Genomic DNA, 139,060 nt, shown 5'->3' on the forward strand with positions numbered 1-139,060 from the left:
CGAGTGGCCTGCATTTAGGGAGCGATTCAGGAATCGTGGTTAGCGGATTTTGAATTCGTTAAATATTTGTTATAATTCTTTGATAAGTTACTGATAATGCATGAAGCATTTTTTCAATAAAGGATCGACAAAGTTACAATAGTTCAATCTAGCTACGTGGGTACCATAGTACTTAGTAGCTGCTACAAAATATGATATTATGATGTGATCTATAGCGGTAGGCGCAAACGGGCCAGCGACCACAGCCACTGGTGACCAGCGATAGTCACTTAACACATTTTTTCATATAATATTTTATACCTACCTATAGATGCACTAGTGGCTATGGTCGGTGGCCTGTTTGCGCATACCCTACGTGTTCTCTATATAGCGTCGTTGCTCCTATAAACGCCAAACATCTTCAAACCTTTTTTTTTATAGTGGGGAAATCTTCCAAAGAACTGCCCCCAGGGAAAGGAGCCGTGGGTTATGTCGGATTCTTACCGACTAAAACCCCACTGTGTTCCGTCGAGCCGCTTTAATGATGGCGCCGCGGGTATTGGTTGGAATTCTTCCGCGACCAAACATCATCAAACCTGCAATCAAAAGCTCTTTCAATAACATTATAACATCAAAGTTTAATAACATAACTAACATCAAACTAAACACAACTGAACATTAATAATCACTTTTTAAAACTACACTAAACAAAGGTAATAATATTTCATAATCTTTTCTATGACATCGCGACACCTCGCTAATGTCCCCATAATGCTACTCATGTTTTGTCCCATGTGGGGACATTCCACAATGCTTAACATTTTACAAGCATATAAAAATATTTCCATACAAACGTTAATAGCAATTTCTCTCAGCTATGTGTTAGATTTAACTCATTAGTGCTGTCGTATTTTAGAAAGCTGTTAAGTGTTTTTGTTGTTAACGTAATGCTTCGTAATTTCTAGATGTAGGTATGTTCTTACAAACTCTCTTGAGTTTTGAAGGAATTTCTGAATATAGGTACTGCAGATTTGTTGAATCGAAATTGTTTCACAATATAATCACTCAACATCAAATTTTCGCACATTTCATGATAACGTCGAAATTGTTTATTTTCAAGTAACAAGAAACTAATACTCAAACGATTGTTTTTAAATAATTTTATCATACTTGATCCAAATTCAAACGTTATGCAATTTAGAAGGTAAAAAGAACCATTGAAACCCTATAGACTTTAGAGTCTATTATTACGCCAATATTATATCCTACTAGATATCCTACTAATATTATAAATGCGAAAGTTTGTGAGGATGTGTGTGTGTTTGTTACTCTTTCACGCAAATACTACTGTTCCGATTATAATGAAATATTAGCACACATAAAGAGGGTAACTTGTATTAACACATAGGATAGGTTTTATCCCGGAAGTCCCACGGGACCGGGAACTACGCGGGTTTTCATTTGAAAACTCGAGCGAAGCCGCGGGCGGCAATCTAAGTCTAGTTTAGACTTTAAGCTATAGCTTAAAGTCTAAACTATAGACTATTAGATAGAATATTATAGATAGAATATTATAATATTAGCGTAATCTTTGTTAATTTTGTAATTACCTAGTTTGTTGTCTCAATTATATACCTTATTTTTACCATACTCCATAACAATATAGACGAACAAAGTCCAATTCCGCTTCTAAAAGGCTCATCACACAACCCACGCCTTTATCCACGAAGCTTCATATTTACGCTCGCTTTATGCACAGCGGCATCTGAATATCATGCGCCGTAGAATTTCGTACTTAATTCATTTAGCAAATCAAAAACTAAGGATAGTTTTATGAGCGCTTAATGAAATATTTGTTGAACATAATGTCTGGTTAGTTCTGTCTTTTTGGTGATAATTCATATGGTTAAAGCATGTTTTAATTGGATTAACTATGTTTTTGGAGTGATAAATGCTATAGTTTGTACGGATATAATAATATTCGGTGTTAAACTACTAAAACAACAGAATTTGCAGTAATACTAGTACTTGCAAAACGCATAAAAGTTAGCCAAAATAAGGACTGAATAATCTCTTTGCCAAACTACATTGCAATCTGTTTACATATTTTCGCAGCTTTTTTGCAAGATTATTGACAGGTAACAATTATATTTAAACTATTTTATTTACTGAGTATTTATGCCTGTCTTGCGGCAAAAGCGCCCTCAAAATTATTTATATCGTAGTAACAGCAAAGGCTTAATTCAATATGCTAGAAAATATTCACAACAATAACACACAATACTATTAAGTTTATTCTTCACTAAGTACCTACGTCCTACACACAATATTATACATCCAATAGCCAACTCAACACATGCATTTTACACACCTCTCACCTGATTAGAGAAAATTGCAAGCGCATTAAGTATTGATGGCAGTAGAATCAGACTCCGAAGTCCAAGGGAGCCGGTATTATAATTAGATAGATCTCCCTTAATGACGATAAATCGATGGGTTCCTATCCAATTGCTTTAAAAACCTTCATCAATTGCTATCTGTACTATCACTGAGTTGCTTAGTGTGCTCGTTATAAAGTTGCGAAGCGATTTAGAATGGTTGTGGTCTAAATTGTAAAACTGGTAAAATGTAATTTAATATTATAGGATATGAATTTCATTAATTTATTCTTTTATAACGTAGACGGTAGAGCCAGAAATTACTTTTACAAAACCACTAGCGGTCCGCCCCGGCTTCGCCCGTGGTACATGTTTACGTTTTCTCTACATAAAAACTATCCTCGTACTTCAAGGAATATAATAAAAAAAGAATTATCGAAATCGGTTCAGCCGTTCTCGAGTTATGCCCTTACCAACACATTTTGCGATTCATTTTTATAAATAAGATTCGTGTCAGTAATTAAAGTTTATATAAAAGGTTATTATTCAATTTAATGTTAAATAGTGTTTAAATGTTATATACTATAAGTCTTGTACATCTTGTATTTATATACTTATTTGTAAAAATACCCCATACTAAAATCTTAACATACTGAAATATTTTTTTTATTCTAAGAGGTCCTAAGTGTCGAATTACATTTTTAATTCGATTAAAAATTTGTTTATCATTCAACATTCAGGTCATAACAACTTCCACCTCAGCTCTGTAAAACATAATTGAGCACTCCCTATTCCATCATTCGTGAAATGCGATGGGACGGATGAACCCACACGATCGGAGGTGCAAGCCTGTATGTGTAAAAATCATAGTATTGACTATAATATACACTAACATATTTAAGATGTGTTTTGTTAAGTATTAATGAAAAATGACTCGATAGATTTAAAAATATATTATTTTTCTACTAGAAAGCTACATCTTTAGCGAGGCTTAGGAGGGTAAGCTTATTTATCGGTCAACAAGGGCGAAGACAGCAGAAAGCTATAAATAATTAAATGTAAACTAAATATGTATTTTATTAATTTAATTGAAATGTAATTCCGAACGGTCACTTGCTGTAAAATGACACCCAAAATATAATATCCGTGCGACTCAACCATAAAAACAACTACACAATATTAGCATGTCGTAAAATAGGGGGTCAATTTTACGACATTCTTATAAAGTCTGATATTCAATATTAACTAGGAGAATATAAGCTAATCCAGAAATTGTGAAACTTTCTATGAATCTTTTGAAAGTCAATTAGGCTTTTAAAAATCTTATAAGAAATCTTAACATACCTTAAATTGTAGCTCTTTTACTTCATGTAGAGCAGATCAAACTAAAACATTTATTTATTCCAGAAGCATTTACATCGTCATAGTTATAGTTACCTATAGTTAAAAGTTTATCTATATTATATAAAAAAGTAACATATTATATAAGAAAAAAAATTCCTAGTAATTTCATTACAAAAATAACCGTCAAAAGCTGATCGCTCGCACCGCGGCAAAACGCTTCTCACGATTCAACGGCACTTGGGTAGGTACCATTCTAATTAATTGAAGTCGACTTTTCATTTGTCGATTTGACTAGTGGGTGGTTATATGACGTTTCCCGTAATACCCTTCGTGTTATATGACGTTTTTTTTTTTAATTTGAAGGGTTTGACGTACTGAGTCATATGGTGATTTGGCTAAAAGCTAGAAACAATAGTTAAAGGGGTTACAGCAATTATAAATATTGAGAATTCCAATTTGGTACGTGATTTTGGTCGCAAGGGATGTGTTGCATTAGAAATATTATATTTTTAATTCATTAACGGGTCCTTGGTTTAATATCTGGAGATTAAAATATAGGGAACGATTTTTTACGAAGTGAGTTTTTTTTTATATGTGTACATACCTAAAATACAATTACATTATTTTTTCATAATATGATAGATACATGTAACAGTTAGAAAAATAAAACAAATTAACCCTGTTAATGGCGAAATAAATATCACTACTTAAAATTAGGTAAGTACCAATTCGTTTTTTCGTGCTTAACATTTAGATGCTTATTTATTTAAAATTACTTTACTTTCGTTGCTTCCTTAAAAAATTAAAAACCCGACCCTTAATAAATTATGACGCATGCACCAACTCGATAACAGCAAGTAAAATATTTGATTAGCAGATAATACAAATGAATTACTAAGATAACTCGATTAATTGCTTATTGGCGGGTAAAGAATTGCAACTCTTGACTATCTGAATGAGATTAAAATTAATGAGGTTTGATAAAACAAACATCTTGATTATGGTACCGGTATGGCTAGCTTAGTAAACAGGGAGACATAGTGAGGTAAATGGTTATTGATCACTATGTAATAGTGGTTTGTGTCTATATCTAGATGTAATTATTATAATTCTATAGATAGATGTAAATATCGCCATATATGTTGTACGGTGAATAGTATTTTAGTCATACTTTCTTTGATAAATCTGTTCATTGCAATATGCTTCGATTTGTAGAAAGAAAAGTGTACCCATTATTTCGATATGCAATCAATTACAAACCATAGTTATTTTAAAGCCTTTCTATTTTACGAAATTCATTCTCGCGTAGGATTAAAAATATCCAATAATCGACCTTAAAATCAACAAAAAAGGTGCGCAATTACAAAAAATCCCGTTCGTTAGCAACGCGGCACGTGCGTCAAACGCGTCATACGTGACATTTTCCAGAAACGATATTTTTGACGCGGCGCGCCCGGGGCGTCAATTTATTTGCATTCGAATTATTTTACGTCGCGTCAGCTTTTAAATTTGCGTGTTTGCGGCATCTCCGTGTGTCTCTTTGATATCTTGCTTTGGGAATATTAATTGATGGCTTGTGAGATTGTACGGTTTTTGACGTGACGTTTTTAAAAGGGGTGTTGTTGGTGATATTTTACTGAAGAGAGTGCTGATTGTGTTTAGCAATTTGTGTTTAGTATGAAATGAAGGTGTGTTGTGTGTGTGGTGACCGTGTTCGGTGTGTATTATCAGAATGTCAATTTATGGATATGATCAATAGACCTTATTTTAAATTCTGTCCTCTAGAGTAAGCTGTTTCATTGTATTTTTTGAAGATAATCTCAAAAACTATTGAACTGGTTTTGGTAAGATGGATTAATTTTACTTAGTGAAAACAAGCAAGTGGGGTGCAACAAAAGCATCATAAATAACACAAACAAACGAAAATACTAAGCTCCAAGCATATTCCTGAAAAATTTGCATTGCTTCCCTGCTAGAATAAATCTAAAAGGTCAACCCCATCAATGATTCATTCATACAACATAATCCAACCTTGCATTGGACGCTCAGATCCATATATCACTGGAAAAACAAGCATTTACATGACAAATACAAATTAAAATCTCCGTTTGTATCACGTATAAATCTAGATCCAGACTGTCAGACGCCCAAAACAAATACTACTTCGGTGGGGAGTAAGTAATTTGCATATGGACACCCATCATGGTATCACTGCTAAAAATTCCCCCTGGATCAATAGTGACCGCTTGTAACATCCTGTGATATGTTTCCTAACAGAGATATGTATGACGTCATACTTTTGAATATAAGTCTTTGGAACTATTGCATTTTTCTCGACTACTTTCTCAAGTACGCTATCTGTAATTAAATGAAATAAGGCATTAAAATTTATCTACATACAGTGACAACAGGCAGAACCTATGCAAGCATATACCTAGGTTATTCCTCAAAACGTTACTTATTTCAAATCTTTCATAACTCAACCTTCTTGTCTGTAACCACTAACCAGTGTATAATTTGAAACACCATCATCGACATTGGAACACAAAGCGTAACATTGCCATAACACTATAATTCAATCCCGAAATTGACCTCACGCCTTTCAAATCCAGTCTAACGTACACGAAACATGCAAGCATAGCTATAATTATCGACAACAATCCGACTGATTCGTTATACAAAGTCAAAATCATCGCAAAGCAACACTTCATATTTGTTATTGTGAGGACCGCGCGGGAGGGTGCCATTCATATTCAAATTACTCTCAAATCTACAACTATTATTATCCCGAATGCTTTGTGTAGGTCCTCAGGGACCTATATCATTATTCGTCTGAAGTCCTTCAAATCATTCCCCATGCGAGATCCCTGGGCGAGCGTGGGCCAAAATTATTGTCACGAGGGTGAACCAATATCGTTTTATTTCAATTTACTGCCTATTTACCTTCCTGTCCCATTCAACGAACAATCGCTACACGTTTACAATTTTGATTCGAGTATTCCTTACGTTGATTTATTGGCAATAAAAATATAGGCAGGTCGACCGCGTCACTTATAAATTTTAGAGGGAAATTATAGAGTCTCCTAGCACCCATTAGTAATAAAACATTAGTCGTGGATTCGAGAATTCATCGGCTTCTTTGGAGGATAATTTATGTGACGGTAAACATTTTTATGTTCCATTAATGTTCAATTCGATTTTGATATCGGGTTTTGTAATGCGAGTGGCGCCTAGAATCCGGACTGCGGCGGACGGTCGACACATAAAATTTTGTCCCAAACAAACATCAACTTTTAGCACCCACCCCGTTGTTTTTTAAATAAGCATGTTCGGGATTAACACCGGGTAGTTCCAAAATATTGACTCGATTCATCAACATTCGAACGTCACAATAACATGACAACTGCGGGAGTATTGTTTTTGTTTGTGCCTATTTTTATCAGTGTTCAACAAAATAAAACGACAACAAAGGTGGTTTACATTTCGTAACGTTATATTTATTTTACATTCGCTTTCAAATTATATGATATTGTCTTTATTTTTGACTAATAATTCACGGATTCATTAGCCGTTACTACTTTAAAACTTATTATTACCAGTTCTTTTTACTCTTGTTTTGTTGTTTGATAAGTGCGTTGTAACGATCAGCATTTTAAAAGGGTGTTTAGAAAGGAACCCATTGAGGACTGCTATTGTTAACCGAAAGTTGGTTTGAACATTAACATGTCGTTTGTTACTATCTGAATCGGTAAATACATTGTATGACACGAGGGAGTGATGATATGGAGATTTTGAATTTGACCCATGTTAAGATGATATTTTAAAACTTGTAATTACAATAATTATACTGATCCTTTTCCAAACATTTCAAAGTCTTGAATTGTAGAAATTTAATAAAAACTTTTTATAATAATTTTCTTCTAATAGCTAAAATTTATTGATTGATAGAGACATCGTTTCATGATTCATAGCATTCATTTTATCGAATAAATTCAATTCCTCTGAGGCATTGTTAACACAAACACCAAGTTTAGTATCGACAGTTAAGTGTTATTCGTGAATACCCGAAACATAAATAATTTATATATTTTGCACGTGATTTTGAAACTAAAATGCCGAAGCGAGTCTTGATTCCTAATAAGGGGAAACCAATGAAACTGCACAATCTTTTTGCATGCCTCATTTTTGAAAAGGACGTTAGCATAATGTAGCATAATCTTTAGAAAAGAAGAGTTAGATGTTTTTCCATGTCTGCTTTGCTGATCAGTTTTTTCTTGGGACCTGCTGTATTTTGGTTTAACGTGTCCTTTTATGAATTTAGTGCGGTTGAGGAATTTCCATCGTATATTGTTCAGGGTACATTTTCTGTATATAAATCATTTCAAGAGCACCTATTATCAAGATATAAAACTAATATAGCTTCCTCAGTTTTATGCCCATCTATCTCTATACCAAAACTTACAAAAACTGGTTTAATATTTTAGACATGTAAATAACACAGAGCATTAACATCACATTATTAATTCAAATCTTACACGACCACATAAACCACGACTTGTAGAGGCGATAAAGATTTATTCCCTCCGTTCGCGTTTTTTGTCTGTCTGTCTGTATTGTTTGAAACAATAGCTACAGTATGATATCCGGAATGCTAGCGGATACGTCACTATATGGGTTTATAATAGAGAATCATGACCGTTTTACGCCATAACTGTGTATAGATAATCTTGTATGAGGTGGGAATTGTAATGAGCCACTTTTACTTATTCGGTTCGACTGAGTATTCTAAAATTATGATGTAGGTATAACATGCAAAGTATCTATAGGCGTCACGCATATCACTAGCAATTTTCATGACTTGTAAGGTTACAGTTCATTCGTTTTGAGTTTTTGCTAATTGAATTGCGCCGTTTAATTAAAAGGCTAGGCTATTAATTGAACGACTGATTATGATAGTTGATTGCTACTTTTACACGAGTTCTTTTTAATGTAAAATTTGCTTCATCTCATACCAAACCTTGAATATGTGTAGATAAAAGCAAGCCTTTGTAGTATCACCTCTTGCACGTTACTTACACCTAATTAGTTTCGAAAACAACATAAAAAGCGAGTCAAATAAACGATATCGGATAACACATTCACTTAGAAACCAATACAATATTTGGTTACTCGAAATAGTAATGAAATGTAAACGATACATTTCGCGTAACCAAATACACGAATGTGGGGTGCTGTCAGCTAACTTCCAAATTGTAATTAATATCTACACTTTATAGTTACATTGCGTAATCAAGGTTGTTCATTTTGAATCCAGTTGGAGAGTAATGATATGAGATTCGTTTGAATTAACACTAGCAACTCGTAGCTCCACCTGGGATTATTTAAACAAGGAAATGTCTGTTATATGTATATGAACTATTTTCTACTGCTTGCTGAATTTTTGCTATTATATGAATTTTTAAGCTGAATTTTTAATGTTGGTTTGGTAGTAGGTATATTTAGGCGTAAATGTTATTGTTATTATTATTAAATTATGAATTTTTTTGTGAGGATGGGTGAATACTACTTACCTTTTTGACCTAAAGACGGCTCGTTGAAAATTTAATTGGACATTACATAATAGATATTGCAGATAGTTGAATTTGATATTTTAGTTTTATAGCATTCAAATGCTTTATAAGTATAAATTTTTAACCACTGAAAAAAAACCTCCTCACGATTAATTTTTTTTTATACTTTAAAAATGTATAATGCAGATACGCCCAGTTACGCCCGAGTGTATCAAAGCTAGTAGTTATTACTCTTACCTTCATTTAATAAATCTAGGTACATAATCATATCTAGATGATAGAGTCATAAAACTAGAAATCTCGACTATATTTCCCAAATTTAAGTTTCATGGGCCCTAAACAGTCCGAGACAAGATTTTATGTGTCCTGAGGGACCATGATGTTAAGATTGTAGCAAAGTGCTACAGAATACAAAATAGTCACAAGTTATATAACTATTACTAGCTTACCGCCCGCGGCTTCGCCCGCTTTGTCAAACCTAATAAATTATACACTAAAACCTTACTCTTGAATCACTTTATCTATTAAAAAAACCGCATCAAAATTGTTGCGTAGTTTTAAAGATTTAAGCATACAAAGGGACATAGAGACATAGAGACAGAGAAAGCGACTTTGTTTTATATTATGTAGTGATGATAGCACTAATAACATAGTAAAAAATAAGGTAGTAAAATTTTGTATTAGCAGGAAAGAAAGATTGAAAATCGGTGAAATTGGGAATAAAGGCAACGCAATAAGTAATAAACACGTCAAAAACTTCGACGTACCGTCAATTTCCAAATACATACATAAATTATTATTAACTTCATATAAAAATAGAAGGGCAAAAATTGCGTGCGAAAAATGTAAAGCATAAATATTTATAACATGAAAACCTTATGATTAATATGAGTATCCACAACATGTTTATATTATTTTGATTTTTGTTACATAGAAAATAACAGTTCACAGTACTGAAAAAACATCAAAAATAAATAAAATAACATCATCGTTCGTTACTTTCAATTTTGAATGTGTAAAAGTTGTATCCGCAGCCAAAATTTCAAATACACGCGATAACACCGTTGACAGCGACAAACGGGAATTTCTAAGAGAGGCATTTTGCACAAATCGTATTTGTAAATAAACACACACCATTGCAAAAGCTTCATTTCTTTTTTTTTTACTAAGAAGTATTATTTATCATCGGTATTATACTTAAATCATCTGGAATCTGGAAATCGCAATTCGAAAGTAACTGTTATCACCTGCATTACTTTTTACATACATTCACAAATCTGTATTGTAACACGAAAATATTGTCAGTTTTATAATTATCTCAATACAGAATATTATTAGTAGGGACTGCTTTCCGAAACGGTGGTAGTTTCTATGTAATATCTTATGTAGAGGCTCTCCTACATAAAGTCTTGTTGATTAATTTATAAATATTTCAGGTTATTTGTGTTCAGAATCAACCGGTTGCTCGCTATGCGTTTCGTTCTATTGCGTTGTCCTACGTATCACAATAGTTTTAAATTTGGCAATTCTGCATTGACACCATAAGATGAACTATTAGTTCGCAAAGCTTGGAACATTCTAGAACACGTTTAAGAGGAGCCACTGGTATCCATACAACCTTCGAAATTCCCTTTATTGGGTGGTTTGACGCCGCTTAATTGGACGGCTGATGGCTTACACTTGATAACGTCATGTTTCAAACTTGCCGATAATATAGGGAGGTAACTTCCCCGCCAAAAATTCAATTTAAATAAAATGTGATAAGGCGAACATTAATTATTTTGCAGAAACATTTATTTGTAGCAGGATGATATGTTTTATTTTTTACAAATTATTTTGAGAGATACAAAATCTTTATAAGCAATAATTTAACATTTTGCACATTGTTATAATGGTGTTACAGATAAGTTGTTATATATGTTATAAGTAGTGTCCGACCGAAACTGGTTTCCAGGCCGAAACCGAAACCGAAACCGAATGTTCGGCCGTGGCTTCAGTTTCGGCCGAAACCGAAACCGAAACCGAAACTCACGTGGTCAAGTATGAAATTTCTAAAAATACTGAACTTTGGTGCATTTTACCTATTATTTTGCCTTAATTAGGGCATGAAATGAAAACACAGTATATTAAATTCGTTGTAATCATTTATTTAATATAAAATAAAAATAAAATATTTTTAAAATATTAATAATAACAATTTTTATTTTTATTATTTTTTCAAATTAAGTTCTCAGTAAAATCAGTCATCTAAATCAAATCAGTAATTGTTACTGTTACTTTATAATTATACAGGGTGTCCCAAAAAGTAGTGATGAACGGAAGCTGGGAGGTAGAGGACCTAGAGGGCTATCCGAATCACCCCCATGTATGTTATGCGATTTTTCGTATTTTCGGAGTTATGACGTTTTTTTCAATTTTTCACCTATCGCCGAGTACGATGATATTTTCACTCATGGTGACGTCAATTATTGCGCTAGATGCTCGATTTTTTTTGTTTGCTAAGCTGAAAGATAGGCCAATTCAGTATGGTAACATTTACTATCGTTAGATCTTCGAATGGAATAAAAAAAAGAATTAAATGCCAAGAAAGATAAAATTACCCAGTATGTTCACCACTTTTTTATGTAATTTTATTTTTTTACGGGCCCTTGAAGTGGTGATGTTCACCACGATAGTAAATGTTACCATACTGAATTGGCCTATCTTTCAGCTTAGCAAACCTGCATGAAAATCTCTGTGTGAAAATCTGTGTGAAAATCTCTGTGAAAATCACCGTGTGAAAATCTCCGTGTGAAAATCTCTGTGAAAATCTCCGTGTGAAAATCTCCGTGTGAAAATCTCCGTGTGACAATCTCTGTGTGAAAATCTATAAGTGAAAATCTCTGTTTAAATCTCGGTGTGAAAATCTCCGTGTGAAAATCTCCGTGTGAAAATCTCCGTGTGAAAATCTCCGTGTGACAATCTCTGTGTGAAAATCTCTGTGTGAAAATCTATTTGTGAAAATCTCTGTTTAAATCTCGGTGTGAAAATCTCTGTGTGAAAATCTGTGAAAATCTGTGTGAAAATCTGTGTGAAAATCTCCGTGTGAAAATCCCTGTGTGAAAATCTCTGTGTGAAAATCTCTGTTTGAAAATCTCTGTGTGAAAATCTCTGTGTGAAAATCTCTGTGTGAAAATCTCTGTGTGAAAATCTCTGTGTGAAAATTTCTGTGTGAAAATCTCTGTGTGAAAATCTCTGTGTGAAAATCTCTGTGTGAAAATCTCTGTGTGAAAATCTCTGTGTGAAAATCTCTGTGTGAAAATCTCTGTGTGAAAATCTCTGTGTGAAAATCTCTGTGTGAAAATCTCTGTGTGAAAATCTCTGTGTGAAAATCTCTGTGTGAAAATCTCTGTGTGAAAATCTCTGTGTGAAAATCTCTGTGTGAAAATCTCTGTGTGAAAATCTCTGTGTGAAAATCTCTGTGTGAAAATCTCTGTGTGAAAATCTCTGTGTGAAAATCTCTGTGTGAAAATCTCTGTGTGAAAATCTCTGTGTGAAAATCTCTGTGTGAAAATCTGTGCCTGTCGCGAGCGCAGTCGCGAGCGACAGGCACAGATTTTCACTAAATTAATACAATATAAATTAACACAATAAGTGACATTTGGCTTACAGTTGTGCGTAGCAGAGAGTTATATTACGTGATGGTCATATTTTACTAAACTATAATATGCTTATTTATAATGTTCAAACTCAAGTAGGTATATGAATTCATTCAGTATAGATACGTCACCCAGGCACGTTTTTTTATGTGATTTTATTTTTTACGGGCCTTTGAAGTGGTGATCATACTGGGTAATTTTATCTTTCTTGGCATTTAATTCTTTTTTTTATTCCATTCGAAAATCTAACGATAGTAAATGTTACCATACTGAATTGGCCTATCTTTCAGCTTAGCAAACAAAAAAAAATCAAGCATCTAGCGCAACAATTGACGTCATCATGAGTGAAAATATCATCGTACTCGGCGATAGGTGAAAAACGTCAAAACTCCGAAAATACGAAAAATCGCATAACATACATGGGGGTGATTCGGATAGCCCTCTAGGTCATCTACCTCCCAGCTTCCGTTCATCACTACTTTTTGGGACACCCTGTATAATACTAAGTTTGGGTATTTTGAGATCTTTCTCTTTATTAAAGAGTCTTTAATGCTTTGGATTGGTATTTGTACTTAGATGAATAATCAGTCTCTTTTTGGTACCTCTTATATAAAAATAATAATTATTAATTACTATTACACCCAGTTCCAATCTCAACATAGAGGTAGATAATCAAAAATTGTTTCCACCAGCGTGGGTCAACCATGGGGTCAACCAACGCTTTGACAGCGTCCGTCAAAGCGTTGCCGAGGAAAACGAAGTTAGGCGAGCGTGAACGTGTGTGAACTAAGTTCACTGAACTTGCGAAATAAGTTTCGGTTTCGGCAAAAGTTTCGGCCGATTTTGGCCGAAACCGAAACTGCGGCCGAAACTTGATTTTTGGCCGAAACTCGGCCGAAACCGAAACCGAAACCTAAAGTTCGGTCGGACACCAGTTATAAGGTTGTTGAGATTATTTAATTATTTTTCATTAATCTGACAATAAAAAGCACATTAAAAGAATAACTCATAAAAATTATGTGTAAAGTAAAAAAAAAAAAAACATACCATTATATTTGTCATTTTGCTAAAAAAAATTGTATCGTTACGTACGATATTGAAAAAAGATTTCAAAGTGGATTTTACTAAAATGAATATTAACATATCGCATGCTTAAAATAAAAATGTGGCTTGTACGTGTCAAAGCCGTGAACTCAAAGAATCAATCATATAAAATTTCTGTTAAAATATATTTCTTGTACGAAGTCCTTAAAAGCTTGTGTAAGATAAGTAAAATGTATAATAATATTTTTATTCAGAGAACTCATTTAATTTTATATTCACAGCGTGTTGCAAAATGGATTCATACAATCGATAATATTTTAATGGAATATTAAATGTAAAAGCTTTTGATTATTATTATTAAAATGTTGATAATATTATCATGAAGACAATAATTATTACGCTGCATGTGGCAATATATTTAATAGTTAGTTAATTATAATGTTATACATATCTACTTTTTAATTTATCAAACTGTGTGTTTTATTAAATAAAATGGTGGATAATTTATAAATATCGTTATAGAGAGAACAATTTTGTATAACTAGTGACGCATAGAAATTCCCGTTTCCCTAACAAATATGTACATAAAAAGTACATAAACGAATGCACGGTATGTACTTAAAAATTACTCCAATTAAATAACATATAACAAGTAAATAAACAAATAGAGTTTATCGCCTTCGAATCATCTTCAATTTATGGTTGATCTCTAACCCTCAGTCCGCGGACGCTGACTGATGTCTATATATCATCTAGATATGGCCACAGATTAAAAATGTTGTGTAAGCACAGATAACAACTGCATGACAGATAATGAGTCAATTAATGTTGTAACTATGGACTCAAGATGTAATTTTTTGTGCTTATTTTTTTAATCTAGATGGAAATGGCATAGATTAAACATGTTATGTAAGAACAGATAACACCCCTTTCTTGAGAGATAATTGTAAGTTGTAAGTATAGTCTATAGAAACAATTTGTAAAGATTAATTATTACCTATGCTCAGAGCAGAACACATGATATAATATCTAGGGACTTATATGGCACAGATTAAAAATCTTTTGTAAGCCTGGATAATATGGTTTTGTACTTGTCATTTGTTTATAGATAACGTGGTTTTAGTATCACTAATAATCCAAAATTGTATTCTCTGAATATCTATATGTAGAGCCTATAGGTATGAGCACATATTAAATAAATAATAATAAATAAATATTTCAGGACTATTTTCACACACGGCACGATCTTTCGCTTGTGTTATGAAAACCAGGTGGCTGATAAACATACACATATAATTTTAAATAAATACTAATTATATTGACCGACCAGCGAAGGCGCAATAAAACCGAAATTTACTTAATAATAATTTATTGTAATAAAAAATTACATTTTAAATTTTATCTTACTTAAACTAACTACGTCCCTCCGGTTCAATGTTGGAACCAAGAGTGTCCATCGTCCGGCGGGGCAGCGTCGCGGTGGTGGTGATTGCCACTGTGTGGCCTTATGCATCTTCTTATAATTAATGCGTGTTATATGTACTTAACATACTTATATAGATAATAGATAATTAACACCCAGACACAGAGCAAACATCTATGTTCATCACACAAATATTTATTTGTCCCGGGTGGGAATCGAACCCACGACCTCTGGCTTGGAAGGCAGGGCCACTACCAACCAAACCAACCGGTCAGTCAAATGATTATGTTATAACCGATCTCTGCATAGAAATTAGGTACTAGTAGACTTGTGAATCGATTTAACATTTAAGAATACGTCAATCTTGTGTAAAATCTTCGCTTGAAACCTTTTTATTAATATAATTTATTATAGATGAACTTCAAACCACAGATTAAACAGCGTGAACATTATTCAATGAAGTGTTTATTCACAATCAAATAGAAATAAACAATAACTGGTCTTCAATAGTGATTAATGCTGGGAGAAAGTTAGACAATGGACGTTGATCTATTGATACAAGGGTTACATGTTAACTGTTTGGAGGGCTTTACACTGTTCGCTTATTTATTATAATTAATGTTAACGTAAACTTTTTGAATGTATTTCGTTCAGTTTAGACTGGATAAACATTTCCTTTTTAATTATTTCACTGTGGAATAGAAACTCCTAACATTTCTAATTGCTTTCACTAATATACAAATATCTGCTGCTTTATTGCATCTGTTCTTAAATTTGGTGTTCATCTGTCATCTTAAAAGTGTTTGTGTTTGTTGCAGCTAATCGTTTCTATTACTGGATTTATTGTGATAGAAATTGGGCTTCTGGGCTTCAACTGCGGATCTTTTATTGAAACAGAAACAAGTGCTATGGTGAACGGTTGTATATTCTTATAACATTTTCCTACTAAATAAAATCATATTTATCCTTTTCTAGTAAATCCTATAAACTCTTAGGTACTCTCAATAAAAGTTATTGGTGTATCTGAGCAATTTATTGTTCTAATAAGGTACATGCAATGCAATTAATCCAAGGAATAGATATTGCATTTAGCACAATCTACGGAAGTGTAGGATATCCTATTGTCGCGTATCCGTTGCAAGCGCATGATTTTACCTGCACTCGTGATCATAAATCATTTATTTCCATTACTCATAGTGTTTTTGTTATAATTTCACCTCTGTACAATTAATTCTTAAATTTCATAGAAAGTTTTGTTAAGCTAAATAAATAATGTCTTATCTATACTAATATTATAAAGCTGCAGAGTTTGTTTGTTTAAACGCGCTAGTCTCGCGAACTACTGGTCCGATTTGAAAAATTCTCTCGGTGTTAGATAGCCCATTTATCGAGGAAGGCTATCATCACGCTGGCCAACTGCAAGAGCGGAGCACTGCGGGTAAAACTGCGGAGCACAGCTAGTAATCTATAATTTTGGAAGAGAATATTTAGATGAAATATATTACACATATTTGAATACACATAAGATAGTTGGATAGGATTATAAACCCGGATTAAGATGGGACAGTTAGTAAAAGGTATGTATATAGCTAAATATGCATATCCAGTGCCTCTGATAAATAATAACAGAGATATTAATCTTCTTCTTCTTAAATTAATTCCATTGTAAGTTAATTTTGAGTAGTTACAAAGTTTTAGGACGAGAAGATTTCCTAACTGTAACCTTACTTATCACCAAAATGTATGAATAGATTTTCTCCTGTCCACTACAATCTATCCTCATATTCATAACTAGCTGCGCTCCGCGGTTTCACCCGCGTGGCTCCGCTTCTGTTGGTCTTAGCGTGATGATATATAGCCTATAGCCTTCCTCGATAGCTATCCAACACCGAAAGAATTTTTCAAATCGGGCCAGTAGTTCTTGAGATTAGCGCGTTCAAACAAACAAACTCTTCAGCTTTATAATATTAGTATAAATTATCTGTTCAATTAATATCATCATATTCGTCGATTGTTCTTCTATTTAAGATAATAAAATAAAATAAAATTTAATTTAATTAGGAAAAAAAATTTCACAGGTAATTCGTACCTATATCTATACATATAATAAATCTGTAGAAGGGTCAATTCTGTACATTGAAAATATTGAAAAAATAAATAGCAGGGGGTGTTACTGGATCGATACCAAACCCAAATATGTGATTAAAAAATTTTTTGTCTGTGTCTGTCTGTATGTGAAGGCATCACATGAAAACTAACGGTTCGATTTCAATGAAACTTGGTATAATTATACCTTATTATCCTGGGCATAAAATAGGATACTTTTTATCCCGGAAAAATACGTAGAAAAAAATAAACCTTAAGGGCGTTTGTCCACTACAAGGAATTTTACGGTCCGGCATTCCGATTTTTTACGGTCCGGTATGGCACGCCATTAATCTATATACTAGCTTGTGCACTATACGTAATTTTACTGTCCGACATTTTACTTTTCCCTATTCCGGATGGTTTTTTGTGTCTACGAGTCGCTGTAGGTATAATTGTTTTCGAATGCCCACTTGCTTGGATTTTACTGTGTTTACTGCATATGCCAATTAAATGCAAGCTCTTGTTTTACTTTCTTTTAGTTGGCAATGAGATTTGAGAAGTCGGTATTGTTATTTTATATACATTGACCAAGCATTGACCTATAATTATTATCTAAGTAAGTGTTGGTAAGTTAAAGTTCAAGTGGGAATAGCTTTAGCTCCTCGTCACCGATTAAAATAAATAAGTGAAACACGCATTTTAAATCTCTTACGGAACTTTACTTTTTATTATAACGAAGTAATACATATAATATTTCACCTTCTATATTTTTTACTCGTTTCTTGTAAAATGCAAAAACAATCATTTATGATAGCATTATACCGCCAAACTTCCTTGAATTGTACCGCACTGATCCGAGTAAAGACGGACAGGTGCACAAGCAATTCATCGGTTTTTTCATGCCACACCGGACCGTAAAAAATCGGAATGCCGGACAGTAAAATTCATTGTAGTGCACAAGCGCCCTAATTTTTCCGCGCGGACGGAGTCGCGGGCGTAAGCTAGTGTCAAAATAAATGTTCAACGATCGACGTGTGACAGATTTACTTTTACTTGAAGCGTAAATAATATGAATGTTATGTCTAAGTATCGCTTTAATTAAGCAAGTGTATAAATAATTTCCCAGCTCTTTTAAAAAAGCTATCGTACACCCGATATACAAAGGAGGAGAAAAAGCTTCTCCTGGTAACTATCGCCCCATAGCAGTCCTCACTGCGTTGTCGAAGGTTCTTGAGCGCTTGGTAAATAATAGACTAATAAACTACTTAGAAAATTTCAAACTTATCTCATGTCAACAATTTGGTTTTAGGAGAAATAAAAGCACCACCGATGCAGTTCAGGAACTAACAACTTTCATTGTCAATAAGTTGAACTCACAAAACAAGGTTCTTACAATATTCCTCGACCTCGCCAAGGCCTTCGATACCATTCGAACTTCCACGCTTCTAAATAAACTCGAAATAATGGGTATACGAGGCTCGCAAATGGACTACTTTAGGAGCTACCTAGCGACTCGAACACAAATGGTAAAAATAGGAGCTTACACAAGTAAGGAGCTTCCTATTCACTTTGGTGTACCTCAAGGGAGTATAGTTGGACCCACCTTATTTCTTGTCTTCATTAACGATCTTTGTAATGCCTATATACCTAACGCTAAGATAGTATCCTTTGCAGATGACACTGCTGTAACATTCTTCGCAAATTCGTGGTCTGAACTTCAAAATACCGCACAAAATGGCTTTAACTATATACATGAGTGGCTTATTACTAACACCCTGACATTGAATACTTCTAAAACAAAACTAATAACCTTTTCTCTTTCTTCAAAGTCACAACCTCAAACACCAATTTCAGTAAAAGCTCACTCCTGTCACATGCCAACAACAGCTCTGTGTCACTGTCCAACCATTAATTCTGTAGATAATATTAGATACTTGGGCATAACTCTGGATAAACTTTTAAATTATAAAACTCATATTGGTCTCCTAACAACTAGGGTCAGAAAACTTATTTATATTTTTAAAAATTTGAGACACGTCACGAACACTGCCGTTCTACGCACCGTCTACTATGCCTTGTGCGAATCTATTGTCACATACTGTATTGTATGTTGGGGAGGTGCCGCAAAAACCATACTGAAGCCCCTCGAGGTGGCTCAAAGAGCAGTTATGAAAGTCTCCACGTTTAAACCTATGCAGTATTGTACATGTACAACCGACCTGTACAAAGATTGGAAGGTTCTCACCGTTAGACAACATTTTATTTTACAGACTATTATTTTACAACACCGATTAACACCTCCCATCCCTCCCATTACAATCTCGTTTCGACGAAAGAACAAAATCTGCACTGTTCCTCGGCCATATAGCAGGTTCACCAAGAGGTTCTTTTACTTCCTCGGACCCTATTTGTATAACAAAATTAATGATAGTCTTAGCATCTATGCCTTACCGTATTCTAAATGTAAATTAACCGTACGCGTCTTTCTATTAGGAAAAACTTATGACGAGACAGAACAACTTGTTGAGATACTGGCTTAAAGTGTAAACGTGACTCTTGCTTAAATACAATATAATATTTCAGACACACACACACACACACACACACACACACACACACACACACACACACACACACACACACACTTACACGCACAAATATATATACTTTCATACGATACAGTTTCATACGACACACCAGCATTCTCACATCTTAAATTTATACATATTTTTTTTTTCTTTTTCTCTACTCTCTATTCTAACCAATTTTAATTATAATTAAGTATTTGCTAAGAGGCTTTTTGTGAATTTATTTTAGAGGCAAGCTGTTTCTCCTAAACACAGGTTGCCCAGTAACCTAGCTAGGGAAACATTGGCTTGTATAAATTGTTTTGGTAGCCTTTTATTTATATAATTATATAATTTTACATGAATATTAATTGTATATTGTAATAAATTGTAATTGTAATTGTATGTATATGTATGTTTAATAATAAATAAATTTGAAATTTGAAATTTGAAATTTGAAAATAAACTAGAAGTTCCTAAGTGAAAATCTTAATTACACACTATCGGATGTCCTCCATCTTGTAGATATTGGAATTTCAAACTGACGTGTCGGATTCGCTTCCGGTTTGAGTTGAGACTTCCGGGTTAGATTCCTTTTTCAAAAATAGTCTTTGTTCCGTTGTTTCCGTTTATTTTGATAATATTTGTGCGTTGATATGAAACACAAACAATTAAATAAAAATACTTAAACTTACCTTGTATTAATAATCAAATGGTTAAAACATATTGTTTAACCGTTGGATGGAATATAACAACGTTTTAAAATAAATTCGCAACAAATACCTCCCTTTGTCATCTAATATGTCAGCAAGAAATCGTCTTGTATGAAAAAAAATGTGTGCGTGTACTAGTGTACACACGTAAGAAGTGAAACTTTTTTATGACCTTATTTTTCAAAAAATAATTTACTATATGCAACTTGACAGAAATACGTCGAATCACGCGTGGTAGGGATAAGAACAAGATGGCGCGTAACGGAAAAATGTCACGCGTAACGAAAAAATGTTACACTAAATTTTTTTCCAACCCCGATAAAGAAGTTTCACTTCAAAAAGCACCTTTTCACTTTCAATGTACATTTCACTTTAATTTAAACCTAAAATCAATTGCTTCTCACCATACCGCAACTTGTTATACCTATCAAGCTTAAAACAAACTAAAAAATAAAGAAACCCCACCATTAAAGCCGTTTTTTGTCCACATATTCGATAAAACAAATAACCATTTGTCCAAGCCAATATCCAAATAACAATCATGATACACAAAAACTAAAACAAATTGCCAATTCGATAGCTATCGATAAACCGTAATTAACAATACGCCACAAAAAGTTATAAACATATTCTTATAGTATGGGAACATGATGAGTCTCGAGGGGTACAAGAACGGCGCCCAATAGATGACTGGATAAGGCTACGCGCAGACATACAGCGTTCTGCGTTCCGCGTTCTGCGTTCTGCGTTCGTCAGTTCTGCGTTCTGCGTTCTAGCGCACACAGGAGCCGTTCAAGACATTTGCGTTCTATTTCGCGACTCTCCGCACGTGAAACATGTCTCTCGAAAGTTCATCTTCCGAAGATGAAGTCTTGCTTTTGTGGAGTCTAGAGGAGTCAAAAAAAAGTAGAAAATGTTGGGTACACCCACAGGTACACCCTATCAACACGAAACGAGATGATATGGGAGAATTTAGTATTCTTATCCCTGAGCTGCTTCAAGATGAAGAGATATTTTATATTTATTTTCGAATGTCAATAAATAGCTTCAATGAGTTACATGACTATGTAAAATCTAAAATAGAAAAACAAGATACCAATTGGAGAAGACGGACCAGCCATAGCGAGAACGCGAGTTCTTTGTAATTCTGTACAGAGAACGCGAGAACGCAAGCGTTCCGAATGACCGCCGCGGTCTAACTGCGTTCTGTGTGCGCCGGCGCTATAGATCCTTCACATTACAAAGAACGCGGAACGCAGAACGCAGAACGCGGAACGCAGAACGCTCTCTGTCTGCGCGTACCCTAAGGAAATTATGAAGCCGAGTTTAGGTTATATTTTATGTTGAAGATGTAAGACAGAGCCATCTATACTAATATTATAAAGCTGAAGAGTTTGTTTGTTTAAACGAGCTAATCTCAGGAACTACTGGTCCGATTTGAAAAATTCTCTCGGTGTTAGATAGCCCATTCACCGAGGAAGGCTTATCATCACGCTAAAGACCGACAGGAACGAAGCAAGAACGAAATATAGATTTAATAAAAACTAATATTAAAATCTTTTGTTTTTACATTATGTTCATATTCACTGCATTAAAAGGTACAAGTTTTCGCTCACAACAAAATATATTGTAACGTAGAAAGTTTGTTAAAATGGCCCATAAGAGAACTTAGATGGCTGTAACATTATTGTCTGCTTATTGATTAGAAAAGTTCACCGTTCTATGGGATAGATACACGACTTGCTTGTTAACATGGTTTTGTATCTAATACGGGTATAAATCTGAAAGTTAGGGATGTACATTTGATATACTCATTGCAGAACAAGTGAATTGATTCATGTGAAATTTTGTGTGTGGATAGATTAAGTTTTGGCCACTGGGTTTATTTTTATCAAAATAACTAGATAAAATAATAAGAATAATATTCATTTATATGTAATGTATTTAATTATTTAGTTTAGGAAGAGGCGTAATAGATGAAATGTTGAATATGGAATAATTATAAAAAAAAAACATTGTTTTAACTACAATAGAGAATAGATAATCAAAACAAACTAGTACCCAAGCCACACTGTAAATGTTGTAATCACGAGTTATTGTATAGTGTGTATATATTTCCTTAGTAAAGAGTAAACATCAAATTAAACGGAGTCACGTTTAAAATTTATGTCAGTGATCAGTCTCAACCGCAAGATTTGGGGCATAATTAAAGACCCCTTTGATTGGCCCAGATATTCTAAGCTAATTAAACCATACAAATTGCACCCCCTGATTGCTTTTGACCGCTACCCTCTGCTTACTGAATATTTTTTATCATTTTCCTACTTTAAAGATTATTTTAAGGTTCGTAAAAGTTATCGTTTAAGATTTTTAATGTTTGTTCAACAAGTTGTGCCTTGTAAATTAATTTAAAGTTTAGCAAACTTCTGACATAGGTATATTACATACAGACTGACAAAATAAAGCTCGCAATAGATCTTTTTTGGGTTCATAAATAGTTAAGAAGTAATACACTCTTAATAAAAATAATGCTTCTGAATTGTTATAATAATAACTTACGACTAATAAAATAAGTTCCAGATAGGAACATATTGTTTATCTTTATTTCATGTCACATCCGAGCTTTTTTATATAGTTTTTGTGTCTGCAAGTGTTTAGGATAATATAATTATAGGCTTGTTTAAACATCAAATTCCAATGGAACTTCTTTTCAATACTCAGCGTATTCTTGCTCAGAAAGCTAGTTGACAAGACAATATCAATACTCATTGAGAATAAACATTCATCGATATCGTTATCTCAAGATCGGTTCCATTGCTATGCAGGCATTGTGCATCCATCCGTCGTGACACTACATTGATAAGATCGTCACGTATGGTATAGCGAGGTGGCGTTAAGGACTCTTGTGTGAGTCCTTGAAAGTTGTAAGAGTCTAATATCATCTAAACTTATAGGAAGCTAGCTTACCGCCCGCGGCTTCGCCGGCTTTGCCTAAAACCTAATAAATTATATACTAAAACCTTCCTCTTGAATCACTCGATCTATTAAAAAAAGAACCGCATCAAAATCCGTTGCGTAGCTTTAAATATTTAAGCATACAAAGGGACATAGGGACAGAGAAAGTGACTTTGTTTTATACTATGTAGTGATACTTTTTATTTGCTATATGTTGCTATACGATCCTATCACTAGATAGAAAATTATCATCAAGATTATTATATCTTTGACATTGAAAACACACTTAATTTATATTAATTTAAAATCATTATCAAATTTAAATCTTATATTTTTAACAAGTAAAGGAAATAGTATGCTAACATATATTATAAGCATCCGTGGCCTTTCAATATATTTCTAAAAATGTCAACTATGCTGCAGCAACAATCAACATGCTTATCACGATCGCAGTCTATCAGCCAATTTTAACTTCGATAGTTTTAAAATTTTATTGCACGCCTCATAAGCGAAGCGTTGAGGTGGGTACTACTGTCACTTCGCGCAAAACATCTGATTTTTCAAACTTAAAATGTCTTTATGTATTATACATTGCACTTGTAATATAATACATACACACACATATTAAGAAAAAACACTATTTTTAACGTTCATGATATTTTTGATGTCATTTTTGTTATTTAAACTAGTTAAAAAACAGTTTAAAAAAGTTCTGTCTTGGACGTCCGTGTGTCTGTATGTGCGGATCCTTTTTCTTGTTAACACGATAGCGACCGAAATACTTTACTAATCGAGTCTTTTTTTTTCTCTTACGCTTGAGTATGCTCAGGAATAGAACCCTTTCATTTTTCAGGGTCTGATTCGATGTGGTTTAATTGTTATTAAATAAACAAAAATAATAATTAAAAATTTTTTTAAAAAAAATTATTAGGCGTGCACTTTTGGATTTTCCAAATTATTAGTGTTTACTTTAGGTATACCTACCTATATGTAAGTACAGTAAGATTCACGAAAGATGACCACGACGCAGAAGGCATATTTTAGGTCCCTACGGAGGTGCGACGTGCGAGGTGAGGAGCGGGCGGATTTATTTTTAAATAAATAAAAAATAAATTATTAAACCAACATTAAAATATTATTTTGTCTTATGTCTTTTCTTCATGAGTGAACGTGCGCAGACGGCCGCCATTTGTGGTCGTCTTTCGTGAATCGTACTGTAACTAAATATCTCTCTCGAATATGAGCTTAATTTTTTAGCAGTGATCTCTTACAGGCAAGTAAGGTAAAATATTTATATATTTAGTTTAAAAGGCAAATTAAACAATATAATATTATTCAACTCGACATTTCAAACGACAGCAAAACACTGCGATAATACATATTACTAAATAGTTACTGTCGATACTAAAAATTGTTTTAATAGAAATTGTTCAGGTCACAGGTTCAAAGATAGTGAACGTAACGTCATGTCGGCACTTTGTGGCTTTCCTAGAGCTGTTATCAGTGACGTATAATTTATTATTTATTGTTTCGCTATTTTAGTGTAATCAATTTGTTTGCGTAATTGTTTTGATAGGTGATAAATTTTGTCGGTTATTGCAGTGACTTTGTTGCAAGGAATTTGAATTTTACATTGGAGTCATGTTATTAATTGTATTAGTAATACTACTTATTAGTTAAAGGGTTACTTATAATTTTAATTTTTAATATTCTAGTAACAAAAAAATAAAAATAATTCACGCTGTGGAAAAAATCAGGAAACACATATTTGAGAGTAAGGTTTTGAGATGAAAAGATGTATTTTTATTTTACTGGGCGTCTATTGTGTTTAAAAATTATTGGAATCACACAATTAGCACCTGGTAACTTTGATTCATTATGCGCCTCCTAAGTGAATATTGCAGTGATCTACTTTAGTCTCTAAGTGCGTTATCACAGGAACTATGGTCTTTAAAAACATTATTTTACCTATTGATTTTGTCTATTGAAACTGTCTAGACAGTTCCACATATTTAAGACAGTCATGGAATATTGGTAGGTATTCTAAATCTATACAAAGCCTAGCTGGTCATTTGAAAGGCATCTTAGAATCACAAATACTTAACGGTGTTGGTTCGTGACAATTGATTCTATGCTTGTATTGTACGTAGAAACATTATTATTGATGGATAAATTGTTGCTTTTATTAATAAAGCTTTTTCATTTGATAAGGTATGGTAAGTAGAATTGAAACAGATCAGAATAAATATTATCACACTAGAAAGTTGAAAGTTGAAACGTAAGGTATTGTTTGGAAATTAATAAAAAATCGATATAAATTAAATTTCTCTCATGATTTTCAAATTATGAAAATACACACAAGTTTTAAAATTCGTGTGTTTTAGTGATGCAACGAATACGAATACGAATATTCGTATTCGCCGAATAGTAGACATTTACCGAATATTCGTATTCGGCGAATATACAAATAATAAATATTTAAAAACGAATATTTTTATTTACTACAGATTTAAAAATCGTGCGTAAAAATATGACGTGTTCAGAGGCCCTTAACCGCAAAGACCGTTTTCCAAGTCTGAAAAATATTTTTCACTGAAGCCATGTACAGTCGCTTCGGAAAGACTTTTTTCAACGGCTGGAAACATCCAGACTGAAAAAAAATCGCCTAAAACCAGAAAATCTACGAATTTTATGTTTTTTAACCTATTGTAAATTTTAACTATAAGAAGAGTAAACATTTATTAAATAAATAAGTCTTTTATTACCAAGGCGAGATATTCGTATTCGTATTCGCCGAATAGTAGGTTTGATATTTGTATTCGTATTCGTATTCGTAAAAGTAGTATTCGTTGCATCACTAGTGTGTTTTATTATTGCAATTACCAACGGTTTTGTTTTTCAAAACATCATACATACAAATTCACATATAAATATAAATTCTGTTCATTAAAATTTATTAATTTTATGCATAGAACAAAATGCATAGAACTTACAAACAAGACATAGGTACCTACAACAATATACACAATAATTACCGTCTTACCACAGTCTTACCCTATATAGAAAAAGACCAGTTCACAACAAAACTCTGCGCCATACTGGGTACTGATTAATTTAGCGTCTGCCCCCAGGGATCTTCAGCAATATAATTTTATCCACATCTTATAATCAACGTCGACGCAAAATGTATTCGCTACATTTGCATCGATGAATATGAAATTTTAGACTCGGCTAATGGGCAGCGCAATAGAAATGGTTTACTCTAGCATATTTATTAGACTATGTTATGTTCTTTATGAAGATAATATTACAACTCGTAGATGGTGTAATTTATCAGTTAGTTTTGTACCTACCGAAACTGTATATAATTTGTCCTATATTTCCGGTGAAATTGAAAATGTAGCCTGTGTAGTAGAAATACTTGCTTCTTTCTTGTACATATAATAAGATTACCTACTTCAAAAAAAAAAACACAAATATATACAAGTTAACTCAATATGTAATTTTTTTAACCTTTCTTAGACACAGAGTAAATGTGGGTTACTGAAATAAGACGCAGAATTTCACTGCAATCGAAATTGATAAATTCACTGTACCTCTTGCAAATTGAGATATTTAGTACAAAAACGCGAAAGGTGGCCCTTTCCGATTTTAAATATCTAATATTCTACGTGACTTTTTGCTACTATTCTGTCTGAATCCAATGGGCGCAGGTTTTTGCTGCTTCCCTTTGTTGGTGTGTAATCTTTCGTAACGGCTTTCTCGTTACTTCGCGTTCAAATATATTGAACATTCTTTAAGATATTTCCAATAAAAAATTGCTTTCACTGATTTTTCTAATCTCCATTCAATTCGCTTTTTGGTATTAGAGCGTTTGGAAATATCATGTGCTTTGATGTAAAGTATGTTAAATACGAAATTGGCTTATTTGTTGGTTTTTCATGCATAATGGAAGTGTTATATTTTTGTTTGGTTTTTATATCTCTTTATGTAGAAACCATGTTTTTTTTGGTGTTTGTCAAATATAGGTGTTATAAGTTGATCTTATTGATGTCTATTAAAATTCTTATTTTATTTGACTTTCAATTGATTTTCAATACAAATCACAAACCTCGTAAGAGAAAGCTGTACTATAAAGATTTCTCTAAGCTCTGTTTGTTCAACAAGGATATTTACTCGTATTTTTATGTCTTTAAGACGGTATTTTTTCCTTTACATACGATAGTATTTATATACCTAATTTTTGTACTTAATATTTGATCATTAAAAGATTATTTATAAGTTTTAAAACTTGAACGAAAAACACTCAACAAATCAACAAGAAACTCAAAGACGAACACAATGGCCTAAGAATAATTACAATTTTATCTCGTTTCTATCAAATTGATTTCCAGTACCGAAGATAGCAAATTGATCTTACAAAAACCCACTTCAGGAAACTGGATCGGGCTTTTCTAGAGCATTTTAGTTTGACCGCAGTGAATTGTTGGATTGTAATGGAATTGAAAATATTTTAAGTTTAAATTCAAAAGCGCAATGAGGCCAACGTTGTTGGGATAAAGGAATTTCCGGTCGCAGTCTAAATAACGTTTAATTTTATAAATTTAGTGTACCTTCAGTACGGTACCTACCATACGGTATTGGGGAACGTGACCTATGTTTGGTATTTGGTCGTGGATTGGAGAATTTCAGTTAAAATAAATTAACTTAAAATAAAATACATGTATTTAAGAAAAATATTTAATTCAACAATGTTAAGAATCTCATAAACTAGATACGCCTTTCTATTCTTCACCAGAAATCGAACAAAAATAGAAGTCGTACACATACCAATTATGTATTTCGTAAAAAGTACAGTTTACGGCTTAAAGCACTGATGACCAGTAGTCAGAACACATGAACAGTTGCCTCACAGCTCCACTACTCAAGCAAAAATCATAGCACCCATCACTCAAACAAGATCTAGTTCCCAACCAAAGACGGAGCATTTTGAAATCAAGCCCAGTCTATAATAGTTAGGCCCGCGGCGTCGTGTGCTACCGGTGTGGCGTACTCACGACGCTATTTGTTAAGTGCCTGAGGCACATAATTTCGCACACTCCCACTGGCTTCCACACTGCATTCGACCTTTCCAGTAGGGGATATACTGGTTTAGGGATTATTCAATGGTGATTGGAGATGCTTGTTGCTTGTTGATATGAAGATGATGATGAAACATAAAATAATAACTGTATAATTTATTAAGACGGTTTTATAACCGTTTATAGGATACAAGTAATTTTTACTGGAGGTAATGCAGTAAATTTAACTTAGCGAAGATTCTAGAAATAGCATTGTCGTTAAGATTCTGGAACAGTTGAAACTTTTGCTTGTTTGACCACTTCTATCCATTTCTTTCTTACCCCCCAATTGCGCATCTCCAACACTCTGTGGAGCTTTGAGTTTGAATTTAAATGTTTCTTATAGGAAATGTTGTTTTTATTCACGTTAGCATTGATGCAGCATACCAGTGGAAGCCGTTCCTAACAAGCCCATTGTCCCAGTAATCCAGTGTGATCTTTAGCTATATCGTGTATTCGTGTCGTGTCCGCTCGCGGTGACGAGTGACATTTTGTAGAGCAATTGAAATAATATAGTAGGTACATTGGTTTTGCTGGTAAATGTAGTGCTATTGTTTTATAAGTGGTTGAGTTTTTCTTTCAAGATATTTTTAGGACTTGCAAATATGCGCTATAGGTTGTGGCATCCTAGGCAATGTTGTTGCCTCAAACTTATTAATTTATTACTTTCCTTACTCCTATCCAGTAATTTCAACAAGTTATGTTTTTAGCAATACAAAGATGTAATACAAGATGTAACATAATTTGCGTTATGTTCGTGATTTCTGACTTGAAAACCGAAGTTACCAATCGTAAATAAAGTAAAATAATATATCTAGATATACGTAAGTTTATTCCGCCGTGTGTGTGGTGTGATAATACAGCAGTTTAACCACAAAATTACTCTTGAAACAGTATCCAAAATATATTTCAATTTTTCAATAATAAGCTTACTGTAATTAATTCATTGCGTTAAAATTCGTTAACAAAAATCTCATTTCCCGTGCAAAGTGTTTTTAATCAATGTTTAATACAATACTTTAATAATACGCGTTAAAGTATGCGAAGTAATCATCTCTTAATTACATGTTACACACAATATACACCCACCTATAATAATTATTTAATCCACAAAGCTGGCACGGCAAAAACAATTTTATTTCAATAGGTACAGAGAACAATTTAGCGTGCATAAATTCTCGTCGTAAATTTATCAAAACTTCCTTGAATTTTTTAATGTAAAACTGGTATGCAATATTGGGCTTTATGTTACCAGGGCATGAGACGAGATTGGCGTCAAAATTTAATAATTTTTCATCCTGTCTTGTTACGCTTTGTAAAAGATGTAAAAGAATTTCATTCGGCGCTCATCACAGTTGCTTGAGCGTCTTACCGTCAGACGAAATATGAAATTCTCATTGTATTACTAGGGTAGAGGCTAAACATGAAAAACAAGAGCAAATTCTAGTTATTATGACCACACTTTCAGCTATAAAAATAGAAATGCAAAACGTTGTGAAAGTTAAAATCTTCAATCATAAATTTTTATCAAAATCTTGTAAGTTAATCTTGTAATATTATCCGAATTTCATCTTCAATTCACATAATATATCTATATGTAGGTATGTGTTTTTATTGTAAACAATAAAAAAATGATGAGAATGAGATTTTCGTTGATTCTTGACATAAATGATTTTAATTATTCATCTACTTCATTCATCTAATTCAGTTCAAGTCATAGATATTATAATTTAAAATATTACGCCCAAGATAAAATACACCTACGTAGGTACTACATATACAATATGTAGGTATTAATAATTTAAATAACACAACTATCCATGTTAACACAAGCCTTTATTTAATCGCGACAACGGATTTCATAAACAATTAATCACTTCAAAAAACTGTCGTAAACAGAAATGATAAACGTAGCATTCTCGCGTCAAAACTCAAAGGTTTCCGCATTAAATGAGAACAAAAATATATAAACAGCATCGAGATAGAATGTAAACAGAGTTGTTTTTGAAAGACATTTAGACGTCAAATAAAGCGTCAAAGATCCCGCGGAATGGGATTATGATTTATTAAACAGGATAAATGGGTTACGAAAATGTTAAACTCCTTAGTGAGTTTTTGGCTGTCGAGTTATAATCATTTTGATGTTGCTGTTGTCTGTGTTTTAAAATAAACAAGGGAATTAGGTAATTTTTTTTTCACAAATCATAGGAGCGATTTGATTTTTACTAATATTCGTGATGCATAATCTTAACAATGGTCTAGTTAAAGTTCATAATATAAGATATTATGTTATACTTTGTGATAAGTTACTTAAATATAATATAATATAATAGTAACCTATTTACTTAAATATATACGCTTTACTATTATCCAGATAGGTACGCTAAATGTTGCACTGTACATTGCCAAAATATTGATAATTAATACTTGCTTGAAGTCCACTATTTAAACTTAATTTACATTCTTAAAACATTGAACGACGAAAACAAAACATTTTTAATCTAAAAACATTATCAAATCAACAACATTGAGGTAAAATCTTTAAAAATTAACCCCTAAATGAAAGATGACACGGCTTTAAGGACGCATATACAAATTGACGCGCATCAATTTTACGTTTTGAGTCTTACTACTACACGTGCACGGCTCACACACACAGCGAAATGCGAGAAACGACGAAATTATGACTAAACTGACACGACTTGATAATTGAACTTATTTTTATTGCAATATTTTTTTTTTATAATTTACTTTGATTTGTTTGTAACGTTGAATGGTCACAAAAGTAGATACCATTTACCTAATTTCATGGGACAGTGATTGATTGGTAAACAAGTACATGCCAAAGTGTACTTCGGAACTATTATTCTTCTGGAACTATTCTGGAACTATTATACGAGTAGAACTAGATGTGTCGAGTTTAGGCTCGTTTTGTTAGTTATGTCGAGACCTTACCTCCGGACTTGATGGAGTGACCTGAAGGTGTACTTCGAAGACTGCTACTGGAACTACTAGACGATTAGAGCTAGGTATGCCGAGTTTGGGCTCGTTTTGTTAGTTATGTTGAGACCTTACCTCCGGACTTGATGGAGTGACCTGAAGGTGTACTTCGAAGACTGCTACTGGAACTACTAGACGATTAGAGCTAGGTATGCCGAGTTTGGGCTCGTTTTGTTAGTTATGTTGAGACCTTACCTCCGGACTTGATGGAGTGACCTGAAGGTGTACTTCGAAGACTGCTACTGGAACTACTAGACGATTAGAGCTAGGTATGCCGAGTTTGGGCTCGTTTTGTTAGTTATGTTGAGACCTTACCTCCGGACTTGATGGAGTGACCTGAAGGTGTACTTCGAAGACTGCTACTGGAACTACTAGACGATTAGAGCTAGGTATGCCGAGTTTGGGCTCGTTTTGTTAGTTATGTTGAGTCCTTACCTCCAGGCTTGATGGAGTGACCTGAAGGTGTACTTCGAAGACTGCTACTGGAACTACTAGACGATTAGAGCTAGGTATGCCGAGTTTGGGCTCGTTTTGTTAGTTATGTTGAGACCTTACCTCCGGACTTGATGGAGTGACCTGAAGGTGTACTTCGAAGACTGCTACTGGAACTCCTAGACGATTTGAGCTAGGTATGCCGAGTTTGGGCTCGTTTTGTTAGTTATGTTGAGACCTTACCTCCGGACTTGATGGAGTGACCTGAAGGTGTACTTCGAAGACTGCTACTGGAACTAATAGACGATTAGAGCTAGGTATGCCGAGTTTGGGCTCGTTTCGTTAGTTATGTTGAGACCTTACCTCCGGACTTGATGGAGTGACCTGAAGGTGTACTTCGAAGACTGCTACTGGAACTCCTAGACGATTTGAGCTAGGTATGCCGAGTTTGGGCTCGTTTTGTTAGTTACGTTGAGACCTTACCTCCGGACTTGATGGAGTGACCTGAAGGTGTACTTCGAAGACTGCTACTGGAACTAATAGACGATTAGAGCTAGGTATGCCGAGTTTGGGCTCGTTTTGTTAGTTATGTTGAGACCTTACCTCCGGACTTGATAGAGTGACCTGAAGGTGTACTTCGAAGACTGCTACTGGAACTACTAGACGATTAGAGCTAGGTATGCCGAGTTTGGGCTCGTTTTGTTAGTTATGTTGAGACCTTACCTCCGGACTTGATAGAGTGACCTGAAGGTGTACTTCGAAGACTGCTACTGGAACTACTAGACGATTTGAGCTAGGTATGCCGAGTTTGGGCTCGTTTTGTTAGTTATGTTGAGACCTTACCTCCGGACTTGATGGAGTGACCTGAAGGTGTACTTCGAAGACTGCTACTGGAACAAATAGACGATTAGAGCTAGGTATGCCGAGTTTGGGCTCGTTTTGTTAGTTATGTTGAGACCTTACCTCCGGACTTGATGGAGTGACCTGAAGGTGTACTTCGAAGACTGCTACTGGAACTCCTTGACGATTTGAGCTAGGTATGCCGAGTTTGGGCTCGTTTTGTTAGTTATGTTGAGACCTTACCTCCGGACTTGATGGAGTGACCTGAAGGTGTACTTCGAAGACTGCTACTGGAACTAATAGACGATTAGAGCTAGGTATGCCGAGTTTGGGCTCGTTTTGTTAGTTATGTTGAGACCTTACCTCCGGACTTGATGGAGTTACCTGAAGGTGTACTTCGAAGACTGCTACTGGAACTAATAGACGATTAGAGCGAGGTATGCCGAGTTTGGGCTCGTTTTGTTAGTTATGATGAGACCTTACCTCCGGACTTGATGGAGTGACCTGAAGGTGTATTTCGAAGACTGCTACTGGAACTAATAGACGAGTAGAGCTAGGTGTGCCGAGTTCGGGCTCGTTTTGTTAGTATATAATTTTTTTGTGGTATCAAAATATGTAAGTGGGTTTTCGAAAACTAGAAAGACAAAACGTTTATTTTGTACATGCATATACTACTGTTAGGTACTTACAAAAACTTTTTAGGTTCAAATATACTGAAACATTTTATAACTCAAGAAAGGGCTCACCTATCCAAACAAAATGTTAAGGCTTTTTCCGGACAATTTAGTAGATGGTTTATGTGAAGTTTGGTAAGGTAGAGTAGGGTAAAGTAGGGTAGAATAGGGTGAAGTAGTGTAGAGTAGTGTAGAGTAGTGTAGGGTAGGATGGAGTATGATAGGGTAGGGAAGAGTAGGGTATAAGATAAAAAAATGGATAATACTCACCAAAAATATTTTTTTTTATTAATTCTTAGTTTCCATTATTACTACTAGCTGGCCCGGCGAACTTTGTACCGCTAGCGCGGAACTAATTTAGGCTTTAATGAATGGAATACAATGATACAAAATAAATATAGATATATATAACAGTATTTTATTTCGATGAATAACACATAGGTATAGGTAAATAGAATAAAAATAAAACAATAATTAGACTACTATCTGTGTTCCCCGACGAGTACAATATGGGGGTCTTCAAGCGTAGAGTGAACAGGTACCTTCTAGGGAAGCGCGTTCCATCTTGGACCACATCTCAGCTTAACATCAGGCGAGATTGTGGTCAAGCGCTTCCCTATTTACTTCATACACGTGCCAGAGAAAAATTATTGAACTACGTTTTCCCGAACGGCCTTGGCATCTAAAACAAAAATTGTGTTATAAGAGCTATAGACTATATCACTCTTATAAGATAGCTTTACTCGTTTATTAGTTACAGTCTATAATCATTTATTAGGTCCAGTAGCAGTCTTCGAAGTACACCTGCAGGTCACTCCATCAAGTCCGGAGGTAAGGTCTCGACATAACTAACAAAACGAGCCCAAACTCGGCATACCTAGCTCTACTCGTCTATTAGTTCCAGAAGCAGTCTTCGAAGTACACCTGCAGGTCACTCCATCAAGTCCGGAGGTAAGGTCTCAACATAACTAACAAAAAGAACCCAAACTCGGCATACCTAGCGCTACTCGTCTATTAGTTCCAGTAGCAGTCTTCGAAGTACACCTGCAGGTCACTCCATCAAGTCCGGAGGCAAGGTCTCAACATAACTAACAAAACGAGCCCAAACTCGGCATAACTAGCTTTACTCGTCTATTAGTTCCAGTAGCAGTCTTCGAAGTACACCTGCAGGTCACTCCATCAAGTCCGGAGGTAAGGTCTCGACATAACTAACAAAACGAGCCTAAACTCGGCACACCCAGCTCTACTCGTCTATTAGTTCCAGTAGTAGTCTTCGAAGTACACCTGCAGGTCACTCCATCAAGTCCGGAGGTAAGGTCTCAACATAACTAACAAAACGAGCCCAAACTCGGCACACCCAGCTCTACTCGTCTATTAGTTCCAGTAGCAGTCTTCGAAGTACACCTGCAGGTCACTCCATCAAGTCCGGAGGTAAGGTCTCGACATAACTAACAAAACGAGCCCAAACTCGGCATACCTAGCTCTACTCGTCTATTAGTTCCAGTAGCAGTCTTCGAAGTACACCTGCAGGTCACTCCATCAAGTCCAGAGGTAATGTCTCAACATAACTAACAAAAAAAACCCAAACTCGGCATACCTAGCGCTACTCGTCTATTAGTTCCAGTAGCAGTCTTCGAAGTACACCTGCAGGTCACTCCATCAAGTCCGGAGGCAAGGTCTCAACATAACTAACAAAACGAGCCCAAACTCGGCATAACTAGCTTTACTCGTCTATTAGTTCCAGTAGCAGTCTTCGAAGTACACCTGCAGGTCACTCCATCAAGTCCGGAGGTAAGGTCTCGACATAACTAACAAAACGAGCCCAAACTCGGCATACCTAGCTCTACTCGTCTAGTAGTTCCAGTAGCAGTCTTCGAAGTACACCTGCAGGTCACTCCATCAAGTCCGGAGGTAAGGTCTCAACATAACTAACAAAAAGAACCCAAACTCGGCATACCTAGCGCTACTCGTCTATTAGTTCCAGTAGCAGTCTTCGAAGTACACCTGCAGGTCACTCCATCAAGTCCGGAGGTAAGGTCTCGACATAACTATCAAAACGAGCCCAAACTCGGCACAACTAGCTTTACTCGTCTATTAGTTCCAGTAGCAGTCTTCGAAGTACACCTGCAGGTCACTCCATCAAGTCCGGAGGTAAGGTCTCGACATAACTAACAAAACGAGCCCAAACTCGGCATAACTAGCTTTACTCGTCTATTAGTTCCAGTAGCAGTCTTCGAAGTACACCTGCAGGTCACTCCATCAAGTCCGGAGGTAAGGTCTCGACATAACTAACAAAACGAGCCCAAACTCGGCATACCTAGCTCTACTCGTCTATTAGTTCCAGTAGCAGTCTTCGAAGTACACCTGCAGGTCACTCCGTCAAGTCAGAAACTCTAGTTTATAATCCCATAAGTATAAAATACTATAAATAAAATCTTACCTTGTTGTGCCTTGGTTGTCGGTGCAGAATGCGTGAAGGATCAAGCTTGACTATGTCAACTATTTTGTATACGTACAGCGATCTTTTCGTAAACGAGGAGCTGCTTACAAGCGTCACAGTGTCTACTCACAACGGCGGCTGAGCGCAGACTAAATTACTAAAATATTTCATTACAAATTGTGTTGCAATAATTCAAGGTAGTGACAAATAAAATAACCCTTATTTCAATGCAATAAGTATCACGCGTTACAGCTAAATATGTGAAAAAATAAGATTTGATTTTAATTTTTTTCTCAGCCTATTTGTAACATTTTGATAGTTTTATCTAGTACCTTTTTGAGTTAGACATGTCTACTTACTTAAAATATTTTTAAATAAATCAATTTGTTTTATTAAATACAAGAAAAATGTTCGTTTATTCAGCAAGATATTGTCAATTTTGGGTGAAGAGGCAACGGAAATTATTTTTTTCAATATTATAAACCAAAATTTTCGACTTAAAATATAGTACCTTTTAAAGATTAAGGAGTAATCTATTTATGGTAATTATTAGTTTAATTTGGTTTTGTACTATTTCGCCGCAAAATGCACCGAAAAACTGCGTATTTTTGTCAGATTCGTAAACGCGTCCTTAAAGCTTAAAATTTGTATTTATTGTACCCTAATTAACTAAATGAAGACACAATAAATTTAGACAGATCCAATATCGGATAAAAATGCACTAAAAAACAATACCCTCGGTTTCTCATAGACGTGCCATAAGGTTCAATCAATCAATGTCCCTAAAAATAAAAAAGGCACCGCTACGAGCAACCCACGTAAAGTTGGAATATGAAAAAAACTTGTATATTTTTTGTGCTTCGACCACGTTGTAGGAATTGTTTGAATACACATTAGGGACTATTTCGGTTTTGGGTAGCTTGTGTGCAAGTCAAAATATGCGTTGGGCGCATTTCGAAAGCCCCTTGTGGAGCGGAAAGTTCTATATTATTTTGCTTTAGTTTTATAAGATGTAGAGCACAATTATGATTTCCAATTAGTTGATATTTATATCAATATGAAACTATAATATTTTCTCCGATTGTTTCAATGAGACAGAATCTATCGAATTAATTGAATATACCTCTAAAGGTAAATTCTGTTTACGTAGTAGAGATTTGAGACAAACTGAAAGATCATGTGGAATTCCTATCGTCAGTGTTAGTGCGATTACATTTTATTCTATGTAACAAACATGTTAAGATATTTAATTTTTCTTTCATTTGAACTGCGAAATATAACATACCTATATTTAAATTAGTACGGCCATAATATCTTTCTCATAAATTTTTTTTCGTTATAAATATAAATCTTGATCTTAAAATCTACGTCTCCAGGATATTTATCCCAGTAATCATTACACTAAATATTCAACTCAGCGTAACACCATCACCAAGACGTCTAATGTACGCGCGTTTAGGGTTATAAAAAATTATGATTACTCTTTGACAAAGCAATATTTCCAGCACTTAGTACCCTTCCTTGGAACGAATGAATATTTATGTGGGAGGGTACATTTTTATCATTCGAAGGGACGTTTGTACCTGTTCGGCTCGGTCACAGAGACAAAAAAGGGTTCACACATACACGCTCTTATTAGAGGGTTAAATTAGAATCCGCCTTGTTCCAAATTTGGCGCGGGTTGCGTTTGAAATTTTAAATTTTGGTATTGTTTTTGTTAAAGTTTAAATTCTAGTTTGGGTTTATATCGAGGTGTATGTTTATTCAATGACTAGCTGCGCTCTGCAGTTTCGTCTGTATAAATCAAATCGTGCGACCAAAAACTTTATATGAGAGAGCGTATATTAAAAATATGTTTATTCAATTTTAACGGTTTAAAAAATGTAATAAAAATACATTTTCCTTCATATTTCAGTCTTTATGAAAATACATAATAGGTATATTCAATTTTTACCTTGACAGCCTTAATTAAAAACAGAGCCATTATATTGTCAGTCACTAATAATTGGTATACAGCTACATGAAGTTGAAATAAAATTTCAATATGGAATTTAAACGTATTAAAATGTTATTATTCAATGAATAAATGTAAGTATACGTTGTATAAATTATTATAAGTCCTAAAAATTATTATTTTATAATTGACCATTTATACTCACGTATTGATATTTTTATCCACGTCCTTACGTGGCTGTAGTTAGAATTAGCAAGAAATAAAAGCACATTAGCTTAATTATAGTAATTAATAATTCTTCTTTAGACCCATAGATACATGCTCATAATTACGACGATTATTTAGTACGAATATAACTACAAAGACAAAGTGAAACTTGTAAGAAACTAGGCGACCGTAAGTCAAACATGAACCAACATTTTTTTTGCTATTTTTATACCAGTCTACATTTACATTCAAAAATTATTGCTCCCCTTCTCAATTATTTCTAGGAAATAGTCTATTACATACTAGCGTTGGCTACTTTTAAGTATTCTGTGCTATTAGGTACTGTAAAAGTCCCATGTCCCCTTGTGGGGGCAGATGCATTTGACATCTGTTTCACTGATCAATCTTTACGGACATGTAGGTCAGCCTTCTGTGTACCAGACCAAGAAATTTATTTTTTCCACCGGTAATCGAACCCAAGATCCCTGTTCTTAAACCAGCCTTACAACGAGACAGTCATTTAATCAGTGTGCCCAGGAACACCTATACTTAAATAAATTATCCAATTCATTTCCAAACATAATTAATCCCACTACTAAAAACTTCTTTCACTCAAAATCCCATTTAATATATTAGAAAACTTTAAATAGCATCAGCAGTAAATAAATAAATATTTTTATCTAATTAATTATCAAACATAATAATTATTCCCACTAAAAAACTTCATTCACTCGAAAGCCCATATAATATATATCACACCAAATAAACTAATATATTATAACTTAAAGAATATTTCTTCACGCAATAAATCGATAAGATACCTGGTAACGCCAATATAATTAAAATAGTAAATGTAGAAATTAAACATTTATTGTTTGTGGTGTGTTTCTTCATCCTTCCCTACATACGAGCACAACCAATCATCGCGTGGTCACTAACCACGTGACACGTCCAATAAGACGTGAACGCGACGTTCGTGTCGCTGCAGTCAGTCGGGTTCGCTCCGTGCCTTCGCGAGGTTCGGGACTCGGCCACCGCCGGAGAGCTTCCACGAGGCTCTCTAGATCATCAGGCATTGTGCTTTTGTAACACCACCGGGGTATCCCGTGCCCCGGCCCTTGGTCGCGCTCACCGCCGCGTGTGTGTTTGTGTGGAGTGTGGGACTGGACGCCGTTCTTGCCCGCCGCGAGCTGGAGGACCCTGACCGCGTGGCGGCGCGTGTGTTCTGGACGCTACTCCCTCCGACGAGGTACGTGCCGTGTGTATCCTGTCTATCCCTCTTTGCTAACACCACGTAGATCTAAATACAGTCCACTTTCATATCGAGAATATATTTACGTATATTTTTATATTGGCGCGACCATTGAGTGGTACCTTCGACCCGGATAGTAACCATTACCTGATGATTCCACCGCCCTTATTAGGATACTCATTGTGTAGGACCTAATAAGCGATTAGTAGTATCTTCAATGCGAAATACTATTTAATATACCGCATATAATAGAACGACAATGCGTCTTCTACTATTCATATAAAATATATTTTAAACCCGCCCTTATTAGGATACTCATTGTAGGCCCTAATAAGCGATTTAATAGTACATTCATTGTGAAATAACTATAATATACCGCATAGATCGACATTGCGTCATCTATTATTTTTTGCTTAAAATATATTTTATTCCGCCCGTAACATTAAGTTACGCGTATATTATTATTAAAATAGTTAATTAAAACTATATTCATATCGTTTATCCGCAGTTATAACGCTAAAATCATTATAAATCGAACATATTTCATCATATTTATTTATCCGCTACCCGCGCTCGAAATTTATAACGTTATCTAGGTCATTCCGCGATCCGCTGTTATAATCCGACCATATTGAAAATTCATACTCGGTTCATATTACGCTTGAGTCGCTGACCTACTTTATTTAGTCGTATTACTTGTTATTGTAACTTGTATTGTAACATTCTCTGTTTGAATATATACTTTTGTTATTAAAAATGCCGCCTAAGAAAATGACTAAGTTACCTGATAGTGACGCTTCGGATGTTAATGATTCGGAAGATATAAATGATTCGCAGTTATCCATGTTATTAGCTAAACGCGAAGTTATATTCGAAATGGTGCAACAAATGTATGATTTGTCTTTAAACGTTCATAACAACGCCTCGCTTATGGAAAGTTTCCTTGACGAGTCCGCGCAGATAGAATCACTACGTGAAAGATTTGAAAAGTGTTTAGACGAATACAATACTCGCTTATTATTATTAACACCTACCGCGAAACCTGATTATAAAAGCCTCGTTGCATTCGAGTCTTTATATAGCAGAGTTATAAGAATTAAATCGCAATATTCGCAACCAAGTCCGTCACACGGAGATATTAATAATTTGCATGAAAATAGGCCTAAATTACCGCCTATCGAATTAGTACCATTTTCGGGTGATATTCGCTCATTTCCGCTGTTTCTTTCGAATTTTGAATCAGTTGTTCACAACAATCCCGGCCTTACAGATGCCGAGCGTTTATATTATTTACTAGGTAAATTAACGGGGAAGGCCACAACTGTTATAGCTGGTATAACCCCCTCCGCTGAAAATTATAATTTAATTTTACAAACTTTAAAAAATAAATATGATGATAAACGTATGTTGGTTTCCGCGTATTTAAATCAAATGTTTGATTTTAAACCTTTGCATTCTCCATCCGCAACAAACTTTGATTTATTTACTGATAACTTTATCAGCGCAGTGCGCGCCTTACAGAATATAAAGTTAGATAATATTACAGATTTAATGATTGTTCATATCGCGTTGAAGAAGTTAGATTCAGATACTGTTCGCGCTTTCGAGACTAAGTTTGGTAGTGAAATGCCTACTTTTGATAACTTAGTTCAATTTATTCAAACTCGTGCGAAGGTATTAGAACGCATTCATCCTTCCACAAATTCGGGAATAAATAAACCGCCTCGAAAGTATAATAATTATAACCGCAGTTCAAATAATATCTCGTCTGCTCCGCCTAAGTATCAGTCTTACGTAACAACCGCTGATTCCGCATATAGTTGTCTTTGTACAAATATTACGCATCAAAATTTATATAAATGTTCGAGTTTTCATAAAATGAGTCCGCAGGAACGTTTGAAATGCGTAAAGGATAGAAACGCGTGTATAAATTGTCTCAGTATAAAACATCGAGTTTCTAGTTGTTCGTCGTATTCTGGCTGTCGCGTTTGTAAATTAAAACATCATACGATGTTACATTTGAAACGCGAATCGTCCATTCCCGCGCCTGCGTCTCACCCCCCGCCGCGCAGCAAACCGCCGTTGCCTGCGCCGTCACAGCCGTCGGGCGAGTGCGTCCGCTCCGACATTGCGCTATGTACCGCTAGCTATACAGCTGATACTGATAACGCATTTCAATGCAACGCGCCCGCGAATAAACAACGTACTATTTTATTATCAACCGCTGAAGTCGTAGCTTATAATTGTAAAGGCGAACGGCTTGTTATTCGCGCGCTTTTAGATTCCGCTTCGCAAAGTCACTTCATTACGAATGAATGTTGTGAACGTTTAGGTATTAAACCGCAGAAAACCGAACGTACTATTATTAAGGGGTTCGGTGGTTCAGAAAAAATTGTAAATAGTAATTCCGTAAATATAAAATTTTATTCGCGTTTTGACAACAACATATCTTTTAATATTTCACCGCTAGTTGTTGATCATGTTACGGATTTATTACCTACCGCTGTTATAGACACTTCTGTCTTATCGCATATTTCGCATTTACCGCTCGCAGATGAGAGTTTTGGTACGCCAAATAAAATCGATTTATTAATCGGTGCTTCTCTGTTCCCTCATCTGCTTCTCCCCGACGTAGTTCATGCATCTCGTGACTCGTCGGCGCCCGCTGCATTGCGCACGGTGTTAGGTTATGTAATAATGGGTTCAGTACCCACCATACCTAACATACATAAACCGCCCTTGACGTGTTGTCACGTTCAAGAGACCGCCGCTATTGACTCATTAGTCAGGCGTTTCTGGGAGCTCGAGGAGCTTCCTACCGCACCGCCCGTTCAACATCCCGATGATGTTGAATGTGAAGAATATTATAAATTAACTACAACCCGCGATCCCGTGAGTGGTAGATATATTGTTTCGCTTCCATTTAAGGATGATTTCTACACTCTCGGTGACTCATTTAATATTGCCCGCAAAACGTTTCATGTGCCTCGAAAGAAAGCTTCAAGCTTCACCTAAATTAAGGTTGGCATATGATGACGTCATAAAAGATTATCTAACAAAAAATTATATATCACCCGCGCCTCCGTATGATCCGCGTGACCCTACACCTATTTATATTATACCGCATCACGCTGTTCTGCGCGAGGATAAATCGTCGACTAAGCTGCGCATGGTCTTAGATGCTAGCACGCCAACTTCTGGAAGCCAGCGTTCATTGAATGACCTTCTGCATGTTGGGCCGAATTTACAAGGCAATTTGTTTACAATAATTTTACGTTTTCGTCTCCACGCGATTGCCATGACCGCCGATTGCCGCCAACAATTTCTGCAGATATTCGTGCGTGAGTTTGATCGTCGTTTTCAATGTTTTTTATATCGTTTCAGCCCGCAGGATCCGCTGCTTCTTTATCAATTTAATCGAGTTTGCTTCGGCATCAAGTCTAGTCCTTATCATGCACTGCGCACGGTAAGACAGCTCGTAGAAGATGACGGTGCGAAATATCCGCTCGCGAGTGGCATTGCGTCTTCCTCGTTGTATATGGATGATATCGCCTTCTCTATTCCCACGGAATGTGAAGCAGTTTCCGCGTCGCAGCAGCTCATCGATTTGTTTAAGGGAGCTCAGTGGGATCTAGTTAAATGGAATAGTAATAGTAAAAATGTGTTAGATAATCTTCCCGCTTCGCACAAACTTTTACCCTCCGCGGTGGAGTTTGATAAGACCGTGCAACATAAATTACTTGGTTTGCATTGGTCTACTGTTGTTTATTGTTTTTTATTTTAAAATTACCGCTCCCGCCGATGTGATGTGCACTAAGCGCTCCATCTTGTCAATTACCGCCCGTCTGTGGGACATGATGGGCTTCGTTGCTCCCACAGTCGTGTATAACATCCCATCAGATAATTTCTACTATGTTTCTGGTATTGAAATTCCCGCTGTCATTCTTTCGCGAGGCATTACGCCACAAGATCTCTTATCGCACCCTCTGTGGTTCCACGGATCCCAGTGGGCTCGTTCGGACCCATCTGATTGGCCTCTTAGGAGTCTCAATGGTGAGTCTATTGCAGACATTCCCGAACGAAAATTAATAGCGCACACTGTGTGCCCGCCTATAAAGCATTGCGCTTTATACGATACCGCCCTTCGCGTCTCGTCGCGTCGTGTATTTTATATTTATAGGTTCCTTATATTATTAACCCGCCGCGGTGTTATGATGACCGTAGAGGAACCTAATTTCGCTGAGAATAAAATTATTCCCGCCCTGCAAAATAAATATTTTGCAGAGGAGTATTATAATATACTCTATTATAAATTTTATTCGCAGGCTCTCAACCGCTTGAAGCCTTTTATTCGCAACAGACTTATCCTCATCGGACGTCTAAGCGATTCCGCCCTGGAATATGCACATAAGCATCCAGTGATATTACCGCGCAATGATCACATAATTATCATGATCATTGATTATTATTATATTAAATTATATATGAATATTATAACGCATTTGCTTCGTGTTATTTTAATTACCGCGCTTTTATTAGCTTTACCCGCGCCACAAGTCAAATCTGATCACGTCAGTTTGCTTGATAGGCATTCGCTACTGGACAAGTTAGTTCAGTCGTTTTGGAAACGTTGGAGATTGGAATACTTACACGGTTTGCAGGTTAGGCAGAAATGGAATACGCCTTCCACACCTATTACTCCTGGAACGGTCGTGGTTGTAATAAATGATAATGCACCGCCCCTAACCTGGCCTTTAGCCGTCGTAGAGAAAGTACATCCTTCAAAGGACGACGTCGCGCGCGTTTGTACAGTTAGAACCGCCAAGGGAACTTACCTTCGCCCGGTCGTTCGTTTATGTCCGCTTCCAAGACAATAGTTATATCGCATTAGTATATTACCGCAGTTAGTTAAGTTTAATTTTAAGTTTTGCACCGCTTTCGTTTATAATTTCTTAGTTATAATACCGCCGTGACTTTAGGAATTTTTTATACCCCGCTCGCTTTACGCGATCCTAGAGTCATAGAATTTGTTAGTTGTAATACCGCCGTGACTTTAGGAATTTATATACCCCGCTCGCATTACGCGATCCTAGCGTCATAGAATTTGTTAGTTATATTTCCGCCGTGACTTTTAGGAATTTTTATTATCCCGCTCGCATTTTGCGCTCCTAGAGCCATAGAACTTGTTATTTATATTACCGCCGTGGCTCTTAGGACTTTTATCAACCCGCGCGCATTATGCGATCCTAGAGTCATAGTTTTTCGCTGTATCTTATGATTGGTTTTAAATGGTGACCCATTTAGGGCGGGTGGATATGGTAACGCCAATATAATTAAAATAGTAAATGTAGAAATTAAACATTTATTGTTTGTGGTGTGTTTCTTCATCCTTCCCTACATACGAGCACAACCAATCATCGCGTGGTCACTAACCACGTGACACGTCCAATAAGACGTGAACGCGACGTTCGTGTCGCTGCAGTCAGTCGGGTTCGCTCCGTGCCTTCGCGAGGTTCGGGACTCGGCCACCGCCGGAGAGCTTCCACGAGGCTCTCTAGATCATCAGGCATTGTGCCCTTGTAACATCACCGGGGTATCCCGTGCCCCGGCCCTTGGTCGCGCTCACCGCCGCGTGTGTGTTTGTGTGGAGTGTGGGACTGGACGCCGTTCTTGCCCGCCGCGAGCTGGAGGACCCTGACCGCGTGGCGGCGCGTGTGTTCTGGACGCTACTCCCTCCGATGAGGTACGTGCCGTGTGTATCCTGTCTATCCCTCTTTGCTAACACCACGTAGATCAAAATACAGTCCACTTTCATATCGAGAATATATTTACGTATATTTTTTATATTGGCGCGACCAATACCATCAATGAATTAAATACCTTCCGATGATATCATGTTCAATTACAAGCGAAAAGAATTTTAATTGATTTAAAATTATGACAAGTCGATTATGCCTCTCGTACGTCAATGGAGGCATATTGCGCGATTTCTCGGCATGATAATATTTGTTTTAATCGAAAATTATGTCGCGTACTTATTGTTATATTTCGATGGTTGTAGTTTCTAAGAGTAGCGAATTGCAATGTGGATATTTTATTAATCAGAAGATAGAGTTATAAATTGTGTAGATAGCAGTGATAAAAAACGTAATTCAAGCTCAAACAATTTGGTAATGCTGTGAAAAAATATAGGTACCTACTAACATTCATACTCAAATCGTGTAGAGCAGATGAATAAAAATACTAGGTATAGTACGAACTAAAGTCATTTTTTTTGCATTATCAGAAACAAAAAAAGATTTACAGACATAATATTATTATTGTACAGTTGTGATGTAAAAAACAAAACAATTTCGGTTTAACTGTAGGATACATAAGTTGAGTCTAAAGTTTACACAAAGATAACAGTCATATCAAGCACATTAATCGATTTTTCCTCAAATTTTCATCTAAAGCTCCTCAACTGTTCTTACGTCATATAAAGTTCTACCTACTTCACTTTAACACCAGTCTGTAACATATAAATAGTACCGGTCAAATGTGGCTACTTGACCACATTTTTTTACTTTTACTTAGCTAACTTATTTATATTAAACTTTTATTAACATTTTATGATTTGTTCATGTCATGAATGATTTCATCATTCACTTTTACTAGGTATTTCTTTAAAATATATTGAATCTGACATTATTTAACAAATAAACGTAATACAGGTCAAGTTGACACTGATGTGGTATCTTGACCTTGCACATCAGTTTTCATAGGTAGATGCTTAACATTCTTGTTTTAGGCTAAGTTGCTATTACTTTTTAATTCTTCGACTTTTTAAATATTGCAGCCCGAAGTTTTACAATAAACTGTTAGGCTCTGTCTACCTGGTCAAGTTGCCACGGGATTTGTAATGATTTCATACAAAGCATTACATGTCGGATAGGGTTGTCACAAACAAGACACAAATTTTAATGAACTATTTATTTATTAAACTAAATTTAATACATATGTATATGTATATTACTTAATACTTATAGGTATTTATTAATAGGTAAGGAAACATTTATTTTTCATTAGAAATATGCTAAATCGTTGTCATCAAAGAGAGTATAAGTATCTGGATTGTCCGAAATTTGCAGCAAATTTATTGATTTTACTATGCAAAACTCGAAACAGATAAAAAAAGGAAAAAATGCAGTCACGTTATTTTTTGTGTCAACCCTAGGCGTAGGTCAAGTTGCCACGCAGCGGTCAATGGCAACTTGACCTAACCTGAGGCATCAATGCCCAAGCAAATATTTCGACAGATGAGCCTAAAGTTGGATAGTTCCCACTGTAAAATCAATCTCTAGGGTTTATTACACAACATATCAAAACTGTACTCACCTGAGATGTGCAGTTTAAGCTCTACAAACATAATAATACTGACACCGGCAAAAGATCCTTAGTCACAGTCACACTTCGATACGTTATATTGCGAGAACCAACAGCGTTACCGCTTTAAAATTAAAATATGTTGCCAATTAATATTTTAAAAACCTACCAACATCGATACGTTAGGTCAATTTGCTTTCAATTCTACAAAATTTGATATTTTGTTGTTAAACGGAAGGTGTGGTCAAGTTGCCAAGTAAAGGTCAAGTAGCCACATTTGACGGTAGTCAATTTATGTTATAAGTACACTTATTTTTAATAATAGAAATATTATGTGATTAATGAGTATTTAAAATAGTCAAAACAGTTCTTACTTCTATTATTTTGTATTGAAATTGCAAGTACTGAAACTTAACAGTGTGAAAATGATAATAAAAAAGCGAGGTGATAAACTTTGAGATAATATCAAGCAAGCTGCATGCATATGTTAGACATGGCTTGTAAAAACATTCAAGAGGGTTATAAAAATACGCCAAAGGGTAAACGACTGAAATTTAAATTGCAGACGGATAAGGGAAGTTCTTATTGTTTTTGGAAAATACTTTTTAAGTATGAAGAAATAATAAGAAAGAGAAAATAATAAGAAGTAACGAATATTATACATTTTATAATAATAGCTCTTTTCGATAGTTTTGCATAATTATTGCGTCACTCTCCAAACTGATTTTAAATTAATAATAATTTATAACTGTAATTATTATACCTTAAGAATTAAAGTGACAATAGCCTGTGGTTTCATAACTGTGCGGATTTGAAGTGACATACATAATGAAGCCATTTAAATTTTCATACTTAATTTTCAACAATTCGGTCAGGTAAGTTGTTCACACGAAATGTACAGAAATCAGAGCCACATTTTTTCTGCATCATAATATAAGAAACAACACAAGCTTCACGTTTTCTTTATTAAAATAGTTAACATTCCGCCACAAACCTAATTAAAAACCCGAAAACTCACAAGCAGGTGTTCCAAAGATGCTTTTTGCCCCACTCCAACACACGCCATCTTTACACGTATTATCTTTTAAGATACTCCTAGTGATGACAGATTACGGTAAGGTGCAGGGCGGGTAATGATCTACCATTTCTCATAGTATATCTACCATTTGTATGCTCTTGGAGGGTTAGTATGTTTTCTTATAGAAACACTAGCTTATTGCACGCAGCTTCGTCCGCATAGTCAAAGGAGAACCCGCATATCGCATACTATCCTCAGTGTTAATCAAGTAGGTAGATAGTGTGCAAAATTTCATGAAAATCAGTTCAGGAGAAAACCTCCTACTCCACGCGAAAGCGTGAAGGAGCAACAAACAAAACGAACTCGCGTTTAAAATCAGTAGGTATTACATTATTAGAAATAATTCTAATGTGGGAAAGTGATGGGAATAGGATGGGAAGAAGGAATAATATTGCTTAAAGACATCGTGGTACGTAAACACCTTAAAATCCATACTAATATTATAAATGCGAAAGTAACTCTGTCTGTCTGTTACTCAATCACGCCTTAACTACTGAAACAATTTGCATGAAATTTGGTATAGAGATATTTTGATACCCGAGAAAGGACATAGGCTACTTTTTATCCCGGGAAATAGGATAGGTTTTATCCCGGAAATCCCACGGGAACGGGAACTATGCGGGATTTTCTTTGACTGCGCGGGCGAAGCTGCGGGTGGAAAGCTAGTAGGAAATAAATAAGCAAATAATTAGGTATGTAAGGAGCACAACAAAATACCCGCCGAAGAACATAAAACGTCCTCCTCTTTTTGATAATCGGTTAAAAAGTGAGAACTAATTTGTTCTCGACAGTCGAGACTTGCTTATTTTAATTAACAAACCAATCAATCAAACTTTTATAATAATTCGCAAAAAAGCATAGTAAGATAACTAAAGATTATCAATATTCCGTTCATTTTCAACACGAAATAGAGTAAGTAAACTCAGAAATGTATAACAAATATATATTTCAGCTTCCAGACATGTAAAAACTGTCATTGACAGATGACACTAAGCTCCAGACTCCAGAGAAATGCTAGTTGGACCACAACGATCACTCATTACCGCTTCTACTATTTATCTTTACATTTTCAGTTCTATATTTTAAGTACTACAGAATGTTCTACATGAACATTGAAAAATATACCATAAAGAAGAAGAAGAAGAATAGATACATAATCTATTGTAAAATGTAGATGATCTTGATTTTATAAAAGCTTTTATTTTGCAGTCTTAATCTCTCGCTGATAGAAAAGTAATTTTAGAATCAAGTAGTTTTTTTGCACGCCTCATAAGCGAAGCGTTGAGGTGGGTACTACCACAGTATTACCATTATTTCCTACAGTAAGGAATCGCCTTTGATGTCGCGCGATGCCGCCGCCAGCGTAGGTAATTACGCTGCCACACGAAAATACGCTAGGGTTGCAACAAATGGGAAATAAAACAATTGTGATTATAAATATTATGATGAAATCTTTATTCATATGTACATTCAAAATAATTGCGATTATTAAATCTGATGTAATTATTTGTTCATAAATATATAATTACAGATATTGCACTGCTAAATATTATTTACGTGGACACTTTATTTTTGGATGTTCTTAATTGTATATTATAACATTTAACTAAGTAATGCATTCGCATTGGGATGTACAATCTGATTAGAAAATAATGAGGACAGCATATACATAGCTTTGATTTTAATTCAACAGATACAATTAATACAATCTTTCTGAAATATTGTTTCCTTCTGGGATTTCAATGTAGATTTACATCCGTAAACCGAACAGTTTGTGCGCGCCATAATAGAATATGTAAGTACCTATGTATAATAAAATTATTACACAAAAAATACGACTGCGTCATCCTTTCGCGCTAGGTAAAGCAAACTAAGCGTGTTTGCTTTACGCGGCCCGCGTCGCCCGACCCCCGCCAGTTCCCCTCCGTTTCTCTGCACAAGTACATTCGTCGCACTACTGTAGGAAATAATGGTAATACTGTGGTACTACTGTCACTTCGCGCAAAACATCTGATGATTTTTCAAACTTAAATTTTTAATATATTATTATTAGTTCCTAACTTCCTAGTTCCTACCACTTGTAACATAGATACATACTTCTATTAAAATCATTTGTATTTAATAGCAAATTGCTCCATAAATATAATTAATCATTTGTAAGTGTAGATTTTCGCAGGCGATTATGGATATGTATAGAATTTATAGTAACACATAAGAAGCAAAATCTGATAAGTGTTTACTAAGAATCGCACTCGACCCTAAATAGGAACGCTGCACTTCACAAACGAACCCAGTGGTCACGGCTCAAATAATCGTAAAGATGCAACAAGAAACAGAATCCGGGATTATGAGATTTAAATCCACACACCTTTGGGAAAATATCAAAATACATCATACAATGCAGCTACTTATTACCAGTACCAGTACGCCTCCTAAACAATTCTACTATCATATTGATAATCGATGAGAATGAAGTACAGGAGCCTTTAACAATAGGACAATGCAGTTGTAAATTTTTTGGGATATCAATCCATGGGTTGTAACTCGAAGCTGGGGTCTTTTGTACCTGCTATGGCCTTTTGTACCCCTGACATATGCGGGGACAAAAAAGCCTTGCGCAATATCTGAGATGGGACGTCTTTTGAGAATATTAAAATGCGTAGCGTTTTGAAACGCGACTCTAGCGTTAGATTTTAAGATGTAGACTGTGCATTGTATTTATCTGATTCTATGCGGGTGTAAGGATAGTAATCACTTTTAGGAGAGCGAAGGACGAATTTAGTACATAGTTAGTAAAAGGTTTTAAAATACGTAACAATCTATTGGTCTTTCCTTTAAATTTATTTAAGTAGCGACTGGTTAATTAGTGGTGTAATCTTGTTTCTATGAAATACAAAATTTATATTTTAAGCTATAAATTAGGTAGGGACGTAAATAAATTATTATAAAGAGTAATAAGTAATAACTGACCCGAAATTATTAATAGCAATTCCAAGAGATACGTAATAAATAATCATTTATCGTAAGTTATTGTTAAACAGAGTCGTTATTAAAACATAAACCTACATTTATTAACATGTTATTATCGTTATGTTATAAACTACAATTATTAATTTGCTGTAGACTGTAGTTTTGTTACGCGCGCGACATGAACGCTCTTGTTTGGACTTGATCACTAGTCATAGGTATAAGGTAAGTAAGTACCTACTACCTAGGTAATTAAAAACAAAAAGGTAAGTTTGACTAAATTCAGTTATAATTAGGTATTCAAAACTGTATTTATTAGGTAAGTACTATAATCTCTACAGTACCTATAAACCCACAGACATCTTAATATATTATGTCTGTGACCTAACCTAACCTTTTTTTTTTTTTTAAGTGGGGAAATCTTGCATAGATACCCACGGCCTCCGGGGAAGGGGCCGACCAACTCTTACCTCATGGGGACCTAAGTTCTAACCTAACCTACGTACCTACTAATTAAAACTATTTTCAAATTGTAACGGCACGTAACGGTTTATTAGTTCATTGGAACTTAAAATAGATGACTGATTTTTTATTACGGCTCTAGGGAACTCGAACATCTCCGCGTTGACATCACTCGTGTCCTCAAACCTTCCCAATCAATCGCACTTTTTGTTTCCAACCTCATATTGGGCTATTTATAAAAATGTCACCCGCAACCTCCGTATCGCTTTTTCTAACACGTCGTTTCCACTAAGCCCTTGACATGCATTAACACTTAGTGCACTTTTTCTATCCAATCTCCAGATGTGAGTGTGTCATTAAAATCTTCTATAGCACCAAAAAGATCAAAAGTTATCTTCTCTGTTGGAGTTCCCTCTCCTCACCCCGCCCCTTCGTTCCTGTTCGGCGTACGGCGTCCCTGTGTTTAGTTAAGTACGCGACTCCGCGGAATGTAGACGCGTCGATGCCCGACCTGAGTTTGTGCCGCGTAAAGTAAAACTATTTTCTGTTTTCATTCTGTGCGATTTGCATATCGAAGTGAAACTCGATTCGATACTGAAGTGATGTGAACACAATTAAACGTGATTAGTGATTTCTGGATTTCAGTTTCAAAGTGTAAGTTTGTTTTGGCCGTTATCTTTGCGATGTTTTGTAATTGCCGTGATTGAAATGTTACCGCAACGGCTGTTAACATCTCGTTAAGTTTTTATAAGCTCTTTTATTGACTTTTTGTTTTGTGTAATGCATGGAATAAATTAAGATTACTCAACATTCGGACATTGGTTGAAACGAAATTGTTAATCACTGACGAAGCACAAAATAATGAATAGTAGCTAACACTAGATGAAGTAAATATGAAATACATCTAGTGTCTTTGTAATGTGTCTTTTAAAAAACCTTATGTACTAGTAAATATCTAGATAATAATTAATACTATATATTATTTAAGTAAGTAGGTATGTAAAAACATAGGTATTAGGATTAATCCAATAAGTTTTACCGACAATATCTAGCTCTTAGGTTTCGCTGACTCATCCAAGTTCAGGAGCTATTTCATTACTCTTATCGTTGCCTTTTTACGAGAGTATTCTGTATTTTTATCTCGAACAGTTTGACATTTAAAGTCTATAAATTGAGGAAAGAAGAAAGATAAGTTTTATGCATTCGGGAGTTTTAATTACACCTTATTTAACTATCTACGAGTATTTAATTATTCAACGTTTGCATTGTTTGTGCGCTACAAATCAGAATTTTTTTATTTAAAATATTTTCTAATTCTAGTACCGAAAGAAAAAGCAAAATGTAATAGTCAAATGAAAATTGATTCATTTGAATGACAGTATATTTCATATAGGTAGATAAAGGTGATAAAACTACATAAAGCTAGGTATATTTGTAGCATGTAGTTAATATAACAACGAACAGCATAACCTCTAAGACCTAAGTACATAATTATACCTATTAGGCTTTAGGCGTTAGAATCTGTAGCGGGTGTTTATCTATAGATTTCCCTTGAGGTTATCAAGCGTAATCAATTACAATTAGAAGTGATAATTACATCGCAAATAACTTTAATAAATTGTATTTCTTGCACTCCGGGGGGTTTTGTGAATGATAGATGGGTTTATTGTACATAGATTATAACTATCTTGGTTTCTTAGATACTAGGTAGAGTACCTATTATTATAATTATACGGGCCACCTTGTTTTTGTGTTGAAAAAATGAAGAGGTAAAGAAAGCTAGGTTTACCATGTTTTTTGGATGTAATCTAAATTAGGTAGGTACCTACCTAATTTGATTAAAAATAATATGTGAACGAATTGGTCTACGTTTTACTTCAATGGTTATCTTTGCAGATTAAATAAAGCAGTGTTCTTTTTAAATCGTCGGTTGTGATTAGTTTTTAAACGACTGGTTTGACTTTAGATACATCTTATCTTGTATTTGTATATTTTATTATATTTAACATTCAATTCGCTCATAAAATCTTGTTTGAGACTAGATAGGTACCTACATAATTCAAAGAAGCTTCGCGGTAAATCGTTTCTAAACATAGTGATACAGATGAATACAGATTAAAAATGACATAAAAACTCAAAGGCACGAGCCGTACTTTTTGTCCAGAGGCATTTTACAAAAACTTGCATATCCACTATTGCTTTTCATTTCAATCTCAAAGCTCAATAGAATTAACGGAAAACTAAAAATAAACGACACTTAGGCCGAGTTTACGAGCAAACGGTACACCATTGTTGTGGGCTCTTCTGATAAAATATAATAAAAAACATTTTAAGATATTGCTGATGGAACTGCCTTTTACTGCCGTTATGTGTTTTTATATTGCCTGTGGATGTTTATTATGTCTTATGTCACGGTGTAGAGGTTTTTAAAGATATTGAACAAAACCTATGAGGGCCGCAGTTTCAGGCTCTATAAAATATAAACAACCTCAAACATTACTGAAATAATAAATGCAAAGACCACATGAAGTTTTCATTGCATATCATTACCTATTGTTTTATTAAATTAAACAAATCAATACAAAAACAAAAGCTGATAGCTGCTGAGGTATATTGCCTTCTGAACGTTAACTAGCATAATATTATAACGCACTAAATTGGTTGTCATACGAAATACGAATATAAAACATCAAAACTTTCTTCTAACTTTCAAAATAGTCAAGTTTACGAGTATTGTATGGGAGCTTCATCAGATAAATTGTGGTATTATAGAAATGGGTTAATGTCATAATATAGCAGTCGTCACGCAGAGATGGGCGTCGATAGCTAGCTAGTAGGTACGTGCCTTGTTATGGAAAGCGGTTTCCGCAATCAAAATGTGATATGGGATGACCACATAGAGCTAACTTGTAGGTTAATGTTTTTTTTTTTTAATTTACGAATTCTTGCGAGTAGGTATACCTACGTACGAACCGAGTAAAATATGAACTATTGATTATTATTTAGTATTTACCTAAGAATTAATTAATTCCAAAAAAGCCCTGGCAGAGATTTTTGTTGTTGCGCGTAACCGTTGTTTACAAAAAAATTTTGCGCGCATCAATAATTTTTGAGCACAAAAAAGTAGTTTGAAACACCTTACAAAGTTACAACCTTAGCTATCCGAACAGTGAAAGTTTCGAAATATAAACTAGCCATTTCCTGAACCCGGAACAAACAATTATTGATTTGTACACAGAGCAAGAATTTAACCGAATGTTCGTTCGTGCACTGTGTGGATGTACCATTACATGCAGCTACCGTGGCCCATCGCACATGGTCTATCTTAGAATCAAAATATACGATGAAATGGTCGCTTTATTTTGTTTGTGACTCATATCTACCATTTTACGTACTTTTTTGGAGTTTTTATTGACAGTAGGTATAAAGCAAGTTTGTAATTGTATTTGTATTGTTTTGATAATTGTATTCTTATCGATAGAAAGTAAAAACCGATGTCTAATCTATTTAGGTACCATAGGTATTTTAGACAGGTTGAACCATGTCATAGAGACATTAAAAATAGATTCTAATTTCTAATAAAAATAGAACATATTGTATGCTCTACAATAACTTGGTACGTTTAACCTGATACTTATTGTAGAATTGAACAACATTTATTTACTAATATGGCCACCTTTAAATGTAGGTAGTATGTACAGTACGTTTAGGTACGTTACGTACGTAGATTGATTTGCTGTGTGAAAACTGTCTCATGGAAAATGAAATACCTTTTTCATGGTTCTTTATGAAGATCCTAACACGTAATACATATTATTATTTTTTTTATAAAAGTAAAAATCCGCATATAAATTGTATTTATAAAATGTATTGAAACAATTCGATACAGCAAAACAAAAAGTGAGAATTATTTGAATGAATGGATTTCACGGAACTATGACTCACAAAATAGAGCTATGAAAAATATTCTCAATTGAAGCGTATTAATTTATCGAATTATCGGATTTTATGCTGAAAATCCAGTAGAATCTGGTGAAATTGATAACCAAAACCATATCTGATTGTTTAAATTAATATTTCAAGTAAATAAATATGTACCAACCTAAATAAATTGAGACTCACGTTTGACGATATAATAAAATCAAATTGCCTATTTTGAAAAACTATCGAGAAAACCTATGAGATCGTTCATTGTTATGGTTATCACCCCTGAAACAAGGCTCGTCTTACTATTTATTTCAATGTAAAATTAAACAACTTTGTAGAAGCCAGTCAATATCTAAAATGTACCTAATCTCAGTTTTAAAATAATATTAAATAGAGTTACACTTCAAAACGCTGAAATCCTAACTCCCATCAAAATCAAGTTATTAATTACGCTAAGTTACATCCAAGTTGTTCGTAAGAGGCCTTTCATAAACCCCTTTGACAATAACGGTATAACAAGTTGTAAGTTACACCTGTAAACAGTATTCTATGAGTTTCAAGTTAGGCCTTTGTGCATAACATAAGTTTGACGAATATAATTGCTGGCAAATATTTCGTTCATAGACCTTCAATGTTCGCGAGCTTTTTGGGTCTCTTTACAATAACAAACATTTAACTAAGAGAATGCTTAACAAACGGGAATTGATGTAGATTAGGTCATTTAATAATAACTAAAACCATATAGGAAGCATCTATGGAAGAATCAAATCAAAATTTGGAATAATTTTGATTTAATAACGAAACTATGAAAATTTAACTGATACCTATTAATAATATTTACTCACATATTTTATTTACGCAAGTGTAATAAATAGGTGCTTTTCGCGTTACCTATAACTATATTATCACAGTCAATAATCCTATAATAATATAAATAAGCACACTATAAACTAAAATAAATACTAAAAACTTTATCATCTTATTTCAACAGCAAAAAACACATCCACACACAAAAACACGATCCTTAATTTCCAAACACGATTAGGCCTAGTATTCACGATCACTACATCAGAGCCAAGAGGTCGATAAATATGCAAAGCTAAGGAGCGATAAGGCAGCGGAAGTAGGCCTTATCTCAAATAAAACAATGTGCTTCAGGCGTTCAACTACTGGAAAGTTATTACTTTTTATGCACCTCTCTGATAACCTGCTTTGAGCTTTCTTTGCTATAAAATCTTGAGAATTGTTAAGAGAATTATATTGCATACAATATAGAAATAAAGCCATAAATACCTAGTCATAAAATTGCATAGAAAGTGGCGTAATAGTATGGGCGACAATAATTACTGCATGCACATTAATTAATCAAATTTTGACTGTAGGTATTTGAAATTTAAAATGGATTTTGTAGATTTAAGATATAACGCTATCTAAGTACATTAACTATCTATGCAGGTTAAGTGCAAAGGTTATATTTTAATTAATAAAACATACGTTTTCAAAATAAGAAATAATAAGCTTAAAAATAATTACGACGCGACAAAACATAAATATAAAACGACAAAATATATTTACCCAACTAAACCGCGAACGAAAGGTAAACTCAACGTTATTAGTTAACTGTAAAATCCACAATTTAGCTAACTTTCAAACCATTAGTTAGCTGTGTACATAGATCGGAATTACTGAGCAAATCTTGTATCGGTTACTTGCCTTTTAAGGTCTCGGAAATTTGATCAGATAATTCCAACAATAGACGACAATTTAAATAAGGAATAAATTTAATAATTTCACCTTCACCTTGCGTTTATATGGTAGGTTTCTCATAATATACAGGTTGGACGTTAAGATAATGGCTTCAATAATTTTGATTTCGACCTATCAAGGAATTAAATTTTCACAAAATAAAAGTTATCACATCATCTACACTAATATTATAAAGAGGAAAACTTTGTTTGTTTGTTTGATTGTAATGAATAGGCTCATAAACTACTGGACCGATTTTAAAAATTCTTTCACCATTCGAAAGCTACATTATCCACGAGTAACATAGGCTAGGTTTTATCCCGGAAATCCCACGGGAACGGGAACTATGCGGGTTTTTCTTTGAAAACGCGGGCGAAGCCGCAGGCGGAAAGCTAGTCTAAAATAAATACTTAATGTAATTGAAAAACCTTTCTCTATATTTGAAATATCTTCATAATCAATAATGTTTTAGACATTAAAAAAAGCTTTTACACCAAATATCCAAACGCTATCTCATTCATAAATCATCCAAATATTTGTATCAAGATTATCCAGCGAGGTAAAAATGTCGTCACGTTCAAAAGACCAGTAAATCATTTCTAATACATTAATCTCGGCCGGCTTATCTTGCCTTGATAACGCTATTATGAGCACTTAACAGGTGCTACTGTATCATCGATGTTATCAGATGCCTTGAGAGACCCCACACGAGTATTACATCACCGTATAATATGTGATTAATTAACAATATTCTAGGAACGTGGTAATAAATTTTAATTAAAAGATCGACTAACAGATTAATTTTAAATGTGGACTGTCATACCAAGTTAACATACATTTATTTTGAAGTGAAAAGTAAAAAAAAACCTGATTTAAAAGTTAGATTGTTTCCACATCCAATGTCACTAGAAATTTAAAAAAAAGCGAAATGTGAAACGTCACTAACAAGTATTGTTAAGCGAAAAGCTGATGAAATAGTGTTAAAACTACCAAACTCCATACTACCAAATTCCATACCATTGGATATGCAGATGACCTAGTAATACTTATCTCTGGTAAGTTCACGAGTGTTGTCTGTGAAATTACACAGAGAGCTCTATCAATAGTTGAGCGCTGGTGCAACAAATATGACCTTTCAGTGAACCCGCGCAAGACGGAACTTGTTCTATTCACTAACCGACGCCTTCTAGGAAGCTACCAGCTACCAAAGCTATTTGGCTCCGTACTTCAGTTATCGAAAGAGGTTAAGTACCTCGGGATTACCTTAGACGATAAACTCAACTGGAACAAACACCTTGAGAATAAGATCGAAAAAACAAGCATTTCTTTCTGGCAGTGCCACAAAATGATTGGTAATAGATGGGGGCTCTCCCCGAAAGTCACAATGTGGCTCTACAAAACTGTCATAAGACCAATGCTAACTTACGGCTCTGTGGTTTGGTGGCCAAAGACACAACAATCGGCGGCTATAAGCAAACTGCAGAGATTTCAAAGACTCGCCTGTCTGGCAATCACTGGCAGCATGAGCACAACACCGACTGCTGCGATTGAGGCAATGCTCGACCTGCCACCCCTACATCTTTTTGTAAGACAAGAAGCTCTAGCGACAGCTGTAAGGTTAAAGACACAAAACCTATGGAGAATGGTGCCTACAGCACACAGTAAGATCTTAACTATGGCAGCTGAGAAGGAGTCCTCACTCCTTGCCATAAGTGATAAGATCCCAAAACAATTCATCTTTGACAAGAAATATAAGATACAGCTACGTGAATACACGTCAGAACACAACAGCGTTGAAGACCTACTAATCTTCACGGACGGGTCTAAGACTGGAAATGGCACGGGTGCTGGGGTCTTCTCTGAGGACCTAAACATTAACATCTCGCACCCCTTGGGACCCCATAATACAGTCTTTCAGGCTGAATGCCTAGGACTTCTACTTGCAGCTTCGGCCATAATTAAAAGAAATGTAACAAACTATTCGATTCGGATCTTATCGGATAGTAAAGCAGCACTCATGGCAATCAAAAGCCATGAATTCACTTCAGGGTTGACCCTTGAGTGTCACTTAGCCCTCACTAAGGTATGTGACCTGGGAAATTCCCTAGTATTACAATGGATAAAAGGACACAGTAGCTCACGTGGAAACGATGCTGCTGATATACTAGCCAGAAGGGCATCTGAAACACCGGTCATGGGACCTTTTCCCATTATACCGCTACCTGCTAGCTGGACCCGGATGATGATTACCCAGCTCACTAGCACTGCTCAGAGAGCGGAATGGTCATGCAGATCTGACTGCAAGCAAGCCAGAGAAGCCCTACCGGACATTGACTCGAGACTTGCACGTCGGCTTCTCAACCTACGTAGAGTGCAACTACGCGTAATAACAGGGACCCTCACAGGGCACGGCCCCTTTAACAAACATCTCTTCAATCTAGGGATCACAGACAGTCCGCTATGCAGAGCATGCATGGAGACCGAGGAAACGGCAGCCCACGTCATCATGGAATGTAAGGGGGTTGCGGAGTACAGGGCAAGACACCTGGGGTCTCCCGGGTCCCTCCCCGAAGCCTTTGGCAGCCCTCACAAGCTGCTTGGCTTCATGGAGGAGCTCGGGTGGTTTCAATTTTAGCTGGTTTCCCCCACCTCCCTCTCTCACGCAAAATAGGCGCTTGACGTCGAGTTGCGGAGAAATGCCCGTATTATTTTTTTTTTTTTTTATAGTGTTAAAACTCGTCAACGTTCCATTCGGGTTAAAGTAAAATCGAATATCTAAAATTTCATGCCCGCTGAATCCATTAGCTCTCTATTATTTTAAATTCCTATCCCGAACGCATTTTTTGTTCGAGCGCTGTTTGTTTTTTCCAAAAACCCAAAGGGACCAATCTGTTACGGTGTGCTGCCTACGAAACCGCATTGTTACCGATGTCTTAACTAATGAACCAGTTCGACTTCGTGACTATATTTCAAAATCTAAAACGTAGGCTTTAAGACATTTCAATAGATAATTTTATTCACGCCGAAAATTATTTTTTACATAATGACACCTAAGAATTATGAATGGTCAGTTTTGTTGATTTTATTCGTGATTTTTTTGAAGTGAAACTTCTTTATATATGCGTGTTGAAAGTAAAATTTCAAGGTGCGTCATCGCAATACCGTCACGTCATGGAGTAAGGCGACGATTATCTTTGAATCTTGCCTAAGAAGTTTCACTTCTGACACGTTTGCTCGGCACACACGCTCTTTTTTGTAACCCTCAATAAGTAGGTAACTCAGAAAAGACATTCCATTGTTACGCGACGAGTTCATTCTAAAATTGTAATGAAAAAACAAACACTCAGCGACATGTCTTCAAATATTGGTCAGCTTTTAAGTATTCAAACAATGTATTGTTTTAGGTGATGAGAGCGCGCGTGTGAAGCCATGGCGAAGAGAGCGCTGCTCTTGTTATGGGTGGTCGCCGTCGTCACTGCAGAACAACATGGTGAGTTACTATGTATATGTTTTGATTAGTCGAACATGCTGTCTTGCCCTTAAATAAGTATACTGTATAGTGTATACTGGCAACTTAACATTTTGATTAATCCTACCATTTAAGACTGCTGATAAGTTAAAGATTTACAAAAAAAATAGAATGTAGGTACGTTAGTGTCTAATAAGAGGTTAATAATTACAATAGGAAATAATACTTATTGCCGTAATACCTCTTAAGGTAGCTAAATAGCAGTAGATTTATAATAATTAATTTTGGCCAACATACCTTGGAAAAGTGGTGCTATTACCGACATACAGTTAATGGATCTCGTAGTTCTTGATAAAACATCACTGCTAAACCTACATTAGCTCCAAATTGAGCTGACAAAAGACCGATATCCGAAGAGTTCTCTCAGGCCCACTTAAAACTCCTTAAAAGTGTGAGGGTTGATAAAAAATTTAGAGATATCGCAGAAAATTCACTAAGAGTCTTGGCACCTAATCTACAATGAGATAAGAAAAGGTACAAAAAAGTTAACAGTCCGCTTGGATGAGACGAATCTTGTGGATTAAAAAAACTTTTAAACTTGGGGTTTCGCATTCAAAGTCGTCGCATTAGGGGAATGAAAAATTCAGTTATATAATAGATTTTTCTACATTTATCGGATGGGCTAATCAAATGACAGATATTTTTTATGGATCAGATAATACTACCAGTGAACGAACCGTCATTACATTTCACGTTTATTATATTCCGTTTGTTCAAAATAACTTCTAAATTGCGTATACATTATATGGAAACAAAAAGTTCATCGAATTCTAAGCATCATTTCGACAAACCAAAAATACTTAAAAAGCACCAATATTTACGAATAACATTTCACTTCTTGCGTACAATAACGGAACCCTAAACCCATCCAAAGATGAAAAAAGTAATAGATTAGAAAGGTACTGGAGTGAAGATCGCAAAAAATGCTTAATCGTGACGGAGCGAGTGCTACTTCCGAACATGACTATCCCATTTAACTTGTCGATAGTAATTTTTATTTTTCCTTCGTGAATTGCAGTCGTGGCTTTAAAAGAAGTCCTTGATTCTAGACATTTTAAAACGTATATGGAAAAGCTTTAAGAAAGTAACCCAGATTGAGGAAATCGATAATTGTTTCTTAATCTCTCTCCAATGGAAATGAAATGCAATTTCGTCCATCGTACAGAGCAATAAACGTACAAAGGGCTCATTGAATCGAACTATTCCAAGAACAAATTCTCACTTAAAAGCTATTTGTAGAATAAAGACACAAAACAGTTATAACATCTTAGTTGCAACAGGATAGCGCACTAGAAATTAAAGCAACATTAACTTTGAAACACGAAACCCAAAACATCACAGCTGCTGTGAAAATAGAAAATAATAGAAGTCTGAGGCCATTATAACTCGACTAACAAAGGTATTATCTTGTTTGGGAACCTCTTGACTGGCACTCGACGTCTCTTTAAATATATCGTGTTACAATTCCTAAGGCTATTCACAAAGTTTTTGTAGGTGTGGTCGGTCTTTGTGTTTTTTCTGCAACAGGGGTGAGAATTCGGTTCCGAGCTCAAAGGATACTCGAAGGTAATTTTAGATTTGGGTTTGCACCTTGCTGGTACATTGTTAATGGAAGACGGTCGCTTTGTCGGCCGTTATTTTTTATGATCCTGTGTTGTTATGAGTATGGCGACTTCCGTTAGCTTAGTACATGCTTGAACAGTATATCGCTTTTTAATTCAATAACGCATTTTGTTTTTAACTTGGTTCTTGGGTTATGTTAATACTTTTACCAAAATGTTTACGGTGTTAGCTTTGTTCCTAATTCACATTTTAAACAAGAAATATCTAAGAATATGTCGTATGATAAAAGTCATTAATTTCCGAAAGTCGACTTTACTTTAGCCTTAACTGTATTAAAACACGGAAACAAATCGCAGTTTCGCAAAAATAACCAGTCGGCAACAATTCCAAACGCATTACCCAATCCATGAGTCAGACAATACAAACTTTTGATTTACTTTAAAACTCCCATAATGTAACTAGCAGTGCATTTTATGTTCCCACTTGAGTGCATTTACGAGTAAACTGCAGTTCGGATGAACGGATGCGAATTCTCCCCTTGAATGTTTTATGATGCTCTTTGAACAGATGTATCAGAATTCAGATTTATTTCGTCCTTATCTGTATTATTGGTGCGATTGAAATGGAGTGCCTTAGCGTGCATCGCTTTGAGATTCCGCTCGGAAGTCTGGACGTAATAACACTGGAATGGTCACTATTGCGAGATTTTATCGCAGTATTGCGTACAAGGGATTTGTTGTTTAATATTTTGAATGAATATGAACCGAAGAATGAAAATAAGGAAGTTCGTGTTGTCATGTTTTATTTTGAGGAAGATATTTGTATTAACAAATGTTCTGTGAGAAATTTGATATTGCTACGAATTTTAAGCGTTAAAAAATTCTGATACTCATAGTGAGATTATCATCATATCCCTCAGGCATCCTACAATTAATTGAACACTAATTATAATATGCATAACACACCAAGTCAAAATTCCAAACTACATTTAAAAATAAATCAAAAATAGAGCACGCTAAGCACCCAACAGTTTTATCAAAGCTCAGAATGATCAATTTATATAACGGTATAAAGTTACCATCTCCATTCGGGAGTAACGTCCGATATCTTATAGCGTTCGTCTATATTTGGTTCAACATATTACTGACATCTGTAATGCTGAGCGATAAAAAGTGGGTGTTATTTTTAATGACTATTACTCAATCTTGGCCCCTTTCGGGTATAGGCCTCCTCCAATTGTCCCCATTTCTTCCTGTTGCCAGCTACCTTCATCCAGTCTCTTCCCGTCAATTTCAGGATATCATCGTATATGTATCGTATATCGAAATGTCATGGATTAATAAAGGCTAAATAAATAAATAAAAATTACTCAATCTTAAAGTACTTTCCATTACGCTGACAAGGGAGTGTTTTTAATGTTTAGTCGGCAATATGGATGATTTAATAGCTGGTGCTTAATAGTTTTTGTAATCAATACATTTGCTGCGTTTAGATTTATACTTATTTATACTTTATAGTTATGGTGTGTGTTGTCCCAAGGGAAAGGAGTCAGATTAGAGGCGTAAACAAATATTGTTTTAAGTGCTTCTGTGTTTATACAATGAATTAAAGTGACATGGTCTGGAGCCTGGAGGCCATTATTCGTCTTTTACTTCGAAGTGTCTCTTTATGTTTGAGAGTCCCTTTACGAAGTGTTTGTATTTGATATTTGTATGGAGACATTTGTATGACGAATTGTCACACGCAGAATTTTTTCAAGTTAACTACAATAGTATTATTTACTTGCTGCTGTTCAAAATCATTAGTCCTTCTTTTATAATTCTTACAAGTAACTAATGCACTATGACCGGAGCAAAGTCCGTAGTAATGCACTTGAATTTACGAGTACAAAAACTACATTTCTCAGTCAATCAAGTACCTACATAGATTTAAAAGCCATTAAGTTTGTTCTGTCACAGTCTAGATAGGGCATTACTCGAGGATCTTTTGTGAGGCCGGCGGCGACGAGTGCATTCGACTTAAGACGGTGATTAAGTACTCTTCATCAATAACTAAGCTCTCAGCTCGTGGACGGAGAAGATCTCATTTTTATTGACTTCTAAAGGAGATGTATTGATTTTCGGTTAGTAGATACGAATACCCTTTCTGATAACAATATGCACACTAATGATAGAGTTTAGGTAACGTTTAAATGAGGATAGGACAATAATGCAATGCTAAATGATGATGATGGTGATTTAACTCGAATTTACGGATGCATTATGAATGCACCTGACCATGACATAAGCCTGACCTCCCAAATTACCACTACAACGGGAATTGGCCTACTAAATAATGTAAATGTGAAAACATGTGAACGTGGTCGAAATTGACATTTATAAGGCAATCACGTTTAAACGGGTGAAAGGAATTTAATGGTATTTGGCGCTTATATCGACGATTGAGGAAAATAATAGGAGAAATATCCACTATGGCAATCAATATCCATGAAACTTGGATAGCTTCTAGAAGCTTATCTAAAGGACTGAAATTATTCTAACGAAATGGTAACCTTCCTCCAAGTATGAATTAAAAATAAACAACACATTATTCAGCTCCCTTAATTAAATGATTACCGTGACAAGCGGTCTCTTTCATCCCAACGACGATGTACAGTATTTTTAGATCTCATTAGTTCTGTAGGAATGCGTCCATTCATCAGTGTGCGCATACTTTAATTCGTGGCGATAAGGCATTTCTCCATTTGTATAAGATTCCTTTTGTACAGAATTTTAAGCGAAAGAAAACACGCTGTCAACAGGTTTGGTGACAGCTGGTTTTGGAAGACCAAATGAGTGAATTGTCCCCTAAGTGTATAAATAATTTTAAGTTTCTGCATTTCGAGCTAGGAATGCGTTAAGATGTTCTGTTGTTTTCGGACTTCCTGGGTTTTGACTTATGCTATTAATTGTAATGTTGACTTCAAGTTATGAATATGTGTATGATGCCACAAATCATATTTCTTTCTCGTATGAAAACTATCATGGTACATAAACGTTAAACTAAACCTCCATCCAATTACATATCATCAAAGACCATAAACCATAGGATACACAGAAAATAGAAATAACAGGACTAATGAATCTATTCCGAGTATAACGTAATGAGGTCGCTCTGCTACTTACAGATAATCCTTGACATAGTTTTGCGAAGCTTACCTTAATCCTGAGCCAGAATTTTCCATCCATGTTGCACAAAAACTGACAACGCTACACAATATCTTGTTACTTTCTAAGTCTCTTTATACGTCTAAGTTAAGCTGTATAGAATGGTCTATACAGCAAAAATGTGCAATAACAATACAAAATATTATAATTTCTGGTTCACAAATAAACCTCTGATTTTTCAATCCTCCGTGAAAAATTATTCACCCGCATTATTGTGTGAATAAACTGTACTACAAAATATTATATCTTCTTAATTGGACGGATACATTTTAACCAAGTATTGAAAATTCGCCCCTGAGTCGACAATCTAATTGTTTTTTTTTAAACATAGTTCAATGTCATCAATTTTTTGGCTTTCATTATGCAACATCAGTTAACTTATTAAATTCCCACATCGAGAAAAGAACCATAAATTGGCTAATCGTTTCACTCATAAAGTTGCATCGTTGAAGCAAACATTAAAAGCTATGATGTACAATAATTTATAATAATCGTTACTAAATTCACGCTAACACCACATTATGAGCCATAACTCAAAGTATTATTTAAACCTCTTTGTAGCACTTTAAATAGTCTTTCGTAACGAGATAACTACATAGTTATAAGAATCGTGAACAGCCGATAAAGGGCGAGCAAATGACGAAACAACTGATTTGAACTTTGAAATTAATAGCATACATTCGAGTAATAATAGGGAAGTAAATAAAAATACATTGATGCAAGTACCTATACTTGAAAACGTTTAGAATATGCGGATTTGTGATTGTCAATATGTTGAATATTGTGAATCTAATTCTGAAATTAATTACACGCATTGTTCAGTATTTGAAAAGAGTTGTAGATTATAGAGGTAAGGTGATGCGAAAATATTCGTCAAAATTAAAAATCTGATATAATTATTACAATGTTCAGTTGGTAGCTTAATTAACACCGAAATTAAACCAACTAAAGAAACAATTCGAAAAACGATGCAAATTTTCTCCAATATTACCATAGCCCTTTCATGGTCACAATAAACATGTGAAAGATTCTTTTTACTACATATAACGTACATCGAACCGAGAATATTACTGTTTTTCTGCATATAACGTTCCTCGTACTAAGAAAATAATGCAAATCAATCAATAATTATTCTCCCCTTATTAATAGACGCTTTAAATACAACAGCTAGAGAAACTAGTCATTAATCAAAGTAAAAACCAATTAAACATGGGAGTTGCACAATGATGGCGGTTAAAGTTAATCAAATGGTTCTCGTTTGATAGAATATTCAATAGGTGTTCGACGGGTTGAATATTATTGTTATGGTACAGGTGTAACAAAATATTTAATTGGAATATTAAATATTTATGTTATTGAAATTGTTTATTATTATTACTTGTGGTTTGTCTTTCAACAACCCAATAGGTTTTGTATTGTAATAGGTATGTAACTGTAGACTGTAGACATGGTAGCTCAAAAGACGTTCTGTGACAGCCAAATACTTATTTTACGTTACTTAAATTATGTATTTTTCTACGCATATATACCATCTTCTCTCTCAACACCAGACACTACAAAAAAGCAATTAGTGTAATCGTTGAGCATTTCCAAAGTTCTGTAACTTGGTATGTAGTTATATACCATGTATAGTTTTCTCTTGAGAACAACTTATCTAATCAACAAACGAGTCAAATTCAATGATAAACTGTTGATAGATGTTAGAATATTATAATCAGCTATCCCATATTAGGAGATGAACTTATTACAAAACAATATACAATTGATTTAGATGACAAGAATCATGAAGCTGTGTGGGACTGTTGTAAATTTATTTAAATTAACCTGTCTATTAATAGACGATTCAATTAAGTTTGAATGAGAATTAATGTGACGATTTAGAAAATCGATTTATGAATGGGAAACTTTTACTAATCAACATAAAAGTGTTGAATGGGTATATCTAAAAGCTAAATCATATAGTGTTTACCAAAATATTTAAAAACAAACCCAAATGCTTTGTACTACAGACAGTGTGTTTAAGCTAAAACTAATGCAATTTGATAATTTTAGCCTTTCGTACATTTTTGAAAATGTGCAAATTAATATATTGCTTTGGATAGGTTCTTTGGGAAAATATGCATTTAATTCCCAATTATGTAACTTCCTCTACGCCAAACTTTCACTCATAAAATGCATGCTGGAGTTTGGACAAAGTTGAAACGGTCTTAGATTCAACAAATACAACAACGCGCGCGCGTAACGCGACAAGCTAACAGCAGCTCTGTACTTAAAAATTGTTAAAAATAGTATTTCTGCAATTTCATAGATTCAAAGTGATTAATCTCTTAGTATATGGTCCAAATCAATAGCAAATATATTTTTCTTTTATATTGACAAGTGTTTGAGTTATAAATAAGTGAAAAAAAAAAAAAAAAAAATTCTTTCGACGACAAGTGGAATGCAAACAGTGAGAACAGTGAAATCTTTTAAAAGTTACAAACCTTTTCGAAAAACTATAGTGATCTGAAGTTAGTAAAATAAACTAACAAATTATAACAAAAAGTTGAGTGTAAAAAGTGCAGCAGTAAATACGAAGTGTTTCTTTGTTCTCAATGACCGGTTAACCTTGAGAATACTTAACGGTTTTATTGAAGCTTCATAGAACCAAGATTTTCAAACATTTAGTAAAAGCTCCCGTAGCTCAGTTGATCCATCGTTGGACTGTAGTTCAAAAACATCGAGGCACCGAGTTCAAATCACTAAAGGACAGTTATTTGAATACCATTGAATACATTTTTTTTTTTTTTTTTTTATATATTCGTGCTGTCGCATACTAATAGAATTGAAACAGACGGACAGAAGAGAGAAAGGGAAGAAGGAAAAAAAGTTTTTTTTTTTTTTTTAAAACATTTTTAGAACACTCCACATTTGAAAATGATTTGCCCAGCATGTAATAATACCGTAAACTCTCGTGAAGAAATAAAATGTGCTTTTTGTTGCGAGTCTTATCACTACACGTGCGTCAATATACCTTCTGATCGATACAAGGAACATTACTCTAAAACAGATAGAAGTTGGAAATGTCCTTTGTGTACAAATGTGAACAGTAATCGACGTAAAGATGACACAACACCTATTCAGCCTGCCCAGTCATCTCCGCCCCTTTTGACCAAAAATAAGGGGAATCGTAAGAGAAGAAGGGTAGAAGAACGAAATGCTAAACCTTCACCTACAAAACAGGTTGTGCAGTCACCTTCCTCTGCAAATGAAAACAACGACCAAAGTTTGCTCCAGTCGGATAGTGAATGCTCAATCCCATATGATAAATTCGGATCACTGCTGGACAACAAGATGGAAAAATTTAAAAAATCACTTATGCAAGATATAGTTTCGCACGTAAGAAATGAAATAAGTAAAGTCATCGACTCATTGAGAGATGACCTTACCAGGTCCATAGAATTCTTAGCCGAAGAGCAAAACAGCCTTAAACAGGATCTAATAGCTGCCAAAGATAAAATAAAGGAACTAGAGAAAGATAAATTCGATCTTACTAACAATATTAAGACAATAGAGCGGCGCTTAGACACATTGGACAAGGCCTCGAGGAGTTGTAACGTGGAGATTCAATGTGTAGCCCAAAAGAAAGAAGAAAACTTACCTTCACTCGTCAAAAAAATCTGTGATACAGTTGGGTTTCAAATTCAAGAAAATAATATTTACTCGGTCAGAAGAGTGGCCAAACTTAATCCGACTTCACCGCGTCCTAGAAGTATAATCCTGACATTACAAAGTGAGCGCGACCGAGATATGCTGTTGTCTGCTTATAAGAGGTTCAATAAAGGAAAGAACATATGTGATACTCTTAATTCAAACCATCTAATGATCCCAGGAGAAAAGCATCGTATCTTCTTGTCTGAGCACTCATCTCCAACGTGTAAAATGTTGCATGCGGAGGCCAGAAAGCTCTCAAAACAATTTACATATAAATACGTCTGGGTTCGTAATGATAAAGATTCCAGCAGTTTTGATAAGCTAAATAAGACGACAACTTAATTTAATAGCAAACGGTACATACTTAGCACATAGGTAAATTTACACTCTAAATTATGGATATTTTCTACCAAAATGTTAATAGAATTCGATCAAAAACTAATGAAATATATATGAACATACTTAACTCGAATTTTGATATAATATGTCTCACTGAAACCAATTTAAATGATAGCGTTTTTGATAGTGAACTTGTAGATAGTAGATACAGTGTATACCGAAGGGATCGTCAATCCTCTTGCTCGGTTAAAAGGGATGGGGGAGGAGTGCTTGTTGCTATTAATAAAAATATTAACGTCAGTAGACTTTACTCATGGGAAACTAAGTTTGAGGACATTTGGTTTAAAATAGAATATAATAGAACATTAAAATTAAAATTTTATTTATGTGTCTGTTACCTTCCCCCACACCTTACTTGTGAGGACTTGAGTGCGTTTTACGACCATATTCAATTAATAACGCTAAATAAAATAAATAACGATCACGTTTTGGTTATAGGAGATTTTAATACTCCTAGTCTTACCTGGTCCCACTCACCTAGTCCATCCCACATATTAACACCTTCTTTGCCTACTGACCTGAAATCGAAATTGCTAACTGAACACATCTCTCTCTGCAATATGAACCAGTTCAATCATGTTCTTAATAAATCAGATCGACTGCTTGATCTAGTACTAGGAACATTCGACGCCGTAAGTGTCACAGAAACTAACCCCATATCTCGTCTGGATCTATATCATCCACCCTTATGCATAAAATTAAATGTTGACCAGCAATGTCCTAAGAGACTCAAGCGATCAATAACGAAACGACTGAACTATAATAAATGTGACTACCAGAAAATAAAATCTCACCTTGACCAAATAGACTGGGTTGCAGAATTATCAAAATCAGTGAATGTTGATGTAGCATTGGAAAATTTTTATAACACTTTGCTTGAGGTAATTAAAAAGTATACCCCCCTTACTTCTATCTCCAAAAGTAATCATCCCGTATGGTTTTCTCCTGCTCTCATAAACTGCCTTAGAGAAAAGTATAAGTACCACAAACTATTTAAAAAATACGCCAATCCGCGCGATTACGATACTTTTACCTTACTGCGGACGAGAGCTAAATCTCTAATGAAAACTTGCTACACTACCTTCATTACATCCATAGAAAATGAGATTGGTTCTAATATAAAAGCCTTCTGGAGGTTTGTGAATTCAAAGAAAGGCACTACTACGTACCCTAACATCATGAAATTCCAGGATCTGATGGCATCTGGCAGTCAAGAAATTTGTGATCTTCTGGCCAAGTATTTTAGCTCTGTTTACGAGAAGTCGGAGACAAATATCGATACAAATTTAGGTACCAGTTTTACTACAGATTGTCTTCAGGAGATCACACTGACAGATAACGAAGTCAGATTAAAATTGAAGCAGTTAGATCCTAACAAAAGCATGGGCCCAGATGGCATTCCTGCAAAACTATTTAAAACTTGTGCAGGGGAACTCTGTAAACCTCTCCAAATAATATACAACATGTCGTTAAGAACTGGAATTTTCCCTAATGAATGGAAAAAAGCGCATGTGGTTCCTATACATAAGTCGGGTGATCGCTCTGACTGTACAAATTACCGACCTATCAGTCTTTTATCGACAACAGCTAAGGTATTTGAATCACTTGTCTACGACCAAATCTATAGCCATATAAAATCTCTTATTTCCGATAATCAACACGGATTTGTCAGGGGGAGATCGACCATCAGTAATCTCCTTATATTCAAAAACTTTATATGCTCCTCATTTGCTAAACGCGGTCAAGTCGACTGCATCTATACCGACTTTAAAAAGGCATTTGATAAGGTCCATCACGAGGTTCTTTGCAACAAAATATCTTCATTTGGCATACATGGAAACCTTTTTCGCTGGATAAAGTCGTACTTAACGAAACGAAGTCAGATAGTTGTGATTGGTGGTCATAAATCCTCACCTTTTATTGCCTATTCTGGAGTACCGCAAGGTTCTCATTTAGGTCCCTTATTTTTCATAATGTTTATTAACGACCTTGCTCAAACCCTCAAATGTCCTTGCTTACTTTATGCAGATGACCTAAAGATTTTTAACACTATTCTATCTAAAAATGACAGTCATAAACTACAAATGGACCTCAATACTTTACTGGAATGGTGCAAGAACAATAGAATGTTTCTCAACCTTGATAAATGTTTTAGTATATCTTTCACCAATAAAAGTAAAAATATTATCAATTTTCAATACAAATTAAATGACCATGTTTTAGAAAATAAAAGCGTTGCTAAAGATTTAGGTATACTTTTTGACCAAAAACTTTCATTCCGTGACCACTATGACCAGATGATTGGAAAAGCGCTCCGTATATTGGGTTTTATTTCTAGATTTTCAAAGGAATTCCTCAGACCATCTACATTTCTTTACCTTTATAATACTCTGGTACGCACGAATCTGGAATATGGGTCAATCATTTGGTCACCTTACTACCAGATTCATAATGACCGTATCGAGAGAGTACAGAAAAAAGCACTTCGATTGGTAAACTACAGATTCAACGCAGGAGACAAAATATCCTATGAAGATAAATTGGAGATGTTTAATGTCACGAAACTTTCAACGCGCCGACAGTACCAGGATCTTTTATTTCTTCATCATATCATACACTTTCATATTGACTGTCCAACTCTGCTCTCACTTCTTAATTTTAACATAAAACCTAATCCCAGACACCCTTCTCTCTTCTGCATAAATGTTTTAAAAAATAATACTTCTTTCTATAATCCCATGGTCCGTATGTGTCGCCTGTATAATGATTTGACTTCGCGTAAGCCAAACACAGAACTTGACGTATTTGATCCAAAACTGGGTAAATTTAAAAATCAGGTCAAATCCGTGCTCAAGTCTAATCTACAAGTTCTATGATATTTTAATCTTTAACTTCCATAGTTCTGAGATACTTTAATGTTTATTGGACATAATTCATTATTATACTGTGATGAAATGTAATGAATTGTATTTTATGTGATTGAATGTAATGTAGGTATTTATTGGTTTTACTGTATTTTATGTGATTTAATGTATTGTAGCTATATTGATATATTTATCTGTACTATAATTTAGATCCAATTTACTTTTTGACATGTATTTAAAAACAAAAAAATTACTTGATCTATGAATTGTTTGAATTGTTTGAATGAATTGTTGATAATTTAATCTTTGACTGCCATAGTTTCTAAGATACTTTACTAATTGTTAGACATAATTTATTGTTATACTGTGATGGAATGTAACGAATTGTATTTTATGTGATTGAATGTTATGTAGGTATTTATTGATTTAACTATATTTTAAGTGATTTAGTGTACTGTACTTAGCTATATTGATGTGATATTTATCTGTAGGTACTATGATTAATTAGATTCAACTTATTTTATGACATGTATTTTTGGAAATTATTTTACTTGATCTATGAATTGTGCTAATTAATGTAATTTTTAATAATTTTTTTTCCCTCAACTATGCTGTGTGCATACAATTAATTGGTTGGCATTTCACCGCAACATGTAATTAAATTTCTGTTTATCGAGGCAAAATTGTCAGCTGTGGTGTGCACCTTATTAAATAAAATAAAAAAATAGATATAAAATATGAAAGGAAGTTGAACTACTTCTTTTAAAGATATTTCTTATCACCGATACATTGGCTGTTGTAGGTAGGTACTCCTTTTATTTTATTAAACTTTAATAGCATTATTTATAAGTAAAAAACTAGGTGGTGTAACGTGATTGTGAATAGAATATATTAAACATTTAATAGCAACAAACTAAAACATGATTCTCAAGTAGTCGAAGTTTTTGCTCATTAATTCACAGTCCACTTCAGTCTATTGTTCCAGCATTATCTTCTTTCAATCAATACACCATTTATCACGTTAGAGTTGTCAACATAAACCGATCCGACTCAAGCGTTAAGTTTCCCCTTTTTGTTGTGTGCCAGAATTATTGATTCAAGCTCATGATTATACAATATCGGTTCGAGAAGTTACCTCCATAAATATTGATGTTACAGTTCTTGGAAATTCTAAGTTGGCATTTCAACGGTTACGCATGTCAAATTGACAATCTTTTATTGAGTTTTGCGATGAAGTTCCCAAGTTTGCTGAAATTGCGTCATTGATGGTGTATTGGGACTTTCAAGTTTTCTTTTACAAATCTATAAATGTTGACAGACGAGCATTGCATAGCATAATTAATATTTAATAATTATGTAGTTGGTATAGGTCTACCAGAATCTGATGGCATATTTATATTTATAAAATAAAAGATTTTCATGTGGCAACTTTATTTGACAACTATCAAATTGGTTGTCAAATTATTTGTCTTCTTCGCAGTTGATGAATAATTTTTAGGATTTTGTCTAAAAAATCTTCGAACGAGTCGAAAAAGCGGCTGCGATCACAAGCAAGAGGTGTTGTTTACAATGTGTATAGAAAAATATTCCATGAAGAAGGGTCAGAAACATAACAATTTTCAATTTTGATGATTTTAGTGGTATATTTGACTTACCCGATTTGATACTTTTAATTAAAAATATTATAAGTACGTAACTATAATATTTTTTGTTGATTACAATATAATTTTATGAAAACTTATTACAGGAGTTTCCAATACGGCTATTCGTCAAGTCTAAGCTGTCCAAGTCAACTTTATAATGTGTGTATCTGTTAATACTTACGAAAATAAACATAGTTTTATTTTATTTTTGTTTAATTTTATAAAAAATTATAAGCAATCTAGTTTTGATCTGCATTATCAATATGTCCATATTTTTACATGGCATAATGATAATGATTTAAACAAATATAAGTAGGTGTAAATAATAATATGTCTAATATACATATAAAACTGATATGTATATTATGCATGTATGTATGTACATACATAATATTAGTGGATATCTCATTATTAAGTACAGTATAGTCCACTTATGTAATGTGACTAATGACATTGGGGACAAAATAAAAAATAAGAAGTATCAAGATCGTTCAGTCCATTTTCCCTAGGGTTGCACACTCAAAATTTTGATTTCCCTAATTGCCATCAGATTCTGGTTTACCTATATCTCATATATCGATGGGTAGAAGAAATCTACCTATCATTATAATCTCATTAACATCTGAGAGAAACATTTAAAAATAACCCGCTTAATAATATCTATAGCTTAATTCAAATATAATCTGCGAAAATACTTGCCACTTTGTTTCACATTAGAAATTAGAAATTATAATTGCATGATAATAAAGTCGATACAGTAAACGTAGAGAAGAGGCGAGCAAATCCCATTAAAGAATAATAGATTCCTAAAGGAAATCACACTCCGTCCCCACAGGATCGGAATTAGAAATACACATCGGAAGTGAAACTAATTAAGTTATCTGCGCTTCACGTGACTTGCGGTTTATTTTCGTACTCCACGAATCTATTTCAAATAGTAACACAATACTAGAGGTATTACTGTCAACACTGTTGGAAGAGAAACATACACTGATGTACTGATAACGATTTCGAGCGAAATTTTGTCGAGGGTGCTTAAAGTTTAGGCGATAGAAAAAGCAACTTTCGCGCCAAGCCGCTAGGTGCAATTTCGGGTGTCGATTGTAAAATTGGTAAAGTGGGGTATACAATATCCAAATATCTATGTTTTGCGTGTAAACAGGCGCGAGTGAGGCGTCAAGCCAGGTGCGGACTTTTGAGAGAAATCGATGGCGGCACTCGAGGGAGGACTTATTATGACAGTTGCCGTTTATTTCCAATGACACCCGAGTTTATTAACAGTCTACAATTAGAATGTATTAAGAGATCACGGTGCTTATTTGTATATGTGCTTAACATTACGACTTAATCCATGGGAGAGAATTGTGATTTAATAGCTCCATTAAGAATGACTCAACGTTTCAGACTTAAAGGGTTGTTATGCTATAAAATGACTCAATATTTACGACTTATGTAAAACATTTCATAATTTATACATCTTATTCAATAGATGTACATATTTTAAGCGCTGATTTTGCAGAGCAATTCGTCCCACGAATAGTTTTTTTTTTTCATATCGATTGATAAAAACTAAAACTGGATTTCCTTTGTTTCAGATGACACAAGTTCCACAGAGCCTGAGCACACCACAGCCGCGCCAACACCACCGATACCTTTACGACCAGAATATGCTCATCCAGCTGGGGTAGAAGCATTAGACCCTTACAACTCTGAAAAGAATCCTCCACCACACAGAGACTATTTAGAAGAAGATTACGACCACGAAGGTCACAAAGAAGACGATCATGACAACAGAGACGACGCTGATGAATTGCCGTCTCTGTCCGGAGATCATCTGTTGCAAAGTTCTACAGATGACCTACCAATGTTCTTATTGGAACCGCAACATGCGTACGTGGTGCGAAATAAACCGGCTATGTTGAGATGTCGTGCTGCTAATGCGTTGCAAGTATACTTCATGTGCAATGATGTTCGGTCGGTTGGTAGTACACAATTTGAGTTTGTGGACCCTCAAAGTGGTGTTCGTATTGTGGAAGCAGAGTGCAATGTGACAAGGGACCATTTAGAAGAGTATTTTGGTGAAGATAGGTTCGAGTGTAGATGCCACGCTTGGAGCAGTAGAGGAGATATTAGGAGTCAACCAGCAGTTGTTGAATTGGCATGTGAGTATAAGTTCTTTTTATCTTGACAAATGAGCGCAAATAAACAAAACGTTTATAGATCGTAAAGATTTATATTAATTTTATTGGGTTTTACTGAAAGATGATTTCCTGTATTTTACTATCCTCTTTAAGTACACATGGCAAGAACTTCAAAAGAGTTTATTTTTCCGTGGTTTAGAAATAAAATATGCTAATGCCAATTAATAGGAAAAGTTTTTGAATCAGCATTAATCAATATCAAATATCCACCATTCAATATATTAAGCCATGAATATGTTGAATAAGATATAGACGATTTATACTGCGTTCACATATTCGTACTTTTACGACTTAAAGATTTAACAACACTTAACATTCGAGTCCGTTTTAACAAATGCTTTACACCTGTTCCAAAAGCTATGAATATTAAAGCAAAGAATCGGATAAACTATAGCAATAAAGACGTCAATATAAATTTGATACAACCATAAAATCACGTCCGGACTAAATGCGGCGTGATGCAACATTTCGTCAAAACTCATAATTTGAGTATTTCCGCTGGTTATTTTGATATAACCTAGTTTTTAGACGTCGCTTGAACCGGAACGATCCTGTGGCTATAATTAAAAGTTTCTACGAATTTGTCGCCCTATCTTGAAAACTAATAAAACTTGATATTTTCACGAAAGTTTCAAGGTTTGGAAGTAGACAGAATGGGAAAAATAATCTTGTTATTTATTTTACCTCGTGTTTTCTTTATTTATCTTTTTCGTGTTTATGCCATATTCAGGTTCATGAACATCTAAAAAAGCTGTGTACGTGACGTGACTAACCGCTATAGAACTAAGTTTATATTCGTAGGTACCTAATACCTTTTCATATTCCTCTTTTAATTCAAATAAAGTATGTACAACCTATTTTTTTCCGACATTATCCCATTTTTCCATAAATAACGTAACATTACATAAATTAAAAATTCCATTCATTTATATCGAGCCTTTGATCCACCGCAATAATTTCCCACCGAATAAATTCTCAAAACACGAATTGTAGATTCAATATTTATGAAATACACTATCCAATTAACGTCGTGTAAATTTGTTTTGACATGACAAATGGCTACCATCAAAATATCGTAAGATGTATGAGTACTTATAAAATCCATTATGGCCGTCGATTTAATTCAATGTACGCAAGTAAATCTTGCTCGGATATTTAAGTAAACGTTTGAGTAGTTTGTACAATTTGTATGATTTATTGTCTATTTTATGGAAACATGCCTGGATGAGTAGTGAATAGAGTAATGAGTTCGCTTTGATGTATTAGATATATTTTGGGTTGTTATGTTGCGTATGCGTTCTGAAGAATCTTCTAGAACCTTTTTATGGGAGACGAAGAATAGTCGCTTGGTAACTAATACATGAGAAAATTCTACAATAATGTACCTATACCTAGCATAAGAAGAAGTAGCATAATTTTGTAATTATTTAACTAAGCCTTTCACAAATAACAGAAATCTTTATTATCCTATTAGATCTATTTATAGTTCGTTTCTTAGGAACCGTTTAGATATTTCGGTGTTTAGTTAACAACACATTACGCAATAATCTTCTTTATCTACAAAGATAAAAAGACCTAATAATTACTAAGTTTAATACAATAATATAAATACACTGATATAAATAATGAATGAATATAAAAACATAAAAGCATAAAGACTGTAGGAAGATAAAATAGTTTGATTACCCCGCGGTTTTACCCGCGTTGCTCCGCTCCGCGTCATGATATAGCCCTTCCTCGATAAATGGGCTTTCTAACACCGAAATAATTTTTCAAATCGGACCAAGATTAAACAAACAAACTCTTCAGCTTTATAATATTATAGTATAGATATATACGAATAAAGTTATTATAAACATAAAGCTTACCAGCAATAAAATAAATGTCAAGATAATCGTAGCTTCCATTGGAAAAATGATAATAAGATGACATACTTTTCCCAATCATACCATTAAAACTAGCGAAGAAAAATGGCTACACGGAGATTAAAACTAGCCGTAAATTATTTCGTATAGCTTTTATATTTAATTGAATATTAATGATGCAACTGTATTTTTATTTACATATCAGTCTCGTCACTTTACATAATCGCTAGCCGACTCCATTTAAGCCTTACATTGAATATTTAATAAAGAATAAATAATGTGAAACACACCTGCTATTTCTCAGGCACCGTTTGAATAATCTTATTAATGAAGATATGCATTAATAAACGCATTTGACTTCGAAATCGTTGGATGTTCGTGCTGGCTATAAAATCCTCTTACGAATTCGAAATGTTACATGCATAGGAGATATAATGCGCAAAGTATTGATAGATTTTGTATGAACTTAAGTGTGTCCTGAAAGAACAATTACATGATATTTATCCTCCAAAATGGTAGTCACTACTTATTCGCAGCAAAAACGCGAGCTAAAGAAAGATTTTAAATATTAATTTACCCCTATAGTTTCCACATATCTTTATTTTTGGTATATCGTATCCTTTGTACTTCTAATATAATTGAATTCTCGTTACCTTATAGCTATTTTTTTCACCATTTAAATATTAGTTTCATTCTATTCTATTTCATAGCTGAAAACCATTTGACAATCTTATCATATTCACCAAGTGACCCATACGCTCCACGGCTCTTACAGTCTAAATTGTGGCCAGGAAATGAAACGCAGTCCCATAATTTATGGGACACGGAGCCGGCTTTACCCCACTTATCATTAATGGCTATCTCACCATTTTCCACCCGTTTAAAGTTTTAATGGAATATTCGAAACGGTTTTCACATAATTATTTTAAAACGTTTTAAACGTGATTGTTTTTGCGCTGCGGAAAACAATATATAGATTTTTTATTCATAGATATTACTTATACAGCTAAGAATTAAAATAATAATGTATATTTAATTAAAATTAACAACTCAATCATTAAAAGTATCACATGCTAGCATCCCAGCCTATGAATTATTATGGGGCATTACTTTTATATATATATAGGTATCTACTAGGTAGATATATGTTTCAGTCCAGTGCAAACTAACATATACAACGTATTCGTATCGCTCGCATCTATAAGTAACAACAGCTTAGGTAATGATCGATACAGCTGCAATCAATTTTATACCGACACTGCACTTACCGTAACATGTGTTACGTTTAATGCGTGGCATAAAGATTGTAGGCGCCTGTAAATCTTTAGCTGTAAGACTTAGCTGTGACACTTTTACGCGCACTTTCGATTCTGTTGAGTATAGTCCGGGAGGCTGCGTGAGATATTGTGGGTTGATGTGATTAGGGGTATAATGCGTTTGCTGTGGATGAGGATGTATTTTGCCGGAAATTGGAATATTGTCATTTACTATGAAGATAATATTGTTGTGAAATTGTTTATGCTTTAGTCGAAGTATAATAAAACACTTTTAAAATACATAGGTTATGTTTTGATTATAATACGAAAAATACGAAAGATACCACTTTGAAACAGACTGAAACATTAATATCAATATTTATCCAACTGATTATTGTTGATATTACTCCAACAGTTTTTTCTCTCATAAATCCTGGTAGTTTGCGCTACATAGCCTTAACTAGATATTCAGTTTATAACTACGATAAAAAGTCTGAAATATTACCATACAGAACCGACCAGCTCCCGGGCTACGTATTATCATTAATAGCTATGTAGAAGCCACTTCTGCGCGTATTTAAAGCTCGGCGAACAATTAAAACTGTCGGGATGGGAATTTAATGCGTATTACACACGGTTCTTCGCAATTAGAGGCGTCTTAGATTGTATATTTAGATGTTTCATGTTATGAGTTTCATGTGTATGGGTTAATGCGCTATACACATGTTTATTCCAGATATCAATATAATGTTATAAGGAAAATCGTAGTTCAAATTAAGAATAGAAGTAGGACTAACAGAGGTATGTACTTCGGTTGTACAGATTTTAGTAGTGTCGAAATAAAATTAGGTCCTGAAATCCAGAAAAAATCCGTTCACTCCGTGAAAATTATTTGCAGATAAAAACGAGACAACAATATAAACAGCTTTTCAATTCTATAATGAAAACCAAAATCAATTTTGCTCTGTAAATAATTAGGTACATAATACATTAAGGGCCGATTTTTCAATCGCGAGATAAACAGTCTAATAAGTACCCCTCGAATAGATTTATTCAATTATTTATCTAACTCATTACGGCTCGCCTATTTTTCAATCGTGATTTATTTGATGAATAACTATCTGACCAAATATTTCCATATTGGCAGCACTGCTCTCGGAGTGGCGAAACAAACATATTAAATTAGTCAGGTTAGAGCGGGATAGAGTCAAATCTTGCAATTTGTCAACAACCGTCATTATGACTCACGTCAGGAGTGCACTTGTCTTCTATGATTGTTGATTGTTGTTTTGATTCGAGTAAAGAGTTTGGTTAAATTTGTGTTTCAATTTATATATTTTACGATGGAAACGACATACTTAAAGGCAGCGTTCGGCAAATTTTCAATGGCATGGTCATCAGTACTATCAAAAACATCAATTTCAATATGATTTTAATTGATTATAATTATATAGAAAGAGGTTTAATTGTTAATAATTCTACGCTCTATGTTATGACATACGAAAATATCTCAAATTTGACGCGTCAGTTGTCAACTCAAACGCCTAACAGTCGAATAGCGCGCTATCTGGCCGTTGGAGCGGCAAATAGATTTATTCCTCAAATAACGTAGTTATTCGATAGATAAGTCCTATTCGTCTATTGAAAAATTGAATATTTTGTTAACTGAAGAATAAAGTCTATCTAGCTGTTTATCTGGGCATTGAAAAATCGGCCCTAAATATATAATTTTTGTCAAAGAGATTTGAATATAATATGTAACATTACTTTCAAAGCTCGACTTTAATAATAAAGATGCATATTACCAATGACTTCCAATATACAAATGTCAATTATCCCAATTCAGAGTCACGTGCTCCAATTTTTTTATTATTCATAACATCATCCAACCCGCATCATATTAGGACCCGAGCATTAGATGGAACAAAACACCGATATGCTATCAAATGTCAATTTTAATATTATCCAAATAGGGCTGTTAGCGAATCAATCGAGATGGTTTTGTTGCGTAAGTGACTGGTCCAAGAGTGGAGAGACAGGCTTTTGATGGGGTCACTATGGAGTTATGAAGATGTTTAGTTGGATTGTAAGCCAGTTCATAGTATGAAGGGAACGCATGATTTACCTCTAGGACAGAATGTTAGTAAATGTACAAATATTATATAGAGACAGTCGCATCCCTAATATTCTTGTATAGTTATTATACTTCGAAAAATCTGCTATAAACTATCCAATTCAGCATTGCAAATCTCGAAACTGATGTCAAATCATGAACCGATTATTCGACTAGTCATCACTTTATCACAGGTACTTATAATTAACACGTAAAACAATCACACCACGTTAAAAGTTCCCATAACGGTACAGTAATTACATATGGGTGAGAAACAGCAGTTCGCTTGCAAATGCCATTACCAATTTAAATTGATAACTGGGCAAAGGCGCCGCCGCGTTTTGTATGCGAAAGAAGTGTGTGTTCACTCGCAGCTTCCGGAACGCCATGGTGAAAATTAATCAAGATCACACTATTTGATGTTCAACCTCTTGTCTTTGCGCTTTGGGAATACATTAGTATTGTGAACTAGCGCATGCACGTAGTCGAATGTGAATGGCATTGTTGTATTTTTTGCTTATTTCCTGAAATGTTAAATAGTCTGATTTCTTTGAGGTTTTCCGAAAGTTGAGTTCAAATTAATGCAGCACCTGCCACCTATACCTATCAGTATGTTATAGAATTATAGCATTCATATTGGAAAATAGTCAAGGTGGAACCATACAAATATTCACACAATACTGACAATAATATATCTCTTTATATAACCTATAGAAAATTAATAGGAATCAACACACAAATTATGTTTGTTAACGTTTATTTTAATTAAGTAATACGATGCTGTATTGTTAAAAACGCATGGATAAATATAATAAAGAGCGAGCTATTGTGAAACCTTGAAGGCGAAAGATATTTTGTAAATGTAAAATATAAGCTAGAAAGGTCATTGTAAATTAAATAACAAGCTTTTTAATTAAGATAAGAGTCATATTCACTATATTTCCTTCGCGTAGTTTAATTTATGTTTATTTTAATTCAATTTTAAATATGTATTAAAATCGCCAAGAAAATTACGAAATTTTCACAATCTCATGTCACATATTTGCACATAAAGCAATTATTTTAGCTACGCAACAAAAAACGTACAATCCCACAACGTAAACGAAAAAACTCAAACTGCCAGCTTCACTTACATTTAATAATCGAAAAATAATTAACCCGCTTCCGCCCTCAAATTGCATAACGATGTCGCTTTCTCACGTCAATCCTAATAAAAAACGTTAGAAGTCCCATTATACAATACTCGTCCCACGACGATAATTGCCCTTCATTAAACAATTAAGTGACGATTTGGCGCGCTCCAGGAGTATTGGATTAGGTAATTGGATGCAACTGGAATTAGTTTGTCTCTTGTCGTAATTGTATTGAACCAGTTTTTCTTAATGATCTTAAGGTAGAGGTTTAGCTTTGACCTGATTCCTTGGTTCCCTGCGAATTGGGTCAAATAACAATGTAACAATAACAAAATGCTGAACAAGGAGTAAATAGCTATAATTCTGAACAATTGAATAACCATTAATTGATAACAAAATATATTTCCTTTTCGTAAATATATAGGACATTTTTGCGGGTTTTCTGACCCTCCTTTTCCATTTGGTGAGATATAATGAGAGTTGGTTCGACCCTGTCCCTTTACTTAATCACGCATAAGATTTTTTAATCCATCCTTGTACAAACATAAGTCAGCTTTATTAAAAAAAATCGACGAGATAACCTTAATGCAACAAAACGATGATGAATCTAAATCAAATGCGATGCATCATATTTACAAAGGTATAATTAGCATTTCCAAAAATTAACAAACAAAGCAGATACAAATGAAACTGCGAGCGATCCTCAATTCTATTCCAATCTATCTATTGAGATTGGAGCGAAACTAATAGCCAAGTCGGTGTATTCAGCAAAATGAACAGTCCAACTCTTGAGTGCTGCAGTGAGCCATAAATCTGACGCACGCTCCATTACTCCGGATGGACCGTGATGTGTTTGTTCGGCTGACAACCTTTGTGGCTGAGAGGGCCAAGTAAGTGTTTAATAGTTCTTTGGAAATGATAATACACTTTCCGTTCTGTTTTGCTTCATTATCTTGCCAAGATGATCATTTTCTGTGGACAATTCGATGATTGACCGTAATAGGTTAACAACTACATAGTTAAATAAGATTATAAGAGCTCACTGAGAAGAAATGCGTTATCTATTGCTTTTATTTAAATGTCAAAATAGTTAGCCTGTGTCATAAAATTCGGTCGTTCAATTTGACTCGATGAGCAAATTAATGCTTTATATTATTCCTAGCAACTAGTTCGCCTATCAACATCTTAGGGAATTCCTCCACAGAGCTCTATTTAACCAACATTTTAAGCTACTGTATTTCCAGTAGTTAGTTTCTTAGTATTATATTTATATGTAGTTAAGTTTAGTCTTAAAATATGAAATTCTGGAAAGCTCTAGCGAGCTATAAATCTGGCGCACGCTCCATTACTCCGGTCCGTCCGTGATGTGTTTGTTCGGATGACAACCTTTGTGGTTAAGAGCCAGGATTATTTAATGCGCCCTTCTTTATCGCAATTCGCAAACAATTACATTGGTGCTATTTGTTGCTTATTTTGAATTTCATTCGTAAATGGACTATCCTTTGTTGGAATAAAGTTTTGGTATGGACATAGGTAAATTGTTTGTGAAATAAATTGAAAATCTTCGATGTTATGTTGATATTTTACTCTATTATATTTGTTGTGTTCGATAATAGTGATTATTTTTTTGTACCTATAAAAATATAATAGTTTTAACAATTAATCAGTTACTCCGTAGCTTCGTAATAAAGTAGCTATAGGCAATAGATTTTTATATCAACCTAAATAAACATGGATAATATCTTGGCTGACAACGAATGCTATAATATAAATTCCATTTCGTGTCTGTCATAGTACAAATGACTACGAAATATTAATAGATGCACGTTTAGTTCTGAGCACGCCTCTAAATCTCGAAATAATGAAATGTCCCATATTATTTATACGTGTAATTAAACCACTTAAGAGCTCCTTGTTAATTATGTTAGTACTATAACATAAATTCCATAAGATATAAAAGACACGGAGCAAGACAGATGGTGTAAATTGTCAGAGGAATATATTAAAAGCTTTGTTCCAAGTCAAAACAGATAAATCCAGGACGTTATAAATTATTGCGACACCGTTTTCGACGTGCAAACATCTGCTCGAAAATAATTTAATTCTTATCCCAGTAACGATATAAACAGAATGATATAACGCGAATGATAGAAAAACGAGACAAGCAAAGCAATTTCATTAGAGATGAAAATCAAATCATTTTATTTGCAAATATATTACGACGATAATGAAATAAAGCCAGTCATATCTTACCAATATTGACAAGAATTAATAAATTTCTGTTTTTCTTGTATACAATAAGTTTCAAGATGATAAAATCACAATTGAATACAAGGAGTTACGGTATTGCTTTTTATTAATTTAAATATTATTCTTTTTCTGTTATCGGTGTGTCCGCGTCATTGAATCCGTCTGTAATATCAGAAACACGGAAAGTTTATTTTACTTTTTATTTTGAGATATTTGTGTTCAATATATCATAGTGTTCATAATATCATATTACTAGCGACCCGCCCCGGCTTCGCACGGGTGCAATGCTGATACTAAATACACTACAGAAAAACTGTGAACGTTGTAAGTATAGGTATAAAAAAAAAATATAGCGGCCGGCGGCCCGCTCCGGCCTCCGGCATCGCACGGGTATAAAATACATAGCCGGGCGGCCGCAAACGCTACGTCCTGCAATTTTTAAATCTGTAATATCTTCGAAAATATTCACTTAAATCATACGGTGTAAAGGGCCATATAGATCTATATTAAATGAACAATGTATCCATGGTATTTAATTGGTTAAGGATTAATGCTGTATTGGTTAAAATCGCTTCGAAAATTAGCCATTATTTGTCGTAAAAAGTAAATGACAAAAAAAAGTTATTGTGGGTTATCCATAAGAGATAGACATATACCATCGCGGACTTTTCTGTAGACCTTTTCAATGTGTATAATACTTAGTACATTATTTTGATAAAACTCGTAGGGTTCAGCCTGCGTTTGCAATGTAAGCGGAATAAATGTAATTTTTTACGACATCACATTAGAAACCTCAAAAATAACAGTACTTCTCCACTACTTCATGGATCTTATTATACATATAAACCTTCCTCTTGAATCACTCTATCTATTAAAAAAAACCGCATCAAAATCCGTTGCGTAGTTTCAAAGATTTAAGCGTACAAAGGGACATAGGGACATAGGGACAGGGAAAGCGACTTTGTTTTATACTATGTAGTGATGATGCATTAGCAAAGGTCTAAGAACAAGGTAATTTATAATTGTGAAAATATATTACAATAAACCAAACCCTTTTATCACATTTTATGCTCACATCATAATATACTATAAAGTGTTATTGTAACGCAAATAACTATTTCATTTTGTCCACCAGATCTAAAGAAGCAGTTCGCCATGTCACCCGCGTCTACATCAGTAGAAGCAGGGTCTGCAGCGTCTCTCCGCTGTTCTCCACCGCCAGCCGCGCCTCCTCCACGAGTATCCTGGCTGAAGCATGGAGTACCCTTACAACAGGACCATAATGTTCTAATTTCTGCTGAAGGAAATCTGCTCATTTCAAGAGCTACTCTCCAGGTAATAAGTTTATCCCTTTTTAATTCGCCTAATAGGGCCAACGTTTGTGACCCTTCCTTTAATTGAATTTACTAGATAAGTCTATAGGTAGAACGCGCTATCATCGTTTTATAATAGAGTGCAAAATTTCCAACCATTACACCTCAAAAGCTCCCATTAACTTTCATCATTCCTCATAAACTTTTTTCTTAGTCATCCTTTTATTAATTTTCTGTGAAATTCCCCCAACTTTAAATGTTTCGTAACTTTTCTATTAAAAACTGAATACAATTTTCATATTCTAAGTGATTAATTATACTTCAGCAAGTTCTCAACTTCGTTCTTCAGCACTATTGTTTTATTCATGTCGGTCAAAACTATGAGATAATATTAAATTCGTTTTCGTTCATCATTCATCGAATGAACGTCTAATTTATTCTGAGGCGGATCAAGTCTAAAGAATGCTTTTGTAAGCGGTTACATCTCCATAAGATGTTTCATTTGCATTTTGTAAATTCGTTACATATGCAGATATTTTTATACAAATATATTCATAACATTACGTTTCATGTACTCTTTTTTTGTTTCATATGGCCTTATTTTGAAAGCTGAAGAATAATTTCACTCACCAGTTACATATTGTATTGAATACAATATAGTATAGTAATTATTATCAAATTCTCTTTTTATTTACCATACCTACTTACATTATATTATTACAAATTAATACCAGCAGCTGTGATCTCTCCATAAAATATTTAATTGAAACAAGAACACCATAAGTTTTAAATTAATATAATTTAACAAGCGTTTTATCTTCATAACTTGAATATTTATTGCTAAAACGGAACATCAATCTCGTTTTTGTATACTTTATGAAGCTATAACATGTGAGGATTCATAATAAATGGAACCGCAAATTAAAACAATGACTTTTATGTTCCGAACGCAAACATGTGCTTCAATTAGGTCGTATTCCGCGTTCATTTCATCTAAATCAGTTTTATTATCAAGTGAATTTATAACTAATTACTCATGTGAAAGAGCTGAAAATCCTGAATAAGCTTCATTAAGCATTTTACTCATCATGAGTCACTGGTCTGGTTTGACACACGTGGTCATTGAAACGTGTATGTAACTTTTGATGGGTTATTATTCCCTCGACTGTGTTATGCGTCGCTTTTGACTTTTACTCGTTTTCTCTCACTGTTTCTGACAGCCTACAAAATTGTGGAACATATATCATCTGCTTTAGTCATCAAATGTGCCAATTACGGAGATGTGGCTTCAGAACTTATAATTAAACATGCGGTGTCAGAAATGTAATATTTCAAGTGAATGAATTTATTATATTCTCCGTCATAAATCTAATAATACCAGAATAAAATTCTGCGTTCCAGATACAGATTTTTTAGTTTTATAATATAATTCTTGGCTTCGAGTAGAAAGAATCTTGCCCTGCTACATCGAGAGCATTGGGTGGTCTATTTTATTATGTAATATTCATGACTTTCAATCTCAGTTCCACAATGTTTAAGTTGGTGGTTTTAACCACATGTTTTTATACATTTCCCAAGGGAAAGTTTACAATTATGAGATCTAAAGTAGATCTTTACTTTAATAATTTATGTAACGCAATTTATTTTATCTCATTAAGGAAATCGACTTATATAAACTCTATTAAATTAAAATGTATAATTTCATTAAGCTTGCCAACAAATAATATTGTGCAATCGAATCTTGGCTCATTTACGGTACCTTCTTGATCAAGGCGATAGCATCTCGGAGTATTCAATAGACGTACAACATAACTTCATTCGTCTCGCTGACTGGTAACCATTATCTTAAATGCTTGCTATTAAACGACACAGCTTTCACTCGAGATGGGGAACTGATAAAACCGACAAACGCATTCTCCGCGACAATCGCGGCATCTTGTCGCAAGTTTATTTATTCCCGCCCTGCGACTAATTAGTCGAGTGGACGTTTATTAATTGTGACACAAGTCCCTGTCAAATGCGACTCGCCTTTTTGCGATCGTGTACTCTTTCAGAGCGCTTGATAAAAGTCGAAAGGCTTGGGTTAATTTAATTCTATATTTCTCGGTTGAATGTTCTTCAGTAATTCATTTAATTTCGAGCAGTGGAATTGAGTTCGGTTTTTTGCTACGAGCGGTACATGCTGTGCCAGTTTGAAGCATTTTTACTTTAAATATTTTATAAAAAAAAAATTAAGTATTATACTTCAGTAAAAATAATCTTTGTTAATAGGTATCTATGTTATTACTTATTACTCGATTTTGTTTGTAATTTATCTTAGGTTTTTAGAAGTTGATACTTGTTTTGTTATAATATCCATCCTTGCTCGGTAATTTTATATACATACCGATATATCTCCGATAAAAAAAAATGCTCATCACATCTTATGCCATACCAAAAGCTACAACTCTTGTCCATACAACGAATGTAATTAAACGTCAATTCCTATTACCATGTAATCATCACGGTCCAGTGTCCGACATAATCCACTCCGGTTTCGCGGTAGAATTGCTAATGTTTCACACCATCTCTCGTTTCCTACAAAGCACTCCGCTAATTACCGTTTGCGGCGAGACATGTATTAATTGCAACCAGTGTCGCTCGTAACAGTATCTCGTGTGTACCATTTTCTTAATTAAATGTAATGGCGGTGCGTCGGTTCGCGCGTTTTTGTTGTGATTTCGAGTTGTAAACTGCTTCTTTGTGTCTTGTTATGCTAACAATGAGAGTGTTCATTTCCATTGTATATGAATTATGTTTCTTGATATACCTTTATATGCAATATTTTATCAACTTTGTGCTCTAGTAAAACCTTGCATGGTCTGTGGGAATTCCTTTGTAAAATACTTTTTTAGAATTTAAACAATTATGTGTTAGAAATCTAAAACCTAATGTTTACTTAATTTTTCTTGTAGCCATAATTAAAAGAAAATTCTCGTGCAGAAATAATAAAAAGCATATTACCAACACGAAACAGGAAACAGCAAGTCCTGAAATTAATTCAAAGTACAAAAAACAATTTTTCAAGAATATTTTTTGCAGGACATGGCGAACTACAGTTGCGTGGCAGAAAACATAGCTGGCAAAAGAATTTCCGAGTCCGCCACCCTTACTGTTTATGGTAAGCATTATTTTCTTATGAAGCAATAAATTACACATTTTAATTTCGCATACGAGCATGCGAGGAATGCCTTTACGCTTTTTTACGGTAAATGAATGTACATGTAGCAGCGCAAGTTCTGAAACGCGCAATTGAAATTTTTGCTTTAGTAAGTACTACTACAACAATCCTGGTTAAAGACTATTGCCTGAACAGTCGAGTCGTAGTAATATAATAAAATATGTTTTAGAAATTTTCTCATCTGGTTGTCATATGAGAAAATTTCTAAACCTATAAAATATTTAATACGCGCATATTCAGGTAAATTTGTTATAAGATCGAATAATTCTACCAACACAGACTGAACAATGAATCTTATAAACTTTAAACTAAACTTTCTTGTTCCCAATTCACTTACAAAAACGCAATCGAATATTAATTGTCTAATTCCTAACCAATAGCCATTGTTCGTTACAATTAGCATACACGCAATACTTCCAAGGTTTCTAATAAAGGTAATTGGTCCAACAGAAATAACTACCAATTAGAGCTAGCTTTGTCCGGAATTCGAACTCCCGCGGATTCGGGAGCTAACCGCGTCATTGTTTTGTCAATTAGAATGCGTTTGTGGATACGGCGGAGCTACGGGACTTTATTAACGGAATTCAGGATATGCTATGACAAATATCTTGCATATGGATTGTGTGTTTATCAAGAACTAAGCTATAACGAGAAAGAGAGAATTGCAAGGATCGTTGAATGGCACAACTTTTTACGTGATAGCATTCGTTTTAGTTATCATCACTATTTTAGGATAGACTTTGGACCTTTTTTATAATTTTTTTTATCATAACGTAACATCACATTATAGAATTTAAATGGATTTTTCAATTCTTCATTTACCACTAAATAAGTAGATACGTCAGTATTTTTTTAATAATTAATTCCAACTAAGTTTATTATAGTTAATTAGTTAAATTCATTATATTGTCGATTTCAAATTGTGTGTTTGTATCTAACGCTACCTCTCCAACTTCGTTTCTGTCATTCGACTAACCTTACAGTTTCTCAGTTAATTAGAAGTCAAACTGTGGTTCGTTATTTGGTGCTCCAAGGTGACTATTGTTAAAGTTGTAGTTCGTCATACAAATCGTGGTTTAACTGGCATTGGAAAGGTAAATTCGAGTACTCGTCGTTCGAGTTCTCGTAGTTTAGACATGTAATTACTATCCAAATGTACCTAAGTTCATTAATTTGGATGATGTTTTCTTTTTTTAAAGATTTGTTTATCTTCTCTTTAACGTCTTCTTCTTCTCTTTAATCTCACACAGTTAAACCAGCACTAGGGTTTCTTTGATTTGTAATTATTTCCCATCTTTTATTAATTGCTTAACTAACGCCAAAACAACTCTTTAAAATCTCTCTCACATCTCCGTAACAGTTTTAATATCTACAAAATAAATCTGTTTTAATAAGCATAAAGTTGCATCTTGAAATTCGGACGTGCCAAGTCATAGGTGTTGATCGCTATCGTAGGCGCCCGCGTGGGCGCAGCTAATGACTCTCCCATGCGCCTGCGCCTATAATTGTGAGCCCTTTGATCTTAGCACGGTTATTATATAAGGGTAGTGCGCTAAATGGCATTGAATTGTAGGCTTTAATAATAGTGGTTTGACGCCTTGTTAGGGACTAAATGCATAAAGTAATGCGAAATTGTGATTTGATATGAATGTGTATTATGTTCGTTTATTTTGATTTAAAACTAAGCGTAGGTTAGTATACAACCTTTTTAGAAGAACAATAATACCAATGTATAATCTTGGGACAAAATTTTCGCTTAAAACGAAAACTTGTTATAATCAATTAACTAACAGAAGAGAACTATTTTTATTTATATTTTAACTTATATTATAAGACTATAAATAAGCCCTTAGAACCTAACAATCTTCATGGCTTTCATGATTAAAATAAAAACTTTTATACCTGCCCTTTCCACGAGTATGTAAAAATTAAAACACAGCTTGTTTGCTATTGTGTCACGCAACCCTTTTGATGGATCGTTTGTTTAAAATTTCATGAACATTATTAATTAGCTTGTAACTGGAAATTAAAAATATATGCGACGGCATATTGAGCGAGTGAGGCGTCCAGACATTTTTGAATGTGCAATCTGTTAAAATTGTTATTTTCGATGAAGCAAGGTATTGCGAATTGTATTTATGTTATTTGCTGATTTTTCTTCTCCCGTCTTAGCTTCCATTGTTTATTTTTGTGATAAACTTTTTCACATGTGCGGGCTCAACTTAAGTAGTCATCGAAAAAATGTACTAAAATAAATTATTTTTCCAATCCAATGTTGTTGACCAAAGCTTATAACAGAGTAAATTCAAAACCATATCAGGGTTTAGTTGAAATATTTCATAAATGCAAACAATTCCTAACTTTCGGTTATAAATCACCACAATTGGAAAATACCTCTATTAAATAAAATGATTACGCATTACAGCGAACATTTACGGCTTAAACCTTTCAATAAGCTCTTAAATTAAGCGATATTAAAATTCTTTTAAAATTTCACTTCAATTTGAAACCCATTACCGCATTAAAGTTTATACGCGTATAAATTACGTTATTTTAACGACGTTAAATATAAAATGAAATCATTTTACGAGGATTCTCCAAGATTACTAGCCGCCTGGTGCATTAAGTAAATACCACGGTTAATTGATTATAACAATCCATTACTATAATGCGTATGTGAGCATGAGGGTTTTATTGGAAACGCATAAAATTTTGGTTCCCTCCAACCTGTATTGTAGTATCACTATAGCATTATCTATGGGTAAAGTCGAATGAGTTGATATTGTATCAAAGTAGAAATGAAGACGTGATTTAAAAGCAGGAAATAAGATTATAGCTATGTTATTATAATGTGGGTCCAAATAAATATTTTTCATTTTTTTCATTTCATATTAGGAATAAGTAAGTAGCTTCAAAACATTGTTTATTAAAAATATTTACAAAATATTAAAATAGGTAGGTAATAGTTAATAAAAAGTATGACAGAAAAGCGACACACATCCTCGAATCTTCGCTTCACAATAATTTTATAACCATTTTAACAAAGTTTCTACAAAAAACCAGATCCGAATTAACCCCTATTATAAACCAGATACATTAAAACTACACGTGTCCACGATATAAACATATTTATAATCATTACTGTATAGTAACCGTTTAAAGCTGTAATAGACCAATGAAATTTTACGCGCTATGGGCGGCAATATCAATGGTTACTCGAAATTGCCTTAGTTTTTATTCACATTACCCATGTAAATGGATATTGGTTATTACTGTTGAATATGGTAATTCTTAATGATTTTATTTCGGTTTTAATCTGGATTTGTGATATGTTATTTCACGTGTTATTTAGTTTAATTTTGGTTTTGTATTGTTTGGGAAGTTTCGATACTCGATCAGTTCAAATGAATTCAATAATGATTAATATTTGTCACAATGCAATAAAAATAGTTAATATATGGATGAGAAAAAAGAAAGCAGTAAATGTTATATACAGTCGACTCTCGTTAATTCGATACTCGAGGGGCTCTCAAAATATTACGAATTATCAAGAGTTTGAAATGTCAAATGGTTCGAAATTTGTGAGAGAAAATAAATGAAACTTTGAATTATTAATTGTTAATCAATTATTATTTATTAAATGCTATTCTACAGTAACCGAATGATAACTAAACATACCTACCAATTCGTGAGAAGTGTAAAGTCTAATACTAATCATAACAAAAACATTAAACAACGGCTCATTGAACAAGTTTGAACTTATCGCAAAATGTACCTACCTGACTACCTGCTTACAATCTTTCCGCCTCTTTCTCTATGTAACTTTGAATTGTCGAGTGTTGGGCGCCGATGAGTTCGAATTAAATAGCAATGATATTTTCATTCGAATTACCAAGTGTACAAAAATGTATGGATTTAGTTAAATATAAAGAGACTTTGTAGGGACCTCGTGATAACTATTATTAGAGAAGTTCGAATTATCGCAAGTTTGAATTAACGAGAGTCGACTGTAATTAATGTTTTTGATATCACAAATAGGTAACAGTTTGTTTTAATTTAGTTAAATAGTTAAGTATCATCTTGTGGGGAAAAACATATGTTTTTTACATCTGTGACACAATTCACTTAAACAAAAATCTACTTAAAAAATTAAAATCACAAAGTTTATCACTTAACCAAAAGTTAATAATTAAACTACTTACTTACACGTTATATTTCACTACAGGTCCGTCCATATAAGCATAAGTTTTTACGATAACAGCTAGGGTTACCACTTAAAAGTTTAGCGTGGAGTAACTTGCTGCCTCTCCAGAGATATTACGAGCTTGGTTTAGTATGTCGCCTGTCATTATCTCGCATATTGCTAGTGTAAACCATTATACTGGCGTTAAACCTCTTGGGAATTTTATTTAGTTTAGCTCTTCGTACAGATTGCATGATGACAGTTGAATTGCTAAAGTTTTGAACCATTTTTGAACATATAATATGTCGCTTTGGCACTAATCTTTATAATATACCTAGTATAAATAAAATTAGTAAAATTGAATTCAAGAATTTTATTTAAATAGTACTTATACGTTTGTTGGTAAATAGGCCAAAAGCTATCTTATCAAGACACTTCAGAAACAGACAGATGTAGACAGATTTTATTAGTTACCTCGTGAACGAAATCTGGAGATGAAGTAAATTTTCAACGATCAAAGATAAATCCGAGACAATAGAGATTATAATTAGTACTTACTAATTATATCTTTCACCAAAATAATTTTTCAAATCTGACCAGTAGTTCCTGAGATTAGCGCGTTCACACAAACAAACAAACAAACTATCCAGCTTAAGTATAGATTCACAAAAATACAGTCATCAATTCTAATAGTCCTTGCATGTGGCGTGTGAAATTGGCTCCATATAACCATTTATACAACGGTCTAACGATCATTATGATGTAATTTGCGTATCGATGTAACGCTTTTGAAAAACGTTCCAAATTGTTACGAAAAACGTTCCAAATGCTTATGAAAAACGTTCCAAATGGTTATGAAAATGAATGCAATGGTTATGGTAATGGGTTGTGGGGAATCGCTTTCTTGCTTGCCATATGTTTTGGTGTTTGATAATTTGCTTTGTTTGTTTGGAAGCTTAATTTGAATTGCTTTTGAATCATTTGCGGTTAGGTTTTTACTTTTTGGTATAATTTTCTTTATACTGCAATCTGGTCTGCTACTATTTGTTGTTTATTTTTTTTAATGTTTTACGAAACAGAAACGAAACCAAATTGGATGACTAACTTCTAATTGTTTGTATGTTGTTAACTTTATATATTTTTTGAGTGATAATATTTTCCAACGCAATAATTATTTTAAATGTATTTATAACGCTAATATAACATTTTTTATGTAACCATCATGCATAACAACAAAAACATAAAACCTTTTGTTTCATTTAATACATAATGCGTTTTATGCCGTGCCTAGGCAAAAAGGACATTTTCCTGACCTAGCGGTAACAAGTGTACTTAAATAGGTCTAACCAGGTCATTTAGGTGGCACGCGAGTTAGCATGACTAAATTGTGTACGATTTAGAAAAAAGATATAGAAACGCGTGCTGGCGTGGCGACTTTTAATTAAAAAGCTTTACAGCTTCATTTATGTAGGTACTGTTTTTGTATTGTTCCTTTCCCTTACGGACTAATGAATTTTGACGTCCATGATATGACATATGAGAAAGGAAGTTTTGTGATTTTACGTTTGAATCTGGACAGATTTGGATGGATATAAATTTATAAAGAATAGAAAAAATTCGATCACGAGGCGGGACACGAACCCGCATCCTTTCGCGCCATTCCGGGGCGGATGCCTGACCAACTCACCCACTCGTGACCCGCCAGAGCAATCCAATTTATTCTATTCTTTCAATTTTATGTGTCCGAGGGACACACCGCGCGCCATCTATTGAGATGATTAACAACCATCTCAACCAATATGAAACACTTTTCAGTGAATACAATATTGTGACGATGGAACACGACCTTTTTTGTTGAAATTGATATTTTGGTTTAATGGCATTCAAATGCTTTATAAATATAAATTTATAAAGATCCCGCCTCGTGATCGAATTTTTTCTATTCTTTATACTTAAATTTATATTTATAAAGCATTTGAATGCCAAAAAACCAAAATATCAATTTCAACAGATTTGGATGGATTTTTGTGTGGAGATTAATAAAATCTTGGACAAGGATTAAGAGGAAGGACTTGGACAAGGTTAGGTACTTTTTATGTGAAAACAAAACTTTATAGGATAAAATTTGGGGATAGAACTATAACAATGTACCAAATGTGTTACGTCCCTTTTGATATCAAGACGAAGATCAAAACAAAACATGCGTAAACTTACGAGAAACAAAAAGTAATTTTGAACTGATTTTAATGTCCCCAAATATGGTAACATAGCGGGTGGTATGATCCCGAAAAGTCGCCATAAAGTTGGAACTTTATTGGTTCAATTAAGGTGACAGGCGAGATGTTTTTCCCTGTGTAAATACGCCGGTGTCTTTTTGTATCGTAAAATATAATTAAGTCAGTTAATAACAGAGATGTGTGGGCTTTTTAAGGACTTGTTGACTATATTTAAACTATAGCAGCATATCATTTTGTATACTGTTTGACATGCGTGGTTTTAGCGTTGTTTGAAAATAGATGTCATAAATATTTGTTATGAAGAAATATTTTAATAACATTGAGGACGCAAATAAATCAATGTAATTTTTTTATTTTTGGAGTAGATTTTTATGCATAGGTATTAATAGTGATGTGGTGAACATATTTTCTATTAGATAGTAGTAAATCATTGTGAAAGACGAATCGAAAAATTCACACGTCGTTCACAATAGATACTAAAGAGACGTTCAATTATGTTTGTATGCTCTTAATTTTTAAATGAATGTTTGTATGTTCTTTGTCAAATATGCTTGTTCTTCTTATTAAATATTTTTTCATTCTCACAGTAAACGGTGGCTGGAGCGCCTGGGGCGCCTGGACGCAATGCAGATGCAACGGGCGGGTCTCCGGGCAGCGCCGCACCAGGACATGCACGGAGCCCCACCCGCTGAACGGCGGAGCCCCCTGCCAGGGACAGAGCGTGCAGAAGACCTCTGAATGCGTGCTGTGTCAGAGTGGTCAGTATTTTAACGAATTAACTTATTTAAGAGCATACATATTCTGTGTACTACATTCTTGGCTTAGCATTTTAGCTTGAATTAGGATAATTATTGAAGTAGGATTTTCTGTTAATATTATATTATACGAGTACAAGATATATTTGTTTTCTTTTGCTAATACTTTAGCAATACTACGCATTATAAACTAGAGTTCATAATACGTAGACAACAGTAGAAAGAAATATAGCAAGTTGTAAGAACGTACTCAAGTATAATTTATTTGTAAAATAATATGGATTATTACCTTTATGCAAACACAATTGGCACCCATGATGATCTGCATGAGAAAGATAATAATTTTTATGTAATGAACGGAATAATATATTAAGCTTACTTGGGAAAATATGCAGAAACATCCATTAATCCTGCACATACTTAATTCAAACATATTATCCTTAACAAAGTCCGTAACATCAATGCACTTCAATACATAATCTACAAGTCGTTATACAAAGTCATACAGCCCATAGATTGCTTTGCAATAAGTCACTTTCAAATCAAAGGGAAATGCAATTCCCTGTCCGACTTGTATACAAGCTCTCCATAAATATATAGTCATTAGTTTTCTTTGATGACGGAGATATATTCATAATTAGTTTGTGTCTGTGTGTGTGATTTATGATGTGGGCTTGAATCAAAGACCTTTTCATTGTAAGACGCAGGTTATGAGTTATATTAAGTTCCATATCCTATACTATAGGTACATTATTTACTCGTAGGTAATATCTTCATTTAATTTAAGGAAAATTTAAATACCTAGGTACTCCTTATAAAGATAATATCATATACCAAGTTAAAAATAAATTTCATAAAAATACAGAGAAAAGTAAATACCAAAAACATTTTACCGATAAATAATAAGAAAGATAGTACTCTTTTCAAAGGTTATCGAATGTTATCTAGAATAAATATTCAATTAATCTTAAGTAATATGAAATATTATTATATTTTTCTTAGAAATAATTTTGGTAGATTAGAAAAGTGGCTTGTATAACGAAGATCAGCCCATTACTATACCTTTACTTATATTAATGTTTTAACTTTTAACTAATACATTAAATTAATATTTATAATAATTGTCTGGCATTTTTTGTGCTTACCCAAGATGGATACAACATGGATCTTCAAATATATGACAATACGCAACAGTTATTGATTGGTAAGTCTGTTTGTTAATCTCACACTCTGTTCTATGGTCCTTTTCTCAAATGACAAGTAATTTAATAATAATAGTTAAAAAAAACTAAAAAACACGCTTTTTATAAAAAACCGAACTAAAAAATAGAAAATTTTATCAAATTAGTGTATTGTCATCGGTCCTCAATAAATCTACAAAGTTTGAACGAAACTGGCCGTTTAAAGTGGGTCAAAATCACGCCCAAAGAAGTCGGTTACAAACATACAGGTGAAGCTAATATAAAGCGTGTAAAAACTAACACTAAGAAAAAAACGCAAATATAGCCACCGCTATAAACACAGGCTACAAACATCACTTCTAGTAAAAAAAACATGTAGTACGTAATCATCATTTAACCAACCAACTATAAGAATAAAACAAAAGCATTCCCACTTACATTTGTAATGAGCACGTGCTGTACAATTTAACCATATCTTGGATCTGATCATAAAAAACCCCTTTAATTCAGTATAGCGAACGGCGAACAGAGAGGGACTCACACGTGTGGCCCCATGCCGGGCCCCAAATGTAGCAGATGTTTTTAGAATTTGTACGATTGTTTGAGTGATGATTAGATTGCAATTAAGATTATTAGATATAGGTATATCTTAAAATTGACACATTTATACTTACATTTAATTAATAAAATATGTATGTTAAAATTATGTTACACTTAATTAGATCTCGAATCATACTGGACGATACGAACTGTTACAACAGTATTGAGAAAGTAAGATAAACCCTAAAATCTGAAATAATATCAAATATCTAATAATATAATGTAATCAAAAATATTTAGCTGTAGAATAATACATATTCTTTAGGGCTCCATAACTAAGGCCCCACTGACATAGCCGTTCAACTATTAACATCAAAGGGAGAAATATTTCATAGCGATTGTAAAAGTCTGCCGGATGCTGTGAAGTGTTCAACACCGGAGCAAAGATTCTATTGCGTAATCATATTAAGTTTTATACAAATGGCCTGTCAGTTTGTACGTATAACTGAATCTTTATTTTAGGCGAATGTATACTCTCAATTATAAAATAGGTAGGTCCTATGTTATTCACCTATATTGTTTAGTAGTTCTAGTTAATAACAAACTAAAAAAGAATATTTTAATTCTTCGTTTTCGTTTCAGCGAGAAAAATATATTTAGAGCTAAAGAAATGTATGTGAATAATATAATGTTTCAAACGATTTTTTCTACTCTTATCCTTTATTAAACCACAGAACAAAATATTCCCATTTTATATTATCCTGTTCCAATTAAAAATAATTCAAATACAATGTATTCAAGAATCGTGCAATTAAGATTTATAACAAAAGCTCGCTGACCGCTAAATCCGTGTGTATTCAGAGCGTAAACTAGACCAAGCGCGTAGACAATAAAACCTAATCAAGAAGTTTCAGCTCGACGCAGTGCGAATATTGTTCCCACTAATTGCGTACACGTGTGACACACGGCTGTAAAAAACGTCCAATAAATTTTCACGTTCCATTTTGTAAACCAAATTTTGGGAACAGACAAAATATTTAAATTTTTGTGTCGGACAGTGTGAATAAATGTTGTATGAATTAAAGAACGAACTATTTCGTGTTTATTATAATAAATAAAGAGAAATTAATTTTTCAGGTTTCAGATAACAAATGAGGATAAATAACTTACTACTGATTTAAATTGTAAGCATTGATCAGTGAACATTTATGATCTTTCCCTTTGCCACGCTAGGTACTAAAGATTTTTTTAATAAGTATTTTAGCTTAGGTATACGGAGTACGGACATAATCTTAAATCGTAATCAATAGATTTCCAGTAATTCCCTCTATTATTCTGCTATAACGGTAGACACTTATACTACACACAACTATAATTAATATCTTCTCCAATAAAGTACAAAGAAATTCCTTTTATCATTCGTACAAAAATAACAAACGTAACCTCTCTGTCAAGACTTCCGCTACAAGTTCCCTAAAAATTCGTTCCGTCCCATTATGCGCGTACATAATTACAATTTATTTACTTCAAGCTATAAAAACTTAAATATTCCTTCATTCTAACGAACCTCGACTGATTTATGTGTTTTTTAATTAATAAAATATTTGAGAAAAATATTCTCAATACACTCACTTCGGATCACTGTGGCCAGAAAGTAGTTTTTGAATGGGATTGTTTACCTGAATTTAAAAGAATTAATGTTAGGCCTATAACTAAAAAAGGCATTAATAAATTTAGAGATAATATTAATAAAAGCCTGCCCGTACTGAATGATCAATCCTGTCATAATAATCCTTGTGAAATGTTTAAAAATCTTTTTAATTTAGTGCATAATGAATTTGAAAAAATATTTAAAGTTAAATCTTTAAATATTACCAAGGATTTACCATTTAGTAAATGGGCGACACCTAGCATACATAGGTGTAGGATCGTTCTTTATGAGTTATATGGTATGAAGCAATATAATAAAGACCCATCTTTTCTTAATTATGTTAGAAATTACTCAAAAACTTTTAAAATTGTTTGTTTTACTGCGAAGCGTTTGTATATCAGAGATAAAATACGCGACTCCGATAATAAAGTTAAAACAGTTTGGTCTATTATTAATGGTGAAATGGGTAAAAGCAAATCAAGTAATACCATAAAACTTGTTAATAATGGCATGGTTATTGACAAAAATGCTGATGTTGCGCTTGCATTTGAAGATTTCTTTAGTAGTGTCCCTGCTAGCATTACTAATAATTTAAATTCGTCTTCAGCACTTGCAGAGACCTTTTTGAGGGACCATGTTGCGGGGTGCAGCACATTATTTGAATTGCGACACGTAACTGCTAATGATATTGTTACAGCCTTTAAGACACTAAATTTAAAAAATACTTGTGATCTTTGGGGAATGTCCGTAAATTTAGTTAATAATATAATAGAAAATATTGCGAACAATTTAGCTTTTATATTTAATAAGTGTTGTGACTATGGTACATTTCCTAATTTATTAAAGCTTAGTAAAGTTATACCTCTATTTAAGAAAGGCGATCAAGAAGACTGTAACAACTATAGACCTATCTCGATTTTACCAACATTAAGTAAGGTATTCGAAAAGTTAATATTAAACCAATTGACTAGTCACTTTGCATCTAATAATTTGCTGCACACCAAACAGTTTGGTTTCACAAAGGGGCGCTCAACCACAGATGCTGGAGTTGCACTACTAACACATATATATAAGGCATGGGAAAACTCAAAAAATGCTTTGGGGATATTTTGTGACCTCTCCAAGGCATTTGACTGCGTTGAACATTGTACCTTATTGCGTAAACTTAATCACTATGGGATTAAAGGACAAGCTCAGAACCTCATAGCCTCATACCTGCATGATAGGATACAAACTGTAGTTGTTAATGGAGAACGTTCTAGCGGTGCGTCAATTAACATTGGTGTTCCACAGGGATCTATTTTAGGACCCTTCTTGTTCTTGGTATATATCAATGATCTACCTTATTATTTACAGGATAGGTGTGAAATAGTTCTGTTTGCAGATGATACCTCATTAATATTTAATGTGGATAGGCATGACCCAAATGTTGACGAAGTGAACAGTGCTCTTTTACACATATCCGACTGGTTTACTGCTAATAATTTATTATTAAATGCCAAAAAAACAACTTGTGTTGAATTTTTACTACCAAACGTTAAAAAGTTAAGCAGAAATATTACCTTGAACGGGGAGGTATTACACCCTACAGAATCGACTGTATTTCTTGGGTTAACATTGGACGAGAAACTACAGTGGGGAGCCCATGTCAACACCGCTGCAGGTAAGCTCAGTTCAGCAGCATATGCAGTCCGAAAGGTAAGGCATCTCACCGATGAAGATACAGCTAGATTGGTTTATTTCAGCTACTTTCATAGTATTATGTCCTATGGAATTCTACTATGGGGCAGGGCAGCAGATATAGAAACTATATTTATCTTACAGAAAAGAGCCATTCGTTCTATATATAATTTACGTGCTCGGGACTCACTAAGAGATCTCTTTAAGAATACTGGTATCCTTACTGTACCATCACAGTATATATTTAATAATATTTTGCATGTACACAAAAACGCCGACTTACACACAAGAGTAGGAGATAGACACTGTTATGGCACAAGGAACAGAAATAGAATTGAAATGCCATTTTTCCGATTAGCTAAAGTTAAAAATTCATTTATGGGTCAAGGTATACGCTTTTACAATAGAATTCCTCATAATATTAAAGAGTTTAGTAGTTCTAAATTTAAAACTTATATAAAAAATGTACTAGTTCAGAGAGCGTACTACAGTATTCAGGAATATATGGACGATAAAAACCCATGGAGGGTTGTCGCGTAAAAACCACAGGACAGTTCTTTGGCATGTTATTACAATACTTATATGTTGTTACATATGTATTTTGTAAAATTGTAAAACTGACATGATTTAAAAGAGCAACTATGGAGTTTCTTGCCGGTTCTTCTCCGTAGATACTGCTTTCCGAATCGGTGGTAAATTTTAAAATATGTAATGACGTTTCAAAAGTGCTTCTTTAAGAAGTCTAATTGAATAAATAAATGTTTGAGTTTGAGTTTGAATAAGATGTGCATGAGTGTATGCATTAGTGCATACACCTACGTGAGGGTGTGGCGTAAAGATAAAATCTTATGTTGCAAATAAGCAGTTATAGTAGATTTTATATTGGTTTATTTTCATAATTTTGATGCACTGTGCATATGTGACTTATGACTTTTTATCCACGCACAAATTTTCTCTATAAAAGGAAAACATAATATAGAAAAATATCTATCGATCTCATTTGAACAGCTTTAGACGGCATTATAATAACAACTTTTAGAACCAAAATTTATCGTAGATAATAAATAGGCTTTGGTTTTTTTTTCTTGTTTACGTAATTATAATAGTGTTAAATATCCTTACAGAAATAACCAATAGACAATCAGAATATAAGCATAAATAAAAACTACAAATTTTATTTCTAAAAAGTAAAAACATATTATGAGAACGCGATTCATTTAGATTTTCGCAGAACCTACTAATTAATCGTAGCGAACAATAATTTGCAAAGTGCAATTAAAAATAGACCAGTAAACAAAAGCAATTAAAGCTGAACATCGCTTGCAGCGTATGACCTGACCACTATTTTTACAAACAAGTGATTTATCCATCTCTCGTCTTATTTCAATTTTCAATTACGGAGCACTATACCGTGTTTTCTTGTTTGTATTGTAGCAATTATTTGTATGAAATGGTTATTCTTTACTACGAATGATTTTATTGTAACCAGTGCGATATTGTTAGGATAATATAATGAGATACCTTTGGTTTAATATTTTTTCTCCGCCTGGTCGAGGTATATTTTGTAATACTTTGTACTTACTAAGTAAGTATACTTATTGTACTAAGTAAGTATTCTTGTTAGCCATAACTCGATTATGTGCAGAATAATATGTACTTGTTAGGAAGATGTATGATTACGGTTCTAGGGCTGTCACATTTCACAATTATAATATACAATACCTACATTACTAACCATATTTATGGTAGAGCAATTAAGATCTTATAACATAAAATTTGTTCGATCACTACGTCTATATTTTTTTCACTACGCCCTTTTTCACATGAACAATGTTAATTAATATAGTATAATAACTAAAATAATTTAATTCCCTAATTAAAATATATCTAAATCACTACCTCTGACAAATAAAGTAATTTTTAAACAAGATTACATCTTCGTGGAAACAAATTACTAACATCGTTAATCATAATAAACACAATAATCCCCAAAATCGTGTTCAAAACTACATAATCCATACTTAACTAATTATAACTTTATTGAAATAAATAGCCGTCGATACATCGGTTACTTATATCGCTGATATCAAATTCGCAAATGGGCCGATAGCGTGAGCCGGTTTAATGAAATTGCAATTGACTCGATCAATTTCGTTTTATTGTTATATTTTTATAAGCGGAATTGGTTTTATCAAATTAAGGTGTACGCTTACGGATTATTGCGGGCTTTATATCTCATTTTGTTATTGTGAGGTAATTCTTTGCAAGTTTTATCTTGGTTGCGTCGTATGTTAATAATCGACGAAAGTTTTATACTTATTAGTACCTAAATGTTTTAAATTTATATTTATAAAATTCCAGATACAAATATACATGTCATATAACCGTCGCGTCGTTTAAACATGTGTCTCATACAATAAAGAGATTGCGACATTAAAACGTTTAATAGGTTACTCTTATCCCAAAGTTATTCCTTTGACGATAAAACAACATACTTTATTCACGAGACATTGTTGTGCGAATATAACCAAAAACGACGGCAAATTGAATTATATACAGGCTTTTATCTCGCAAAAATAACGTAGTAAACGAAGGCCCTACATATTTAATAAGGATCTTGGTCTAACGTTATGTATAAATGTTAGAACACTGATTATAACAAGCCTGTTATGAATATTAAATGCCGCGTAATATTTTCTTCATCCCTTGTACATATTTGCGGACGGTATTCTGAATTACCTACAGTGATGTATGTCGCAGGGAGAAAGGTTTTAATATTGATAATCATACGTTTTATCATAATATTACCTAGTCCGAGTCGGCTGTATTGGTTTTGGACTCTGTATGTCACCAATTATAGGCCTCTGCTTTTACCTTAATCTTTTGAAAAATAGCTTTGATATCCTATATAAACCTCTGTCTGCTATCTTTCTAAAGAATATTTAAGCAAGAAAGATTTCATTTGGGTTGAACAATACCTGTATGAGAATAATGTAACTTGCTACTGGTGAAGCTGTTCAAAATCGGTCCCAGGGTTTCGGAACAAACAAAATTATCTTTCCTCTTCATCTCAGTACGTATACATTATTATAGATCAATCGCTAATTGGCATTTCCTGGACACTATGGGAGAAAGCGCTGAGTCATACAGGTTGTCGTAGTTTGGGAGACTTCACTAGAAATAAAGAAACATGTACTAACACACACGCACACATAAATTATAAATAAAACCGGCTAAGTGCGAGTAGAACTCGCGCACGCATCTTCAAAAATTATTGACTTTTTTTGTATTAACCCCCTGAAATACTTGTTTTATTCTGCTTTTTTAGTTTTTATTTAAGTGGCTACAAAAACATCATAACAGATAAGGAGTAGGTAATGATTACGAAGTAACTTTTTAGTAGGTAGGTAATATGTGGTATTCGTGATAAGGTTCCCGTTTTTAGCCTTAGATACCTACCCTACCGAAAACGCATTACCACAATTTATAATTTCCCTCACAGCATCACCAGGATCCGGCCGATGGGGCAGCTGGACGGAGTGGTCGGAGTGCGGCTCGGACTGCCGGCAGTCGCGGCGGCGCGCGTGCGCGGGAGACGCGTGCTCCGGCGCTCAGGTGCAGCACGCGGACTGCATCGGGGACTTCTGTGGCGTGCACGGAGGTAGGTTAATTTTGAAGAAGAGTAAGGGTGAAAAAAAATGTGTGCGTGTACTAGTGTACACACGTAAGAAGTGAAACTTCTTTATGACCTTATTTTTCAAAAAAAAATTTACTATATATGCAACTTTACAGAAATACGTCGAATCACGCGTGGTAGGGATAAGAAAAAGATGGCGCATAACGGGAAAGTGTCACGCGTAACGAAAAAATGTTACACTTAATTTTTTTCCAACCCCGATAAAGAAGGTTCACTTCAAAAATTTGAAGAAACATGAAAAACTTTAACATAAGTGTTCCATAGCCACGCATAGCCAACTGAATAAAGTTTGCCTTATGCTGTCTATAATACTATAATACGGAAACATTCAAAGCATTATAGTGAATAATGTAATGTACACCACAGCACGCATCCATAGCACACATCGATAGCACGCGTTTTTCCATATAAAAACGTATTTTAGCTAAAGCCGTTTCCACCATTGCTAAGGTATGTGTATCAACAAATATGATTGGTGGATATCAAACGCATCCAACGTAGCATATCGATGCCGTTTTTCCGCCAATCTCTGGTGGAAAAACACCCATAAACAATAGACATGATTGTTTTCTATAATATCCCTGAAAATAACTCCATAATTACCAGCTAATATACTTTACCAAATACTACAGCAAATAAAAAGCGGCATTTCCAGTCAATGAAAATGTATAATTAATTGAAACGTGTAAACCCAAAACAACTCACGAATTTTTCATGCATTTGTGAAAGGCTCAAATAAAAACTGGGTCATGTATAATAAATGCAGGAAATTCATTCGCTGTAGTACTCATGATATTCTGTGTTCTTGACTCATTAAATTTTGATGTAGGTTGTACTGGAATAAAATAAAACTAAGTGTGAGCTTTTTTTTTGTATGTGAAAGTACAGTAGAGGTTATTCAATGCTGCGTCTGTACTAGAATTTATCAAATCGGTAGATTCACTTAAAACAAACAATTTGATAAAATTATAAACGAATCCTAGTGAAAATAACAAATACGATACGCAACAAAAAAACTATTAGTGCTCAGCCGACTGTATGTAGGTACGTACGAAAAAATTCAGTTGAAGAAATACCATACGCCAATTATGAATTCGGTGACAGTATAAGTTTAATATAACCATAATTATTTTTATTACAGACATTAAATTAATCCAACCGAACGAATACACTCTTAACCGTTGCTTTGCCGCAGCAACGCCTTGAAAAGTGCTCTTTGAAGTCAGTTACAGCTTTACCTAACCTGCTTGTAAACTCTTTAAACGAGGTCAGATATAAACCAACTAAAATCAAGACACTAACAAAAGTTTCCAAATAGAAGTGGAAGTTTAAATTATAGTTGGCCGGGTTATAAATATCTCACAATTCACGTAATTGTTGTGGGTGCTGACTATTACTACTTTAACTGTTATTATAGTTTTAACTTTTGATTCAATTATTCTGAATATACGAAATTGACAATAGCCATATATATTAAAGGAAACTACAAACCTCGGTCTTCCGTAATTAGCATATACTAGCTGCACAAGAAAGGGGATGAACTCCAGTCTCCATCGCACTAATTGCATCCACCAAAATATATTTAACATGACATCTCGCCTCCAAACAGAACTTAGGACATGAGAAATTTGAACTTCTGCTTATAATTCGCTGTCACAAGATCGGGCAAGTTATGAAACTTCCAGGGACATGTTAATTAAGCCGATTCTATGAAAGGCACACGGTTCCAGCCAGATGCCGAGTTAAAAATAAACTTCCTTTTCCGCGCTCATAACTATGAAATGTTACACGGTCTTCATAACAGGCTATCGGTAACCCCGAGCCACCAGCGTATTTAGATCCATCGTACCTTCCGTCAGCAGTCTAAATTTTATGGACCGAATTACACGATAAGGCTCACAAAGGGTCCGTCTTTGGGCGGCCGCGTTAAAAAGATTCAAAAGATACTCAATTCGGGCACTGTGACCATCTGGGTCGGATCATACCGTCTAAATATAGACAGGCCTAAAATTTTATGGTGCACTTACGTAACATTGACTTAGACATTCATATCTTAATGCTTTTGCAGCTAAATTGGACAGTATCCCATTTTATTTTGAAGTAAACAAGTTTTATTAAGATCGTTAGTACGAAATGTTAGGCTTAGAAGATACGCCGTATAAAGATTTCGATCTCGTTTTACGAATGATCGTACTTTCGCATACGATGATAACTAACCTTAATGCATGTGGGAGCTTCTGTATGTACTTTATTTATTTACAAGTTCTTTGAAATTAAGTCCTTTTAAGCTTGAATAAAACAATACGACATGTTTTGTGTATACATTCCACGCTGTTTTATATTTCACGTTAATATTACAAAAACCATTTAATATTCTATCATGTGATATGGAGAAGTCGTGATTGTTTACCGCGTCCATTTACAAAATATCAATCACCATTTAATATTTAATGACAAACTCCCCTGGCGGCCGACCAATACACCAAATGGAATGATCAATCCATATTTTGTTCACAATGTCAATATATCATCCTTGGCCCCTGCTGATTTCGTTTCAATTTCCTATCCTGTTTATCGATTCGATATATTCCCTAAAGCTGCATTCGGTTAACCTCCAAACCGCACTTTCTTTTCACGCTATATAAATCTGAATCTGTCATATTTGCGTATAAATTGCTTTTGTTTATCTTTTCCTCGAGATTGATCGTTATTTATAGCTCATCATATTTCAGGGGTTTATTTTTCGCGTATTATTTATCGGCGAAATTTCTGTAGCATTCATCTATCAAAATTCGCGAAACACGATCGCTTTTATCACTTGTAATGTGATGGAATTTGTAAAATCTTTTCGTTCCTTACAAATCTGGTGAAATAAATTCGCAGCGAATGGAGCGAATTATAAATTTATTCCGTGATGAAATATTTCTAGAAATCTCTGTGGAATTATAAAAGTTATATCGAATGAATATGAGGTTTACATACATGTGGGATTCACAGCTAATTCAACACGAGCATCAGTGAATTGGCCACATGAAAGGTGAGCGTTGAATGAAGAACTGGAAGAGGACTATTCATTTGCACTGGAACTCTGCCCTCTTCATTAGCCTAATTGCTCACATACAAAGGGGAAATGGTGAAATTTTATAGTCGCTTCATCTTTTATTATCCAAACACTGGGTAGTGAAATGCTTTCTAACCTTTTTAATCAATGATAGATTAATAGATGTTATTTCCGTATCAGTTGATAGGGAAATAAAATTACACATTTGTATAACTTGGTGACAATTATTTCTCAAATCTATCAAATGTATACTTTTACAAGTTACGATATGAAGTTGAACAGCTTACTATTATAGTCGTTATTGTTGCTTTTATGTAAAATCATCGAAAGTGAATCAATGTTTATAAAACTCTAAAGGACTTTAATTATCTTCGACTAATGAGAGAGTAAGAAACTTACTTTAATCTAGTATGACATATGCGACTGATTTGTTAGTATGCTGACGATGCCCATTATTTGCATTAGAATATTTACGTCTACCATTACATAAATTCAACGTTAGCATTCGAACATTCATTATTGTCTCGCGAATAAATATCGCGCTAATGATTTTGTATTTCTTCAAGTACAAGTGTTTGCAATAACGACGTGATAAAGTATGGCAATGATATAAATATGCGTATGGCATGTCTCAGGCGGAAACTGAAATGACTGGGGAACACTAATAACTATAAATAGTAATGATATTATGTGGCATAGGTGTACGAACTTTTCCCATTGACTTGGATGGTTTAAGAGAATATGCATTGTCTTTGTGACAATTGAAATGGTATATTCTGAACATATACATACCTTTAGTTGATAACTACGAATGCGTTTTAAATTTTTAACGAACTATGCAGAAGGCAGGGGCAGATGTACTTGTACATCTGCTGTAAGTTATTTACGATCAAATAGTAATTATTATTGTATAACAAATTATGGAATGTGAATTAAATGTAACACCATTTTTGTGATATGTAATTTAAAATGCGTATCAAAACTTGACATATTAGGTACATATACTACTACTACTTCCTAAAAAACAATGAAATAATACAAAATTGTTAATCTTTTTTCTAAATCTATTTACCAAATCTATCAATGCAATTACGTTAACACCAAATGCTATTTACTTTTATTAAATACATACAACTACCTACATACATGTCAAACACACAGCACTTGCAAACACGGATGCGTACTGCAATTCTCATTACTGGAGGTGGACTCCGTAAATGATTTGTTGTGATTTCGCCGAGCCAACTCAGCGGGCGATCGCTGCATCCAAACTCTGCGAACCTCTACCCCACTATATCCTCTATGATTAATAGCCTTAGTGCCACATTCGCGTGCACGCAGAAGAATTTAATTCCACCAGGCCTCCTACCACGTTATGGCCAACAAGGGTTTGTCGATTGGATTCTGTATCTCCAATCTCTGCATTGGACTCATACGACTGGCACTGACAAATGTTTACACTGTACAAATTTCAATATTAACCCCCGAATGTCGACGGGGTGCATCAGACCCGAGTTTTATTTTTGCTATTAACTTTTTACTGCGCCCAAGGAAATTGAATTCTCATATCAATTTGTCTGAACAACGACTTGGTGAAAGCATGACGTAAATTATGTATTTGATTTATACATTGTTTGCGGTATGATTTGTGTTGTTTATTTCTTGGCGGGTAATAGCGACTTACTGCTGGGTAATAATTTGCGTCCTATAGCAAACAGAAATGCTTTATTGCAGGCTGCTATAAAATGACGCCTCCAATATGCTTTCATAATAAATTGGCCTTTAGTGTAAGTATATTTATTTTAATATTTATTTATTAACAATAAACAATTTTATTGATACAAATATCTTACTGGATACTCATGACTCAAGAACCAAGACAAATAGAGTTGACATTTAATGAAAATAAATAAACAGTTTTCAGCCATTCGCAAATGGTCCACTTAACCATCATCAAAATCAAGGATCAAATCGAAACCCCGGGTCCCTAACACCCCTTTACTATGTCACAGCTTAAGCCAGCAGTCACAGGTTAATCGGATAAGCTAACGCAAATTAATTCCAACAGCGTTTTATGACGTTTAGTTAACGGCCGAGTGCACCCGAGAGACGGATGTATTATATATCTTATGCGGATATAAACTTATGTTTATATTGGAGATTTATGAACATCATGACCACGTTGCGTCACGCGTGCGTACTTAATGGTGCTACGGACGGACAATTTGTGGTTTTTATATGTAAATATTTAATTTATGGCGCATAAAGTCGTGTTCTTCAATAACTGAGTGGCACTTAGTGAGTTTCGTATCTGTTAATAATAGTTTCGGATTGTTAGTGAGCCCTTTTGATACGTAATTTGGTAATGTTAGATTTATAGCCCGGAACGTGGAATAGTACAAACCTTTCTAATAAATCTTGTGTGCAATATTGAATAGATTTAATACAAATTACAAAATTTTAATAGCTTACAGTAGGTTGTGTAGTTGTGTTAATTATATTATATGCAATGTTTTACTTTCTTAGCCTTTGTAGCTTCTACATTTTCCAATCATAAAATATCAAATTTCTAATTGAATATAACATGAATTACTTATACGCAAATCCTCCGTAAAGTTTAAAAGCGCAGTTTAAACCTCAAATATTTAAAGTTTAAACTCAAAAAGAATTCATTCATCGCGGCTTAAAATCTATGCACAACCGCAGTAAGTCACCTCATTTCTATTTAGCAGAAAATTGCTCCAAAAACCATACGACCTGCCGTGTATTGAATCGCAGTATGTGGGTCAAACGTGGTTCGGCTGACAATGTGCGAATATGTACGAAATGTAACTTAGTACGTACAGAAATGCATATTTTGTATGTGTTTTTGTGGTTTGTTAAATGCAATATAACGGTGCATTTACATCAAAAGAGCGAATGCTCATTCTAACCCCACTATGTCAAATTATTTTAGTGTAAACAGGCTAATCGTAGAGCATTCTTTCCTTGTTCAATGCGTTCGAAAAGATTCTATGCAATGTTCTAATACGGAACAGTGAACAACACTGAATACGAGTTTTCGTTTACACTAAAAGATCACCAAAGAGTGCTCTAGCTCTAGCTCTATGTTCGTTTGATATACATCCACCATAATGCATATATTTTTATGCTCTATGTAAGTGAGCTGTATATATTGTTATGCTCTTTTGGTAGTTGGGGTTGAATGGACGCGTCTTTTAAGGAGATGTGTATTATGGGTGTTATTTAGAATATCTAACTATTATTTGCTATTTAAAGTGGAAAATACTAATGGTAAGCTTTAAGAATTTATAAATAACTTGGTTTATTCAAATATACATTTGACTGTAATACATGCAATCAGTTTCGTTGCTCTAACTATACCGACGAACAAATTACGAAACAGTGGTGAAAATTAAAGAACTTTCATCTACTTCATGATTTTTTCTACTGCACAAAAACAAACACAACTCATGTTCCCACAATATCACAACCATTATTCAAATCTATGAGCTAAATTAAGACCAACCTGTAAGTTTCCGATAAAAATCTAGCCTCCGGCTGTACAAGATTCCCATCTTTTTATACAGGTAAAAAGCGGAAATATAATTTAGGTCACTAACGATCCTATCGATGTCTCGATAATCGTTTTTAGATTACGATCTCGGTAAATTATACCTTCGCTTGTTTAATTGCATCGATATAGACTGGAATGATGACTTTATTTAGAACTGGTTTATAGTTTTGAATGATATTGGGTAGCTAGAAGTTATTTACGTCTCCTTAATGGGTATATTTTGAGAAACATTATCGACTCTAGTAAAAGTGATATTTTCTGAAGTCCCATGTCCCCTACTAGGGTAAGGGGCAGATGCATTATACATCTGTTTTACTGATAGATTTTCTTTAGGGATAAGTAGGTGATCAGCCTTTGTCTTACCAGACCGAGACATTTTTTTCTTCGTCTCCACCGGGAATCGAACCCAGGACATCTCGGTGCTACGCTCACGCGTCAACCACTACACCAAGGAGGCAGTCAAAAGTGAAATAAAAATTCCAACATTAGTCATTTAATATTCTTCGACAATACCTAATACCTATAATTATACGTATCCAAAATTATATTATATTATATTGTTATTACTTATTGCTTGCTTATATCGACTTCATTTCAAGGTTAACACATAGATATTATATACTACCCATAAACTTGACCAAAAATATTGTCTCCTATATATATATATATATATATATATAACTTATCCTTTATATTTATTGTATATCTATTTATTATTATTTATAATTTTATTAATTTAATTTTTTTATTTTATTTATCTTATTTCATACTCCTTCCATCTTAGAGGCGCAAACTAGTCATGTGGGTATCTGGCAGAATTACCAGCGTTGTGGAGTTTGCCTCTGCAACATTATGCTGAGCCAGGGCCTTTTTGCAGCTACAATGCAAGTTTGATATAATTAATGTTAGATATAATTCGATTGTTATCATATATTTTATTTTTGTAATTTTATGTATTTTTTGATGGTGTCTTAGAATGTATAAGCTTATCATTGTGTTGTTTGGTTGCAATAAATCTTTTTTTGTATTGTATTGTAAATACAAAATCATCCAATAGCGTGTTAAAATGACTTGCTGATGCACTTTGCTATATAAATTATGTTTTTTGTCTTAAAAATGTTATTCTCATGAATTGTGCTTGATATTAGAAGTACATTAGAATAATTTATTCATAAAACTACTGCTTAATAGTGTTTCGAAACAAGTCTTGAATTTTTTCATTGGGTGTTCTTCGGCTTCAATAACATTTTTCTTCTGATTACCTGTCAGTTTTGGTTTACGGTGATTGCTTCAATTGATTTCTGCATTAGCTTTGAAAATCGATGTGTTTACGAATCAAGAAAGATTGTTTAGGCTTGGTCTATTTTTGAATAATGTGTAACTATGGAATCGAAGCAAAGGATTTCTTAGTATCTTGGTATATATAGGTTCCAAGGACAAATCTGTTAGAGGGGTATATTTTAAAATAGTAAATGCCCATTGTCCCCTCGATGTTTTGGTTATAAAGACCTAACAGTTATAACTGTGTCTGGCCGTAACGCCTCCTTGGTGCGTTCGGTAAAATTGGTAAACGACTTGCTCGCTCTGCTACCCGAGACAGATTTATTTAATACGTCCTTAAATATGTATAAATCGAATGTTTTTAAATTCTTAAGTCGATAATTAATGAAAATTGTATTCTGTTTTTATTATTTTTTTCAAACTAAACATGCATGCATTCAACAATGCTTTGGGGTAAAACCGTTTAATTACTTGTTATTATGAAATAAATAAATAAACGAAGAATTGTTTCTTTCAGTTCAATGACTTGGAATAAGTTGCTAGATCATTTGACATTCTTGTTGATGACCGTAGTAAATCTCAAGAAAACTTTATTAAAAAGAAAAAGTATTCTACATATTATATCTGTCCCCAACATCAAATGTTTATCCTAATTAAATCATATAAATTAATCGAACAACACGATCCCCTATCCATCTTCCCATACGAACTTACACTCGTTAAAATCCTCTAATTTGAAGTCCTACAAAAAATATCTCGTTAAAATTCATCCAGGGACGAATCGTAAAGTCGAGGACGACATAAATATTATTAAAAGCTATAGCAAGAAATGCGATGCCCGTTTCACTGCGGTAATAAAACGCAGAGTTAAGTTTTCATCTTAGATCGTCTATAGATAGGTTAAATTAAGGCTGGTCATATACGACTACACAAAAAAATAATTGTATTTATATTAAGAATTAAAAAGTGTGTCAAGGTGTTTTATATAAGGCAAACTAAAATGGAATAATAATAAATTAAAATAAATAGGTATTAATAAGTTTCATAAGGAGCATGAAGTCCTTTGTTTTAAAATAAAGCCTATTTATTCCTTAGATAAACGCTCGGCCTGGTTTGAGTTTTAATAATTTTAAATAATGTTTGTATTCAGAAGAATACTATAGAAAATACAATACCCAGATAATTAATCCATGCATATTTCAAAAAATTAAGCTCCCATATTTCTATACTTATAAATTCAACATTACTAAAGAATATGTTAGTTTAAATTGTTTCTAATTTTGTTCTTGTTTGATCTTGAACATCAATACGTAAAAACACAGATTCGTAAAAAAAATAATTAGTAAATTTGTATCCTCTTCGCTTCCCTTCTAAGATTTTACTCAAGGTTAGTGTTGCCAGGTTTATAAACCCCCTAAAAGGCAGCGGCTGTGGTGAGCATTTCAATGTGAACATATTTCAAATTTTATTGCCAACTCGTAAAATTTTAAAAGCTTATCATACAGGTGTAGTTGATTATCTGCCACAGTGTATTTTGACAGTACTTTTATGACTAGTTTTGTGATGTATATCGCAAATAGCGTAATTGTGTCCGAGAAATGAGGTATCAATGGATTTTTCTTTTGCGACTAGTTTTGACCATTTTATGAAGTTAGATTGGATATTTTTAACTGTATTATTAATGAAAGATACTCTAGAGTCTTGTATCAGATTTCATTTAATGTTTAAACAGCACTTACCTATCAATATCATTAATATACCCTGTGAATATACCATACCAAATATCTTCTCCATTCCATAGAAATGCAGTAATTTCTTTACTTACAACAACATTGTAATCATATTAAACTTTAACATAGCACAAATATTTAGTGTTCAGTTTTTAGCACAGCTGTTCATTAATATAATACTCTAGTGTTTAAGTTTACATAGAAGCCATTCGGAAAGTTTACCAACAGTGACGTAGCAATATTTTCTCGTAAAGTGAGTTAAAAGTTTGTAATTTATTCCGCTTCCCTTAACTTTGTACGGCATCTTGTGAAGAATCGCGTGTCGGAACTGAAAATAAGATTAACATTTTTAAGTTATATGCATTTTCATAAAAACCAATTTTATTAAAATATAGAATGATTGGTTTTTGTGCGTGCCTTCGTAGTATTAACGAATGGCGATTGACCTATGCCTTACTTTTACACTTGCATAAAAAATAAAATAAAGTTAGAGATTACGTATGGTTCTATACATCACATTGAATATTTCATTTAATTTATGTAAGTTAAGAAGTTGTAAAATTGTCTATAGTTGAAAACACATTTTTTTCAGTTATGTTTTCGCACATAAGTCAAACATTTATTTATTCAATTACAATTCTTCTTGAAGCTTTTTTGAATCGTCATAACATAGTTTTTACCATTATCAACCGATCCGAAAAGCAGTTTCTTCGGAGCAGAAATGTAAAGAAACTACGTAGAATTGCTCTTTTAAATTCGCGTCATAACATATTATCGTCTACTTTTCACCTACATAGTCTAACTACCATAGCTCTAACCCCCAATATTGTTACAGTAGCTGCGCACAGCGACATACCACTATACATTGGTATCGCGGTGGCCGTGGTGGTGTTCCTCGCTGGTGCAGCCGTGCTGTATAAACTGCTGCAGAGGAAGACTAGAGACCATTCGTTATATACTATGACGAGGACAGGTGAGATTTTATATCATTGTAAATTAAGGAGAGAAGACTGTAAGTTTATAAATACTACGTGTATTAGCATTGTGATAAGCAAATTGAAGAGGTAATATAATAAGCTGATTTATGATTTTTTTAGAAAACAAAAATAATGCATTCAGAGGTAAAAAATAAATGATTACACATTATAATGGTTCGTAAGCACCAGAGCACGCTGCAGCTGCACAAAAAAAAATATATAAACATTTAATAGATTGTTGAAAGCTTTTCTATATAATGATACAGTAGATATTTGCTTTATTTTTGTTCTTGTGTTAGTATATTATGTTTATAAAACTTCATCAAGTTCGTTCAAGATCATCATCTTCAGTAAAATACTGAAATTTACTTTAAATACATCGTTATCTACAAAAGAACAATTTGTTCTAGACTTCCAACCAGAAATCTACCCCACGGTGGAGAAGCAGTCCCTCTCGTTGGCTCCAGACCTGATGCAGCACCGACCCCCCCGCTACGACCCCCCGGACCCTCGGACCGAACACCATTATGATGTACCGCATCTTACTAATAGGTAAGCTAAGTTTGAATGATGATAATTAATGAGATAGAAATGAAATTTGGCAAAATAATAATCAGGATAAAGACACATATTATGTACTTAAAAATTGAAAACATAAGCTCTTCGTATTTTAAACTTGTTATTACATTTACCTGAAATATGTTTCATTCTCTCCGCAAATAACAGTAATTTATCTTCATCTTCCAATCCAACATCTTATACCTCAAAGTTGTGTGCTTTATCTATCAAGTATCAACTGGTTAAAGACAAAACTATTATTTTGAAGTATTCTATTTCTTTATATCGAATAGACGGATTCATCCAATTTCCAGTATATTTTAGTATTAATATTTACATTTTTTATCTAGTTATGCATCACCCGTGGACCAACAAATTACCCCAAGTGCTTCAAGCAAGGGGCACAGTGACGAATACGACACGAAACCGTATAGCGAGTCTGAACATTCTGCCTCTAGCTGCTTTACAAGTTGTGAGTATATGCTTATTACTATTACTACTAAAACTACTAATAATGTTACTATTTCTACGATTACTACATGTACTTTTATACTACTGCTATTACCTATTACTTCTACTTATATTTTTTAATTCAAGTGTTTTATTCATAAGTGTACAATTTAATTCCAATCTTTAGTTTTCGTCTTATTTTCATATTAGGATACTTAAAACGAAAGTGCACATATTATACTTAATTAGGCGGGTTGCTCTTTGGGGACTCTTTGGAGACATGCTTAATTCAGATGGTGCGCATAAAATCATAAGTTAACTCCGGCACAGTTGCAAACTACAATCTCCATTATACTTACCTACTTAGTAATAAATTTATAAAAAAATACAAACTTTAATTACTTACGTAATTTCATAAATTATTTACACGTTTATATCAATAGTTAAACAATTTAATTAGTACCAGCTATCTATATGTCCTATCTGCAGTACAAATCGTATAAAATGACCCCTTTCTAATGAGTCACCGTTGAGTCAACTGTGAGCCAAACTCATCGAGTATTCGATTCTTATCAACAATTTGTAAAACAAATTGGATTAAAATGAATATAGTTCATGTTTAATAGGGTGGTCAGACAGTCTTTTAAGATACGAAGTTGTGAAATAAATATGTTTGCGTAGTATAAAATCTTTTTCCGGTTGTAGCGACTACATGTACGTATCAGCAATATTGCCACAACTCAAACCCTGGCAAATCAATAATTATGGAGTCATTATAAAGTTGATATACAGATATTATATAGTCGTCATGTAGACATTACATTACCTTGTCTCGTTGTTTTATACAAACCCCGGCAACAAACCCCGGCAAACGGTCAAAACAACAAGACGTGAATCGTAAATATATGACAAACCAACTATCGAACCAACTTTTAAGAGATTTAAATCTCCAATACATAAAATTACCTAACTATTATTTCTCATAAGCGGATTATATTGTTTCATTAAGCCTCCTTGTTCACCCACGTGCCTGACAATCGAGAGGTCTTTATGTCTTCGAAGAAATAAAACAATAGACCTCTATTTGTCTGACGATTTCTATAACAAAAATAGAAAATCAATCTGTAATGGACATGACATTCAGATCTAATACTCCTCCTAATAACTAAGGTATTCGGGAGTCAAGAAGTACATATTTTACAAAACACATAAAGTATATTGGTTGAATGCTTTTAGAAATAATGTTGCAAATAATGTTGTTTGAATACCTTATCAAAAAGCAACCGAAATGTTCAGGATACACATTATTTCTAAAAGCAGTTATTACACATTTCTGTACAAAAAAACAATCAGATAACAAAAAAGGTATTTTTTTATATTTTCGATCGCCTTCCCACTTTTTTCCATATATTTCCTTAAATCATCTCTAAATAGCCATTTTTTTCCAGCCGGGTCCATGTACGACGCAGCCAACGAATCCGTGACCCTGCAACTTGCTGAACTAGTATCAAACTCCCCCACATCTCAATCTCTATCAGTGTCCAATATTGGGGCTCGACTGAGTCTCCCCGCGGGGGTCGCGCTGACCATACCAGAGGGCGCGCTGACCAGGGGAAGACGGGAACAGTTGTACGTCGCGGTTGTTAAGGATGATAGATATCGCGCTAGGTTGGGGAAAGGTGAGTTTTTTTGAATGTTTTTTCAGGTTTTTATGTAGTGGAAATTTTAGGAAAAATATTTTTTCGTAAGAATTCTATTTCGAAAAATTTTTTTTTTTCAAATATAAAGATTAATACATACATCATACTTTCTAATAAGTATAGTAAAAATTTAAGATTTAAAACATATCTAATTACGTATCAATTTAATACATAAACGATTAAATTATATAATTTTTATCTGATCCCATAAATCTGTTAGAAAATTATTATCCTGTAAAAAAATTGTACCCAATCAACTTTATTAACTTCTGAAGTATAAATATTAATTCGATACGGTTAAGTCAACTTCAAAGGGTTCAGTTTTTTGCGATAACCAATTAAAGCAATCGATAAAACTTATACTCAATTACTATATTCGAGGCTTGATTTAAAATTAATAGTAATAAAAAGGCAAAAAAGCTACATCCAATATTTGTTTAATCCGCAACGATTATCCATATCAAAAACATCGGCAAACAATTTCAACATATAATTACTAACGAAGTAGCAATTTATTTAAAACATCCGCCCGCAGCGTCTCACTTGAAAATAATTTTTTGCCCGCAGGTATCACGCAACTCAGTCCGGTAGTAAAATGTGGCCCGCCTAGACTCCAACTTAGCAAGTCGGTTATATTGCAAATACCGCACTGCGCGAGCCTCAAGCATGGCTTCTGGAATCTCGCCCTATACGCCATAGACAACAACAAAGACAACTCGCCGCACTGGAAAAAAGTCGTCAACCTCGGCCAAGAGACCATAAACACCCCGGTTTTTACGCAGCTAGACACCGATAAAATATTCTTAGTCACAGACATGCTGACGACTTTTGTTCTAGTCGGCGAAAGTTTCAACGGGAAAGCCGTAAAAGCGCTCCAATTAGCACTCTACGCTACTCCCATTAACGAAACAGCCACCGAATATACGATCCGCGTTTATATTTTCGAAGACACGCCTTGCGCTACGTACTATTGCCAGGAGCAAGAGAAAAAACTCGGCGGTGTTCTTCTAGACCGACCTAAGTCTTTGCTATTCCAAGATGGCGGCTCCAATTTGTGTTTGAATTTGGAACACGTCAGTCCCGGTTGGAAAGCGAAACCCGGCGTAGCGTACCAAGAGATTCCGTTCAACCACATATGGACGTCGAATTACAACGCGGTGCACTGCAATTTTACGTTAGACCGGACGTACGATAGCGACAATATCGACTTCTCGATATCCGCGTGTCAAAGGACGAATCCTTCGTACAAGCAAACATTCCGAATATCCGTGGACATGACTCATCGCGGCCGATCGCCGCGTGGGGAATCCAGAAATTTCAATATCACAGAGAATTTGCTTGAAGCGAGACTGGGAAGGAGTGACGCGAGTGACGACGGGAGTGTGAAACGGAACGTAACAGTCAACGAGACGGGCGTCAATGAGGCAGAAGGACCATTTAAGTTGAGCGTTCGGATCAAACGTCAGTTATGTGCGATTCTCGATCCGCCGAACGCACGCGGGAATGACTGGCGTGCTTTAGCGTCAAGGTTAGGGGTCGATCGGTATACTACCTGGTTTGCGACTAAGAGCTCCCCCACGGAGGCTATTTTGGAACTTTGGGAATGTAGAGAAAGAGGCCCGGGGGCTATATCTTCGCTGGCGACAGCCTTGCGACAAATGGACAGGCACGACGCCGCCGACTTGCTTCAAGGTAGACCGTCTTGGTTATGAATTGGGACTTAATGTTCGTTCGACGCAACGGCGAATGCTTCGACTAGTTTTAGTTGAAGTTTCATTTCCATTTCGACTTAAGGCGACGGCTTACTTACACTGCACAATTTTTGTATTTTTTTAAGTAGAATTTGTATTGATTTTTACGTCGTAGCATTCGTCGTTGAATTCGTTGCTAATTATCTTGTAGATTAAATGTTATTTAGAACATAGTACGGGCCGTTGGCCGTGTAAAATCGTGGTAGTTTTGTATAGAAGCTCTATCTATGCTGTAGATAAGCGGAATAAATTATATTATAGTAGCAATAATAGTGCCTAATCTTTAAAAGAACTCGGTCGTGCGCGGCCATCTTGTTAATTTTATAAGCGTTTGAGTGTTCATTGTATTGGAATGTGGAATATACATTTTGTTCTTGCTTTTTCAGTTTTTAGGGATACGTGCCAAATTATCGATATTATTTGGCTATCTATACGCACTATGCAGAGCTTATTGTAAAAATAACCGTTTATCGTAAGACTAAAATGCATTTATACTTTACTTATATACCTACTCTCCCTCACTGCCTATTTCTATAATAGATTTTCTATCATCACTATAATATATGATTTAAAATATTAAGTTTAAAATTCTAAAGTATGGTAATGTTAGTGAAGTGGGAAAATTTATACGGATATTGTTTTTGGATATTTTTACTTTTGGAATGTATGAATGACCAGTTAATTTTGTTCCTGTTACGAAATATATCGATTTGTATATACCGTGATTATGATTGTACTTAAAGTGGCAACTATTATTAATAATAATGTTTCTTTTAATATATCAAAAATAATATGTATTACGATTTTAATATTTTCTTTTTTTTTCAAAAATAAATTCAAACAAAAATAAAAGATTTTTTTTTCTTAGATATTAGTGTTGCCACTTTAAGTACAAACGATTTAATTGTAAATAATTTTAAAACACGTAGAAAAATGTATAACCTGAAAATGAGTTGTATAATACGGAATCCTCACCGCTGTAGACTATATATTTTTGTTAACGTGATGACTATTAAATAAATGGATCTGTGATAATTAAAATAATATTAAATAAATTATGTTTAACTGTGTATTTTGTTGTTTTATTGTGTAACCTAACATATTCAATTATTTACAAAATTATCAAAATCAAAAATACAAGCAGGCTAACTTAGAAAGATTGAAAATTACTTAACACGAAAAGCTACTTTGATTTATGTAGTTTCTTTACACATTACAAATAAATGAAAATTCTAACGTAAGCATGAAATATCTATTGATCTATTTAATAGCTTTTAATGAAATATTAAAAATTATTACGTCTAAGTAACACTTTCTATGTTTTTCAACAAAACGGCTGAACTGATTTTGTTATTTTTTAGATAAGCAACTATAGTTCAATATTATCGCTAAGGCAGCGTCGTACGAATACAATTTTGTTGATTCACTTCGTCATCAAAATCAGTTCTTAAACCCATAACAGCCTTACAACCTCTCGTAACTCTTACTATACAAGAAGGCCACACTACAATATAACTTAACCACCAACACAGCAACACTATCTCACACAATACCCAAAACGTGGCCAAATACACTAATAATTACTCAACCCGTCGAAAAACACTTAAAAGTTATGATTTCGACAAGCGTGAAACAACGTATCGTTAACAATAGCGTGTCAATAGGCAGGTGTTGGCTTGTATCAGTGAAACTATGACTAATTGCTGGTTGAGTGGTGGAGGAGGTGACAGCGGGTAAAGCTTTTTTCTACACTATATTTATGAATGGAAACGCACATCTAGATACAGAAAAAAAAGTTCCTTCAAACTTATGTCCACAGAAAAATCGTTAGGAGTAGCGGTCAAAAACCATTTTTTGTATCAAATTCTCAACTATTGTTCGTACTTTAATATATTAGCTTTCCACAGCAGCTTTGCCTGCGTAGTCAAAATTCCTATGCGAATGAGATGAGTCAAGTATCAACCCCGTAGCCTATGTCACTCTCTAGTCTCCTATCTCTACACACAAAATCATATTATAGGCTCGCTCTGATGCCATTTGATTTAAAGACAAATAACCACACTAGCATTATTAATATTAGTAAGGATTAAATGCGAAAGTTACTCTGTCGGTCCGTTTCTTCTACGTTAATTCATTAGAATATCATCATAATCAGTCCATCGTTCATCAATGAGAGTGTTAAAGTTATAATTCTATTACTTCCTGTCCTTCTTTATATCTTTCCAAATGATAATTCCACTCTTCAAATTTTATATTTTATTTCCATAAAGCTTAATCAAAAAGTTTATGGCGTCGAAAGCTTCATAATAAAACATGACAAAAAAAAGTTTTACAACATTCAAAAAACCTCTGACAATAAAACCATACATTAGGAACTTTTTTGGGGAATAAATTAGAATACATTTAGGTAAGAACCATTTGGTATAATAGCCAGGTGCAGTCACAAAAACTATTGTTTTGTAAAAAATAATAAATTATTGTTTAGAACAACTGTCCTACCTGTAAATTAAAATTAATGGCGACATGAATACTATAAATGCGTAATTTTTTAAAGTTGCGTATGTTGAGTATTCTTTGTTTCATTATATTTTCAACAGACGTGAATTATTTAAATTTCTTCTATATCCTCACATAAAATTACTCTTATGGCAAATATCTTCCAAATATGATAATATGAAAATATATGTAATATGGCACAACTTGTAAACTAAGGCTTCTGAAAAGGCATTTACACCGAACAACAGAATATCTATTAATATCGAAAGATTTACAACAAAAAATACACAGTAAATTTTCCCAAGTGAATAGCTAAATGTTTATAAAGTTCTAGATTAGCAACCTACACCAAACAATTGCCCTTACACCTACTCCGATAACACCAGGAAGTCGAAATGTCACGCGATGTCATAGGTACATAGCAGCGGAACTGACACCGAAAATTAATTTGCCGGCAAAAAGACCCCACTTCCTAACCTTATCCTTGATGAATAACCCTTGGCCCTCGATAAGGGCATTCGATTGATTAGCCGGCATTTCAGACCCTTTCAGTTGTGGGGCGTCTTGGGAGAAGCCGTATTATGCAGGTAAGGGCTGCGGTCTGTGAATATTGAAGGTTAATTAATGTTCCCCCTCTAAAGGCATTATGTTGTGTGAAACGCGGGATTAGTCATTTTTCAAATGTGTTGGAATCAAAACTATAATATCGTTTTGCAAGTGCTTATGCTGTATTATGCTTATCCTAAACACTACCACTGCCCACGCCGTAACTATCAGCTATTGCTATACTATGCCTTATATTTATATTTTATACATGGTTTTTGTTAGGCACAGTATATTATTTTAAATAAAAGAGAGCAGGATTATTATTTATATTATTATGATGCAGTACGAAACTACAGTTTACTTACTAAATCAAATCTTTGTATTGTAGGAACATTTTGGAGAGTTGATTTATCTTTTTTTTTTCAACTTTATAATATTTATCTTTAAAATACATTCACATAAGACGCATTAAACAATGCATACACTGATTACTGAAAAGTTTATAGCATAAGTGGTGTGTTCTCGCATTTCAAATGGATGTAGTATGAGTAATAGGGCCGATAACCTATGCCATCCTTGAAGTTTAATCCCATCTCGACGCGCAATTTCTTTATAGTACCGCAGAACATCACTCCTATTTAGCCAATTATGTTTAGACTTGAGATAGAGTAAGTTAACATGCATAATGTTTTTTATTTACGTCAAATTGCAACTTAGATTAATATTAATTTAGGTTCATGTCTAGTCTCTCTGTCTTAATCTAAGTAGGTAATACAATGTGCATGTGGCATTAAAAGAAAAATTTTGATCATAATTAGGTTTAGAGACATTTATTTCAAAGATATCTTTAATATTATGTTTTGTAATTATGTGTTTATATATTTTGAAACATTTAAATATCATTGTTACAGATTCTGCCTATTTTACATTTTTTGGACCATGTGCAGTTTAGAACTAATTTTCAAATACTTCCTTGAATTGATTGTATACCCCTAGTAAACTAATATATTGATTAAAATGATTACTTAATCGAATTCTATGTGTATTATTACCACATCCACTCCTATCCTTTTACCATAGACCCACATGAGTCAGAAACATTTCAATAAGTCCAGTAGCAATAGAAAGGTCAGAATGGTGAAATTACGCAGATACAAAGACAAACTCGGCCCAGCGTTCAAAGGTCCACTTGGGGTCAAATGAAACGGGAACGATATTATCAAATGTTGCTTTTGGCTCGGTGGCCGTCGTGACTTACCTTACGTGTTGGTTGTGGATCTAGGGAGGAGATGAAGCGAGTTTTAGTGTATGTTGGTATAGATGTCTTATTGTTATAAGAATATAGCGTAAGATTGCAGAATCAAGCTGTGCAATATCAGTGTAAATTGTAGAGTACTGTGGGTACATTTTGCTCTATCTAGAGCTCTTTAAATATTAAAGGATGATCACAACAAAAGTTAATAAAAAGACGTATGTAGATAGATACAATTTTCGATATTTAGACTTGGTATAGTCGATTTTTAAATAGTTGTAAAAATTGCAAATGTATCATCCTATTATACTTTTTTAATAAAAAATAAAATGGTCATATCGTGCTCTTTTTACAATGTGTCTCTAAAAGGTTATCTACGCTTTGGTACTCGATTATAAATATTTTTTGGATATAAGCTTCTCACATACATACATAGGGTTCTTCCTCTCCAAGAGTAGATTAAATTATTAAGATTTTGTAAATTGCATCTAGATTAATTTAAATATATAAATATCCGACGCTTATAACTTGAACCTCGGTCGAATTAGCTCGGACAAAGAAGTGGGCGAAGCAGGACTGATGAACGACTCACAGACGGTTAATTTAAGAATGGGAACTGTTTGTTTTCAGTTTAATGAGACCTTAGATATGGATCTTGATTGAATATTAAGTAGATTTGAGAGTGTATGCAATTATGTTACATTTCCTATTACTATAAATCAGATAAATATTATTATGGAGCGATCTCTAACTTATTTTGAGGGTTTCTTCAACGTTAAGTGAAGATATAATATTATGGCTAATGATAATATAGGTAACATGATATAACGATGTTCTTTGTGGTGTGTATGTAATATCTTGATTTGTGCAATGTATAGTAAGTATGAGAGCCATTTGATTGAGGTTTCATCTATTGTAACACAAACATTGATCAAAAAAATAATAGATAGAGTGGTTTAAGAAGAATATTTTAGTATATTATATTGAAGGAGCGGGAGGAAAGCTTGTTGAATGTTATTAGTGGTATATGGATGTTCTATTAATAAATTGCATTTATTTTAACAGCGAGTTTTAACTCGTTTTTTGTAGGATTTTGTATTTTAGGAAAATGCAAAAAAGTTTGCAATGATAAATAATACCTACCTACCTAATAATAAATTGGATTTTTAGTTCAACATAATATAACTAAAGAGTTTTTAATGAGCTTCAAAACTTTGAAAGTGTTACAATATCACCAGTAACTTGAGGCGATTCACATAAATTACGTCACTATATCTTTCTCGCATTGCGCAATGATATACAACCGAAGGCTTCACAATAGTCCGTTCTAATTCCATCTATAAGGCCTGAGAATCAATTCAATTTATATATTTTATAGTTAAATAATACGCTCATTCAATTGTTAATGCGTTTTAGCAGTCAAAGCGTCAGGTTATAAATTTTAACAGTGAAATATGTGGTAATAAATGGATATTGGCCACCGCTCTCGATAACTTTGACAGTTCTATTATTTTAGGCGATATCTGATTGGTTGATCTTTGTTATAACCTGTGTAACGAGTGTTCGTGATCACTCTGTAATTTGTGCAGTACACATAGGAAGCTTTATTGTATGTTTATGATAATCATCGTGAAAAAGCTGTCTTTGCACGATTTTAAGTCATGTCAAGATACAAGCATATTCTAATTCTACATTCAATAGTTTAAACATAGCTTAGTAACAATAAAAACACTTTCTCACTTTTCTTAAAAAAAAGCAATTGGCTTCATTAGTCTTAGTTACGTAATTACTCTTTATATCAACATATTTTCTAAACACATTCGACATAAGACAATCCCCATGTAACCCAAAAAGACAACATCCAGACGTTACACACGCCAAACACACATCCATGTATTTACCATAAACAATACCCCGAACATTGGCCAAACCCTTATCAGACATTTCTATACACTGTTGGTGGCCCATATCACTCAGATCAATGTTCTTCATTCATTAAACCGTGTCCGATTAGGCAGTGCTATCTTATCTCGACATCGCTTGACAAAAACAGGGATACATGCGACAAGCTAAGCTACTTAGAGATAGATTAAAGTTTTATTAGAACAAGTAAAGGAAACAATGGAAGAGGCACGTCATTTATTTGGATAAGCGATATTATGTGCATTTAAAAGTATAACAGCCTTTAAAATATTGGAATCGTTTATGCTAGTGATTGAGATGGTTTCAAATGAATGCACCAATTATGATACGTCTCCAGTTGAGACAGGTAGGAAGGAATTTATATAGAGAAGTTCGTAAACGGTTATTCAATTATAAAGAAACCAGAAAGACATTTTCATAACCTTTCACATTAAATTATTATAAATATTTATTTGCTCAGACTCAAAATCGTGACGCTTACGACACATAAGCTTATACACATCTCTTTGCCTAACGCGGGTAATAAAAATTCCAATAAAATTTATAATTTCATTCAATTCATTCGCATACATTCACATAACCTTAAAACCTATTTAAAATACTAGATAGTATATTTCCCCGCGGCGCATCACTTAACGCGAAACAATAATAGAAAACATAATTCAAACCGAATCAATGATCTATGTTATAGCCACAATAAACATTTATTTTTAATTAAAAACAAAAAAATTCGAATAATCGTAAACATGCCAACATCATAATTATATTAAATCATCTTCTGGTCCCGCTGTGCTCATGTATGGGACCGCCCAAGAAAGTTATTCATAGATTGATTCTGTTATTTATTAATTTTAATTTTAGCGCTCCGTGCATAACTTGTGACCATTATAAGAAGAGCCGTGGTATGTTTGTTAGTTTTGTACTTTTATATGATAAGCAGAGGTCAAGTTAGTCAGGTGAAAGTTAAATATAATCTGGTTTAAAATTCTTTTAGATTTTGTTATGACGTTCAAAATCTTAAACTGAATCAAAAGAATTCAATGAACGCTATTTAACTTATCTACTTTAGAGCATTGCATCATTTTAATAATAGAGGGTAAAATAATTTTCTTATCATTGCACCGTACGTTTAAACTTTAAACCAACTAGGTATTTTAGTATTCAGATTTCCATTCAACTTTGCTACTACACATTAAACTTAGCCCTGTAAAACTATTATCTTAAGGAAATTTTAATAAATAAATTGGATTATTAACACGTTATACCTTATATTTAAGTGTGTATAAAAAATGTAAAAAGCTTCAAAGAAGAGTAGCTACGAACATTCTCAATCAGTTTACTTTTTATTGTCACGTCAATACTTAGCTGATGAGCGGAAATGAAAAAATAAAGTTCACGGAAAAGAAATTGAGTTAAGTACCATTTAGAAAATAAGCTTCTTATTTTAATAACAAGACTTCGAAACGATAAACACTGCTATCTAAATTTCTTCAGATTACGCCCACATACGTTTGTTGTTACTCATATTTAAATCTGCGCGTCTGTTTTAATGGCATAACAATAGCAATTAAAATAGAACATTAATGAACTTGTCTTATTCCTCGTAAAATCTGACAAAATATATAATACACACATAAAAACATCGTAAAATAAACAATGAATTCTTAAACTCGATACCTATCCGCTATTAGATTTCTCGATTACAATTCGAGTGGAACAAATAAAAAATCGATAAATTTTACTATCGGTGTATAATTAAAACGTTCTCTCGTTATTTATGAATGTAATAATGTCTTTCGTTCGATAACTTGTGTTTAATTACAGTTGTATCAGTAATTATTTTTATTTCACTGTTATTTGTTGCTTATGAAATATGTATTCTAATTGCTATTTTATTATTTATGCGACGTTGTCTAGGCTTTCGTATTGATACTTCGATCATATTTTACAAAATCTTTGGTAACATTATTTCGCTTTAGGTGATTTCAGTTATAACATTGACAATATACCTACTACCTACAGGACAAAAAAAAACTCTCCATGGCCGACAATCTCAACGTTTACTTAAAACAACGTTTTTATATTCGTAGCATATTCTTTATACTAATATAGATAAAACACTATATGTTTAAAATATCTCTATTTAAAATTCATTAAAATACATTAATTTCCATTCAAATTTATCTTAGACAAAGTTAACCTCACACTCCTGCTTTTAAAACCTACAAACGGCATAATTCGTAGCGATACATGTATCTTATAGATGGTCCACTTCAAGATGCATCTCACCGGATTATAATTCGGACATCTCTATCCGCCACACACGATTTCTCGGAACGAAAGCCCACAGCGGTGCAAAGCCTGCAATTACTGGACCCGCTCATTAATAATGCATAACTCGATCAAATGCTACGGAAAAGATGCGTTCATATGGTTCGTTTTATTATATATAATAGCTGTGACACGCGGTTTCACCGTGCATTTTTCCGTTGCTGTTTCACTCGTGTAAATAAGTTTTTCCGTTAAACCTTATGTTCCTAATTCGAATTCGAATGATAAAAAATGTCCGAGTTTTTGTAAAGCGTAGGAAAGAAGCAAAAACAATATTTTCTTTTCACTTTTAGCTGTCGTATAGATGATTGATAGAATAGGGAATTCAGTAATATTTATGTTCATACTTGCGAACACATCTTAAATCGTCATAATATTAAAGCAAATCCAAATTCAGCTCTATCTAATAATAAATTTTGTAAGGACATCTAAAAAAATTGAATTGAAATAAGTATTCAAAATAGTTCTTAAATACTTTACTTATAACAAAACTGTATCTTTCGTATAATTTATGCAAAGTGTTTGTTACTAAAGAAAGAAAAGAGCAAAGCAAACTTTGGTCAAACTTTCATCTTTGCGTAGTGGAACTTTCCAACCGTTTTCTATCCGTTACCCATTTTGTAGCAAATACGACTTCTTAGTATACCTATTTGTTTAAGAAACAATGGAAAATCTTCGTCACTTTTGGAAGTTTTATATTGACTTGTAGCTTTTTAAATATTGTGCTAAACAGACAGAGAGCTATAGATATAAGATTTTTAGCTAAGATATAGTCACCTACCTATTACACATAGTCAAATAAATACCTAGTAAAACAGTCATCTACATTTGATTAAATATAAGCCATCTTCTAAATTAATTCTATTACAATTAATTATCAAAAATATGGGACATCTTAATCTTTAATGTACATACTATTAATAAGAATTAAAAAAAATATATATATTTAAAGTAGACTATTGCATTAAAACACGCCCTTACTTATTGAATACGACGCTGTTATTGTGTAAATTAAATCTTGACACGCATATACATTAATATTATAAATAACCTTTGATTATCGACACTCAAACACGAAATATGTAATTTCAACCGATAGAGTTATATTTTAAGTGTTTTGTGAGTAACTGTTATGATAAAATTCACCTAAAGGGTCTAGATGAAAGATTTACGCAAATATTTACAAATTTCTCAATGTATACGTTCGATACAGTAATATAATATAAGTTCCATTGACAACATTTCAATCACGACAGCGTAGCAGAAACTAGCCAATTTCCCAGGTGTTGCAATAAGTAGGTACACAAACGCATGAAGATAACGAATATTACAATCATTGTTACAAGTGATACCTGCTTATTAATTATTTCAAAAAACCGTAAGCTAGCATTCTATGTTCCGCCTATATAAAATTATCAACATTTTGTTACCTCTTACAATGAAACTTTTCAACTTACACCTACAAAAAGATTGTTACCCAAATCAATACACGCACACTACAATTAGCTCTAAGCTTCCTAATCCTTAAAAGCCTCGAACCTTGCGCCCTTTAAGTAGGTCAGCTGACTGAACCCAACACCTGCCAGGTGACTTAAAATTTATAATCCAAGGGACTCTCTGAGTAATCGAAAATCCTTTCGAGGGTATGGCCTATTTTTGTAAAGGTTGTATTTGGACTAAAAACATTAGTAACTTTAGTACCTATGTTATATATTTATAACGTTAGTATGTATGTTGTATTGATGTTATTGAAATTCATGCAATTACACATAATATATCAAAATCCTTTTAAAATATTATACAAGTTACATTATAATGACGAAATGGTTAGTATCCTCACTATTGGCCTTACTATTGGTCTATAAGGTGTAAATCCCATTCAAATTCCTATTGTAAGACTTTTTGTATTCATTTATTTTATATACTACAAGTTATTGTTTCACTCTCTTTTAGTTTGCTCACTACTCTAAAATTAGTCAAGTATTGCCAAATAAATATTATTATATCATGTCGTTTTTGAACTGTATTACAGAACAATACTCCAGTTAATCACAACATATCTTTCGATTTCATTTAATCGATAATGAAAATACCAAGAACGTCTGTAACAACTCTAACAAAGCAAAGAAGTAAATCTTACAAAATCACCAATAGCGAATTCTCGTTCTAAATGAGACATTCCTAACTATTATGTTATGGGCCTCAATAGAGCCTTTGTGATAAAATTAATTGCATTTTTCCCCCATGCAGGCTACACGCTCATATAACGGTATGTGAAAACATTTGATACAGATAACATAATCCTAAATTAATCCTTAAGATATCGAAATGCGGTTTAGAATCATATGGTATTTTCAGATTGGTTTTGCAATTAATTAAGCGTCCGATAAAATTAATTTCGTATAACACTACTTGAAGATGAAAGGAATTTAATGATTTTGGTTTGATTTTGGTTTTGGTTGGATTTATGTCCGCTTCAGTTAAGATAATAACTCTTTATATGTATTTGAAAAAGCTGGCGAATATCATCCACCCGGGTGGAGTCAGGACAAGCAATTAGATACTTGCAGGTTTTTGTCACTTAACAATAATTTAATTCAATTGAAATGATTAGTACACGTACAATAAAACAAGAAGCATTTTTATTACAGGCAAAAAGTATCCAAACCTGTACAATCACGATGCAATCATTGTGATCGAAGCAAGGATTCCTGGCATTCGTGGTGACTCTCATTTCGTTCATTGGTAATTTGTTACAACACATTGTTGAGGCTTCACTCAATTGGATGTCAAAGAAACTAGAAAATTGAATGGAGACAAAGAAAACAATTAAAAGCTAAAACGTGTCTTTTTTACATATTATTATGAGAAACGACGCATAATAATATGCGATAATGAGCGATTGGTGGAATAGCCCTAACAATAATACGGTATTTTAAAATGTTTTGAAAGGTCTTTATTACGATTACAATAATTATTCAAGAGTTTTAAATTTTAGTTATAGTGGTATGTTTGAACACACGATAACAATTTTATAATTTGCAAACTAATCTAGTGATCTGATAAAATTATCATATTTTACTCAAAAAAATTAAGTCTAATTTGTAACAAAAAAGCACGGATTTAAAAAGATATTTAAATACAAGCAATCACGGAAAAAGGATAAAAACTCCGCTTATTCTTCGCCTGCTTATAATTCGAAAGCTGCGCATTATCTAAACAAAAATACAGTACCATTTTTTCCTTTTGCAAATTCGAAAAGCCAATTGTATATTAATAACTGCGGACTAGTAGCATGTGGTAAGCACGTACTTTTTAAACCATTTTCTTGCTGTTTATATCATCTTTATTCCGTGTGAATAAAGTTCAAAATGGTTTGTATTTTAATAGTTTTATGTTTGTCCAACTCGGCAGTAACAGATGTTGTAATCGACCCCAAATATTTGAAGGGTACTCCAGAATTGATTACGGTATTGTATAAAGAACCAAAAGCGGATTTCTTTTTAATAGTATGTTCCTTTGAAAGGACGAGGGATGCCCTGATAAGGAGCTTGCGAATTGATTGACATGTGGAACTGATTGGTAACAAATATAATGAACTTAAGGACTTACGATTTGACTAGCGAGTCATGTTGACTATGAACTACTTTGGTATCATTTATAAAGGCGTAGGAGGTATAAAATGTCGAAAATGTTTTAAATATTAGATAGCCAGTTCTATGTGACAAACTATATTTCGTTATTCAGTTATTTTGATCTGATGCTATATTTAATTGACACATACGGTATGATTTCCTTCTTTATGCATTTTCAAAATATTCTAGATGAAATAAAAATGACTTACTTTTCAATTCGTTAGACCCAATACACTCTTCCACGTTTACAACAGTTTAGTAACCATAGTTTAGATCATTCTTACAAATATGGCTATATTTTTCATATTTTTATTGGTTTTAGGAACAGGCTAAATCGCTCCTTTTTGACAATAAATGTCCAAAAGATTTAACACAAACGTTGGCTATAATTTTAAGTTTAATCTCTCACAGACAGCCGGTCAAGGTAACTCAAAGACAAAATGATAATATATTTTGGCGTTGTAAACATACGAACTTATTTTGTTGATGAAAACGCGACGACTACCATAATTTGTTTTGTATTCTTCCTTGGGGTATCTGGTGAAGTATTATATTGTACCTTTAGTTCAGTAGAGTAAAAGTAGAGTTGTAATTTGTCATTCTATGCTGGCGAAATTCTACGAATATATTATATAAAAACATGAGAGTTTGTAACTATATGGATGTTTTTTTAAGCTATTGCATAGCTTCTATCGCGGGCTTTGAGCGCGGGGACCGAATCCAGAAATTCCGTAACGAAAAAACCTCACGCTCCCCACTCCGACGGGCACGGAGGTGTGGCTTGAAGGCATAGCATGCAATAGCTTTACCGCGGCAGTCCCCGAGTGCCACACGTCTTTTTTTCTCTTTCATGCGAAAACTACTGAAAGAATTTTGATGATGAGTATGTCTTAAAGCAAATTAACTGAAAAGTTTCCTAATTAATTACAATGAACATAATTTATACATGTAAAAGTTATTATTTTCGTACACATTACAAATTGTTCTTCGTAGAGCTAACTCTATGTACATATATCTTTAACGACAAATTAAGACTACGGTTACCGGTGTGATACTGTAAAAAATGAATTTAAGACCAAAAACCGCTACGTTTCTTTACAGAGTAAAACCCGGTACAATATCTACTTCCTAATCTGTCAGATCCGCAGTAATTCGCTAAGTGACGTCAAGATCCCGGTCTTAATGTGAACTCAATTAAGTTTCATTAATGAACTTCGCCTTTTCCAGTCCCGAAATTTTAATAAACGGTAATTATACATTTAATACGCGTTCGAGGTAACCCGCGATCGGTATTAACTTTGATGAATTATTGATTTTCGACTTTATATCTTATGAATTAGGATTTATAATGGAATAATGAAGGTTAAGAGGTTTTAGTTGGATTTTCATAAATCCTTATATAAATTAGACTTATTTATACATTAAAGTGTCTTACATCTGAATTTATTCTATATTTCTAAAAATTACAAGTAAATCGATCCAGTAGTGATTGCGTAATTGAGTTAGAAAATACTCACAAACTTTCATAGATATGATATTAATTATGTAAATATGACGTATTGAAGTCGATTGGTAGAATGATAGCGGAATTATATTTATTTGATACCTAAATAACACATCCAATTTTCATGGAAAATTAGTGCATGTATAGAAGTTATTTATAATCAATATTTCATGTTTTATTTGATCTATCAGCATCACATCTCACTCTCTGTGAATATTCGCAGTAAATGTGAAGAATAATCTCTATAAAAGTGGTATTACAAGTCGTAGATAAGCAGTAGGTACTTTTTCTATATTCCCAAACAAAAATATATTTTTGCTCTTTTATAAAGGAAACAGTACCCTCTAAGCTGCTATTTTATTCAGATTATCATGAGTCACGGCTTTATCAGTGAGATGTCATGATACATCTTCGTGCCGCTGGGCGCCTGGTAGCCGCTCAATAAATATCAACGCTACGCTTTTGTTTTATTGATAACTTCTGCATTATATATCAAAATTGGCACGACGCAACGAACTTATAGGTTTATGCTTTCCTGTTCAGGGTTCCGTAGCGAAAGGGGGAAATCCCATATTTTTAACATTGAGATAATATTACTACTACGTATGGAGGAGACACCACGAACAAAATCTGTGCGCCATTTTTTTGCTCTAACTAAGTTTTAAAAATGATTAGGTATCTAGTTAGGTACTTAACGATGAAAGTTATTCCTTTGCACTTTTCCGTATTATTTGTATTATTTGTGCAATATCGTAACACACACGAAGGCATATTTGATGCGTTTCACTTTAAAACCATTAAAAAATACCGCTCAACATACGTCACATGACGTATGTTGAGTGGAACATAAGTGATGTAGGCGGTGTCGACTCCATATTAATTATTATCTCAATGATTTTTAACAACTTTCTTGGCAAAGGACCTCCTAGGTTTTGAGTCAATAACTTCATAACGATTTTATGATAATATAAAGATACCATTTTTATTTCTATAAAAAAAAAAACAAACACAAATCAGGCAAAGAACTTATGTTATACATAGTAGAATTCTACAAATTTAAAAGTGATCACATATTTTGTCAAATATTCTTAACAAATTATCATTTAACTGTAGTGTTGTCAGCTCGAGCAGGAATAATAAATAGGTCACCGAAAACTACATAGTACATACATCAATCATACAAAAGTATACTAATTTCGTTGCGTCTTTACGCGCCAAACAAAACCATAGACATCGGTTAAACCACAGTTAAACTTGACAGCTGAAAATATTGCCTCATTACTAGAGTATCGTAACACACTACACTAATTGTTGTGCTAATATTCCGTCGTTGAAATTCATATTTTCCGTACGACGATTAAAAATGCCTACGAAGCTTTGTCTCTACAGCATTCAATACAATGAAACAAGACATTCAAAAGACGTCCGTTACACGTACCTAGAGACGTACGTTGCTCACATCAAACGAATATTTTTCTCAAAAGGTAGCTGAATTATGACAGCAACATACGATACGGCAGGCATTGTCGAAACGGCCGGAACACTTTGACTGTGACATGCATTGTTATAGTCAGGGAAGAGTTACAAAGTACCGGGTATCGAGCAAACGGAGCGTGTATGTAAGCGCGTCTTTATTTTCATGCTGAGGATGAATTAACCATTGTTAAGGGTTTTAATGGTTGTACTGAATTAGAAATATGGAATCCGTAGGTAATGAAGTAGGTTGGATCCGTAGGTTGTGAAAGCTGCTATTTTTTGGTGTAATTTGGTTTTAAAAAAGAGAGTAATTTAAAAAAGGGGTGCGTGTACTAGTGTACACACGTAAGAAGTGAATCTTCTTTATGACCTTATTTTTTAAAAATAATTGACTATATGCAACTTTACAGAAATAGGTACGTCGAATCACGCGTGGTAGGGATAAGAAAAAGATGGCGCGTACCGGAAAAATGTTACGCGTAACGAAGAAATGTTACACTAAATTTTTTTCCAACCCCGATAAAGAAGTTTCACTTCAAAAATACTTTAGGTAATAAAAATTCATTGTTGAGTTTAACATAGAATACCTAACCAAACGGTTACAAACAACGATTTAAAAGAAGATTGTAATTTTATTTACAAACGCACAAACTGACTAGAAACATTATATAATAACACAAGTTCACAGACAAATACAACAATTTATAACAAACAACGCAAATACTGCCAAGGGGTAGAAAGTCACGCACTCCATTACAAGGGCTTGCACCAAACGAATGCTCGGAAAATTGCCAGCTCTAAGATGCAAACAAAACGGTCAATTAATACCAAATCGCTTATGTATACACGTTTTTAAAAATGTAAATAAAAGGAAAAGAGAAGTTATGTAGGTAATAAAAGAAAAAGTTTGATAACAGAAATATTAGGATGTTTAAAAAAAAAGGCTGGACATTCGCAAGAATTTACGGTAATATTACGTAGTTAAATTGCTATAATAATGTGAAATAATTCCGTATCAAAAATACGAGTTTTGTATCCTTTCTCTACTTTTCAATATAGCCTTTAATTTTACATGTATGTAGTAACTACTCGTTCTCGTTTGTCTCTATAATATGCTTACTCACGTACAAGTTAAGAAAAACTGAGGCCACGGTAATTATCCTAGGATGATTCCATCTATTTCTGATCGATTTTCTTTAGACAGACTTATAATCTTTTTTAGTGAATTTATGATTGCGATTATAACACATTGCTTAAATTAGGTAAGTTGTATTATAGACAATCATACCAATAAAGAATTGATCACAAATTCTTGTAGTTGCACAGCGTCAAAACCATATAGGGGTGTAGACCATCAAAGCAACAATATAAAGCAACTTGATAAAACTTAGTAAAATATTGAACTGTGATCAAGTTATCCAATGACCTCATTGCACAAAGACCTCATAATCTTTAACTGCGTCATTTGAAACAATAAGTAAACACACTACACTGTAATAGGCCATATACCTAACTTTATTAGCAATACTGCGTTACAATGTACCGAACTATAAAACTATTATAAGCAAATATCACTTCATCTAACCCGCTACTAACCCACTGCGGTCGTTCCTGCCATACAACAACTTTATCGTAAAAACCATTTTATTGATACTCCGTACTTTACCTTACGGTATTGGAGTAAGGTCTATTTTCGTGAGTGAAGATGATAAGTTATGTTTGTCAACTGACATCGACTGACGCGACCAGCGAAGCGTGAACTCCGATAGAGGCGATAAAACTAATAGAGTTTTGGCTAACATGTCGTTAATAGAATTTGTGGTAGCTTTGAGCAAAAAGTGTTTGCGAAATACGGAAAGGGATAATTCTTTGGGATGAAAGAAGATATTTTCGGTTTGGGAATCTTGATTGAAACTACCTGAAATAGTGTGTTGAAAGAAAATTGATGGTGTATTCAATTTACAAATTAACCTGGAACATAATACTTATAAAATTAGTACCTCCAGTATGCGGATTTTCATATACAGATCAAATGTTTTTTGCAGGACATGGTAACAAATATCTATTTACCCAACTCACAGACTTTCTTTCATTTATACAATATAAGTGGGATTAATCGGAAAGAAGAAATTGATGATATTATATCATAAAATATTTATTCGGCTGTGGGAAGTTAAATAGCATTAGGCTCAATTTATTCAATCTTTTTTCCGAATATTTATACTTATTCGTCGGATTCATGCCTCTAAGAATAAAATATATTGTAACAAGATCTCTCAAGAAGGCATTCAGGCATAGGGGTTATATTGTATATCATATAAATATAATGCGGTTTAAAAAACACAATTCGAAAGATATCTATAATATAAAAATGAATCGCAAAATGTGTTGGTAAGCGCATAACTCGAGAACGGCTGAACCGATTTCGATAATTCTTTTTATATTATATTCCTTGAAGTACGAGGATGGTTCTTATGTAAAGAAAACGTAAATATTATGTACCACGGGCGAAGCCGGGGCGGACTGCTAGTTAGTAATAAATAAGAATACTAGAGTTGCAAGTAAGGCATAAAACACATACAAATTTAAACTTTAAGGTTTTTTTTTTGGGAGAAAACTATAACCTATTCCTAGTGTTTTCTTTCGTAAATTGAAGAATTGTTTCTGAATAACCAGCACAAAATTATTTATTAAGCTATTGCATAGCTTCCATCGCGGGCCTTGAGCGCGGCGACCGAATGTAAAAATTCCGTAACGAAAAAACCTAACACCCCCACTCCAACCGGCACAGCGATGCGATGCTATGCAATAGCTTTACCGCGGCAGTCCTCGAGTGCCACACGTATTTTCTTTGTTTATATACCGTATCAACTAAGCTACTATGATAAATCGAAACAAACAACATTAACTATCCACACTTGCTAGAAACATCTATCTCAGTTATAGGCTACGTTTACCAACACTGAGATTGTAGTGATTAAACTTCTGTAGTGATATACTATCCCCGCGCGTGTATGGAATTAAAGAAAGCTCTCTAAGAAGAATAATGGTTGGCTTGAAACTTTAAAGTGCAACCTGAGAAATGGTATTGCACAGATTGGATATGATGTATGTTTCGCAGAAGAAAGGACTGAATTCGATATTCTATACATATAATAAAATCGTAGGAAAGTCAAAACTGTAGGTACATCGAATATAAAAAAAATGCTTGGTGCGTGATCTATAATAGATACCGAAGCCAAAAATATATTTTTTGAAATTTTTGTCTCTTTGTCTGTATGTATCAAACACAAGAAACTGTACAGCATGGATTTACTTCAAATTTCATACAGAGATAGCTTGAGACCTGAGGAAGGACATAGGATAGGTTTTATCCCGGAAATCCCACGCAAACGGGAACTATGCGGGTTTTTCATTGACTACGCGAGCGAAGCCGCTGGCGGAAAGCTAGTAACTATAGGTATAATAAATTGTTAT

The 139,060-nt window shown here is 33.9% G+C and overlaps 2 protein-coding genes and 1 pseudogene across 2 annotated transcripts; all 3 read left to right on the forward strand.

Annotated features, from left to right (window-relative positions):
- The first annotated feature begins 42,595 nt into the window (after positions 1–42,595).
- Positions 42,596–45,351, forward strand: LOC149904327 (uncharacterized; annotated as a pseudogene).
- Positions 45,352–51,970: 6,619 nt separating this feature from the next.
- LOC149904328 (netrin receptor UNC5B-like) lies at positions 51,971–121,492 on the forward strand. The gene is made up of 12 exons (XM_090106889.1): positions 51,971–52,144; positions 60,568–60,653; positions 75,656–76,222; positions 86,014–86,213; positions 89,273–89,351; positions 96,419–96,589; positions 105,141–105,299; positions 115,820–115,957; positions 116,372–116,513; positions 116,870–116,991; positions 118,418–118,648; positions 119,237–121,492. Exons 2-12 carry the CDS (start codon positions 60,593–60,595, stop codon positions 120,379–120,381), a joined length of 3,015 nt encoding a protein of 1,004 aa, XP_089963015.1. The 5' UTR covers positions 51,971–52,144; positions 60,568–60,592; the 3' UTR covers positions 120,382–121,492.
- LOC149904329 (uncharacterized) lies at positions 58,509–59,798 on the forward strand. Its single transcript, XM_090107032.1, has one exon. The coding sequence runs from the start codon at positions 58,509–58,511 to the stop codon at positions 59,796–59,798; it is 1,290 nt and encodes a 429-aa protein (XP_089963158.1).
- Positions 121,493–139,060: the final 17,568 nt, after the last annotated feature.

The sequence above is a fragment of the Colias eurytheme genome, chromosome 11 (genome assembly GCF_061535395.1).
Source record: "Colias eurytheme isolate Ceu_HAF_F1 chromosome 11, ilColEury1 Martin Lab GWU primary, whole genome shotgun sequence".
Lineage (NCBI taxonomy): Eukaryota > Metazoa > Arthropoda > Insecta > Lepidoptera > Pieridae > Colias > Colias eurytheme.

Bases quoted from the DNA above. Each gene is read 5' to 3' on its own strand.
- LOC149904329 (XM_090107032.1), top strand. From the start codon at position 58,509: ATGATTGGTAATAGATGGGGGCTCTCCCCGAAAGTCACAATGTGGCTC.
- LOC149904328 (XM_090106889.1), top strand. From the start codon at position 60,593: ATGGCGAAGAGAGCGCTGCTCTTGTTATGGGTGGTCGCCGTCGTCACT. The intron at 86,214-89,272 runs GTAATAAGTTTA...TATTTTTTGCAG, and splicing joins TTTCAAGAGCTACTCTCCAG to GACATGGCGAACTACAGTTG. The intron at 115,958-116,371 runs GTGAGATTTTAT...AATTTGTTCTAG, and splicing joins ATATACTATGACGAGGACAG to ACTTCCAACCAGAAATCTAC.